Genomic DNA, 144,012 nt, shown 5'->3' on the forward strand with positions numbered 1-144,012 from the left:
CAAAATTCACATTACTCCACATGGTATGAGCCAAAATTCACATTACCCCACATGGTATGAGCCGAAATTCACATTACAGCACACAGTATGAGCCGAAATTCACATTACAGCACACGGAATGAGCCAAAATTCACATTACCCCACATAGTATGAGCCGAAATTCACATTATAGCACACGGTATGAGCCAAAATTCATGTTACAGCACATGATATGAGCCAAAATTCCCATTATAGAGTTAGGGGATCCTACCCCCAGAATTAACATGGCCTGTGGGGCACTATGATGAGGGGAGCCCACCCCCTTAATAGACTAATTGCAGAGTTTAGCAGCGGAAGGGCTGCAGCAGTTTCTCACCCCAAGCTGCGGCGCTTCTGCCACCTCCGACACTCCACATCTTCGGCACCACCCGGGATGCAGAGCACCGCACCGGGTATGCACCCTTTTCAGTGTGGCCTGCTGCGCTCCGAAGGGGTTCTTGTTTCATGCTGCAGGATCCCGATGTGCGCCTTCCTCCCCGCTGTTACTGTCATGGTAAGCATTAGTATCGTTTACCGCAGAGGCCATTTTCTGAGGCATATGTGTTAAACCTCAGGAACTGAGATGCCCTTCTCACCATATAGCTGTGTGGCCGAGCCGGGCGGGGGGACAGCCAGCAGCAGCATGCCGGATATCAGCAGCAGAGGGTGCGGGCTGTACATACTTGAGGCAGCTGGATATTCAACAGTGCTGAAAGCCTGCGGAGCCCGCACCCCCGGAGCTGCAGTACACCGGCAGAGGACACCCATCCCCCGAACCCTGCGTAGCCCAAAGCCGGAGATCAGCAGGATGTTGAACGCGGAAGCAGAAGCTGCTTATTGCCGGTCAGCATGCTGCTGATCTCCGGCTTTGGGCTCCGCACGTGCATCACAGCCCCCACCCTCGGCTGCTGATATCCGGCATGCTGCCCCTGCTTCTGGCTTTCCACCCGCCCGGCTCGCCCACCCAGCTGGATGGTGAGTGAGAAGGGCATCTCAGTGCCCGTGGTTTAATACATATCTGTCTTCGGTAAATGGCCATTAGTACATCCCACACACACTGATTACACACACACAGACTTGCCACCCCCAAATCCTACACACACCCACTCAGACTACACACAAACATTCTCATACTTTCCTCTCCCCCACACACACACTGGACTGCAAAAATTTACACACACTGACACTGTTCCACACACACACAATTAACACACACTCACACTGTCCCACACACACAATTAACACACACGCACACTGTCCCACACACCAGTGGCATGCGGTGAGGTCAGTGGGGTGCGGTGAGGCACTACAGCCATAATGTCCGCCGAATCCTGCCGATGACCCCTACCGCCACCGAGCCAATGCCCGCCACTGCTTCTGAGCCGATGCCCGCTGCCACCACCAATGGCTTACAAACTCGCCCACCATCAACTGACCCAGCCCTCCGCCACTAATTTGCAACTCAGTCCAAAGCCGCCAATGCCCGCTGCATGCCTGCTCATCATACTTGTGATATATTGTACATTTTTATAGAAAAAATTAATAATTAGTGTTTGGGACTGGGAAGGGAGTGGGAGGACATGAATGCAATTTTGTTGTCCAGGGTTTCCATTAACTTAATGGAGAAGGGTCTGAATGGGTTAAAAATGTAAAAAAAAAACTGCGTGAGGTCCCCCTCCTAAGTATGACCAGCCTCGGGCTCTTTGAGCCGGTCCTGGTTGTTTAAATACTGGGAAAAAATTGGACAGGGCTTCCCCGTATTTAGACAACCAGCATCGGGCTCTTAGTCCGGTCCTGGTTCCAAAAATACGGGGGACAAAAGATGTAGGGGTCCCCCCGTATTTTTAAAACCAGCACCGGGCTCCACTAGCCAGGGACATAATGCCACAGCCGGGGGACACATTTATGTAGGTCCCTGCGGCCGTGGCATTACCCCCCCAGCTAGTCACCACTGGCCGGGGTTCCCTGGAGGAGTGGGGACCCCTTAAATCAAGGGGTCACCCCCCCTCCAGGCACCCAAGGGCCAGGGGTGAAGCCCGAGGCTGTCCCCCCCATCCGTGGGCTGTGGATGGGAGGCTGATAACCATGTAAGTAAAAAAAGAATATTGTTTTTTGTTGTGGAACTACAAGGCCCAGAAAGCCTCCCCCCCTTGCTGGTACTTGGAGAACCTCAAGTACCAACATGCAGGGAAATAACGGGCCCGCCGGTACCTGTAGTTCTACAACAGAAAAAATACCCAAATAAAAACACAACTCACACACCGTGACAGTAAAAATTTATTAAAGCACACTGACACACTCACACATACTTACCTATATCCCACGCCGGTCACGTCCACTTGTCCAGTAGAATCCAATAGGGGTAGCTGTAAAAATGAGAGACACATTACTTACCTACATCCCACGCCGGTCACGTCCACTTGTCCAGTAGAATCCAGTAGGGGAATCTGTAAAAATGAGAGACAGATTACTTACCTACATCCCACGCCGATCACGTCCACTTGTCCAGTAGAATCCAGTAGGGGTACCTGTAAAAATGAGAGACAGATTACTTACCTACATCCCACGCCGGTCACGTCCACTTGTCCAGTAGAATCCAATAGGGGTACCTGTAAAAATGAGAGACAGATTACTTACCTACATCCCACGCCGATCACGTCCACTTGTCAGTAGAATTCAGTAGGGGAATCTGTAAAAATGAGAGACAGATTACTTACCTACATCCCACGCCGGTCACGTCCACTTGTCCAGTCGAATCCAATAGGGGTACCTGTAAAAATGAGAGACAGATTACTTACCTACATCCCACGCCGATCACGTCCACTTGTCCAGTAGAATCCAATAGGGGTACCTGTAAAATAGAGAGACAGATTACTTACCTACATCCCACGCCGGTCACGTCCACTTGTCAGTAGAATCCAATAGGGGTACCTGTAAAAATGAAAATGATACTTACAAACTTCAATCCACAGGAGGAGAGAGAGAGAGAGAGAGAGAGAGAGAGAGAGAGGGGAGGAGGAGGAGGAGGAGTGGGGGGGGGGGGAGAGAGAGACTAACCTGCTGCTGCTGCTGGGGAGACCGGCACACACTGCAGGGCCACGACGGGAGGACGGAGCCGGCGAGGGAGGGGGAGAGCCGCACACCGCCGCTCCTGTCAGCGGCAGCGGAGGAGGACGGGGCGCACACTACAGACGCCAATAACCGCCGGGACAATTAACACACACACAATTAACACACGCACACTGTCCCACACACACACAATTAACACACATGCACGCACACTGTCCCACACACACAAATAACACACACGCACACTGTCCCACACACACAATTAACAAACACGCACTGTCCCCCACACACACACAATTAACACACTCACACTGTCCCACACACACACACACACACACACAATTAACACACGCACACTGTCCCACACACACACAATTAACACACACGCACACTGTCCCACACACACACAATTAATACACACGCACACACAATTAACACACACTCAAACTGTCCCACACACACACAATTAACACACACTCAAACTGTCCCACACACACAATTAACACACACGCACAATTAACACGCACTCAAAACTGTCCCACACACACAATTAACACACTCACACTGTCCCACACACACACACACAATTAACAAACACGCAAAACTGTCCCACACACACAATTAACACACTCACACTGTCCCACACACACACACACACACACACACACACACAATTAACACACACACACAATTAACACACACACACTGTCCCACACACACACAATAACACACGCACACTGTCCCACACACACACAATTAATACACACTCACACTGTCCCACACACACACACAATTTACACACTCAAACTGTCCCACACACACAATTAACACACTCACACTGTCCCACACACACACACACAATTAACACACACGCACTGTCCCACACACAACACACACGCACACTGTCCGACACACACACAATTAACACACACACACTGTCCCACAAGAACACTGTCCCACACACACACTTAACACACACACACAAAATGTCCCGCACCCCCTGTCCCGACAGGGAAGTATAAAGAAGATTACCCCGCTCACCTGCAAGGCTGCACTCACTGCTGTTCAGGGGCCGCGCGCCCCCCGAGGTCGCGCACGCGCATGCGCGCACCTCCGCGGTCGCGGTCGCGATCGCGATCGCGTACACTTTGCAGGGGGGAGTAGGGGGAGGCTCCTGCCTGCCGCTGCCTGTCTATTGTGACAGGCACAGCAGCCGGGGAGACAGGGAAACCGCCGCGGGCAGCGCCGGCGGAATCCCTGACGCATGGGGCGAGTGGGCCGTGCCGGTGGCGCCCCCCTCTGTTGGGGCTGCCATGGCGCCCAGGGCACGTGCCCTGCTCGCCCCGTGCTAGATACGCCTCTGTTTGTAGACATTGTGAAGGATTGTTAGCTGAAGAGAACTGCATCTGTAGGCATTGTAATAACTTAGTTGAGGATGGGTGCATAAAGAAATGTCAGTCCAGTGTTAATGTCCACATGGACCGGCATCCATTGAGTGACTATCACTCCTTAGTGGGTAAAGTGTTAAATCAGACAGACTGTTGGGTATGCTCTCAAGTACCTCAAGGCCATAGCAAATCAGGACTAGTACCATCCCCATTAATGATAGGAGAGGTACTTGAGCTAAGTGGTGGGAGGCCGGTGGACAAGAGGTTTAATATATCTAGTCCTCCTAGTTTGAAGCCCCACCAAATGTCATGTGGATAGGTCCATAGTGTGTTTTAACATTTCCAATCCCCGAAAGCCGGGAAATTGGGAAGTGTCATGGAGTAATCAAACCATGACATTCTCACATAGAGCCGACAGATTGCCCATAGACACAGAACTTATACGCCAGATAGCCGACCATAGGAAATTCTTTCGGTATAGGTACACCTTAGGAAGTAGGATCATGCGAGTTGGAGAAGTATCACCAGGATACTGTGCACAGATCGTACAAACTGATACGTGTACTAAACAGATGGAAGAATTAGGGTTAGGAGAGTTCACATGGAAAATCTGTAATATGGTTATGTCACACTCCGTCCCATATGTTCTCCCCGATGATGCATACTTCATATGCGGGAGGAAGGCGTATAAGTGGCTTGCCCCAAACTCAGAAGGGCTATGTTATATTGGAAAAGTACTGCCTGAGGTAATGACTGTATCCCACACTAAAATGAAAGATATTCACCGTGGTGCCCAAGCTCCTTATACTCACACTCATTACGAGCACATCGTTAAACGGCACCTGATAGAAAGAACAGAGCATCCGGCCTCTGACCTGATCCATGAATCCACCGGGATTCAATTCCTAATCGCGTTAGATATCACTCGTACCGCTAGAGGAGTGATAAATTATAAATATATATCTGCGCTTGCAAATTTATTAGACAATATCACCGAAATGTATGACGACACCTTCAGGTACACTGGGAAAGAGTTACAAGCCTATAAAACAGAACTGGTTCAGCATAGGATGATTCTCAATTATCTCACAGCTGTGACAGGCGGGTATTGTGTAACCCTGGCAACTCAATATGGAATCAAGTGCTGCACGTACATTACAAACAGCACGGAGGACCCAGCCGAGGTCATAGACCAAAAGATGGATGACATTTTACAATTAAAATAGGAGTTCCGAAGGAAACACAATCTCACCCTTGCTGCTGTGGGTAATGAGCTGACCAGTTGGGTGTCATGGTTGAACCCACGAAATTGGTTCTCTGGTTTAGGAGAATGGGCCCAAGGTATTATCATGGATGTAGGGAAATTTCTTTTGTGTATTCTGGGAGTCATCATATTGGTCGGTCTGATATTTAGATGCGTTCGGGTTTTAACGAAGTGTAAACGTAGTGCCCGAGTGATGAGTTTAAGAAGCGAGGACACTGTATTAACAACGATTAATTTGATGTATGACCCAACAATAGAGACAATGTTGTGATGAAAATGTGATTCCACGGTCCGTTTCTTTCACCCGTTTCTCCTTTGTTTTCCTCCAAGGTACAAAGACATCCGCTTGGAAGAAGAATTTGACAACCTTTTACACAGACCATTGATGGACAATGCCATAGACCCCCATTTTCCCTAGTGACTCTAAAATTTTACGATAGCCCAACACTTCAAAGATTGTAAGTCTATGGACATTGAGAAAGCTTTTTGCTCAAGCAATTATAGCAAAAGCATCGGGAGACTACAGTCAACATGTACATCGAGACAAGACATCAGACAAGACCTCAATCGGCAAATGTACATGAAACTCACATAGTTTATGACTGCATTTACCATAATTGCTTCTTATCTTCATCTCTACAACCTTCAGGTAATGACACACATAGTCGATAGGGAACATAGGCACAGATATCAGCACTCACATATCCCCCCATTCATGTATCATCAACTAAAATGTGCTCCCCCATTTTGTTGCAACCAAAAGCCGAAAAGAGCTTGGTAAAGTTTGACAGCCCATCTACAGACCCGTAATACGGGATAAGAAGGAATTCAAATGTATACTTCGCAATACCTCGAAGCTTGATTTAAAACACGTACGGCACGATGATACAAGACCCCTCAAACATGGACTCATACATACATGCTTCTACTATCTCACTAGGTCATACCTTTTTCCCACCTTCTTCTCTTCTCCCTTACCCAATCATAGAAATGTATTTTTACATGACATATATTTTTCTCTTTTTGAACTGTTTTTAGGAAGTGGCAGTTATTGATGACTGCCAAAGGGTGGACTGTCAAAGTCAGAAAAATATCACGCTGCACGTTGCCATATATTCACCTCATGCGCGTACCTGCTGCACGTGCACATTCTCTCCCGTGCGTGCGGATACTCGCAGCCGCGCATGGCGCCCCGGCCATGCGCTCGAGCGCGTGGTATGTGCATTTACGGTAGAGTTTGTGTGCGTCTAGCGGGCGACTCAATCGTTAGATAATAAATCCATATAGCATGTTTTATAGATAATATTCCCCTTAGTAATAACTGTAAGTTTGTTTAATGTGACTTGTTCACGGACTTGGGAATCCCTCTTTGTATGGTACGAAGGGTCAGACAGGGTTTGAACAGCTGTGTCTGATACCTAACTGAAGAGTATTTTAATAGCAACAATCCGGTGTTGGTTAGGTAAAGATTAATCGCTCATGCGTATAGTTATGGCCATTAGTAGATTCTGGACATTTCATATATTTGCGATTCATTATCCATGCGGCGGGAATCCGGAGATTACCACCCACCTGAGCTGTTTGAAATAGTCACAGCCCACCTGTTCAAACTAACCTATGACCTTTTGATATGATGCGAGGAGACATTCCTGTGTCCAATGAACAATGAGATTGTAGGTCCCTTTGTAGTATACTGTACTCAGTGTATATAAGATCAGCCAGCCTGAACAGCTCTCTCACTCTCCACAAACGGTTTTCATATTGACTAACTCGGAGCTGGTACCAGGCTGCGCAGCGATCATTCCCAGTGTGTGTAAGTAATTCTCTGTAATCATCTCGCTCTTTGTTTGTATTGGCCACATTTCTCTCTCTCTCTGTTTAGTATAAGATTGTAACGTTATTGTATATTTCTGTCTAGATAATCTGTTAGAATTATATGTTAGTATGTAGTGTATGACTTGTAACTGTTTTACCCCTTTTCGATATAACTAAAAGCTTGTTAGTAAAGGTGTTGGATCCTTAGCACGGTATTGTGTGTTCATTACATTGCAGTGGGTAATAGGAGCGTCTCGATCGCTCAGCTTTAGTGTTAATCAGGTTAAGCAGCGTTATATTGCTACAGTGTTTCAGTACGAGGCTTACTGTATAAGAGTATCCGTTCTGTGTATATCATTCAAGGTTTACTGATTGTCATCTTGTAAGCGTCTGCGCCGCTCGTGATCTCCTCGCGTTCTCGAGCGTCCGCTACGCTGATAGCGTAGCATTACGGTAGTCGCTCGCCTATAGCGTGCTCGATACCACGCATTAAGCTGTGAGCGAGCGTGCCGCATGTGCGTCTCGATCACGGCCTAGCGTATGCTACGCTAAATACGTACCCTTACGGTACCCCATACGCCAAGTGCGTACTGTGTCTCTTACCCATTATTGTGAAGTTATAAGGTAATCTAAATCAGCATTATCAGGGATTACCAATCTTTTATCGGGGAAAGCCCACGCTTCTTCACACACTTCATTTCATTCTTCAGATGGGGGAAAAACTACGGGTAGTTTTTTCTCCCCAAACATAATACCCTTTTTAGTGGTACCTGGGTTTATATCCGAAATGTGTAATACCTCCTTCATTGCCTCAATCATGCAACGAATGGCCCTAGTGGACATTAGATTTGACTCATCGTCGTCGACACTGGTATCAGTATCCGTGTCGACATCTGCGTCTGCCATCTGAGGTAGCGGGTGTTTTAGAGCCCCCGATGGCCTTTGAGACACCTGGGCAGGCACGAGCTGAGAAGCCGGCTGTCCCGCATTTGGCATGTCGTCAAATTTTTTGTGTAAGGAGTCGACACTTGCACGTAATTCCTTCCATAAAACCATCCACTCAGGTGTCTGCCCCGCAGGGGGTGACATCACTTCTATGGGCATCTGCTCCGCCTCCACATAATTTTCCTCATCAAACATGTCGACACAGCCGTACCGACACACCGCACACACACCGGGAATGCTCTAATAGAGGACAGGACCCCACAAAGCCCTTTGGGGAGACAGAGAGAGAGTATGCCAGCACACACCAGAGCGCTATATAATGCAGGGACTAACTGAATTATGTCCCCTATAGCTGCTATAATATTTACTGCGCCTAAATTTAGTGCCCCCCCCTCTCTTTTTTACCCTTTTATGTAGTGTAGACTGCAGGGGAGAGTCAGGGAGCTTCCTTCCAGCGGAACTGTGAGGGAGAAATGGCGCCAGTGTGCTGAGAGAGATAGCTCCGCCCTTTTTCGTGGACTTTTCTCCCGCTTTTTTAAGGATTCTGGCAGGGGTAATTATCACATATATAGCCTCTGGGGCTATGTATTGTGATTGTTTTGCCAGCCAAGGTGTTTTTATTGCTGCTCAGGGCGCCCCCCCCCCCCCCCCAGCGCCCTGCACCCTCAGTGACCGGAGTGTGAAGTGTGTATGAGGAGCAATGGCGCACAGCTGCAGTGCTGTGCGCTACCTTGGTGAAGACAGAAGTCTTCATGCCGCCGATTTTCCGGACTTCTTCTTGCTTCTGGCTCTGTAAGGGGGACGGCGGCGCGGCTCCGGGACCGAACACCAAGGCCAGTTCCATGCGGTCGATCCCTCTGGAGCTAATGGTGTCCAGTAGCCTAAGAAGCCCAAGCTAGCTGCAAGCAGGTAGGTTCGCTTCTTCTCCCCTTAGTCCCTCGTTGCAGTGAGCCTGTTGCCAGCAGGTCTCACTGTAAAATAAAAAACCTAAATTATACTTTCTTTCTAAGAGCTCAGGAGAGCCCCTAGTGTGCATCCAGCTCGGCCGGGCACAAAAATCTAACTGAGGCTTGGAGGAGGGTCATAGTGGGAGGAGCCAGTGCACACCAGGTAGTCTAAATCTTTCTTTTAGTTGTGCCCAGACTCCTGCGGAGCCGCTATTCCCCATGGTCCTTAAGGAGTTCCCAGCATCCACTAGGACGTCAGAGAAAATGGCGCTGGTGAGTGCTGAGGAAGAAGGCCCCGCCCCCTCAGCGGCGGGCTTCTCCCGCGATTTTGTGTAAAATTAATGGCGGGGGCTCATGCATATAACAGTGTCCAACTGTATATATGCTGCTTTTTGCCAGGAGGTAATCAATTGCTGCCCAGGGTGCCCCCCCCTGCGCCCTGCACCCTACAGAGACCAGAGTGTGTGGGTTAGTGTGGGCGCAATGGCGCACAGCTGCAGTGCTGTGCGCTACCTCATATGAAGACAGGAGTCTTCTGCCGCCGATTTTGACGTCTTCTTGCTTCAACCCGCCGGCTTCTGTCTTCTGGCTCTGCGAGGGGGACGGCGGCGCGGCTCCGGGAACGGACGACCAAGGTTAGGTTCCTGTGTTCGATCCCTCTGGAGCTAATGGTGTCCAGTAGCCTAAGAAGCGCAACCTAGCCGCAGTTAGTAGGTTTGCTTCTCTCCCCTCAGTCCCACGTAGCAGAGAGTCTGTTGCCAGCAGAAGCTCTCTGAAAATAAAAAACCTAACTAAAAATAAGAATTTACTTACCGATAATTCTATTTCTCGTAGTCCGTAGTGGATGCTGGGGACTCCGTCAGGACCATGGGGAATAGCGGCTCCGCAGGAGACAGGGCACAAAAGTAAAAGCCTTAGGATCAGGTGGTGTGCACTGGCTCCTCCCCCTATGACCCTCCTCCAAGCCTCAGTTAGGATACTGTGCCCGGACGAGCGTACACAATAAGGAAGGATTTTGAATCCCGGGTAAGACTCATACCAGCCACACCAATCACACTGTACAACCTGTGATCTGAACCCAGTTAACAGCATGATAACAGCGGAGCCTCTGAAAAGATGGCTCACAACAATAATAACCCGATTTTTGTAACAATAACTATGTACAAGTATTGCAGACAATCCGCACTTGGGATGGGCGCCCAGCATCCACTACGGACTACGAGAAATAGAATTATCGGTAAGTAAATTCTTATTTTCTCTGACGTCCTAAGTGGATGCTGGGGACTCCGTCAGGACCATGGGGATTATACCAAAGCTCCCAAACGGGCGGGAGAGTGCGGATGACTCTGCAGCACCGAATGAGAGAACTCCAGGTCCTCCTCAGCCAGGGTGTGCCCCTGACCAAGTAGCAGCTCGGCAAAGTTGTAAAGCCGAGACCCCTCGGGCAGCCGCCCAAGATGAGCCCACCTTCCTTGTGGAATGGGCATTTACATATTTTGGCTGTGGCAGGCCTGCCACAGAATGTGCAAGCTGAATTGTACTACACATCCAACTAGCAATCGTCTGCTTAGAAGCAAGAGCACCCAGTTTTTTTGGGTGCCTACAGGATAACAGCAAGTCAGTTTTCCTGACTCCAGCCGTCCTGGAACCTATATTTTCAGGGCCCTGACAACATCCAGCAACTTGGAGTCCTCCAAGTCCCTAGTAGCCGCAGGTACCACAATAAGCTGGTGCAGGTGAAACGCTTACACCACCTTAGGGAGAAACTGGGGACGAGTCCGCAGCTCTGCCCTGTCCGAATGGACAATCAGATATGGGCTTTGTGAGACAAAGCCGCCAATTCTGACACTCGCCTGGCCGAGGCCAGGGCCAACAGCATGGTCACTTTCCATGTGAGATATTTCAAATCCACAGATTTGAGCGGTTTAAACCAATGTGATTTGAGGAATCCCAGAACTACGTTGAGATCCCACAGTGCCACTGGAGGCACAAAAGGGGGTTGTATATGCAGTACTCCCTTGACAAACTTCTGGACTTCAGGAACTGAAGCCAATCTTTTCTGGAAGAAAATTGACAGGGCCGAAATTTGAACCCTAATGGACCCCAATTTGAGGCCCATAGACTCTCCTGTTTGCAGGAAATGCAGGAATCGACCGAGTTGAAATTTCTTCGTGGGGCCTTCCTGGCCTCACACCACGCAACATATTTTCGCCACATGTGGTGATAATGTTGTGCGGTCACCTCCTTCCTGGCTTTGACCAGGGTAGGAATGACCTCTTCCGGAATGCCTTTTTCCCTTAGGATCCGGCGTTCCACCGCCATGCCTTCAAACGCAGCCGCGGTAAGTCTTGGAACAGACATGGTACTTGCTGAAGCAAGTCCCTTCTTAGCGGCAGAGGCCATGAGTCCTCTGTGAGCATTTCTTGAAGTTCCGGGTACCAAGTCCTTCTTGGCCAATCCGGAGCCACGAGTATAGTTCTTACTCCTCTACGTCTTATAATTCTCAGTACCTTGGGTATGAGAAGCAGAGGAGGGAACACATACACCGACTGGTACACCCACGGTGTTACCAGAACGTCCACAGCTATTGCCTGAGGGTCTCTTGACCTGGCGCAATACCTGTCCAGTTTTTTGTTCAGGCGGGACGCCATCATGTCCACCTTTGGTCTTTCCCAACGGTTCACAATCATGTGGAAGACTTCCCGATGAAGTCCCCACTCTCCCGGGTGGAGGTCGTGCCTGCTGAGGAAGTCTGCTTCCCAGTTGTCCACTCCCGGAATGAACACTGCTGACAGTGTTATCACATGATTTTCCGCCCAGCGAAGAATCCTTGCAGTTTCTGCCATTGCCCTCCTGCTTCTTGTGCCGCCCTGTCTGTTTACGTGGGCGACTGCCGTGATGTTGTCCCACTGGATCAATACCGGCTGACCTTGAAGCAGAGGTCTTGCTAAGCTTTGAGCATTGTAAATTGCCCTTAGCTCCAGTATATTTATGTGGAGAGAAGTCTCCAGACTATATCACACTCCCTGGAAATTTTTTTTTTTTTTCCTTGTGTGACTGCTCCCCAGCCTCTCAGGCTGGCATCCGTGGTCACCAGGACCCAATCCTGAATGCCGAATCTGCGGCCCTTTAATAGATGAGCACTCTGCAGCCACCGCAGAAGAAACACCCTTGTCCTTGGAGACAGGGTTATCCGCTGATGCATCTGAAGATGCGATCCGGACCATTTTTCCAGCAGATCCCACTGAAAAGTTCTTGCGTGAAATCTGCCGAATGGAATCGCTTCGTAAGAAGCCACCATTTTTCCCAGGACCCTTGTGCAATGATGCACTGACACTTTTCCTGGTTTTAGGAGGTTCCTGACTAGCTCGGATAACTCCCTGGCTTTCTTCTCCGGGAGAAACACCCTTTTCTGGACTGTGTCCAGAATCATCCCTAGGAACAGCAGACGTGTCGTCGGAAACAGCTGCGATTTTGGAATATTTAGAATCCACCCATGCTGTCGTAGAACTACTTGAGATAGTGCTACTCCGACCTCCAACTGTTCTCTGGACCTTGCCCTTATCAGGAGATCGTCCATTTTCTTTGAAGAAGAATCATCATTTTGGTAATTACCTTGGTAAAGACCCGGGGTGCCGTGGACAATCCAAACGGCAGCGTCTGAAACTGATAGTGACAGTTCTGTACCACGAACCTGAGGTACCCTTGGTGAGAAGGGCAAATTGGGACATGGAGGTAAGCATCCCTGATGTCCAGGGACACCATATAGTCCCCTTCTTCCTGGCCCGCTATCACTGCTCTGAGTGACTCCATCTTGATTTGAACCTTTGTATGCTCTGAGTGACTCCATCTTGATTTGAACCGTTGGTGTTCAAATATTGAATAGGTCTCACCGAGCCGTCTGGCTTCAGTACCACAATATAGTGTGGAATAATACCCCTTTCCTTGTTGTAGGAGGGGTACTTTGATTATCACCTGCTGGGAATACAGCTTGTGAATTGTTTCCAATACTGCCTCCCTGTCGGAGGGAGACGTTGGTAAAGCAGACTTCAGGAACCTGCGAGGGGGAGACGTCTCGAATTTCCAATCTGTACCCCTGGGATACTACTTGTAAGCTCCAGGGGTCCACTTGCGAGTGAGCCCACTGCGTGCTGAAACTCTTGAGACGACCCCCCACCGCACCTGAGTCCGCTTGTACGGCCCCAGCGTCATGCTGAGGACTTGGTAGAAGCGGTGGAGGGCTTCTGTTCCTGGGAATGGGCTGCCTGCTGCAGTCTTCTTCCCTTTCCTCTATCCCTGGGCAGATATGACTGGCCTTTTGCCCGCTTGCCCTTATGGGGACGAAAGGACTGAGGCTGAAAAGACGGTGTCTTTTTCTGCTGAGATGTGACTTGGGGTAAAAAAGGTGGATTTTCCAGCTGTTGCCGTGGCCACCAGGTCCGATGGACCGACCCCAAATAACTCCTCCCCTTTATACGGCAATACTTCCATGTGCCGTTTGGAATCTGCATCACCTGACCACTGTCGTGTCCATAAACATCTTCTGGCAGATATGGACATCGCACTTACTCTTGATGCCAGAGTGCAAATATCCCTCTGTGCATCTCGCATATATAGAAATGCATCCTTTAAATGCTCTATAGTCAATAAAATACTGTCCCTGTCAAGGGTATCAATATTTTCAGTCAGGGAATCCGACAAAGCCACCCCAGCGCTGCACATCCAGGCTGAGGCGAACGCTGGTCGCAGTATAACACCAGTATGTGTGTATATACTTTTTAGGATATTTTCCAGCCTCCTATCAGCTGGCTCCTTGAGGGCGGCCGTATCTGGAGACGGTAATGCCACTTGTGATAAGCGTGTGAGCGCCTTCATTTAATTTATCTGATTCAGGAAAAACTACAGGTAGTTTTTTCACACCTCACATAATACCCTTTTTTGTGGTACTTGTAGTATCAGAAATATGTAACACCTCCTTCATTGCCCTTAACATGTAACGTGTGGCCCTAAAGGAAAATACGTTTGTTTCTTCACCGTCGACACTGGAGTCAGTGTCCGTGTCTGTGTCGACCGACTGAGGTAAATGGGCGTTTTAAAGCCCCTGACGGTGTTTGAGACGCCTGGACAGGTACTAATTTGTTTGCCGGCCGTCTCATGTCGTCAACCGACCTTGCAGCGTGTTGACATTATCACGTAATTCCCTAAATAAGCCATCCATTCCGGTGTCGACTCCCTAGAGAGTGACATCACCATTACAGGCAATTGCTCCGCCTCCTCACCAACATCGTCCTCATACATGTCGACACACACGTACCGACACACAGCACACACACAGGGAATGCTCTGATAGAGGACAGGACCCCACTAGCCCTTTGGGGAGACAGAGGGAGAGTTTGCCAGCACACACCAAAACGCTATAATTATACAGGGACAACCTTTATATAAGTGTTTTCCCTTATAGCATCTTAATATATAATCATATCGCCAAATAAGTGCCCCCCCTCTCTGTTTTAACCCTGTTTCTGTAGTGCAGTGCAGGGGAGAGCCTGGGAGCCTTCCCTCCAGCAGTTCTGTGAGGGAAAATTGCGCTGTGTGCTGAGGAGAATAGGCCCCGCCCCCTTTTCGGCGGGCTTCTTTTCCCGTTTTTCTGACAACCTGGCAGGGGTTAAATACATCCATATAGCCCCAGAGGCTATATGTGATGTATTTTTAGCCAGTATAGGTACTTTCATTGCTGCCCAGGGCGCCCCCCCCCCAGCGCCCTGCACCCTCAGTGACCGTTGGTGTGAAGTGTGCTGAGAGCAATGGCGCACAGCTGCAGTGCTGTGCGCTACCTCATGAAGACTGAGAAGTCTTCAGCCGCCGATTTCTGGACCTCTTCTCTCTTCAGCATCTGCAAGGGGGTCGGCGGCGCGGCTCCGGTGACCCATCCAGGCTGTACCCGTGATCGTCCCTCTGGAGCTAGTGTCCAGTAGCCTAAGAAGCCAATCCATCCTGCACGCAGGTGAGTTCACTTCTTCTCCCCTAAGTCCCTCGTTGCAGTGAGCCTGTTGCCAGCAGGACTCACTGAAAATAAAAAACCTAATAAAACTTTTACTCTAAGCAGCTCTTTAGGAGAGCCACCTAGATTGCACCCTTCTCGGCCGGGCACAAAAACCTAACTGAGGCTTGGAGGAGGGTCATAGGAGCCAGTGCACACCACCTGATCCTAAAGCTTTTACTTTTGTGCCCTGTCTCCTGCGGAGCCGCTATTCCCCATGGTCCTGACGGAGTCCCCAGCATCCACTTAGGACGTCAGAGAAATACTTTCTTATTAGCAAGCTCAGGAGAGCTCACTAAAATGCACCCAGCTCTGTCCGGGCACAGATTCTAACTGAGGTCTGGAGGAGGGGCATAGAGGGAGGAGCCAGTGCACACCAGTAGTACTAAATCTTTCTTAGAGTGCCCAGTCTCCTGCGGAGCCCGTCTATTCCCCATGGTCCTTACGGAGCCCCCAGCATCCACTAGGACGTTAGAGAAAAGGGACGTAGCCTTGCTGCACAGAGTGTAATGACTGCCTCACACGAAATAACACATTGGCCCCCACAGGTAAAAACCTCAAACACATATGCCCCCACAGTGCCAGATACACATGCCCCCACAGTGCCATGTGCCCACAGTGCTAGATATGCCCCCACAGTGCCAGATACAGATATGCCCCCACAGTGCCATGTGCCCACAGTGCTAGATATGCCCCCCCAGTGCCAGATATGCCCCCACAGTGCCAGATTACAGATATGCCTCCACAGTGCCAGATATGACCCCACAGTGCCAGATATGCCCCCACAGTGCCATGTGCCAGATATGCCCTCACAGTGCCATGTGCCCACAGTGCCAGGTATGCCCCCACAGTGCCAGGTATGCCCCCACAGCGCCAGATTACAGATATGCCCCCACAGTGCCATGTGCCCACAGTGCCAGATACAGATATGCCCCCACAGTGCTAGATATGCCCCCACAGTACCATGTGCCCACAGTGCCAGATATGCCCTCACAGTGCCATATGCCCACAGTGCCAGATATACCCCCACAGTGCCAGATACAGATATGCCCCCACAGTGCCATGTGCCCACAGTGCCAGATATGCCCCCACAGCGCCAGATTACAGATATGCCCCCACAGTGCCATGTGCCCACAGGGCCAGATATGCCCCCACAGCGCCAGATTACAGATATGCCCCCACAGTGCCATGTGCCCACAGTGCCAGATATGCCCCCACAGTGCCATGTGCCCACAGTGCCAGATATGCCCCCACAGTGCCAGATACAGATATGCCCCCACAGTGCCAGATATGCCCCCACAGCGCCAGATTACAGATATGCCCCCACAGTGCCATGTGCCCGCAGAGCCAGATATGCCCCCAGTGCCACATATGACCCCACAGTGCCAGATATGCCCCACATTGCCAGATATGCCCCCACTGAGCCATGTGCCCACAATGCCAGATATGCCCCCATAGTAGAGCTCACCGGAGTGGAGAGCGCAGGGCGCGCTTCTCCTGCCTGCCGCGCTGCTTTTCAGTCTGATCTCCGGCGGTGACGGCAGCGTGTATAGCGCAAATCAGGCGCCGGTCCGCGAGCTCTCATTGGCTAACGAACCGGCACCTGATTTGAGCTATACACTCGGCCGTCACTGCCGCAGACCAGACTGAGGAGGCAGAGCGGCAGGCAGGAGAGGCGCGGCTTCGGGTGGCTGGGCGGCGGATCGCGATCGACTGGTCGCATGTCCGCGATCGACTGTTTGGCCACCCCTGCCTTAGACCTTACAGAGTGCCCTTATACATCATTGCTGCAGTTGCGCCAAACAGCCCCTCTCGGTGCACCAGGTCATAGTATCTGAGGTTGAAAAAAGACAATTGTCCATCGAGTTCAACCTATTTGTGGTCTCCTATGCATGATGATTTGACTAAAATTTCTGACTGATGCTGCTGTCAGCCGTTATATTTTATCCCTATTTATAGTAACTATAATGCATGACTATGCACCATAACCCTGGATATCCTTATCCATTAGGAATTTATCTAACCCATTCTTAAAGGTGTTGACAGATTCCGCCATTACAACTCCCTCGGGCAGGGAATTCCAAACATGTATTGTCCTTACCGTGAAAAAGCCTTTACGCCGTATTGTGCGGAATCTCCTCTCCTCTAACCTGAGCGAGTGTCCACGAGTCCTCTGTGTTGATCTAACCAAAAACAGGTCCCGCGCAAGCTCTGTGTATTGTCCCCTTATATATTTGTAGATGTTGATCATATCCCCTCTTAGTCTCCGCTTTTCCAATGTAAACATGCCTAGTCTTTCAAGCCTTTCCTTGTATTCCATCGTCTCCATGCCCTTAATTAGTTTGGTCGCCCTCCTCCTGTAAGACTCTGCTAGTGTCAGGTGTCTTTTATTGATAAAAATGCGCCTTAGTGGCAGTGTGATGTGGCTAGGACGCACCATAAGGCTGTGCTGATTAATTTGATATGCGACAGTTGTATACCTGTGTGTGAGTGTATCTCTGAATCTGTATACAAAATGCTACAATGCAACAGCCGCAGCTTTTGCCAAGTTCCGTTGTGCTTCGTATACAGACTCAGTCGCACACAGATATACAAGTGTCACATATTAAATTAATCAGCACAGTCTCCTGGTGCATCCTAGTCCCACCACAAATAAGACGCACTACATGGTGTATTGAGGCTAGATGTAAAGACACATCTGTACTTCAGAACCCATTACAAAAACAAAAAGAAGAAAAAATTATCCAAGCATTGGGGATTTATTATTCAGAAACCTGTCAGCCAGAAGAACTATATCTTGCGATAATGTCATACATGACCAATGAATGTTTCCTTAGTCACTGTTAAAAAACTTAATGGATGGAAAAGATTAAAGGTTCATTTTTAGGCATGGTGTACCCAATTTTTGCAATGGAGACTTTGTATAAAACCTATCCGGATAACAGATCCTTTACCTGTGCCAAAAACACAATAATTGGTGAGATATAGGCTTAGCAAGGCAGGGCTTGCTGAGAAGAGGTATCCGATATTGACATATGATGTGTTATTAATACAACGGTTGCCATGACACTTAGGTCTTTGAGCTATGATAAGCAGGACAGGCCACTCCCAGAGCGACAAATAGGTTTTCAGTTTTTATATGGTAAATGTACACAAGGTACTCACATGAATTTATATCACTTATCAAGGACATACAAATCTATTAAGCAAAAACAAATGGATTATCTGAAACATTTATTTGGTAGTCAACTCTAGAAATAGAGAATAGTATGACAACCAAGACGACAGTTCGGCGTGGAGTTGAATACACTGGTTTGTGTATTAGTGATAAATAATAAAGCATCTGGCGAGCTCATTTCTTCTGCCATTCAGCCTTTTCTTTCCTTTCACGGATAACTTCTTTCAGGTACGGCTCCAAATAGTGGAAATCCTATTGAAATAAACACACCCATTATAGTGCTTTACTTTCCAATGCCTTCATATAAACTCACCCTTCCCAATTAGTCTTTACAGGTATCTGCACAATCATAAATGAAAGGAGCCAACTCTGTTAGGGGAATGGGACACCAGACATTCAATGATGTCCACCTGCGCATGTATTTGGCGTTTTCCTGCGCACCTCTATGGCATGAACCAAATAACTAGCGACATTGCGGGCCACGATCTGCTGTTCCAGAATGGTATATCATAGCTATTCCCGTTAGGGGCTTTACCTCCCCCAAGGGACCGATTAAATTCAATCATAGGAGAGTCGGCTTTCCCAATAAGTGCGCACATATATGGCACTTATGGTAGCCCCCGGACTCGCTGATTTTTGTTTCCAGCCCATTGGGGATGTAAAAAAAAAAAAAAAATCTGCCAGTCTGTTGTGAGATGTGGGCGAGTGCTGGGTATGGGATCCCAGTGGTCAGCTTACCGACACCAAGTTATCGGCCGCCAGAATGCCGACAGCAGGGCGAGCGCTAGCAAGCTCGCCACAGGTTCTATTTACACTGTATGGGTGTCGTGGAGACCCAGGAGCGGGAATAGCCGCTGTTAGCTGGATTCGGCTGTTGTCATTGTCAGCAGTTGGGATTCCGGTGTCGGTATCCTAACAGCCGGCAATGTAACTGTACCCCGTGGGCGAGATGAGGTACTGTTGCAACGGTGCTTCACCCCGCTCGCAACTAACTGAGTTGACTCACAACAATAACGATGGCATATAACCTTTATAAACGACAATGCTAGAGGCTCTGTCTCTTTAACATAATGTAGCAAGATAGGATATTGAGTAAATAAAAAAATAACATTATTTGTTTAAAGGAGGGCATACACTATACAATTATCTGGCAGACCTTTTATCCAATCTGGCCGGTTGAAATGAAAATCTGGTAATGGATGGGAGCAAATGACAATCAGCTAACTCTGTGATTTAACCAATTTGTCTGAACGACTGTTTTAGTCCGTTTTCCAGTGTTTGGGAGCAGATGATCAATTGTAATTTGCTCCCATCCGTTACCAGATTTTCATTCCAACCGGCCACATTGGACAGGAGACTGACATTTTCCAGAGCACACTGGCGATACATTGAAAATGTCAGGCACACGTTTTGCCACATGACTCCGAAACAAAGCAACCAATTACGCAAATATTTTTCTGCAAATCTACGAACCAAGACCTTTAATTTGGTCCTTGCTCAGACAACCGCATCACAGAAATACGCTACTCATAAAAGTCGTCTTTCTGTTATTAATATATAGATGTGCACCTCTTCATATTTTGTCCACTGTTCCTTCGGCAGTATAGTCTTTTTCATATCCAGATCCAGAGCTCTTTTGATGCGAAAGATTCTGTCATCATACACCTTGGGTGGGAGCCTGGTGATTGCCTCTTTCACACTATCATCTTCGTACAGTGTATCGTCCCGCATTAAACCTGCCAAGAAAATCGTTGTCAATGCAAATGGTTCTGTAGTCTTTTTCTGTGCAAAAATAACAAATCCCAAAATGTTTTATCGAGTCAAAAAAAAAAAAAAAAACCACACAACACTAAAAACGAAACCATACCTAGTTTGTTGAATCCAGCAAGATTATAATACCACTTGCGAAGGCTGTCCATGAACCGACCAGAAGCGACAACTGGAGAGGAAAAAAAAAAAAAAAAGTACAAAAGTAAAATTGTAGAAGCCCAGATTCTACATTCCACTTCTCGTCTGCACAAAAGGCGACCTTAACTGCTTGTTTTTCATAGTTACATTTTTTTTGTGCCTTGTCAGTTAAAATGCATGTAAACATGTGTTTTGGTGCATGTGCACAGACATACACACTAGTAAAGAGACCTGGCATACAGGGACGGATCTAGACTTTTCTTTAGGGGGGGCGGTTTACTGTTTAATCTTGACTCCTCCCTCTACAGTCCCAACTCCTCCCATCTGCAATCTTAACTCCTCCTCTCTCAATTCTGACTGAACTTTTTGAGTGAGACTGAGATAGAGCTTTGTGATTGTTCTATGTCCATGTGACTGTGCTATGGGGTAATTGTATTTATTAGCCCTAGTACCCACACACCAGCAAGTGAGGGGCAAATGCTCTGTAACCCTTGCTCTCCTGGCTCCTCTGTGCTGCTGTGGTATAAGCTGCAGCACATCGTTCTGCCACAGGCTATGACTGTGTTAGGGGGGGCGGTCACCCCCTTCGCCCGCCCCCCCCTAGATCCGGCACTGCTGGCATATGCCATGTCAACTCAGTCTGCGCATCACCTTCCCCAACTCCGCCCCTCTCTACCTGTTGCTCTGTACTGCTCCATCCCCTCTGCTGCTCAGTGCTGCCCCAACACCCCCCACCACCACTTCCCAGTCTCCCTCACAGGTCACAAGCATTACTTGGTGACAGTCAAGCAGAATTGGGGAGGCGGGCTTCCCAGAATTTGCAGAGTACATCTATACCAAATAGGTGTACAATATTATTTTATTAACAGAACAAAAGCATCGGTTTTAGTTTTCCTATCCCTTCTGGATAGTAATGATCTATACACCAGATAGTGGACAAAGTTGTGGGGCAATGTGATGGAGAAATTTGGTGGAATGTATAGGTTATATATGTTCAGCTTAATAAATATTACTACATGAGTGCATGGCACATATACGATGGCTGGAAAAGCAGTTAAAGGGGCACCAAAGATATTTTGCCTTTTGTACTGAGGGTTGAGGTGATCCACAGACACATATCTCCTTGAGATGGGCGGAATGGCTGGGCTCTTTCCCAAATTTCTTCAAGATCACTGGCACACTAATTTGCCACTGAGGCAAGGGTAGGTGATGTGGGCGTGGCCAGTTGTTGTGATGGGGGAGGGCAGTAAGATTGCATGAGCTCCCATTCCTGACACTTGCACATACAGGATTTATTATTATTATGCACCACAGGGGTCCACAGCGCCGCAGTGATAACAAATAACATCAATACTGCAAAACCACCCAGGATAACTATAAATATAATTAAAAACAAAGAGTCCCCACCATGGGCGTATCTACCCATTGGCCAGGATGGCACTCGCCAGGGGCACCAGCCGAGCAGGGGGCGCCGCCCAATGCTGCCACCCTCGGCCAATGGGTGGAATCCCTTAAGTCGTAGTGTCTGGCAATACCTGGTGTGCCGAGCTGCCTGTGCATTGCCTGGGATGGAGGGCGGAGGATCGCTCAGCAGGCAGGAGCTGGCGCCGGTGTCCGGCACCGCAATGCACTACAGGGAAGAAACTGAAAAACTACAACTACCAGCAACCCTTGCTGTCGGGAGCTCCTTGCGGCAAGGGCTGCTGGGACCTGTAGTTTCTTCACGTAGTTTGGTGCGGTGCTGGACACCGGCGCCAGCTCCTGCCTGCAGAGCGATCTTCTGCCCTCCATCCCAGGCAGCTCGGCACAGCAGGTATTGCCAGACACTATGGCTATCTGCTGGGATGTTGTGGGGTGGGGACTAGGGCTATGTGCTGTGTGGGGAGGCTATGTATGTGCTGGGAGTGGAGGAGACTACTGCTATGTGCTAAGGGCGGACTACAGCTATGTGCTGGGAGGGGGATGGGGGCTATGGTTATGCGCTTGGGGAGGTGAGGGGCTATGTGCAGTGAGGGGGACCTTGGCTGTTTATGCTGGCAGGGAACTATTGTGATGGGAGGGAGGTGGGGACTACTGTATGGATGTGTTGGGAAAGGTGGAGACTACGACTATGTGCTGGGGGGACTATGGCTATGTGTTGGGGAGGTGGAGGATATAGCTATCCACTGGGAGCGGACTATGGCTATGTGCTGAGAGGGGGATGGGGACTATGACTGTGCTAGAAGGGGGGAAATAACTATGTGCTGTGTTCTGGTGGGGGCTATGTGCTGAGGGGGGACTACAGCTATGTACATTTGAATAGGAAAGTTAGGTAGTGCACTGCACTTCTTTGCACTACTATTTGATTATACTACCTGGCCTTGGGTGGTATTGCCTCAGCCAGGTCAGGCCCTGCTGATATCTCCTCAGTGTTATAAGAATTACTGTGTGGGCATAATGTGTAAAGGGAACTGCTATGGTGTGCGCATGATGTTGTCAAAGTCAGAAAAATGTCTCAATGCACGTTGCCATATTTGCACCGCACACTGGTCCGCGCTGCGCGTGCATGCGCTCTCCCGTGGATTCGCATACCCGCAATAACGTGCACTCGCAGGCGCGGTATGCGTATTTACGGTAGAGTTTATGTAGTCGTAGCGTGCGACTCATTCGTTACAAATGTTCACAATTAATGTAGTTTATAGATCATGGTCCCTTTGATAGATTCTGAAAGTTTGGTTAAAATACAATGTCCCAGAGCTGAGGAATCCCTCTTTATATCGTACGAAGGGTCTAACAGGAATCATACAGCAGTGTTTGGTACCCATCGGAAGAGTATTTAATTAGCAATATTCCGGTGTTGGTTTGGAGCGTATTAATCGCTCGTGCGAATAGTTATGGACATAAGAAGTTTATGTCCATTTCTATTAATTACACATACTCAGGTATGCGGCGGGAAACCCAGTTTCCCACCCACCTGAGCTGTTGGAAATCGTCACAGCCCACCTGTATGAATCACCCTATGACCTTTTGTTATGATGCAGGGCCGAATTCCTTCGGCCAATGGACAATGGGATTGTAGGACCAGGAGATTGCATTGTGTGTGGGGCATAAATAGGCAGGCCGACCACATCCAGCTCTCACTCTCTCATCAACGGTTATCTGCTGATAGCCGGGAGCTGGATATCGAGGCGCAGGCGATCATACCCTTTGTGCGTAAGTTTCTCTCCGTAATCATTGTCTTTCTGTGAGCCAATATCTCTCTCTCTCTCTCTCTCTCTCTCTCTCTCTCTCTCTGTTCTGTTCTCTCATATCTCCCCTAGACTAGGCTAGTATTGTATTGTATTAGATAGTATTGTATTGTATTTCATTTAGGTCAGAGTAGTATTGTCCTTTTGTATTTATTGTTTAGTTCTGTGGTTAGGAAGTCTCTGTTATATTGTAGTGTATCATTTGTACTGTTATCCCCTTTTACAAGTATATTAGACATAATACAGTTAATAGGCCTTGGAACCTAAACCAGCATCTGTGTATTTTCTATAGTGATAAGTGTTCACTTGAGCGTCGGTGACGCTCAAGCAGCTTTGTAGATAGTTAGGTTACACAAGGTTGCACTTACACCCTGTACTCACATTAAGGTATTCAGTGTATTTCATTGGTATAAGGTTTTATCATAAAGGTATAGTGTTGTGAGCGTCTGCATCGCTGGCGACCTCCTCGTGGTCTCGAGCGTATGCTACGCTACAGCGAATCATTCCCCTAGACATAACCAATAACGTGTCCTGTGATCACTGGGCCGTGAGCGAACGTGACGCTTGAGCGTCTCGCCTACGGCTGAGCGATCGCTACGCAGATAGCGTACCATTACGGTACTTCTTAAGTAAACAGCGTACAGAGTTCTTAGCTTCATAAAGGGTTGTTTATACGACAAAGGAATTTAGCATTGTCAATTGCGGGCTCGTCCTATACTTCTCACATCTGCACTAGGTAGATCAGCAGACATTATCCCCCAGCAAAGGGCGGGAGGTTGTCTCGCAGTGCTGATGGGATAAGCGTCTGCTTCGCTTAGATAAAGAGTGCTGAAGGAATCCGGAGACCAGGAGGTAAGAACAAAACGCTTGTGTCTTTTAAAACTGTATTTTTCTTCTGTCTTGCGTATATACGCACGTATACATATATATCTGCATTTCTTTTCCATCCGTGTATTTCATTTTTTTCGTATATCACTATCCTGTTTGCCAGTTTTATAGTTGATAAATGTGCTGAGAGAGATTTGTCGCTATTTCAATAATTTAAGTAGAAGCAACATAGTTAAAATATAGACAAACACACAGCTTTGCCAAGAGACAAGGTCAGTGTGGTGCGCGGTAAATGATCAAGGATCATCTACATTGATAAACGTATAAATCGGGTTACGGTGGATCTTTGCTGTGCGTACGCGTGTCTCTAACAAAAGACTGAGACTTGCGTACGCAACCCAAAGGCCGACGCACGCAGCGCAACGGAGCGTCCGTGTACGCTCATGTAACAAATCACAAATGTTATAATTAAAAGGCGATAAATAGCGCAAAGCAATAAGTAGCGCAACGCGGTAAATAACGCAAAGCGATAAATAGCACAAATTGATTTCAGCTTGCCAAAACTTAGTTTAAATACCTTACTTTACTGTAATACCTCTGGGGAGAGCTATCAGACTACGGGAAATGATTTTTTCTGATCAGAAAACTATAAGAATGATATTGGGTTGAAAACGGTATGAGTGTATTGAATCCCGCTTTGTGGACTTTGTGATCTATGTGATAATCCCGCTTTGTGAACTTTGTGATCTATGTGGAACGTGATGAGCACGATCTGAGTGAAAACGTGCAACAGAGTGTGATAAAGTTTTCGTTGTATTACGCTCTGGCTGTTTTGGAGCACAGTAGGGAGACTCCAATGATCCTACCATTTATGGGCAACAAGTGTCTATAAGTGGTACGATTGGACCGCACGGTTGTATGTGTGACCAATAACGCAACGTGATATGAGGTCGTATATCCATGCGTAAATTTTGCCCTCATACGTGTTGTAGGGAGCACATGCAAGCGTGATTTGTGTAAAGAAAAAGGAAGGGAATTTTCTCAGGAAAATCTCTAAAAAAATAGGGCCTGCAACGGCTACACGTGTCTGCTAGAAGGCGGAACGGAGATACCCGGAGCAGAAGAAGTTTTATTTCCAACGAAGTTCTGTGTTTGGTGCATTTTAGGAAGTTTTTTCTGTGTTAAAAAGGTCCACAATGGCAGCCAAGTGCACAATACAGAGACGGTCGGAGGTCAGGATTCAGACTCCAGAGGCTTGCAGACCCCGAGGGTCTGCTCGGTTAGTAATGTGGGGGAAATATGGTCCCCACTCTGAGACCTTTTGTGATGAATGGACACGAATGACTGCGGGGGATAAGGTACCATTTCCCGGGATAGGTAGTTTTGACTTAGAGGTGTTGCATAATTTAAGGCGAAGGATATGTCTCATCAAATCAGCAAAGAGACGAATCAAGCATTATGATTGTTTACAGATATGGCAACAGGAGAGTGAAATGCAAAGAAATGTAACTTACTTACCTAACTTTCATCTTGAGAGGGGAGAGGTGGCAATGGAGGGGATTGTGGTTGCGGAGAGAAGCACAGGGGTGAACAATAAAAATGCTCTTAGCAACAGTAATATAGATTATAAGAATAAGTGTAATAAATGTAACAATGCTAATTGTAATGCTGTTGAATGTACAACTATTAACCCATGCAAGTCGCACCCCATGTTAAACTTTCCTCAGGGACACCAACAAGAAAGTGAACCCAGAACGATGTCGGCACCTCCTCCAGAAGCCATCACACAAGACATCCAGGTGGACGCGACCCAATCGGTAAAAACTGTAATCAAACCCCCTAATGGAGGGTCAGGTGAGGTCGTGTCCACAGGTATGTATGGTATTATACATCACGCACAAACAAATGTACCTTATATCATAGAATCAATTCAGAATGACATTACTGGACTTAATCCTGTTAGGGTAATTGCAGTACCAAATGGGGAAACTGACTCTTCAGGAATCACTCCTGTCAGGAACATCGCCATGTACTGCCCTTTTTCCCGAACAGAATTAAGAGCAATTCTGTCTGAATTTCCTGATCCCAGGAAAGACTTAGTTGCTTGTCAAAGATACATTAGAGTGCTAGGACATACTGCAGAGCCAAGTAACAAAGATTGGAGGACAGTTTTGAGGGCATGTTTACCCCCCGATGTTGATTCATTGAAATTTATCACTGATTGTAAGCTAGATGAGGAAGTGCCACTAACAAACAAGTATAACCAAGATAATGTAAAAAGAATCAATCTACAGTTGAAAGAATATTTTCCTACAGTAGCAAAGTGGAATAAAATCTATACAATAAGACAAAAAGAAGGTGAATCCGCAGAAGAGTATTTTCACCGGGCTCTGCAGGATATGGCTAGGTACACTGGTATAGATGACATTGAAACTAATGTACACCACAGAGAGGTAGCTGTGTCCGTATTAGCGAGCAACTTGAAAGACACACTAAAAATTAGGGTACAAACCTCAATACCTCATTGGAGAGGTATCTCGGTTGCGGCATTAAGAGAGTCCGCTATCGAGCATGACCGAAATATCAAAAGAACCAGGGAAGCGCAGGGAGAGCGGTTGATGACACTGAACATCCAAGCACTAGAGAATGCATCAAGTCGACCGGAACCCCAGGCCCCTAGCACATGGAGAAAGCCAAGGATTTGTTACAATTGTAGAAGAGAAGGGCATTATGCCAACAACTGTAATAACCCACATAAAGTTAGACCCCCTAGACCAAGAAATGAGCAAAATTACAACACACACCATTATAATCAGAGATCAGATAGGAGAAATTTTGAGCCACACCCATGATAGGTAGTCAAGAAAGGTGATCATACGACGGATGGTAAGCCTGAGGTAATGGTTAGTAAATTGGGAGGTCATTCACTGAAGACACAGGAATGACCAGGTTAAACGTTGTAAATGTATTTGTGAAAAATGTTTTTTTCTCTCTCTCTCTATCCCCATCTCTGACGATTATTGGTAAGAATTCAAAAATTGCATATTCGCTTGGTCCTTGCAGAAGTCTACCAAACCCCAGCATGACCTATCCACCACAATGTATTCTGGCCAGATACAGACAGTGGAATAATGCAAGTGCTGGTGGGGAGGGACTGCTCAAGGAAACCATTAGACACGTAGATACGACAGCCAAATAGTCTGACAATGTTTTCTTAATGTTGACAATGTTTAAAAATGCTTTGTTTCTCTTCTCTTATTGATGGTTATTGTCGAGTTATGTAATGTATATATGCACATGAATTGTTCTCTATCTCTTTTGTTTTTATTTTCTCTCTCTTCTCACTCATGTTTCCATGATTTAAAGATGGTATGTCACCCCTCAGTTGGACCAATGGTAATGCCAGATTTTTGCTCCTTACAGAAAGATCGTCGGTTAGGAAGGAATATTGCATCACCAGAATGATCGTTTTTGAAGACTGAGAGACAACACCTTTGAGAGGACAGCAGAACAAGAAGAACAACAAGACGAGAGAACTTATTATCGTAACGAGTTCTCTCCCCCTCAAACTGATTTTCTTATACCCCATTTACAGATTTCTTCTTTTCTCCTCCTGTAAGATGGACTTGCCCCAAGAGACTGTGATATGGATTTTTCCCGTTAACCATGATGTTGACCAGAGCAGTCTGTTTCGGTGAGAGTACCAGTGAGGTCGAGAAAGGATCCAGAAAGGTCCTGATGACTGAGACGGAGGTGTAAATTTCCAATAGCAACCCAATCACCAAGCAAAGGCGAGTACCGGGCACGATCTAACAACCATGTTATTTGTAAACAACTGTGAAGGAATGTTAGTTCAAAAAGAAAGTTGTATCTGTAGGCTCTGTAACAAAGTAATGCCAATCCAGTTTTAATATCCATATGGACCGGCATCCATTGAGTGACTATCACTCCTTAGTGGGTAACGTGTTAAACCAAACAGATTGTTGGGTATGCTCTCAAGTACCTCAGGGACACAGCAAATCAGGGCTAGTACCATTTCCTTTAACGTTAGGGGAGGTACTTGAGCTAAGTGGTGGGAGACCGGTGGACCGGAGGTTTAACATCTCCAGCCCTCCTAGTTTGAAGCTCCACCAATACCATGTGGATAGGTCCCTCTTATGTTTTAACATCTCCAATCCCAGAAAACCGGGAAATTGGGAAGTGTCATGGAGCAACCTTACCATGACCTTTTCACACAGAGCAGATAGAATGCCTACAGATACAGAGCTCGTACGCCATATAGCCAGTAGAGGAAAATCTTTCCGGTATCGATATACCTTAGGAAATAGGATTACTAGAGTTGGAGAGGTATCACCAGGATACTGTGCACATATCATACAAACTGATACGTGCATTAAGCAGATGGAAGAATTAGGGTCAGGAGATTTCACCTGGAAGGTTTGTAACATGGTCATGTCCTTCTCCGTCCCTTATGTTCTCCCCGATGATGCATATTTCATATGCGGGAGAAAGGCGTACAAATGGCTTGCCCCAAACTCTGAAGGATTGTGTTATATTGGAAAAGTATTGCCTGAAGTGATGACTGTTACACATGACAAAATGAAGGACATACACCGTGGTGCCCAAGCTCCTTATACTCACACTCATTACGAGCACCGAGTTAAAAGACAACTGTCAGAAAGGTTAGAGCATCCGGCCTCTGATCTTATCCATGAATCCACCGGGATTCAGGTTCTGGTAGCGTTAGATTTCACTCGTACCGCTCGAGGTGTGATGAATTATAGATACATTTCCGCACTCGCCAATTTGTTAGATAATATCACTGAAATGTATGATGACACGTTTAGATACACTGGAAGAGAACTTCAAGCTTACAAAACAGAACTAGTTCAGCATAGGATGGTTCTTAATTATCTTACAGCGGTAACAGGCGGATATTGTGTTACATTGGCAACACAGTACGGCATAAAGTGTTGCACGTATATCACAAATAGCACCGAGGATCCGGTAGAGGTCATAGACCAAAAGATGGATGATATTCTGCAATTAAAGTGGGAATTTCGTCGAAAACACAATCTCACCCTTGCTGCTGTAGGTAATGAGCTGACTAGTTGGGTGTCATGGTTGAACCCGCGAAATTGGTTCTCCGGTTTAGGAGACTGGGCTCAAGGAGTCATAATGGATGTTGGAAAGTTTCTACTATGTATCTTGGGTGTCATTATATCGATTGGATTGATATTTAGATGCGGGCAGGCTTTAATGAGGTGCAAACAAAGTACAAAAGTGATGAGCTTGAGGAGTGAGGAAACTGTAATTAACCTGGATTTGATTTATGACCCAATGATAGAAACCAGAATGTGATGAAAATGCGATTATACGGTCCGTTTCTTTCACCTGTTTTTCTGCTTTTCTCCAAGATACAAAGACCCCCTTGGACGAGGAAGCTGACGAGACGAGATGTATACAGACAACAGACAAGCACCAAAGAAGAAGATTTGACAACTTTAAATATGGACACTTGATGAACTTTGCCATGGATCCCCAGTTTCCCTAGTATTTTTTAAACTCACGCTAGCCCAACATTTTTGTAAATCTGATGGCACTGACAAAGCTTGTTGCTCATGCCTAAGGAGCAATACAGCGCAAAGAAGACGACTCTCAACAGATACCGAACACAACTTCGACGACAGATGTACATTTCCCTGACATAGAATATCATTGCATTTTTCGTAAGTGTTCTTTATCTTCATCTCTACAACCCTCAGGTAACGACACACATAGACGATAGGGAATACAGGCACAGATATCAGCAACCACATACCTCCCCCATTCATGTATCATCAACTAAAATGTGCATCCCCATTTTGTTACAACCACAGCCGAAATGAGCTCGGTAGAGTTTGACAGCCCATCCACAGACCTGTACCACAGGATAAGAAGGAATTCAAATGTATACTTCGCAATACCTCGAAGCTTGATTTACAACACGTACGGCACGATGATACATGACCCCCCAAACATGGATTCATACACACATGCTTCTGCTATCTCACTAGGTCATACCCTCTTCACACCTTCTCCTCTCTCCTCCCCTACCCAACCATGGAAATCAATTAACCCCTGACTTACATTTTTCTCCTTAAATGTTTTGTGGCAGTTATTATTGACTGCCAAAGGGTGGACTGTCAAAGTCAGAAAAATGTCTCAATGCACGTTGCCATATTTGCACCGCACACTGGTCCGCGCTGCGCGTGCATGCGCTCTCCCGTGGATTCGCATACCCGCAATAACGTGCACTCGCAGGCGCGGTATGCGTATTTACGGTAGAGTTTATGTAGTCGTAGCGTGCGACTCATTCGTTACAAATGTTCACAATTAATGTAGTTTATAGATCATGGTCCCTTTGATAGATTCTGAAAGTTTGGTTAAAATACAATGTCCCAGAGCTGAGGAATCCCTCTTTATATCGTACGAAGGGTCTAACAGGAATCATACAGCAGTGTTTGGTACCCATCGGAAGAGTATTTAATTAGCAATATTCCGGTGTTGGTTTGGAGCGTATTAATCGCTCGTGCGAATAGTTATGGACATAAGAAGTTTATGTCCATTTCTATTAATTACACATACTCAGGTATGCGGCGGGAAACCCAGTTTCCCACCCACCTGAGCTGTTGGAAATCGTCACAGCCCACCTGTATGAATCACCCTATGACCTTTTGTTATGATGCAGGGCCGAATTCCTTCGGCCAATGGGATTGTAGGACCAGGAGATTGCATTGTGTGTGGGGCATAAATAGGCAGGCCGACCACATCCAGCTCTCACTCTCTCATCAACGGTTATCTGCTGATAGCCGGATATCGAGGCGCAGGCGATCATACCCTTTGTGCGTAAGTTTCTCTCCGTAATCATTGTCTTTCTGTGAGCCAATATCTCTCTCTCTCTCTCTGTTCTGTTCTCTCATATCTCCCCTAGACTAGGCTAGTATTGTATTGTATTAGATAGTATTGTATTGTATTTCATTTAGGTCAGAGTAGTATTGTCCTTTTGTATTTATTGTTTAGTTCTGTGGTTAGGAAGTCTCTGTTATATTGTAGTGTATCATTTGTACTGTTATCCCCTTTTACAAGTATATTAGACATAATACAGTTAATAGGCCTTGGAACCTAAACCAGCATCTGTGTATTTTCTATAGTGATAAGTGTTCACTTGAGCGTCGGTGACGCTCAAGCAGCTTTGTAGATAGTTAGGTTACACAAGGTTGCACTTACACCCTGTACTCACATTAAGGTATTCAGTGTATTTCATTGGTATAAGGTTTTATCATAAAGGTATAGTGTTGTGAGCGTCTGCATCGCTGGCGACCTCCTCGTGGTCTCGAGCGTATGCTACGCTACAGCGAATCATTCCCCTAGACATAACCAATAACGTGTCCTGTGATCACTGGGCCGTGAGCGAACGTGACGCTTGAGCGTCTCGCCTGCGGCTGAGCGATCGCTACGCAGATAGCGTACCATTACGGTACTTCTTAAGTAAACAGCGTACAGAGTTCTTAGCTTCATAAAGGGTTGTTTATACGACAAAGGAATTTAGCATTGTCAATGTGTATAAGGGGTACTACTGTGTAGCATAATTTGAATTGGGGGTCCCTTTCTTGCACAAGCACCTTCCCTATTTATGGGGGGGGGCACCAGTCCCTTACTTTGCCAGGGGCACACGGACCCCTACATACACCCCTGGTCCCCACTTTTTACTGAGGTGCCCCCACTGCCTGGTGCTGAGCAGCCGTGACACCCTGCACTCACCATGGTCAGAGATGGGGAGGAAGGGGGGGTGTCTCTATAGCCAGATCCCCCATATATAGTGTGTGTGTGTGTGTGTGTGTGTGTGTGTGTGTGTGTAGGGTGTCAGTGTAGGCTATACAGCACACATATGACGCAGGTGGAGGGGGTGATTTATATTCCGCGGCAGTGTGCACGGTAGCCTGGCAGAGGACGTGCCGGTGCCCCAGCTCCCGGTCACTGCTGGGTCACCTGGAGGGCACGGTGTCCTCTCCCCGCCTGCAGGGGGATGGGAGTGAGGAGACCCGGCGCCGGCTCACACTCCACACCGCCGTGATAAAGCCGCTACCCCGCCACATCCACCCTCCCGTTCCCCCACGGTAACACATAGAATATTCCTCCGTCCTTACCCGGTGCCCTCGCCGCCATGTTGACAGGAGCTGTGTGTGGACTACTGGAGTACGGGGACGTCTAACGTCATACGCCCGGAGTGCTGGCGGAAGGAAGCGGGGAGTGAGGGCAGGCGTTGACGCTCACGTAGGGATTGCCATCGACAATCGATTTTCCAAAGCTATCGATGGTTTATGACCGATTCAGGATACTTACAATCGATGGTAGCTGTTCGTCTGATTATTATTTTTTTCCACTTGTTTCAATTCCACTGATGCTGCTGCTGCTGTACAGGGCTGGTGGGCTCTTACACAGAGGAGCAGCTGTCATTCACAGCTCAGCCCTGCCACAGCTCCCGCACACACTCAGGAGGGGGACAATACAGTGTACCCAGAGAGGAAAGGAGTGCAGGGCCGGCGACAGGGGGGGGGGGGGGGAGTCAAAGGGGACACCTGTATCGAGCCCAAAGGATCAGAGGGGCCCCAAGTATATGCCACTTTAAGGGGGTGTTGAACATGCCCAGGAAGGGGATGGGGGGTTGCTAACACTGGGCAGGGTAATTCCTCCCTATAGCAGCAACGGGCAGGGTTAGGGCTGTAACACACACTCCGTTTTTTCCCGGATGGCAAAAAGCCGGACATACTTTGTCCGGCTTTTTGCCATCCGGGAGAAACCGGCAGAGTCTGTCACACAGGACGGCTTTGAGCCGTGTGTAATGCTGTGCGCATGCGCAGCATTAGACACGGCTTGGAAAAAAAACGTTGTGTGTGAAAGCTCCCCTTCACACACATGGTTTACTGGCTGCAAATACGGCCCGGCAGCCGGACCTTCCAGTGGATAGTTCCGGCTGCAACCCGGCAGCCGGGGCCGTGCAGTGTGAAGGGACCCTACCCCTCACACTGTTCATTACATGCCGTCCGGCTTTTTCCCGGCCGGCAAAAGCCGGGTAGTGTGTTTTAGCCCTTACACCTCCTTATGCCAGCACCGGGCAGGGTTATACCCCTTATGCCAGCACTGAGCACGGTTATACCCCCTTATGCCAGCACTGAACGACACCAAGTCAGCACCTAGAACTCTGTCATGTTCCTCAAACCATTCCTGAACAATTGTTACCGTGTGGCAGAGCGCATTATCCTGCTGGAAGAGGCCTGGATAATCACGGAATATTATTGCCATGAAGGGGTGTACTCGGTCTTCAACAATGTATAGGTAGGTTGTACACATCAAAGTAACATCTACATGAATGCCAGGAGCCAAGGATTCCCAGCATAACATTTCTTCTTCTTTGGACCACTTTTGGTAGGTACTAACCACTGCATAATGGTAACACCCCAGAAGACCTGACCCAGACGTCCAGCCATCACAATTTGGCCCTGGTAAGTCAGATCATTATGCTTGCCCATTTTTCTTGCTTCTAATGATACCGCTTTCAGATTGCTAATGCCGGGTCGCACCCAGGAATTGGAAACGGGTCCTTCCCGGTTGCTACCTGGCATTGGACCCTGAGAACTGGCTTCCCAACCCGGCATATTGCCGGGTCAGCTTGTCATCGGGGTCTGCGGCGTCATCAGAGGCGGCGCTAGGAGATGAGATTATCTCTGCACCGCCTCTCCCTATGCTGTGAACGGGTCCCGAGTCACATCGACCTGGGAAACCCATTCACACTGCACCTGACCCGACACTAACCCTTCTTTATTCCCGGGTTGAATTACTGGGTCAGGCGACCTGGGAATTTGGGACAGACCTTTCATACCGCACAGCGCCCCGCTTCAACCCGGCAATATACTGGGTTATTTGTGCGGTGTGAAAGGGGTATAACTGAGTGTTCACTCCTTGACAGGTGCCATTGTAACGAGATAATGGATGTTACTTCACCTGTCAGTGGTATTAATGTTACAGCTGATGTCATCTCTCCCTCATTGTTGTGGAGACTCCCTGAAATAGCTGCAATATCCCTTACTCCCTGAAGAGTATGATAATCTCCCTGATTGCACCTTAAAGGGGGGTACTCAAGGAGTAATTACTAAGCAATCCGACTAGATTGCTTAGATTTTAAGCATGATCTGTCCGTGTGTACCCCCACAGCGATAGCGATGCGCGGCCCCACGCTTCGCTATCGCTTGTGCTAGATTGGCCTGCATGCAGGCTCAATCTAGCACATCGCTCATGCTCTAGCACATCGCTCTAGTCAGATTGCTTAGAAATTAAGCACTGTTCTCTCCGTGTGTACCCCCCTTTACCCCCATTATTTAGCTGATTTGTTCTTGGGAAAAAAAAGGCTATATATACATTCAAACGGGATCATCAGCGCCATTTCTCTGCACGGGTCATAAGGCACAATCCCTATGGTGACATGCATTATCATGTAAGGTTTCTTGTGGCCACTTATATGGAACCAATTGTGACTAGAACGGTATCCGGACTCCAGGTCGACACCACTTAGGTTGACACCAATTGGTAGACACACCTTAGGTCAACACCTGAAATAGGTCAACATGGAAAAAGGTCGACATGAGTTTTTTAAAAAAAAAACATTCAATTTTTTTTACTTTTTCATACTTTACGATCCACGTGGACTACAACTGGGAACGGTAACCTTTCGCTCGCCAAGCGAGGAGCCTCGGTGCACTAATTGGGGTTCTCGGTCACATTACAGAGAAAACGACACCCAAAAAACATAAAAACTCATGTCGACCTTGTTCATGTCGAGGTGTCGACCTAATTGGTGCCGACATTGAGTCTCAGACCTGACTAGAACATGAACAAGCCCTGAAAAGTATCACTGTGTGTTTATCAACAAGTACATATGTTCTACCCCTTTCACATCTCCAATGCTGGATTCCACCCAGGAATTGGAAACGGGACCTTCCTGAGTGGGATCCGGCATTGGAGACTATCTTCTGGCTTCCCGACCCAGCAAATTGCCGGGTTGGTTGCCATAGCTGCGGGGGGCGGAGGCGGCGCTGGGAGATGAGCTCATCTCCGCGCCGCCTCTCCTTATGCTGTGTATGTGTACCGGGTCGCATCGACCCTGCAATCCATTCACCCTGCGTCTGACCCGGTATTCAACCCAGGAATAACATTGCTTATTACCCGGGTTGAATTACTGGGTCAGGCGACCTGGGAATTCGGACATGGCCCTTTCACACCGCACACTGGGGGTCATTCTGACCCGATCGCACGCTGCAGTTTATCGCTGTGGTGCGATCGGGTCAGAACTGCACCAGCGCCGCAGTGCGCCGGCGCATGCCAGACGTCCGAATGCCGTCGGGCCGCTACGATCGCCTCTGCCTGATTGACAGGCAGAGGCGGTCACTGGGCGCGCGGGGGGGGAACGGCGGCCGCCGCTTCGTGGGCGTGATCCGCCCAACGCAGGCGTGGCCGGACCGAACTGGGGGCGGGCCCCAGCGGCTGTGTGACGTCACACGCAGCTGCCGCGGGCCGGGGAGCAATGAGTAGCTCCCGGCCAGCACGCTAAAGATGCGCTGGTCGGGAGCTACTCTTGAAGTGCAATGGCATCGCCGCTGTGTGATGCCTTTGCTCTTCTGCGGGGGGGTCCGGCACTGACATGCGGGCGGACTAGCCCTGTGCAGGGCGTCCCCCCGCATGTCAGTGTGAATGATCATAGCTGTGCTAAATTTAGCACAGCTACGATCATCTCGGAATTACCCCCACTGACCCATGTCGACCCAGCAATATGCCGGGTTATTTGTGCGATGTGAAAGGGGTATTACTAACTGCTCTGGGACTCAGTTACATTGGATGATAGTACATTTTCTGACACTGCTCAGATGTAGCAGTACACGTTCACTTTAACACTGCGCTCATAGGTGTTGCTTTCACGATCTCCCTGAAATGCTTTTCCAAAGTAGGCAGGTAAGGTCTATATACTACATTAGATTTTGTTTTTTCCTATTAAATACATATCATTATTTAATAAATGAAATTAGAGAAATGTTTATTTTGTTTACAGGACACAGTAAAGTAGGTTTGATAGAATTGGTCATTGTCTGTAGGTAAAGTATATAGAACAAGTAGTTCCCGTATTAGAGGAAATAGTTTGACAATGTCACATAGACTGTTGTTTCAATAATGTTCACTAGGTGGTGGTAAAGTAGCACGAATTGTGTAAAAAGGTCTATTGTAGCTCTTTAATAAACGTCACCTAGGACAGGGCCGTCTATTCGTATGGGCTCAATGGGCTCTTGCCCAAGGGCCCCAGGAGTATAAGGGCCCTAAACTGATAGCTGAGGGTCCCCTCTTTCCAGGGGTACCAGATTTTTTTAAAATCGGCCCTGGGGAACCACAGATATTTGATGTCAAAGCAGTGGTCTCCATCCAATCCGGTTAATTGCTATTTCCAGCCAGATATCTTGGGTTCTGTCTGACTTAAAGGGTGTACTCACGGAGCGATACCAGTTTAAAATCTAAGCAATCTGACTAGATTGCTTTGATTTTAAGCATGATCTCTCCGTGTGTACCCCCCACAGCGATAGCGATGCGCGGTCCCGCGTGTCGCTATCGCCGGTGCTAGATTGGCCTGCATGCAGGCTCAATCTAGCAGGTCGCTCATTTCACCCGCTGGGTGAAATGATTGTCACCCCCGCATGCTCAGCACACATTGCGCTGTGCTGAGTGAGGGGAGAGATCTGTCCTGAGCAGTTCGCTCAGCACACATCTCTCCCCACATCTGCCCGTGAATATGGGCCTTTAGAGTTTTTCTGCGGGTATACTCCATAAGCTGGAACTCTCCCCTTTTGGTGGACACTGGCAGCTTGCCTCTACTATGCCCAGAACCAGAGATATCAGCCTTCCAGCAGCTGGTCCCTGCTACAGCTCCACATGCCTGGTATGCAGTTTTATATTTTCATTGGTGGATTGCTCTGGTTCCTGAACTCTGATTCCCAAGTCCCCTATACCTCCTGAAAGGTGGGACTCTCTAGTTTTGTTTTTTTTATCCCATTCAAAGCTAAGAAATCTATTTCCAGGAGCTTGAGATATCTGCAGTCAAGCAAGCTGCCCTCTCACCGGAAAATTATGAATATTAAGCCCCTCTCCTACGTATTAAACACCCCCTACCACCCTGGAAGTCATACTGGGGCCCCTTCATTCAGCCCAAAGCCCCCTTCTACAGTTTAGTGTTCTCCCTCCTGCCCCATATCCCACCATCTGTGCAGCAAAGAGTTAATTAGCAGAAATTACTGCTCCAGGTCCTAAATTCTAAGCGGAAGCTAGAACACCCCCTACCGCCAGTGGGACATCAAAGCCGCCGCTGGTAGCACCCCCACTCCTACCGCTGGAGGATGGATAGGGGCCCCAGTGCATTGCTGTGCCCAGGATCCTACACTACTGTTAAGACGGCCCTGACCTAGGATATCCATTTTTATTGTCTTCACCTGGAAGATGCTCATCAATATTTGCAATTTCAGTCAGCAATATTATCATGTAAAGCATTACTTTTTTTTATCAATCCAACAGACTGCAGTACCCGTGAGCAGCTTCAGCAGCGCCTGAAGCAACAGATGAATCATCAGGAGGCTTTGAAGATGGTGGCGGGCCTGAGAGCACAACAGAGGGTGAGCGCCGTAAGACCAGTTAGCAGGAAGTGGACAGGCAGCTGTGAGTAATCCAGAGCCAGGAACCACCGGGCGCCAATAGAAGCACTACTAGACAGCAGGGCCTCAGACAGGAGAGCTGAGTAATGGTGGCTGGAAGTATGGCAGCCCCCACTGCAGAACTGAGGATCAGAGAACCACACAGAGGTCAGAGCTCAGCAACACCCCCAGGACAGGAGGAGGGCATCAGGTACAAGTAAGTAGGTAGTAGGAGACAATGGGTAGTGGTAATAGTAGTGGTACTTGGCAGCTGGGGAGGTGGTGGTAGTAGGAGACATTAGGTAGGGGCAGTAGTAGTGACACATGGTAGCTGGGGAGGTGGTGGGGGTAATGGTGATGGTAGTAGTAGATACTGGGTAGGGGTAGTAGTAGTGACACATGGCAGCTGGGGAGGTGGTGGTAGTAGGAGACATTGGGTAGGGGTAGTAGTAGTGACACATGGCAGCTGGGGAGGTGGTGGAGGTAATGGTGGTGGTGGTAGTAGGAGACAATGGGTAGGGGTTGTAGTAATGATACATGGCAGCTGGGAAGGTGGTGGAGGTATTGGTGGTGGTAGTAGTAGATACTGGGTAGGGGTAGTAGTAGTAACACATGGCAGCTGGGGAGGTGGTGGAGGTAATGGTGGTGGTGGTAGTAGGAGACAATGGGTAGGGGTTGTAGTAATGATACATGGCAGCTGGGAAGGTGGTGGAGGTATTGGTGGTGGTAGTAGGAGACATTGGGTAGGGGTAGTAGTAGTGACACATGGTAGCTGGGGAGGTGGTGGGGGTAATGGTGATGGTGGTAGTAGTAGATACTGGGTAGGGGTAGTAGTAGTGATACTTGGCAGCTGGGGAGGTGGTGGTAGTAGGAGACACTGGGTATGGGTAGTAGTATTGATACACGGCAGCTGGGGAGGTGGTGGGGGTAATGGTGGTGGTAGTAGGAGATACTTAGTAGGGGTAGTAGTAGTGATACACGGCAGCTGGGGAGGTGGTGGGGGTAATGGTGGTGGTAGTAGGAGATATTTGGTAGGGGTAGTAGTAGTTACACATGGCAGCTGGAGGGGTGGTGGGGGTAATGGTGGTGGTAGTAGGAGACACTGGGTATGGGTAGTAGTAGTGATACATGGCACCTGGGGAGGTGGTGGGTCTAATGGTGGTGGTAGTAGGAGATACTGGGTAGGGGTAGTAGTAGTGATACATGGCAGCTGGGGAGGTGGTGGGGGTAATGGTGGTGGTAGTAGGAGATACTTGGTAGGGGTAGTAGTAGTGACACATGCAGCTGGGGAGGTGGTGGGGGTAATGGTGGTGGTAGTAGGAGACAATGGGTAGGGGTAGTATTAGTGACACATGGTAGCTGGGGAGGTGGTGGGGGTAATGGTGGTAGTAGTAGATACTGGGTAGGGGTAGTAGTAGTGACACATGGCAGCTGGGGAGGTGGTGGAGGTAATGGTGGCAGTGGTAGTAGGAGACAATGGGTAGGGGTAGTAGTAATGACACATGGTAGCTGGGGAGGTGGTGGGGGTAAATGTGGTGGTAGTAGGAGATACTGGGTAGGGGTAGTAGTAGTGACACATGGCAGCTGGGGAGGTGGTGGAGGTATTGGTGGTGGCAGTAGGAGACATTGGGTAGGGGTAGTATTAGTGACACATGGTAGCTGGGGAGGTGGTTTAGGTAATGGTGGCGGTGGTAGTAGGAGACAATGGGTAGGGGTAGTAGTAGTGATACTTGGCAGCTGGGGAGTGGTGGTAGTAGGAGACAGTGGGTAGGGGTAGTAGTAGTGACACATGGTAGCTGGGGAGGTAGTGGGGGTAATGGTGGTGGTAGTAGTAGATACTGGGTAGGGGTAGTAGTAGTGACACATGGCAGCTGGGGAGGTGGTGGTAGTAGGGGACATTGGGTAGGGGTAGTAGTAGTGACACATGGTAGCTGGGGAGGCGGTGGGGGAAATGGTGGTGGTAGTAGTAGATACTGGGTAGGGGTAGTAGTAGTAACACATGGCAGCTGGGGAGGTGGTGGAGGTAATGGTGGTGATGGTAGTAGGAGACAATGGGTAGGGGTTGTAGTAATGATACATGGCAGCTGGGAAGGTGGTGGAGGTATTGGTGGTGGTAGTAGGAGACATTGGGTAGGAGTAGTAGTAGTGACACATGGTAGCTCGGGAGGTGGTGGAGGTAATGGTGGTAGTAGTAGGGTTTAGCATAGGTATAAGCGGCACACACACATGATGACAGGTCCTCCAACCCCTTATACACCACTGCCTATTACACTTATAATACTTTGGCTGCTCTCTCTGTCTGCGAGGTCACTAACTTGCTCGTGCTAAGAGCAAGGGACAGTCTGCAAACCACTTGCCACTATACAAGTATTTTGAATAGAGTGCCAAGTAGATTGCAGACTTTTCCTTGCTCTCAGTGGCCGTGAGATCTTGGAGACAGGGAGATCATCTGTGCTGTCATCCACAACCCGGCAGAGGTGGCTCCTGGTAAGTATTACTGCCCTGCCGCCCAGAGGTGTAGCATGAAGTCATGGTGCCTAGAGCAAACACATGCTACGGCACCCCCACCCTAATAGCACCATGGGGGTAATTCCGACCTGATCGCACACTGCTGTTTTTCGCAGTGCAGCGATCAGGTCACTACCGCGCATGCGTATGCACCGTGATGCGCAGGCGCGTCGTACGGGTGCAAAGCAGATCGTTGCTGTGCAATGGACTTAACGAAGAATCCATTTGCACAGCCGATCGCAAGGAGATTGACAGGAAGAGGGCATGTGTGGGTGTCAACTGACCGCTTTCAGGGAGTGGTTGGAAAAACGCAGACTTGTCCAAGCGTTTGCAGGGCGGGTGTCTGATGTCAATTCCGGGACCGGACAGGCTGAAGTGATCGCAAGGGCTGAGTAAGTTCTGAGCTACTCAGAAACTGCACAAACTATTTTTGTACCGCTCGGCTGCACATGCAATCGCACACTTGCACAGCAAATATACACTCCCCAGTGGGTGGTGACTATGCGTTTGTACGGCTGCAAAAAGTAGCTAGCGTGCGATCAACTCGAAATGACCCCCCATAACCCTAACTGAAGCCTAACCCAAACAGCAACCAAACCCTAACTGCAGCCTAATGCTGACTACAGCATAATAATACCTTAGCCACTGCCTAACCTTATCCACAACCTAATCCTAACCCTAAATTCACATGTCAACATTTTGGCTGGACATCTCAAATGTCAACTTTATGGTGTTGACATTCTAAATATCAACATGATAACTTCGTAACCTCCAGTGCTCTCCATTTCTAATATATAGTTCCTACACATTATTAATAAATCGTACATGTAACGGGTACAGTGACTGACCTACCTTCATTGTGGAAGTACAGGATCCACTGGTACTGTAGCTCCAACCACCAGTGTATAGAAGGTCAGGATGGTGGCACTATAGAAGGATCAAGATTCGACATTGATGTCCTCCCGCCATAGTGTCAACTAGCTCTAGGCAGGTCAGCACAGGCTAGTATCCTTAGGGAAGAGGAACCCCAAAAAAATGTGTTTTCCCTAGGGAGCACCAGCCCTGCATTCTTTAAGTTTCATGGTTTGGTGGGGGTATAATTTAATGTAAGGGGGTTGTCACTGGTCTGTTAATTTAATGGTGTGAGGATTAGTCAATTATTGTAATGGAACGGGGGACTGGGCTAGTAATGTATTGGCACGGAAGTGGTGGGTAATAATTTAATATAATGTAGATGAGGGACTAATTTAATGATGTGCTTAATCATTTTATGGTGGGTTGCAGATATTAGTTTATTAGTATGGCTATGTAATATAATTGTGAGTCCTCCTATGGGGTCAATCCAATTAGCACACAAAATTGATTGGACCTCTACGGGGCGGCGAGCACTTTTGTGCGAATTCGGGCCCCTGTAAAGTCGCGGGTGTGAGTCATCAGTGCTAATTGGATCGACCTCTGTGTGTGGATTCCTGCAACCAGTCTGCACTGCATACAGGGGGTGATTCAGATAACTTCCTCTGACATGCAGGGGGACGCCCAGCACAGGGCAAGTCCGCCCCGTATGTCAGATCCAGCCCCCCCCCCCCCCCCCCCCCCCCCCAAGACATGCGAAAGCATCGCATGATGGCGGTGCTTTCGCATGGTTCGAGTAGCCCTCCGCCTGTGCAGCCTAGCTGTCTAGCTGTGAAGGCAGGCGGCTGCCTGCCAAGTTTTGGGTCGCAGCGGGCTGCGTGTGACGCCACGCAGCCACCGCGACCCGCCCCAGCAGAGGTCCAGACAATCAGGCAGAGACAATCAGACAATCAGGCAGAGGAGATTGCACAAGTGAGATGCCGTCGCATCTCACTGTGTGCGCATGTGCAGTGTGGCTTCTGCATGTGCGCACGCTTCACCGGGCATCAGACAGCGGGCGGTGCTGTAGCAGCGTTCCAGTCTGAAAAAGGGCCCACAGATACCTGGCTTCTGAAAGACATTTATGTAAGTAGTGAATTTTCTCCTCCCTTTCCCACCCCTGATTCCACCCCCTCTCCCCAACCCATGTTTGTCCCATCCTCTGCCTGTGTCATCTTTTTGTTATTACTCTCTGTCCCCTTCTTTATCGTTGTCTGCCATGTCCCTCGTCCTCCTACCTGCTCCCAATACCCACTTGCACCAGATCTTCCACTTCTCCCACTTCATGCCTTTCTTTCCTCCTCTTCTGTTCCATGTGATAGGTAAAACCAGTGATGGGGGCTGGGTTTTACTGCTGGATAACACACAATAGCGCAGTTTATCACAGGTCAACTTTTTGCACCTATCACACGAAAGTTGCCATGACTTATCAGGGTATGTCTACTCCCGTTTTTTCGCACCTATACTATTCCAAAATCATGAAAATGTGATCTGCACGATAATTCTTGCCAGCAAAACCAGAGATATGTATAGGAGAAAATAGAGAAATCTGCCTGTACCCCCGAAAAAGCCAAACTAATACAGCAAAACATTAGAGAAGTCTATTAGTGGCCATAATAAAAGTGTTTGGGGTACTTACATTGGGTCAAATGGCTGTTATATGCTTTTTTTTTTTTTAATTGAAAAGAATGGTAGAAAGTAATTTTTTTCAGCAAAGTAAGTGCTCTAATTAAATTAGGGGTACATAAAAATGGGTATACAGTTAGTATATATTTGGGTCATTTATAGGTACTTTTAAAAAACAACTACACCCACCTGCAAGCCTAAAAACACTTGTCCCACTCATAAAGCATCCCAATTAGGGAAGCCAATCCCGGGGCATTTTTTCAATCCCGGGATTCAGGATTGAAAAATGCTCAATCCCAGGATTCCCGGGATTGCAGTAGGGATCAGTGTAGGGAGCAGGGAGAGTATATGTGGAGGGCAGCGAGGAGTGGAGGGTGGGTGTAGGGAGCATGTAAGGAGCAGGAAAGGAGGGTGGATGTAGTGAGCAGGAAAGGAGGGTGGATATAGGGAGTAGCGGGAGGGTGGGTGTGTAGGGAGCGTGTAAGGAGCAGGAAGGGAAGGTGGGTGTAGCGAGCAGGGAAGATGTCAGGAGCAGGAAGGGAAGGTGGGTGTAGGGAGCAGCGGGAGGGTGGGTGTAGCGAGCAGGGAAGATGTCAGGAGCAGGAAGGGAAGGTGGGTGTAGGGAGCAGCGGGAGGGTGGGTGTAGCGAGCAGGGAAGATGTCAGGAGCAGGAAGGGAAGGTGGGTGTAGGGAGCAGCGGGAGGGTGGGTGTAGCGAGCAGGGAAGATGTCAGGAGCAGGAAGGGAAGGTGGGTGTAGGGAGCATGTAAGGAGCAGGAAAGGAGGGTGGATGTAGTGAGCAGGAAAGGAGGGTGGATATAGGGAGTAGCGGGAGGGTGGGTGTGTAGGGAGCGTGTAAGGAGCAGGAAGGGAAGGTGGGTGTAGCGAGCAGGGAAGATGTCAGGAGCAGGAAGGGAAGGTGGGTGTAGGGAGCAGCGGGAGGGTGGGTGTAGCGAGCAGGGAAGATGTCAGGAGCAGGAAGGGAAGGTGGGTGTAGGGAGCAGGGAAGATGTCAGGAGCAGGAAGGGAAGGTGGGTGTAGCGAGCAGGGAAGATGTCAGGAGCAGGAAGGGAAGGTGGGTGTAGGGAGCAGTGGGAGGGTGGGTGTAGCAAGCAGGGAAGATGTCAGGAGCAGGAAGGGAAGGTGGGTGTAGGGAGCAGCGGGAGGGTGGGTGTAGCGAGCAGGGAAGATGTCAGGAGCAGGAAGGGAAGGTGGGTGTAGGGAGCATGTAAGGAGCAGGAAAGGAGGGTGGATGTAGTAAGCAGGAAAGGAGGGTGGATGTAGGGAGTAGTGGGAGGGTGGGTGTGTAGGGAGCGTGTAAGGAGCAGGAAGGGAAGGTGGGTGTAGCGAGCAGGGAAGATGTCAGGAGCAGGAAGGGAAGGTGGGTGTAGGGAGCAGCGGGAGGGTGGGTGTAGCGAGCAGGGAAGATGTCAGGAGCAGGAAGGGAAGGTGGGTGTAGGGAGCAGCGGGAGGGTGGGTGTAGCGAGCAGGGAAGATGTCAGGAGCAGGAAGGGAAGGTGGGTGTAGGGAGCATGTAAGGAGCAGGAAAGGAGGGTGGATGTAGTAAGCAGGAAAGGAGGGTGGATGTAGGGAGTAGTGGGTGGGTGTGTAGGGAGCGTGTAAGGAGCAGGAAGGGAAGGTGGGTGTAGCGAGCAGGGAAGATGTCAGGAGCAGGAAGGGAAGGTGGGTGTAGGGAGCAGCGGGAGGGTGGGTGTAGCGAGCAGGGAAGATGTCAGGAGCAGGAAGGGAAGGTGGGTGTAGGGAGCAGCGGGAGGGTGGGTGTAGCGAGCAGGGAAGATGTCAGGAGCAGGAAAGGAAGGTGGGTGTAGGGAGCAGCGGGAGGGTGGGTGTAGCGAGCAGGGAAGATGTCAGGAGCAGGAAGGGAAGGTGGGTGTAGGGAGCAGCGGGAGGGTGGGTGTAGCGAGCAGGGAAGATGTCAGGAGCAGGAAGGGAGGGTGGGTGTAGGGAACATGTAAGGAGGGTGGATGTAGTGAGCAGGAAAGGAGGGTGGTTGTAGGGAGCAGCGGAAGGGTGGGTGTGTAGGGAGCGTGTAAGGAGCAGGAAGGGAAGGTGGGTGTAGCGAGCAGGGAAGATGTCAGGAGCAGGAAGGGAAGGTGGGTGTAGGGAGCAGCGGGAGGGTGGGTGTGTAGGGAGCATGTAAGGAGCAGGAAGGGAGGGTGGGTGTAGCGAGCAGGGAGGATTTCAGGAGCAGAGAGGGAGTGTGGGTGTAACGATAACACTTACTAATTAATGGGCCGCGGGCACCAGCCATGGACACAAACACACACTGACCGCGCTGGCGGCATTTCAAATGTAGCGCTGGCCGCCAGCCAGTCAGTACTGGCAGTCTGGCAGCCAATCAGGAGCCGTGTCTGCTGCCGCTTCCCTGATTGGCTGCCGGTCTGCCAGCTCTGATTGGCCGGCGCTGCATTTGAAATGCCGCCAGCGAGGTCAGTGTGTATGTGGAACTACCTGTGGCTGCTGTATCTATCTTGCTGACAGCCGGGCAGCGCTGTACTGTAGTGCTCAGCGCTGTCCGGCAAAACTGCGCATGCGCACACTAATTCCGTGAATCCCGGGATTGGAGGCTCCAATCCCGGGATTCAAATCCCGGCATTTTTGGGCCCAAATCCCGGGATCCCGCCGATCCCGATCCTGGGATTGGCCTCCCTAATCCCAATATACCTGTCCCATACCATGCATCACAAATTCCATCCCTTTGCATTTTTGACCCCAAAAATGACATGATATTATATACCAACTGAAAATAATTACAAACTTCTATGTGCCTAATTAGTCGTTCAGGATGGTGTTCCAGGGGTTCTGCACCAAGTCCCCATATTTTTACCTTAAAATAGGGATTTTGCACTACTTATCACCTGCTCCGAGAAAGCAAATTAGCAATAAAACCTATGGAGACTTTTTGTCTATAACTTTTCACAGCTACTAGGATACCAAGTTTTCGCAAGTGCGATAAAAAGTCCTATTTATATAGCAAAACCGCGTTTTCACGGATAATAGGATATCCGCCAATCAGTGCGCACTATTCCTAAGAATTCTCAATGCTAATTGAATCTCGTCCTTAGCCTGGGGGTGCAGTGAAACATTCTGAGAGCCTTAGGTCAATATTTACTAAAGATCAATTTTCATTTATTTTAATAAATTTCAAATCAATGAAAATTGATCTCAATTGATTTAAGGCTGAAACACATTTATTAACAGCTGATCTTTAATATGCATTTCTCTTTCACTCCACTAGGGGACACTGGAGCTTACACTGGGTATTGAGGGGTTAGTCAGTGGGAACTGGCACATGTAATTTAAAAATGTGTAAGGCTCCTCCCCCTCTACTACCCACCATTCCCCAGTTTTAAAAATGTGCCAAGGGAACTGGTCACACCCGGGGATATATTTACTAAAGTCCCGATTTTGTCAGAGTTTTGTCATCTCAGGAATTTACTAAACACAAATCTCGGCAGTGTTAGGGCTATTCGTATTGAGATACACTGCTGAACACACAAATACGAATCAATAGACCATCGGTCAAACACGGCTGTTATTTGATACAACTCGGTAATTTACTAAGAATTTGTATTCTCAATCACTGCCAACAATAGGCAAACACTGCTGGGAAAGCATAGAATTTGTTAAAAAAAAAGCAGCTTAAAAATAGACCTGCTTTTTCCTGGCGTGTTTGGATAGTCATGCACGGATCAGTGAGATCCGTGCATGCTTATCTGTGGGAAAGGGTCTGTTTCCCTTAAAAAATGTAAAAAAAAAATTGCGTGGGGTCCCCCCTCCTAAGCATAACCAGCCACGGGCTCTTTGAGCCAGTCAAATGTGTAGGGTCCCCCCATATTTATACAACCAGCACCAGGCTCTGCGTCCAGTCCTGGTTCAAAAAATACCGATGTAGGGGTCCCCAGTATTTTTTAAACCAGCACCGGGCTCCACTAGCCAGAGAGATAATGCCACAGCGGGGGACACTTTTATATAGGTCCCTGCGGCCGTGGCATTACCCCCCAACTAGTCACCCCTGGCCGGGGTTCCCCGGAGGAGTGGGGACCCCTTAAATCAAGGGGTCCCCCCCCCTCCAGGCACCCAAGGGCCAGGGGTGAAGCCCGAGGCTGTCCCCGCATCCCGGGGTGGTGGGTGCCGGACTGATAGCCTTTGTTTGTGTAAAAAGAGAATATTATTTTTGTCATAGAACTACAAGTCCCAGCAAACCTCACCGCAAGCTACTTTGCAGTCTGCGGTAAACCGCAAAGTTAATTGGGGTCACTCTTGTGGGTGACCCCAATTAACTTTGCGGTTTACCGCAGACTGCAAAGTTCCCATCATTGGGTAGAATGGAGCTGCGCTATGCTCCATTCTAGCCAGTGCGCTCCTCATGATTGACAGGCTAGGAGCGTACAGCCAATCAGGAGAGCGCCATGACGTGGCGCTCCCTGATTGGCTGGCGGGACCTTCAGTGACAGAAGTCACAGGGGGTCCCGGCATTCGGGGAAAGGGGTTCCATGTGTAAACATGGAACCCCTTTAGGTGCGTGGATCGGGTTTTCGTTTATTTATTTTATTCAAGTCCCTGGATTACTTCGTGAAAGAAGAGGACAGATCTTCACTGGATTGGTTGTAAGTATAATTTTATTTTTACAGGTAACCCGTGGATTCTACATGGACAAGTGGACGTGATTCTCAGCATTGGATGTAGGTAATGGGTGTGGTTCATCAAATCGACAGTGTCTAGGTCGACAATGTTTAGGTCGACCACTATAGGTCGACAGTCACTAGGTCGACATGGATGGAAGGTCGACAGGGTTTCTGGGTCGACATGTGCTAGGTCGACAGGTCTAAAGGTCGACATGAGGATTTTTATTTATTTTTGGTGTCGTTTTCTTCGTAGATTGACCGGGATCCCAAATTAGTGCACCGCGGCCCCTCGCATGGCTCGCTTCGCTCGCCATGCTTCGGGCATGGTGCCTTAGCTTCGCTCGGCACACTTTACCGTTCCAATCGTAGTCCACGTGGATCGTTAAGTATGAAAAAATTAAAAAAATTAAAAAATTTGAAAAACTCATGTCGACCTTTAGACCTGTCGACCTAGCACATGTCGACCTAGAAACCATGTCGACCTTCCATCCATGTCGACCTAGTGACTGTCGACCTATAGTGGTCGACCTAAACATTGTCGACCTAGACACTGTCGATCTTCAGACCGGATCCCGTAGGTAAGTATGTGAGTGTGTAAGTGTGTCTGAATAAAATGTTACTTTCACGGTGTGTGTCTTGTGTTTTTTTGGGGGTATTTTTTGTTGTTGTAGAACTACAGGTACCAGCGGGCCCATTATTTCCCCACATGCTTGTACTTGTGGTTCTCCAAGTAACAGCTTGTGGGGAAGCTTGCTGGGACTTGTAGTTCTACAACAAAAAAACAATATTCTCTTTTTTTTACACAAACAAAGGCTATCAGCCTGGCACCGACTGCCCTTGGGTGTCTGGAGGGGGGAACAGGCTCGGGCTCCACCCCTGGCCCTTGGGTGTCTGGAGGGGGGGATCCCTTGATTTAAGGGGTCCCCACTCCTCCAGGAAACTCCGGCCTAGTTGGAGGGGGGGAAGGGGGTAATGCCATGGCCGCAGGGACCTATATACAAGTGTCCCCCGGCTGTGGCATTATCTCACTGGCTAGTGGAGCCCGGTGCTGGTTTAAAAAATATGGGGGACCCCTATGTCTTTTGTCCCCTGTATTTTTTGAACCAGGACTGGACACAGAGCCCAGTGCTGGTTGTATAAATATGGGGGGACCCTATGCATTTTCCCCCCTGTATTTTTACAACCGGGACCGGCTCAAAGAGCCCGAGGCTGGTTATGCTTAGGAGGGGGGACCCCACACAATTTTTTTATTTACTTTAACACATTAAATACTGTACACAATGAAGCCCTGCATGGATCTCACTGATCCGGCCGGGCTTCATTGTGTGATGTCCGGTAGTGTTTTACTAATCACTCCCGTAGAACTGCCCGACAATACGAAGGACATCAACATAGGTGAGTAAAACTTAGTTCAAAAAGTTGCAGTAAAAGACGTCCGATAAAATTCGAGATTAAACTCCCATCAAATTGGCACAAACACGAATTTTAGTAAATATACCCCCTGGAGCTAGCTCCAGTGAGTTTTTAGGAATTTTCTTTTTATTTATTTATTTATTTTTTACTTGGATATCCCGGCCTATGCAGGATCCGGAGGCTGACTATGTCAGCAGAGGTTCCCAGGGCTCTATACTAAAGTCACTGCGACACCCATACAGCATCGCTGGCGGCACCTCATTCTAAGAGGGATAACAGCCTGCCCGGAAGATGCTCCACCGTAAGTAAGATCTCTCCGGCTGGGGGATCCGAGGGGATCCCGGAGGTCAGTTTAACACGCAGCGTTTCAGGGACCGCGGCGCTTGCTGGCAGGTCCCGGTGGTCACTTCAGTGGCGCATTAGTTCTGGGAGCGCGGATCTGGATGGCGGCTCCCGGCGGTCAGGTATGGGTCACGGCGGTCAGAGAGGGCCATAATAGTAACGGCGGCTAGAAGGTTTTCTGATCAGTGGGAAGTGAAGACGCTGTTGTTTCTCCGCTCCCCAGTGCTGTACAGTATACATATTGGGTGTATATGTAGTGTAACAATGCCATGCTGTCTAGAAGCCATGTCAGAACATAGCACTAGGTGGGGACGGAGCTTACAGCGGCGCCATTTTCTGTGTGCATTCTGCTGCTGTGTATATTCCTGCAGCTGTTTACAAAGAGAAGAGATATTGGCTATTATACATTGTAACCCCCTGTACCTCTCCCTATAACAGGCAGAGCACAGGTGAACTGGATTCTACAAGCGATCAGTGCATAATAGAGACTTTCAAGTCTTCCGCTGAAAAGTCCTTCTAAGGGCCCGTACTGCTTCTACAGCTGCTGGAGCCTTCATGTCTCCTACCAACAGAGTAACCCCATCAAGGTCGTGAGTACGCTGGGGTGTTGAGTTAGTTGGTGGAGACATAGGAATTACGGGCGGGTTGGCTACTCCCCCTCTGCTCCCTTATCATTGTCTGGTCTCTAAGCTTGCTAATATATATTTATTTTCTGACATAACTTTCCTGTGTGTGTATATCAGACATGACTGGCAGGTCAAACACAAAGGCTTCTCAGAAGCTATTTTCTTGTTTACAATGCAAAGCAAAGTTTCTGTTAACAGATTTCCTCAGTAGTTCCACTTTATGTGAATAATGTAACACAGACGTGGTCGATAAGGCGAATGTCTCTTCCGATACTCCAGCCTGGGCATCAGCACTGGCTGGATCTGTTGCAGCCTTATCAGCAGAGTTGGCTAAGTCCCGTAATACGGAGCAAACTTGGGCCAAGAATTTGGCAAACGCAATGGAAGGCCTTGTGACTGTGGTAGGTTCTTCTAACAGACCCACCCAGGAACCCTCTCCGTCTACTTCCAAAAGACAGAAACAACCTCTTCCGGCTGTTCTTCAGTCTGATGACTCAGACAATGAACTGTTACAGGAAGAAGTGGAGGAGTGTGAATGGGAGGAGCTTCCGGTGGAACTGGGCCAGGATACCGACGACGGTGGTCAAGGTGTAGAGGGTCTTATCCATCAGTTAAACGGGTTCTCTATTTTCCAGAGGAACCTATTTCCGGAGACTAAGGAGTTTCAGTTGTTCGATGAACAACAGGTTACCCCGGTGTTCTATCCTTTTTCTCAGCAGATTCATGATCACCTGGCTTCTGCTTGGAAACATCCAGACAAAGTTTCTCCAGATGCCAAAGAAATTTCTTTCTCATTATCCATTTCAGCCTACTATGACAAGTAAGTGGAAAACTCCTCCATCCGTGGATCCTCCAGTATCACGTTTATCTAAAAAGACTACACTTCTGGTACCAGGGGCCATGTCTCTCAAGGATGCTTCGGACCGCAGGATTGAATCCACCTTAAAGTCCGTATAAACAGCGGCAGGAGCCCAACTTAGACCCACTATGGTAAGCGCGTGTGTCAACTCCGCCACTGTCAAATGGGCAGAAGAATAGAGTGGTGGCTTGAAGTCCGGGGTGTTTATTAAGATTATCGAAGAGCACATATGTGAATCGGCCAATTACTTGGCATCTGCCGCTAAGGACACTAGTCTTATTAGTTCCAGAATTTAGTCGTCGGCCGTTTCTCTGGCTAAGATCTTGGCATTTGGGTACTGAATCCAAGAAGGCGGTTGAAGCCATTCCTTTTACAGGTGAGACTTTATTTGGTCCATAGCTAGACTAATGGATTGCTCAAGACTCAGGAGGAAAATCTACATTTTTGCCGTCGGCACCTCCACTGGCCAGACGTCCCTATTTGGGTCACTCCTTTCATCCTCAACAGTCCTTTCGTGGCAGAGATAGAGGATCTTCTCAGTCAAGAGGAGGTAGAGGTCGCGCCCAGATGGCAGTTCGTCATCCAGAAGCAAAGCCAACTGAGAAACAAGTGGCATGACGGTCTTCTAACCCACCTGGGAGCTCCGCAGGTGGGTGCTCGGCTCATGGCATTTCAGCAGGTTTGGGAGCAAACTTCATCAGATCCTTGGATTCACCATTTGATCTTGTCAGGTTACAAAATAGATTTTGCAGTTTCTTCACAACCGGTCTCCCTCTGTCACCAGACAGAGCCTTTGTCTTGCAGAAAGCTATTGGAAATCTTCTGGTATCACAGGTGTTGGTACCAGTTCCATTGAGTCAAAGGAGTCTGGTTTTCTACTCAAATCTTTTTGTGGTTCCCAAGCCGGACGGTTCTGTCAGGCCGATCCTAAATCTTCTGAAGTCTCTAAACGAGTACCTCTCAATATATCGGTTCAAGATTGAGTCCATTCAATTGGTCATAGCGAACTTAGAACCAGCGGAGTTTCTCATATCCATGGATATAAAGGACGCATACCTGCATATTCCCACATCAGGCTTATCTGCGTTTTGCCATTTTGAAGGAACATTATAAATTTCAGGCTCTGCCGTTCGGATTGTCATCGGCCACCAGAATTTTCACCAAGGTCATGTCGGTGATGGTCGCTCATCTGAGGGCGTTGGGAGTTACCATTGTCTCATATCTGGACGATCTGTTAATCAAAGCACCACTGGAGACGACACTGTTAGAGCATGCACGCTTAACATACCAGACTCTCATTAATCACGGCTGGATTATCAACTTCAACAAGTCACAACTGATACCATCCCAACGTCTTCGATTTATTTTTTAGGTCTGATTCTCGACACACGACAACAGAGGGTTTTTCTTCCGGTCGACAAGGAGCAGGACATTCGTCCTAGTCCTAAAACCAAGATGGGTATCATTACACCTCTGTATCTGGCTGTTAGGGAAGATGGTGGCGGCTTTCGAGACTCTACAACTTGGTCGTTATCACTCACGAAGGTTTCAATTGGACCTTCTATCGCAGTGGTCGGGTTCCCATCTACAACTGCACCAGCAGGTCCACTTATCTCCCCAGACGCGGATGTCACTCCTCTGGTGGCTTCAGCTGAACAATCTTATGGCGGGTTCGGAATATGGGACTGGATTGTACTGATGACAGACACAAGTCTCAGAGGATGGGGAGCAGTGGTGTTGGATTCTCACTTTCAGGGCAGGTGGTCGACACAGGAAAGCAGGTTACCAATAAACACTCTGGAGCTAAGAGCGACATTCATCGGCCCTAAACGTAGTAAGGGCATTACGTATCTATATTGATAGGACTGCTTCAGTGCGGAAATCAGACACGTTGTTTGTTTTGTATGATGCTAACCGCAGAGGGTGTCCGGCCTCAAAACAGACTCTGGCGTGTTGGATTCGTCTAACCCAGTGTTTCCCAACCGCGTTCCTCAAGGCTCACTAACAGTCCTGGTTTTAGTGATATCCAGGCTTGAACACAGGTGACTTAATTAGTACCTCAGTTATTTTGATTTAACCATCTGTGCTGAAGCCTGGATATCACTAAAACCTGTACTGTTGGTGTGCCTTGAGGACCGCGGTTGGGAATACCTGGTTTAACCATTCGACAAGCTTATATCAGTAAGCACTTGCAGCCTCCAGCGTCTGTTGGGGCGCATTCCACTAGATCAGTGAGTACATCCTGGGCAACACGCAGAGGCGCGTCCACATCGCAACTTTGCCGGTCTGCTACTTGTCGGCAAGCACTTTTATTAAGTTTTATTGTTTTGATACATTTGCGGCTTCGGTCTCCAGTTTCGGTAAGTTAGTTCTGCAGGCACCTCAGAGTTCTCCCGCCCAGGGAGGAACCTTTGGGACGTCTCCAGCGTAAGCTCCAGTGTCCCCTAGTGGAATGAAAGAGAAAATAGGATTTTGGTACCTACCGGTAAATTCATTCCTCTGATTCCACAGGGGACACTGGACGCCCACCTCAGCTCTGGTTGCTGCTTTTGATATTAGTTTTTGGGTTTGACCTGTTGGTTATGTTCTTTTGTACACTTTCTATCTGTTGTATCTCCTCTGTTTCATTTCCTCTTGTCCTACATTTTCCAAACTGGGGAATGGTGGGTAGTAGAGGGGGAGGAGCCTTACACATTTTTTAATTACATGTGCCAGTTCCCACTAACTAACCCCTCAATACCTAGCTCCAGTGTCCCGTATGGAATCAGAGAAACGGATTTACCGGTAAGTACCAAAATCCTATTTTTTAAATGTTAGTAAATGTGCGTTTTAGCCCTGCAAGCACAACATCGATTTTGACCTTTAGTAAATATACCCCTAAGAAAGCCGTGAATGATGAAAGTTTAGGAAAAACTGGAATTTATTATTTCGAATTTACCTAAACTCAAGATCCTTCCAAGTCCTGCATGCTGTAATCATACTTCCACTAAACTTTTTAGTACAGCTGCATCAGGACATCACATTGTAGAAAAAGAAGCATTGTAAGCTATATCATTTCCAGTGGCAGTAATAGTAATTGAGGTATACTGGACAAGTTGGGTATTAAATGCCGCTGATCAGGACGCCGGTGGACACATGACCAACTGTGGCATCCACACAGTGAGAATCCCAACACCGGACAGGGTTGAGTACTTTACCCCTCCCCTAACCCTCTGAGGTTGTCGGCTAGGGCTATCCTTCCGGGTGTGTCGGCTACGGGTACCCCCCCCCCCCTCCCCCAGTGCTTAACCCTAACACCCCCCAATTGCCTAATCCCCTCTCCCTAAATTCTTAAACCCCCCTCCTTTTCGGACCCTAATCCACACCCCGATACTCAGCTTCGGGATGTCGGCTGTCGGTGTCCTGATGCCAATCTCCTTAGGGGTGTAGGGATTCTGGCGTCGGTCAGATGACCTCCGGGATGCTAAACTCATCCCTAATGGACATGTGATGATAAGCAAGTAATGCCCTCTACCTTGGTCTCCCAGCAAAAGAATTGCAACGCTTACAGCTGGTGCAAAACACAACTGCCAGGTTGTTAACCAATCAGCCCCGTTCTAGCCACATAACACCCATCCTCTACTCCCTTCACTGGCTGCCTGTAAGATGGCGAATCATCTTCAAGATTGGCTTACTGAGTTTCAAAGCATTACATGACCAGGGCCCAAGGTACCTGAAGCAGCTTCTGACCCCATACTGCCCCACTCGATTACTGCGATCTGTAGATAAAGGACTTTTAGCAGTACCTAGAATCTCCCGTAATTCATCTAGGGGTCGAGCTTTTAGTCATGCGGCTCCGACTCTATGGAACTCACTTCCCCGCACAGTGCGAGAGGCCCCAACTATAGAATCCTTCAAAAGTAGACTCAAGACTTTCCTGTTTATTCAAGCATTCCCATAATGTACTTCATTATTTTCTGTACTATATTATGCTATGTATCTGTTAAGCGCCTTGAGTCCTATATAAGGAGCGCTATATAAATAAAATTATTATTATTAATTATTATTATTATTATTATTATTATTAATCAGATGGCAAAACATAGGTGAGGACACAGGCTACCCTGATCATTGGTCAGATCTGCAGGAGCCCTCTGAGGACTACAAGCCTATAATTGAGAAAGACATGACAGGTTTTTGCTCAAGTAAATATTCAGTGACCTATTCCTTTGAACTACAGACTACAGTAGAGGCTGTAAATGATTAATTATAATTAACCTCGGACTATACAGTTGTCCATTCAGCAGTCAGGAAATCAGGAGGCTCCAACTGTGTTTATCCTAAATACTTTCCCAGGTAATCTCATTCTATTGGTCAGCCAGAGACAGTCAGGTTCCTCATCACAACCTGGGTGACTCCTTTTGTCAGGAAATATCAAAGGTTACCTCTGCTGTTTAAATTTTCCGTCTGTAAATCCAGAATCTGTAACTGAGAAGATATCATGTCACAGCGACGCATTATCTATACACCCAAAGCACCGGTTATCAAAGGGGTTTACAGGTATGAAGGGCTGTATATGTTACAGTAACTGCCGTGTGTGACCCGTTATATATTTAAAATATTTACTTGTTTAGACTTTACTGTTTGTTGTATTTATTGTACCTTTGTATAGCTGGTATTCCCTGAGTGTTAATGATTGTACAGTTAGCAATGTTGAAAAACGGTACCAGAATCTTCAGCCTGTTGTAAAGTGTGCTGAGCCACAAAAACGCAACTCAAAACCCAGAGTAAAAGATTTTTTTTTTCTGTAAAGTTTCCCTTTGCCTCAATGAACAGCAAATCCACAATATGTGGCTTAATAATTATTCCATCCAGGGCACTATATGTGTGGAGTTTGTATGTGCTAAATATACTAGAAGATAATAATTTAGATTAGAGAAGGTACTCATGTAAATTATTATTTGTATTGTAATGTATGATGTTGTTGGATGCTGGGGCGCTTTAACAGAGGAGGGGGCCCGTGTGCACTTCCGTGTGGGCCCCCTCCTCTGCATGGCACAGTAGTCCAGAGTCTACCGGAAACATGGCGCCTATGTGCACCTCCGGGTGGGCCCCTTCCTCTGCATGGCGCAATGTGCTGGAGTCTACTGCGCATGCACAGGTCTCCGGAAACATGGTGCCAGCCATGTTCCGGTGACCAATTTGGCTACTGTGCATGCGCAGCGGCCATTTTGGGTGCGATTTTCGACACAAGATCAGCACTCGATGCTGGACTCCGGAAAGGTGAGTATTAAAATATGGGTGTGGTGTGGGCCCTCCCTGTACCCAGGGGCCCGTGTGCACCGCACACATTGCACCAATTATAGAAACACCATTTAGACGATAATAATACAGGATATACTGTATAAGCAATATGTAACATAATACCTACAGTACTACATGTTTGCTCTGTAAGAGGGAGCTTTGCAGACTGCTGTGTATGATTTAGTGAGCCAATACTGGAGCTGCTTACTTACGTCTAGCCAGTGGCGTAAGTTTGTCACAGTTGCCCGGAGGCAAGATAAATATTGGTGCCCCCCATTTCCTATATTAAGATAAATATATGTGTGTGTGTGTGTGTGTGTGTGTGTGTGTGTGTGTGTGTGTGTGTGTGTGTGTGTGTGGAGAGTGTTCTGAAAATTCATTATATACTGTATTTATACATTTAATTGTCTTTTATTTTAAATCACACATTTCTTAGCAGTCATACCCAGGATTAGAACCCATGACCTGATACACTGACAGCAGACACTTTACTGATGGAGTTATTTGCTCCTGTAGAGGTAGCATGAGAATTCTAACTATATGAAGTTACGTGTAATTGTCAGAGAAGTAACTTCATATAGTTAAAATTCTCATATTTCCTATACAGGAGCAAACAGCTTCATCAGTAAGGTGTCTGCTTCCAGTGTAATAGGTTGTGGTTTCTAATCCTGGGTGTGATACTTGTAAAATGTGTATATTCAGTATAATAGAGAGGGTGTGATTTTTAAGGTGCAGGGACCAGTGAGGAAGTCGGCCACTGAAAAGACAGCGACAGCTATCAAATAACTTAATTCACTGGTGTCACAGAATGGGAGTAGAGGTGCCCCCCTTCAGAGCAGGAGCCCGGCGGAAGATGACTCCATTGCCTACCAGAGTTCTGCCTCTGCTTCTAGCAGATGGAAGACCTTTGACCTGTTTCTGAAAAAGTAACACAAAGTACACAGGGAGTCATCCTGTATCGTCCTATCAGATCTCAGGCCTCCAGCTTTTCCCTTCACCATCCACTCTGCCTCAGTGCTGGGCTGACACGCTGCAGCAAATATGTCCTCATATAGTGTTCACGCTAGGCTGTTTTAGCAGGGCGCCGCGTCCTGCCCGATTTTTTTAAGGGCAAAATCCACCCTGCCTTTTCTGTGGCGCCCTGCTAAAACAGCCGCTTGCTTCTTGCCCTCCCAGCATGTAAAGATGCCGTGCGCATCGAGAGCTTGGGGAAAGCCCAGCACCTCCGTAGGTGCTGGGCACGCCCCCAACAGTGACGCCACCCACGCCCCTGTAATAACGTCTGCGGGCCGCAACGCCCACTTAAATCACGTTTCATGGCCACGCCCCCCTGATTTGCATGACCACGCTTTTCGGGGGCGTGCACACATGTGCCCCCTCTGTCCGGCGCCTTGCCCTCTACATTTTCTAGAGGGAACACTACTCATAGTAGTAGTATATGTGACAGTACCTGCCGTTACCAACACGCACCTTACTGCTAAGCTAGATGATGCGCACATGACACTATGGTCGTCCCGACTTCCCTTCATCCCCAGAACAAATGATATAGCGCGTACATAATGTGCAATCCTTCAGATGACCGAATGATATATATCTTGCAACGTTTGGTTAACGATAACGATACATCAGGTCGTTAACGATACATCAGGTATATATGTAGGTAGAGCCTATACACTAGATGATTTGCTCAAAATCTTTAAAATCTGCAGGCAGATCAAAATATGCGAGGAACGACGCACGGGAGCGTGCAATAGTGTGTACACACCAGTGATGTGCGGTGAGGTGAGGCAGAGACTACTCTGACGCATACTAAAGTGTATGTCAAAGCTTTTACTATATCAAGTATATAAAAAATTCAAAGGTAATAGTAGAAATATCTTCTTTGTATTATTCTGATCATTTTTATAGTCAAAACTCTGGAGTAAAAACTCTATGGCAGGTGAGGCAGCCTACTCACCCCCGACACCCCCCCCCCTACCTATCCTGTCTGCACATCTCTGATCAAAACTCACCAAAATTCCAACAGTATATTATGCTGCACATGCGTATAATTCCCTCATGTATATACTGCTGCACATGTGTATAATTCCCACATGTATATACTGCTGCACCTGTGTATAATGCCCACATGTATATACTGCTGCACCTTTGTATAGTACCATGTATATACTGCTGCACCTGTGTATAATGCCCACATGTATATACTGTTGCACCTGTGTATAATGCCCACATGTATATACTGCTGCACCTGTGTATAATGCCCACATGTATATACTGCTGCACCTGTGTATAATGCCCACATGTATATACTGCTGCACCTGTGTATAATGCCCACATGTATATACTGCTGCACCTGGGTATAATACCATGTATATACTGTTGCACCTGTGTATAATGCCCACATGTATATACTGCTGCACCTGTGTATAATGCCCACATGTATATACTGCTGCACCTGTGTATAATGCCCACATGTATATACTGCTGCACCTGTGTATAACGCCCACATGTATATACTGATGCACCTATGTATAATGTCCACATGTATATACTGCTGCACCCACATGTTCCCTTTGCTCATATATTGTATGTAAATCTGGCTCAGGTACTAGCCAGTGCCTCCTGAGCCATTTACCGCACTACATGTCCCTGGTACACACCATACGTGAAACAGTTAGCTTCCCGTCAGACAGGATCCCGAAGGAGGATGCAATCTCAGCGTCTAGAATCCAACAGCTGGCATCACGATCGTCCTGACAGCGGGATGCGCTGGCTTCCTGCCGCGGGGGCAGGGGGAGGTTAAGTTTAGGCAGGAGAAGGGGGGTTAGGGCTAGGGTACAGGGACATGAGAGGGAGAGTTAGGGTTAGGAACATAGAAGGGGAGATTGGGGTTAGGCACCACCCCGGGAGGGTAAGGTTTAGGCAGCCGGGAAGGGAGGGTTAGGGTTAGGCACCGCCCCGGGAGGGTTAGGGTTAGGCACCCACAAGGGAGGGTTAGGGTAGGGGGCAGAGGAGGGTTAGGGGGCTTACTGGGGGGCTGTTGGGATTCTGATGGTCGGGATGCCGCTGTCGGTATTCTGAACGCCGGCATCCCATTCAGCGGGAAATCATCCTGATCCCCACCAGACAATGTGGATGATTTGTCATTCCAATTCTGTGCAAAACAGCAAATTGTCCAATATATTGTCTAGTGTGTACCAGCTTTAAAGAGATCAAGAGTTGCAATACAGGGTTTGACAGGACATGCTGATGCTTGTAGTTCCTACCTGATATTGCTCAATGTATTTTTTCTTAGTTCTCTAAGAAAAAATACATTAAGCAATATCAGGTAGGAACTACAACCTGGAACTTTTAAGGTAATATTTCTTAAGTATTACAAAGAAAATACACAGTGCAAAACAATGAGTATAGATAGATGAAATGGAAAGCTTGGTACGTCTTCCCACCTCTGTGCAGTGTATCAATAAATTCACTGTTAGTGATCATGGGGGTCATTCCGAGTTGATCGTAGCTGCGCTATTACGATCTTCTTCCCTGACATGCGGGGGGACGCCCAGAACAAGGCTAGTTCGCCCCACATGTCAGTCTGCCCCCCCCCCCCCCCTCGCAGAAGTGCAAAGGCATCGCACAGCGGCGATGCCTTTGCACTTCAAGAGCAGCTTTAGCGTGCTGGCCGGGAGCTACTCATCGCTCCCCGGCCCGTAGCGGCTATGTGTGACGTCACGCAGCCGCTGCAGCCCGCCCCCTGTTCGGTCCGGCCACGCCTGCGTTGGCCGGACCAAACCCACGAAACGGCGGCCAAACGCCGAAGTTCCGCCCCCTCCCACCCAGCGGTCGCCTCTGCCTGTCAATCAGGCAGAGGCGATCGCATCCCTGATACGGCCTTCGGCCATCTGGCATGCGCCGGCGCACTACGGAGTCGGCGCATGCGCAGCAGGGACCCGTTCGCTCTGCTGCATTAAAACGCAGCGAGCAAACGGGTCAGAATGACCCCCTATGTGCAGTGCAGTGGGTGGCAGATATAACATGTGCAGAGAGAGTTAGATGTGGGTGGGGTGTGTTCAAACTGAAATCTAAATTGCAGTGTAAACATAAAGCATCCAGTATTTCTTTACTCTGCACAGAAACAATATAACCCACCAAATCTAAATCTCTCTGCACATGTTACATCTTCCCTAACTGCAGTGCACATGGTTTTGCCCAATTGCTAACTTTCTTGGTTTGTTGGCACCTCTAAATAACCCCCCATAAACGGTGACAATCTTTTGCATGCTTGTAAGCGTAAAATTACTGATTCTGAGTCTCACACAAGCGCAGTGTATATTGGCGGTCACCGTGTGCGTCTTTATGCAAATAATCTACAAACTGCTTCCCTTGTGTACATTCACGCAGCCAAATGTGCAACGACTGACAAGCCCACTTTTAGCGCTGTAATACTGATTGGTGCATCCTTATACGCCACCAACGGTCGTGCTGTGTGTGGATGGGTGGTCTTCTGTATGCCGAATGTCGGGATCCCGGCGCACAGTATACCGGCGCCGGAATCCTGACACCCGGCATACCGACAACTATTCTCCCTCGTGGGGGTCCACGACCCCCCTGGAGGGAGAATAAAATAGTGTGGCGCGCGTAGCGCGTCACTGTGCCCGCAGCGTGGCGAGCGCAGCGAGCCCGCAAGGGGCTCCTTTGCGCTTGCCACGCTGTCTGTATGCCGGCGGTCAGGCTCCCGGCGCCGGTATGCTGGTCGCCGGGACCCCGAGCGCCGGCATACCGTACTACACCCGTGTGGATGGCAGAAGTTGCATCATTGCCATTCACTATATCATACAGGAAGTGTTTGTTATACAGGAAGTGCCTCTCCAGCCAACATGTTTATAGATTCTAAATATTTTGCCTGCATAATCAAGAAATGAAGAAAGTCTTTTTTTATTATTGAAATATAATAGATTACAAGTTCTCGCTGTTCTGTTTGTCACAGAAGGATGTAATAATCCAACATTATATAATGTAATGTGCGGTGTCGGTTGTTGTGCATTCTAGTCAAGCAGTAGTGGTGGATAAGACTGTATACGTATCTGGGCTGATTGGCATAGATGCTAAGAGTGGACAGCTTGTGCCCGGTGGGACGAAGAGTGAGGCAAGACAGGTAAAACAATACTTATGTGCCACTTATTCCATGATGTTTTTTATTTACTGACATTTAAATCAAGTTGTTTTTTTGTTGTTGAGAAGATGTTGAGAGAGCCTTTGCCCTAATTACCTGCTGTCCATACATTCATGTTATTAAGGGGTCTATTTACTAAGCCTTGGATGGACATAAAGTACCAGCCAATCAGCTTCTAACTGTCATTTCTCTTACGTCCTAGAGGATGCTGGGGACTCCGTAAGGACCATGGGGATAGACGGGCTCCGCAGGAGACATGGGCACTTTAAGAAATAACTTTAGGTATGGGTGTGCACTGGCTCCTCCCTCTATGCCCCTCCTCCAGACCTCAGTTTACTACTGTACCCAGAGGAGACTGGGTGCATTATAGGAAGCTCTCCTGAGTTTCCTGAAAGAAAGTATATTTGTTAGGTTTTTTATTTTCAGGGAGCCTGCTGGCAACAGACTCCCTGCATCGAGGGACTGAGGGGAGAGAAACAGACCTGCTTCAATGTTAGGCTCTGTTTCTCAGGCTACTGGACACCATTAGCTCCAGAGGGATCGGTACGCAGGTCTCACCCTCGCCGTCTGTCCCAGAGCCGCGCCGCCGCCCTCCTCGCAGATAGAAGCCGGGTGAGTATGAGAAGAAAGAAGACTTCAGAGGTGGCAGAAGACTTCAGATCTTCACTGAGGTAAAGCACAGCAGTAAAGCTGTGCGCCATTGCTCCCACACAGCACACACAAACGGTAGTCACTGTAAGGGTGCAGGGCGCAGGGGGGGCGCTCTGGGCAGCAATAAAACCTCTTTTTCTGGCAAAATGTGTATATATACAGCTGGGCACTGTATATATAAAGAGCCCCAGCCAGGTTTTTTCAATATTTGAGCGGGACAGAAGCCCGCCGCCGAGGGGGCGGGGCTTCTTCCTCAGCACTCACCAGCGCCATTTTCTCCACAGCACAGCGCTGAGAGAAAGCTCCCCGCACTCTCCCCTGCTTATCCACGGTGAAAGAGGGTTTTAAAGAAGGGGGGGGGCACTTAATTGGCGCAATATACAGATTACAGCGATATCTGGGTAAACATATTGTGTGTTTTCTCTGACGTCCTAGTGGATGCTGGGAACTCCGTAAGGACCATGGGGAATAGCGGCTCCGCAGGAGACTGGGCACAACTAAAGAAAGCTTTAGGACTACCTGGTGTGCACTGGCTCCTCCCACTATGACCCTCCTCCAGACCTCGGTTAGAATCTTGTGCCCGGCTGAGCTGGATGCACACTAGGGGCTCTCCTGAGCTCCTAGAAAAGAAAGTATATTTTAGGTTTTTTATTTTCAGTGAGATCTGCTGGCAACAGACTCACTGCTACGAGGGACTAAGGGGAGAAGAAGCGAACCTACCTGCTTGCAGCTAGCTTGGGCTTCTTAGGCTACTGGACACCATTAGCTCCAGAGGGATCGAACACAGGACCCGACCTCGATCGTCCGGTCCCGGAGCCGCGCCGCCGTCCCCCTTACAGAGCCAGAAGCATGAAGATGGTCCTGAAAATCGGCGGCAGAAGACTTCGGTCTTCAACAAGGTAGCGCACAGCACTGCAGCTGTGCGCCATTGCTCCTCATGCACACCTCACACTCCGGTCACTGATGGGTGCAGGGCGCTGGGGGGGGCGCCCTGAGCAGCAATATTAACACCTTGTCTGGCAAAATAAGCACAATATATAGTCCTAGAGGCTATATATGTGTAAAATACCCCTGCCAGAATCCATAAAAAAGCGGGAGAAAAGTCAGCCGAAAAAGGGGCGGGGCTATCTCCCTCAGCACACTGGCGCCATTTTCTCTTCACAGTGCAGCTGGAAGACAGCTCCCCAGGCTCTCCCCTGTAGTTTTCAGGCTCAAAGAGTTAAAAAGAGAGGGGGGGCACTAAATTTAGGCGCAAATCTGTGTATTATAGCAGCTATAAGGGAAAAATCACTGTGGGTAGTGTGAATCCCTGCATTATATAGCGCTCTGGTGTGTGCTGGCATACTCTCTGTCTCCTCAAAGGACTTTGTGGGGTCCTGTCCTCAGTCAGAGCATTCCCTGTGTGTGTGCGGTGTGTCGGTACGGCTGTGTCGACATGGTTGATGAGGAGGCTTATGTGGAGGCGGAGCAGATGCCGATAAATGTGATGTCGCCCCCTGTGGGGCCGACACCAGAGTGATGGATAGGTGGAAGGTATTAACCGACAGTGTCAACTCCTTACATAAAAGGCTGGATGACGTAACAGCTGTGGGACAGCCGGCTTCTCAACCCGCGCCTGCCCAGGCGTCTCAAAGGCCATCAGGGGCTCAAAAACGCCCGCTACCTCAGATGGCTGACACAGATGTCGACACGGAGTCTGACTCCAGTGTCGACGAGGTTGAGACATATACACAATCCACTAGGAACATCCGTTGCATGATCTCGGCAATGAAAAATGTGTTACACATTTCTGACATTAACCCAGGTATCAAAAAAAAAAAAAAAAAGGGGGTTTTATGTTTGGGGAGAAAAAGCAGACAGTGTTTTGTTCCCCCATCAGATGAGTGAATGAAGTGTGTGAAGAAGCGTGGGTTCCCCCCGATAAGAAACTAGTAATTTCTAAAAAGTTACTGATGACGTACCCTTTCCCGCCAGAGGATAGGTCACGTTGGGAGATATCCCCTAGGGTGGATAAGGCGCTCACACGTTTGTCAAAAAAGGTGGCACTGCCGTCTTAGAATACGGCCACTTTGAAGGAGCCTGCTGATAAAAAGCAGGAGGCTATCCTGAAGTCTGTATATACACACTCAGGTACTATACTGAGACCTGCAATTGCCTCAGCATGGATAGTGCTGCTGCAGCGTGGTCTATTACCCTGTTAGGACAGGGATACTATTTGCTAACCATAGAGCATATCAAAGACGTCGTCTTATATATGAGGGATGCACAGAGGGATATTTGCCGGCTGGCATCCAGAATTAATGCAATGTCCATTCTGCCAGGAGGGTATTAGGGACCCGGCAGTGGACAGGCGATGCTGACTTTAGAAGGCACATGAAGATTCTGCCTTATAAGGGTGAGGAATTGTTTGGGGATGGTCTCTGGGACCTCATATCCACAGCAACAGCTGGGAAGGAAAAAATTTACCTCAAGTTTCCTCACAGCCTAAGAAAGCACCGTATTATAAGGTACAGTCCTTTCGGCTTCAGAAAAGCAAGCGGGTCAAAGGCGCTTCCTTTCTGCACAGAGACAAGGGAAGAGGGAAAAAGCTGCACCAGACAGCCAGTTCCCAGGATCAAAAATCTTCCCCCGCTTCCTCTGAGTCCACCGCATGACGCTGGGGCTCCACAGGTAGAGCCAGGTGCGGTGGTGGCGCGTCTCGGGAACTTTAGCGACCAGTGGGCTCGCTCACAGGTGGATCCCTGGGTTCTGCAAGTAGTATCACAGGGATACAAGTTCGATGCGACTCCCCCTCGCCGTTACCTCAAATCAGCCTTGCCTGCTGCCCTCGAGGAGAGGTAGTACTGGCGGCAATTCACAAGCTGTACTTCCAGCAGGTGATAATCAAGGTACCCCTCCTTCAACAAAGCCGGGGTTACTATTCCACAATGTTGGTGGTACCGAAACCAGACGGTTCGGTGAGACCCATTCTAAAATTTAAATCCTTGCACACTTATATACGAAGGTTCAAGTTCAAAATGGAATCGCTCAGGGCGGTTATTGCAAGCCTGGACGAAGGGGATTACATGGTATCACTGGACATCAAGGATGCTTACCTGCATGTCCCCATTTACCCTCCTCACCAGGAGTACCTCAAAATTGTGGTACAGGACTGTCATTACCAATTCCAGACGTTGCCGTTGGTCTGTCCCCGGCACCGAGGGTATTTGGTAATGTCCGAAATGATGATACTCCTTCAAAAAAAAGGGAGTTCTAATTATCCCGTACTTGGACGATCTCCTTATAAAGGCGAGGTCCAGGGAGCAGTTGTTCGTCGGAGTAGCACTATCTCGGGAAGTGCTACAACAGCACGGCTGGATTCTGAATAGTCCAAAGTCGCAGCTGGTTCCTACGACGCGTCTACTGTTCCTGGGTATGGTTCTGGACACAGAACAGGAAAAAGGGTTTCTCCCGGAGGAGAAGGCCAAGGAGTTGTCATCTCTAGTCAGAGACCTCCTAATACAAATACAGGTGTCGGTGCATCAATGCACGCGAGTCCTGGGAAAGATGGTAGCTTCTTACGAAGAAATTCCATTCGGCAGGTTCCATGCAAGGATCTTCCAGTGGGATCTGTTGGACAAGTGGTCCGGGTCGCATCTTCAGATGCATCGGCTGATAACCCTGTCCCCAAGGGCCAGGGTGTCGCTGTTGTGGTGGCTGCAGAGTGCTCATCTTCTAGAGGGCCGCAGATTCGGCATACAGGACTGGGTCCTGGTGACCACGGATGCCAGCCTTCGAGGCTGGGGGGGCAGTCACACAGGGAAGAAACTTCCAAGGACTATGGTCAAGTCAGGAGACTTCCCTACACATAAATATTCTGGGACTAAGGGCCATTCACAATGCCCTAAGTCAGGCTAGACCCCTGCTTCAACACCAGCCGGTGCTGATCCAGTCAGACAACATCACGGCGGTCGCCCATGTAAACCAGCAGGGCGGCACAAGAAGCAGGATGGTGATGGCAGAAGCCACAAGGATTTTCCGATGGGCGGAAAATCATGTGTTAGCACTGTCAGCAGTGTTCATTCCGGGAGTGGACAACTGGGAAGCAGACTTCCTCAGCAGGCACGACCTCCACCCGGGAGAGTGGGGACTTCATCCAGAAGTCTTCAAAATGATTGTACACCATTGGGAAAGGCCACAGGTGGACATGATGGCGTCCCGCCTCAACAAAAAGCTAAAAAGATATTGCGCCAGGTCAAGGGACCCTCAGGCGATAGCTGTGGACGCTCTGGTAACACCGTGGGTGTACCAGTCGGTGTATGTGTTCCTTCCTTTGCCTCTCATACCCAAGGTACTGAGAATACTAAGACGGAGAGGAGTAAGAACTATACTCGTGGTTCCGGATTGGCCAAGAAGAGCTTGGTACCCAGAACTTCAAGAAATGATCTCAGAGGACCCATGGCCTCTGCCGTTCAGACAGGACCTGCTGCAGCAGGGGCCCTGCCTGTTCCAAGACTTACCACGGCTGTGTTTGACGGCATGGCGGTTGAACACCGGATCCTAAAGGAAAAAGGCATTCCGGAGGAAGTCATTCCTACGCTGATTGAGGCTAGGAAAGATGTGATCGAAAAACACCGCATATGGCAAAAATATGTTGCTTGGTGTGAGGCCAGGAAGGCCCCAACGGAGGAATTTCAACTGGGTCGATTTCTGCACTTCCTACAGTCAGGAGTGACTACGGGACTAAAATTGGGTTCCATTAAGGTCCAGATTTCGGCTCTGTACATTTTCTTCCAAAAAGAACTGGCTTCACTGCCTGAAGTTCAGACTTTTGTTAAGGGAGTGCTGCATATTCAGCCCCCGTTTGTGCCTCTAGTAGCACCGTGGGATCTCAACGTGGTGTTGGTTTTCCTGAAGTCGCATTGGGTTGAGCCACTTAAATCCGTAGAGCCTAAATACCTCACGTGGAAAGTGGTCATGCTGTTGGCCTTGGCGTCGGCCAGGCGTGTATCAGAATTGGCGGTTTTGTCATGCAAAAGCCCTTATCTGATTTTCATATGGATAGGGCGGAATTGAGGACTCGTTCCCAATTCCTTCCTAAGGTGGTATCAGCTTTTCATGTGAACCAACCTATTGTGGTGCCTGCGGCTACGTGGGACTTGGAGGACTCCAAGTTACTGGACGTAGTCAGGGCCCTGAAAATATATGTTTCCAGGACGGCTGGAGTCAGGAAAACTGACTCGCTATTTATCCTGGGTGCTCCTGCTTCTAAGCAGACTATTGCTCGCTGGATCTATAGCACGATTCAACTTGCACATTCTGCGGCTGGACTGCCGCACCCTAAATCTGTAAAAGCCCATTCCACGAGGAAAGTGGGCTCATCTTGGGCGGCTGCCCGAGGGGTCTCGGCTTTACAACTTTGCCGAGCTGTTACTTGGTCGGGTTCAAACATTTTTGCAAAAGTCTACAAGTTTGATACCCTGGCTGAGGAGGACCTTGAGTTTGCTCATTCGGTGCTGCAGAGTCATCCGCACTCTCCCGCCCGTTTGGGAGCTTTGGTATAATCCCCATGGTCCTTACGGAGTTCCCAGCATCCACTAGGACGTCAGAGAAAATAAGATTTTACTCACCGGTAAATCTATTTCTCGTAGTCCGTAGTGGATGCTGGGCGCCCGTCCCAAGTGCGGATTGTCTGCAATACTTGTATATAGTTATTGCCTAACTAAAGGGTTATTGTTATGAGCCATCTGTTACTGAGGCTCAGTTATATTTCATACTGTTAACTGGGTATAATATCACGAGTTATACGGTGTGATTGGTGTGGCTGGTATGAGTCTTACCCGGGATTCAAAATCCTTCCTTATTGTGTCAGCTCTTCCGGGCACAGTATCCTAACTGAGGTCTGGAGGAGGGTCATAGTGGGAGGAGCCAGTGCACACCAGGTAGTCCTAAAGCTTCTTTAGTTGTGCCCAGTCTCCTGCGGAGCCGCTATTCCCCATGGTCCTTACGGAGTTCCCAGCATCCACTACGGACTACGAGAAATAGATTTACCGGTGAGTAAAATCGTATTTTTTCCTGGGTCATTAGCGCTGGGTGTGTGCTGGCATACTCTCTCTCTGTCTCTCCAAAGGGCCTTGTGGGGGAACTGTCTTCAGATAAGAGGATTCCCTGTGTGTGTGGTGTGGTGTGTCGGTACGCGTGTGTCGACATGTCTGAGGTAGAAGGCTCTCCTAGGGAGGAGGTGGAGCAAATGAATGTGGTGTCTCCGTCGACAACGCCGACACCTGACTGGATGGATATGTGGAATGTTTTAAGTGCTAATGGGAATTTATTGCACAAAAGAATAGACAAAGCTGAGGCTAGGGAACAGCCAGGGAGTCAACCCATGTCTGTCCCTATGTCGCAGGGACCTTCGGGGTCTCAAACGCGCCCACTATCCCAAATAGTAGACACTGATACCGACATGGATTCTGACTCCAGTGTCGACTACGATGATGCAAAGTTACAGCCAAAATTGGCTCAATGTATTCGATATATGATTATTGCAATAAAAGATGTTTTGCATATCACAGAGGAACCCCCTGTCTCTGACAGGAGGGTACACATGTATAAGGGAAAGAAACCTGAGGTAACCTTTCCCCCTTCTCATGAGCTGAACGAGTTGTGTAAGGACAGGATACGGTGGGAATCCTCCCCTAGGGTGGACAAAGCGTTGACACGCCTATCCAAAAAGGTAGCGCTGCCATCCCAAGATACGGCTACCCTAAGGGATCCTGCTGAGCGCAAGCAGGAGGTTATTTTGAAGTCCATTTACACACATTCTGGTACTTTACTCAGACCGGCTATTGCGTCGGCTTGGGTTTGTAGCGCTGTAGCCGCGTGGACAGATACCTTATCAGCGGAGATTGAGACCCTAGATAAGGATACCATATTATTGACCCTAGGACATATAAAAGATGCTGTCTTATATATGAGAGATGCTCAAAGAGACATTGGTTTACTGGGTTCTAGAGTCAACGCTATGTCGATTTCTGCTAGGCGAGTCCTATGGACTCGGCAATGGACAGGTGATGCCGACTCAAAAAGGCATATGGAGGTTTTACCTTACAAGGGTGAGGAATTGTTTGGAGAAGGTCTCTCGGACCTGGTCTCCACAGCTACAGCTGGTAAATCCAATTTTTTGCCTTATATTCCCTCACAGCCTAAGAAAGCGCCACATTATCAAATGCAGTCCTTTCGGTCACAGAGAAACAAGAAAGTACGAGGTGCGTCCTTTCTTGCCAGAGGTAAGGGCAGAGGGAAAAAGCTGCACAACACAGCTAGTTCCCCGGAACAGAAGTCCTCCCCGGCCTCTACAAAATCCACCGCATGACGCTGGGGCTCCGCTAAGGGAGTCCGCCCCAGTGGGGGCACGTCTTCGACTTTTCAGCCACATCTGGGTTCACTCACAGGTGGATCCCTGGGCAATAGAAATTGTTTCTCAGGGTTACAAGCTGGAATTCGAAGAGGTGCCTCCTCGCCGGTTTTTCAAATCGGCCCTGCCGGCTTCTCCCCCAGAAAGGGAGTTAGTGTTAAATGCAATTCACAAATTGTATCTTCAACAGGTGGTGGTCAAGGTTCCCCTACTTCAACAAGGGAGGGGATATTACTCAACCCTGTTTGTAGTCCCGAAACCGGACGGTTCGGTCAGACCCATTTTAAATTACAAATCCCTGAACCTATACTTGAAAAGGTTCAAGTTCAAAATGGAATCGCTCAGAGCGGTCATCGCCAGCCTGGAAGGAGGGGATTTTATGGTATCCCTGGACATAAAGGATGCATACCTTCATTTTCCCATATATCCACCTCATCAGGCGTACCTGAGATTTGCGGTACAGGATTGTCATTACCAATTTCAGACGTTGCCGTTTGGGCTTTCCACGGCCCCGAGGATTTTCACCAAGGTAATGGCGGAAATGATGGTGCTCCTGCGCAAGCAGGGTGTCACAATTATCCCGTACTTGGACGATCTCCTCATAAAAGTGAGATCAAGAGAGCAGTTGCTGAGCAGCGTGTCACTTTCACTGAAAGTGTTACAGCAACACGGCTGGATTCTCAATATCTCGAAGTCGCAGTTGGTTCCTACCTGACATGGTCTGACCTTCTTGGGCATGATTCTGGATACGGACCAGAAAAGGGTTTATCTTCCGATAGAAAAGGCTCAGGAACTCATGACCCTGGTCAGGAACCTATTGAAGCCAAAACAGGTGTCAGTGCATCACTGCACTCGAGTCCTGGGAAAGATGGTGGCATCGTACGAGGCCATTCCCTTCGGCAGGTTCCATGCGAGGACCTTCCAATGGGACCTACTGGACAAGTCCGGGTCACATCTACAGATTCATCAGTTGATCGCCCTGTCCCCCAGGGCCAGGGTATCTCTCCTGTGGTGGCTACAGAGTGCTCGCCTTCTAGAGGGCCGCAAGTTCGGCATTCAGGACTGGGTTCTGGTGACCACGGACGCGAGCCTCCGAGGTTGGGGAGCAGTCACACAGGGAAGAAACTTCCAAGGACTTTGGACAAGTCAAGAGACTTGTCTTCACATCAACGTCCTGGAGCTGAGGGCCATATACAACGCCCTTCGTCAAGCGGAGACCTTACTTCGCGACCTACCAGTTCTGATTCAGTCAGACAACATCACCGCAGTGGCTCATGTAAACCGCCAAGGCGGCAGAAGGAGCAGAGTGGCAATGGCGGAAGCCACCAGGATTCTTCGCTGGGCGGAAAATCATGTAAGCGCACTGTCAGCAGTGTTCATTCCGGGAGTGGACAACTGGGAAGCAGACTTCCTCAGCAGGCACGACCTGCATCCAGGAGAGTGGGGACTTCATCAGGAAGTCTTCGCACAGATTGCAAGTCGGTGGGGACTGCCCCAGATAGACATGATGGCGTCCCGCCTCAACAAAAAGCTACAGAGGTATTGCGCCAGGTCAAGAGACCCTCAGGCGGTAGCTGTGGACGCCCTAGTGACACCGTGGGTGTTCCAGTCGGTTTATGTGTTTCCTCCTCTTCCTCTCATCCCAAAGGTGTTGAGAATAATAAGAAAAAGAGGAGTACAGACAATTCTAATTGTTCCAGATTGACCGCGAAGGGCCTGGTATCCGGATCTGCAGGAGATGCTCACAGAAGATCTGTGGCCTCTTCCTCTAAGGCAGGACCTGTTGCAACAGGGGCCCTGACTGTTCCAAGACTTACCGCGGCTGCGTTTGACGGCATGGCGGTTGAACGCCGGAACCTAGCGGAAAAGGGCATTCCGGATGAGGTCATTCCTACTCTGATAAAGGCTAGGAAGGACGTGACAGCTAAACATTATCACCGTATATGGCGAAAGTATGTTTCTTGGTGTGAGGCCAGGAATGCTCCTACGGAAGAATTCCATCTGGGCCGTTTCCTTCACTTCCTACAGATTGGAGTGAATTTGGGCCTAAAATTAGGCTCCATTAAGGTTCAGATTTCGGCCCTATCCATTTTCTTTCAGAAGGAATTGGCTTCTCTCCCAAAAGTACAGACTTTTGTGAAGGGTGTGCTGCATATTCAGCCTCCTTTTGTACCTCCAGTGGCGCCTTGGGACCTTAATGTGGTGTTGAGTTTCCTTAAGTCGCACTGGTTTGAACCACTTAAAACGGTGGAGTTAAAATATCTCACTTGGAAGGTGGTCATGTTGTTAGCCTTGGCTTCGGCTAGGCGAGTGTCGGAATTGGCGGCTTTGTCTCATAAAAGCCCCTATCTGGTTTTCCATATGGATAGAGCGGAATTGCGGACCCGTCCTCAATTTTTGCCTAAGATGGTGTCATCTTTTCATATGAACCAACCTATTGTGGTGCCTGTGGCTACGCGAGACTTGGAGGATTCCGAGTCCCTTGATGTGGTCAGGGCTTTGAAAATTTACGTGGCCAGAACGGCTAGAGTCAGAAAAACAGAAGCACTGTTTGTCCTGTATGCAGCCAACAAGGTTGGCGCTCCTGCTTCAAAGCAGACTATTGCTCGCTGGATCTGTAATACGATTCAGCAGGCTCATTCTACGGCTGGATTGCCGTTACCAAATTCGGTAAAAGCCCATTCCACTAGGAAGGTGGGCTCTTCTTGGGCGGCTGCCCGAGGGGTCTCGGCACTACAGCTGTGCCGAGCTGCTACTTGGTCGGGTTCAAACACCTTTGCAAAATTCTATAAGTTTGATACCCTGGCTGAGGAGGACCTCATGTTTGCTCAATCGGTGCTGCAGAGTCATCCGCACTCTCCCGCCCGTTTGGGAGCTTTGGTATAATCCCCATGGTCCTTACGGAGTCCCCAGCATCCTCTAGGACGTAAGAGAAAATAAGATTTTAAACCTACCGGTAAATCTTTTTCTCCTAGTCCGTAGAGGATGCTGGGCGCCCATCCCAAGTGCGGACTACTTCTGCAAGACTTGTATATAGTTTTGCTTACTAAAGGGTTATGTTATAGTTTCATCGGTCTCGGACTGATGCTATGTTGTTTTCATACTGTTAACTGGTTAGTATATCACAAGTTATACGGTGTGAATGGTGTGGGCTGGTATGAATCTTGCCCTTGGATTAACAAAGATCCTTTCCTCGTACTGTCCGTCTCCTCTGGGCACAGTTTCTCTAACTGAGGTCTGGAGGAGGGGCATAGAGGGAGGAGCCAGTGCACACCCATATCTAAAGTTCTTTTTAGTGCCCATGTCTCCTGCGGAGCCCGTCTATCCCCATGGTCCTTACGGAGTCCCCAGCATCCTCTACGGACTAGGAGAAAAAGATTTACCGGTAGGTTTAAAATCTTATTTTTTCAAACCCAGCCTGTGACATGGCAGTTAGGAGCTGATTGGCTGGTACTTTATCTCCATCCAAGGCAGGGTAAATAGACCCCTTATAGTCACTCAGTATTACAGCTGTACTTTGTCGGGCTTACAGTCATTAGGTCGACCACTATTGGTCGACATGCACTAGGTCGACATGGTCATTAGGTCGACATGCGTTTTTCACAAAAAAAAATTCTTAATTTTTTTGAACTTTTTCATACTTTACGATCCACGTGGACTACGATTGGGAACGGTAATCTTGCCCGAAGCATGGCGAGTGAAGCGAGCCATGCGAGAGGACACGGTGCACTAATTTGGGTTCCCCGTCACTTTACGAAGAAAACTACACCAAAAAAAGTAAAAAAACTCATGTCGACCTTTTTCCATGTCTATCTTGTTCATGTCGACCTAGAGACCATGTCGACCAATAATGGTCGACCTAATGACTGTCGGCCTTAGTCTTGTCGACCTAATGACCCATACCCCTTTTCCGTACAATATAGAGGAGATCAGTGGGGTTGAAATCAAGGCCAGTTTTACATCCACTTTACTGGCAGGCATAATAGGGGCACGTCCCCTGGATCACATAGTAACGGGTATGCCAGTCACATACACATTCTGTTCCATGTTCTCCATAGCCTCTCCCTGCCCTCCTCCCACCCTTCAGTGATCAGCAAGGTACAAGGCTATAGTTTCTATGGGGGACATTTAAAATGCTGTGGACACAGGTGCTACCGATAACCACCAATCAGATGTTTTGTTTCATATTCTAATTTGCAGTACAATATGATAACTAGTGTCTGATTGGTTGCTATCGGCAAAAACTGTGACTCATTTTGCAGACCTTACTATTGCACCATCGCTGAGTGTTGTGTTTCCAAATATGTAGTGCTTCAACAGTAAATAAAATAAACTTAAATATTCTCACTCTTAGCCATGTTTAATTCTTCTAATTGTAACCAGGCTTTGCTGAACATGGGAGAAATCCTTAAGACAGCAGGATGTGATTATGGCAATGGTATGTGGGCTTTCTATTTTTTTTAAATGATCATCATGTGACCTAATATCATTTGCAGGCATCTATTCCAGGTTCCCCTGGTAGGCATCACCTGACCTTTCTTCCTCTTCTGTTAATGGAATAGTGCAGTTTGGGGCAACCTATTAGCTGGCTGCAACCTGCCCCATCTCTACCTCTCAGTATGTCCCAAAACATTTGTTTCTTTATAGTCTTGGAAATCTGCCACCTGTCTCCAAACACTTTTTTTTTGCCCCTCCTTGCCTCACCATCCCCATCCATAGGTAGCAAACCCTCTGCATCTGAGCTGTATAAAAGGGATGTAGTTATGTTATCGGTGGTCACAATAACGACCACTACACACACACACACACCCCTCTTAAAATCCCGCCGGTCGGCATGTCAAACCACAGTGTCTAATCCCACTCGTGGGTGTCCATGACACCCATAGAGTGGGAATAAAACCCGCGCGAGTCCGCTACGTGGTGAAATAATTTCTACAAAAAGAAAATAGGCACAGAGATTTATAGAGGGGTATGTCCAAACTCAAATCTAAACTGCAGAGTAAGAATAGAGCTGTGCAGAATGTGTAGGCTACATGCAGAAGCAGCCAGTATTTACCCTGCAAGCGGAAAGAATAAATGTATTTTCCCCCCTTACATTACATTCAATTACAGTCTGCGCTAAACTTGCATGCTGCACTTAATGAGGATTTCTGTTTGAGCCTGATAGAGGTGCTGTGAACGTGTTATCCCATTGCTCTGGGTACTTCCCGGAACCTGTGGATTAACATACGTTAATGGCAAATTTACCGCAAGAGAAAAAGGGGCTGTAATTGAATAGCCCCAGGCGCAAGAGCCCGAGTCTACCACCCTTTTACAAAGTCTGAAATGTAAAACATAAAGAATTGTATGGCTCCCAGGTAAGTGCTGGCCTGTGGAGGATTTACCACAAGGTAATCAAAGCGGCTGCTTAGGGCCCTGTTGGTCACAGGGGGCCCACCGACAAGGCAGTATAAAGGGCATTTCCGGCGGACCACGAGCTTCACCAAAATTGTTCGAGAGCTGGGCTGGCAGAATACTCCCAGCAGGCTGGTATTAGGCAGCTTTTGGGTGCCGGCTTCAGCGCATGCCTGTGTCTCCAGTCCTGCAGTACTGTGCGTGTAGCCAGTCATGACACACGTGTGTATGATGTCAGATGCTTATGGGGATATCCAATTACCCGTGGTAATGATATTGCTCAGGGCTATCCTATTAGCCCCGATAAGCTGGCACGAGCTGCGGCTTATCAGGGTTTTACTGTACTGCACCGGGTGCCGGCTCCTGACAGCTTCCGATGCAGCGCTGCACCTCCGGTCATATGACCGCTGACGGGGGAAGAGGGGGGATGCGGGTCACGGCACTGCCCTGGCTTCCCTGCCGAGGGCTGCAGCGCCCTGACTGCAGTCCCAGCCTGCTGCTGCTGTGGCTGGTATGGTACACTGCAGGTCGCCACGGTTGTCAGGAACCAAATCCCCATAAACAGCCCCGTTTTCAAGCGAAAATGGGGTTGTCTCTCACGAAAACACACAGGTTTTACAGAACCTGTGTGGTTTCGGGAGGAAAGCTGGTTTTTTTTTTTGTTTTTTTGTTTTTTTATAGTTTAATTGGCTCCCAACAAAAATAACCCTAGTGTGAATGTGTACATGTGGTCGGGAATATAGATTGTAAGCTCCACTGGGGAAGGGACTGATGTGAATGGCCAAATGTTCTCCGTAAAACGCTGCGGAATATGTGTGCGCTATATAACTAATAATAAATACACTAGTACGACTATCATCCGCCTGCTATAATCGGAGGGAGGGGGGGCGGGCTCATTAGGGAGCATACTTTAACTGGGGGGGGGGGGGCAAAATGTGCAATAACCTATCTGCTACAATTGGTGGCGGGGTGGGGGGGAGGCACGCTGAGGATTGTTTGAGGAAGGGGGCCCCTAGTTTGTGTCTTGCTTAGAGCCCCATGAGGTATAAATCCGCCTCTTAGCACATGCTAAGCCCGCGACTAGCACCAAGGCAATAGTTCTGTAATTTGTGCTCACTCCCTCTAGAAATCGGTTCTGAGACAGAAGAAAAGATAGACAGTCATTAGGTCGACAGGGTCAAAAGGTCAACAGTGGCAAATGGTCGACACACAAAAAATTGTGTGTTTTGTGTTTTTAAACATTTTTTACCCCAATTTTTTGAAATGCGACACCTCTCGGGCTCGCTTTGCTCGCCACGCTTCGGGCTCGGTTACTAAAGGTAATAGTTTGTGACATGGATAGTAAATGCAGCAAAAGTTGTAAAAATGTAAAAAAAAAATAAAAAAAAATGTGTAGAGCTTTTGACCCTGTCGACCATTAGTTGTCGCCCTATTGACTGTAGACCTTTTCAGTGTAGATCTATAGACCGGATACCCTAGAAATCCCCACGGTTCTAACTGAATTGTCCCCAAAGAATATCAAGTATATCTTTAAAAGAATATATATGTTCTCTGTATTTTTCAGTTGTGAAAACAACCGTCTTATTGGCTGATATCAAGGATTTTGATGATGTTAATGAAGTTTACAAGCAGTGTAAGTATTTAAAAAAAAGAAATAAGTTATAACCAAATAGCTTTCTCTTTTCCCTTATTGCATGATATTCATTTGTTTTTCCACTGCTGCAAATACCTTCACAGGAGACATTAGGCAGAAATGTCACCATACTGTTATCTGCATTGTGACTGCAGCTCAGAGCTGAAGGATTTAAATGTGCGTATTGATGTCATAGTCTCAATTTCCCAAAGCCTATAAATCTATATGGGGGAGATGTATCAAGGATATGTATCTCCATCAGACAGGATTGTGGATAATTAAAGACATTACATCATACTTGCCAAAGCCAACTCTCCCTGACATGGAGGGTCATTCAGACCCGGCCTCTGATGTGGCCCGCAGCGCAGTTTGCCGATGGTGGAAAACTGCGCGGGTGCTCAGCGACTGCGCAGACACACACATTGTGGTCGCATCGCTGGGCGACGACAAGGCATTGGGGGGCGGGTCGAATGGGGGTGGGGCCATTTTCGGGGCAGCTGCGTGATGTCACACGCAGCCGCTCTGATAAAAAAAAAAAAACGTCCGCTGACAGCTCCGTCAGGCTGCACTGCCAGGGGTCAACCTTAGTTCCGATGCGTCCGCAATTAGACTGCAGATGCATCGGGAGGCGGCCTCACACAAAGCTGGGCGACCTTGCCCTGTCCTGGGCGGCCTCCAGCATGTGCAGAGATGAATGCAGATCTGGCTGCATATGCAGCTTTCCACATTCATCTCTGAATAATCTCCATAGGGCGGTATTCTATTAGCAGTGGTACCTTACCACTGCTAATAGGATGGCTGGGGGGCAGGGCTACCTTAGTAGCCCCGATGCTGGCATCCTTTTCCCCCAATGCTGGTATTTATTGTGGTTTGTGCTTCAGGTGCCTCAGGCACATGGGATAGGGGTCTTATCCCCGATCCCATGAGTGTTCGAGCGATCGCAGGTCCAATATCAGCCAATCAAAATGGCCTCTAATTGGATACATCGCGATATCTGTCCATTTTGATCGGCCGAAATTGCATCAGTGCTAATAGGATAGCACCCATAGTAGCAATCTCCCTGACTCCCTGAAAAGTCTAGCAATCTCTTGGATTGTAGTTTACCCACATTACTGTGGTAAGTGGTTATATACAATAATATTGAGCAACAACTGCAACATTTTTATGACACACCTTTCGGATGGACCAGTGCACAATCACTTTACCGCCATACTTGTAGGTATTGTTTTTACAATCTCCCTGAAATGCTTTATCAAAAGCCGGCAAGTATGCATTATATGACCAATGACATTAAAGCGTATCTGTCACCAGGGCTGCCATCAGAAATTATGGGGCCCCAGACTGATAAATTTGGCAGGGCCCCCCACCACACACATTGTCCCATAGCTCCCCACCCTGCATTTCCCAATGCTTACCAATTTGAGGGGGCCCGGATGGCAGAAGTGAGGATTGATAAGGTCCAGGCCAGCTGCCTACGCACCGGTAGGGCAGGCAGCCACGGAGGGGCAGTATTCTTACTATAGAGCCAGCCGTGAGCCTGTCAGAGCTCACGGACCAGTAGCTAATCAGGAGCTGTCCTTCCGTGGCTGCCTGCCCTGCTATTTTCAATGCGGGATGCAAACTTCTAATCTTCTGTGCAGCTAGGAATATTCATGAGTATTAATGAATGCCACAGCCCATGTACTGGCAGGAGCATGCCCACTCTGTATGCAGTACTTCCCGGTGTACATCCTGTGACATCATCAAGCTGCCAGCTCTCGGTAGATTGGCTGTGAATGATTGCAGAAAGCTAGCATCACAGGAACGTCTGTCCTCTCGAAAAACTATTGAAAAAAAATGCATAAGGTACTTATGTCCCAGAAAGGGACACACTGGACTTCTTAGTTTATTTTTTTTAAATAATGTTTTTTCTTTTACTAACTATACATTACAATTTTATTTTTTTATCACACTGTACAGTTAAATGTTAATTTTTCATCAAAATTACATGGCAGATACACTTTAATGGTCATTGTAAATTTCTTTACTTATTTAAAAGCCTACAACTATGATTTTAAAGTTATTTTAAATGCAATAGGGTGTATTGAAAGAAAAAAAACCTAAAAAAATAAACCTAAAAATTGTAGTTACTGTCATTTCTTTTTGGCTGTCTTTTTGCTGTAAGAACTCTTTTCCCTCAGTTTTTCAGAGTAATGTCCCAGCAAGGGCCGCTTACCAGGTTGTTGCTGTGCCAAAAGTAAGTATATAATTAAATCCACTACTTAGGCCTTTAACCTTAACCGTTCCTGTTCGTCATAATAAACTTCAGTTCAAGGAGAACTTGTCCACTCCTGTAATTCATAGTCACAGTGGCAGTATAGATTGGCAGTTTAACTATTCCAAAGTAACTTGGCTCTGTGTGCGGCTAGTTTGCCGGGTTCAGTATGATTTACCGACGGTTGGGATGCCGGCCGTCAGTATACCGACAACGGAATCCTGACGTCAGTATGCCAGCAGCGGGGCGAGCACAGAGTCAAGGGGACTCTGCTATGGGTGTTTTGGACTCCCACAAGTGGGAATAGCCCCTGTGAGCCGGGATTCCGGCTTTCGGTATTGTCAGCAGTCAGGATTCCGGCGTTGGTATCCTGACCGCCGGGGATCCCGACTGCTGTCAATTTAACTGCATCCCCGTTTTACCTCTTGTGTCTATTATTATAACAGATGTATTAGCATGACCATACCTACCAGCTGTCTGTATATTAGCAGGACAGTCCCACTTTCTGAGCACTGCGCCACCTGCAGGCCAGTGACCCGCGAGTGGGGAGGGAAGTTAAGTGTACATGCCCTAAAACGGCATACACTAAGGGATTCTCACATGTATGCATGATGTTAAACCCCAGTACAAGTCCACTTCCTGCGCCCATGTCATGTGCATACCAGGCTTTACCTTCTGTCCCCAGAGGATTACTTTAGATGCTGAGGCGTGAACTGCACATGCACCACAACAGATATATTCTGTGTCACGCATATTTACAGTGCGTGCAATTTTCAGTTGTATCCTCTGCACCAAAAAATGGGGAAGGTGTAAGTGCATTTAATAGCTCTGATGGTTGCTCTTGCTACCGGTATGATCAGCAGACCGACGCCGGAATCCCCACAGCTAGAATACCGGCGGTGAGCGTGTGTCCCCTCGCGGGCTCACTCCGCTCACCACACTTTGGGCCCGGTGGCGATATTACTCCTCTGATGGAGGTGTGAACCACCACCCAAGTGGGGATTTCTGGGTGGCGGCCGGCATTTACCTGGTATTGGGATTCCGGTGTCTGTATCCGGACCGCCGAGATCACGACGGCCAGAAAATGTATTGCCTCCCGCCTCTGGAATTGCATTACGTGCAACTCAGAATTAGGCCTAATGTGTCCACAATACCCTTCCTCAGCCACATTCAGAGTTGTGGTATCTACAGAGGTAAACCTGGAGGGTCTTTTCTAGATAAATCAGCTGTGAAAAGGAAACTGTTTTGTTAGTTATTTATACATACTACGATTGTATTAAGTCTAGTGTTTGGTATATACCACAATAGTATTAAGACAAAAAAAGGTGACAGTGACACAATTATTTTTCTCTAACGTCCTAGTGGATGCTGGGGACTCCGTAAGGACCATGGGGAATAGCGGCTCCGCAGGAGACTGGGCACAGCTAAGAAAGAATTAGGACTACCTGGTGTGCACTGGCTCCTCCCACTATGACCCTCCTCCAGACTTCAGTTAGAATCCTGTGCCCGGCCGAGCTGGATGCACACTAGGGGCTCTCCTGAGCTCCTAGAAAGAAAGTATATGTTAGGTTTTTATTTTACAGTGAGATCTGCTGGCAACAGACTCACTGCAGCGAGGGACTAAGGGGAGAAGAAGCGAACCTACCTAACTGGTGGTAGCTTGGGCTTCTTAGGCTACTGGACACCATTAGCTCCAGAGGGATCGACCGCATGGAACCGGCCATTGGTGTTCGGTCCCGGAGCCGCGCCGCCGGCCCCCTTACAGAGCCAGAAGCAAGAAGAATCCGGAAAATCGGCGGCAGAAGACATCAGTCTTCACCAAGGTAGCGCACAGCACTGCAGCTGTGCGCCATTGCTCCTCATACACACTTCACACTCCGGTCACTGAGGGTGCAGGGCGCTGGGGGGGGGGGCGCCCTGAGAAGCAATAAATACACCTTGGCTGGCAAATATATCACAATATATAGCCCCAGAGGCTATATATGTGATAAATACCCCTGCCAGAATCCATAAAAAAGCGGGAGAAAAGTCAGCCGAAAAAGGGGCGGAGCTATCTCCCTCAGCACACTGGCGCCATTTCTCCCTCACAGTTCCGCTGGAAGGAAGCTCCCTGGCTCTCCCCTGCAGTCTACACTACAGAAAAGGGTAAAAAAGAGAGGGGGGGCACTAAATTTAGGCGCAAAATACATATATAGCAGCTATAAGGGGATATAATTTAGTTAATCCCTGTATTATATAGCGCTCTGGTGTGTGCTGGCATACTCTCTCACTGTCTCCCCAAAGGGCTTTGTGGGGTCCTGTCTTCTGTCAGAGCATTCCCTGTGTGTGTGCGGTGTGTCGGTACGGCTGTGTCGACATGTTTGATGAGGAGACTTATGTGGAGGAGGAGCAGGTGCCTATAAATGTGTTGTCACCCCCTGCGGGGCAGACACCGGAGTGGATGGACTTGTGGAAGGAATTACGCGAAAGTGTCGACTCCTTACATAAAAAATTTGACGACATGCCAAATGTGGGGCAGCCGGCTTCTCAGCCCGTGCCTGCCCAGACGTCTCAAAAGTCATCAGGGGCTCTAAAACGCCCGCTACCTCAGGTGGCAGACACAGATGTCGACACGGATACTGATACCAGTGTCGACGACGAAGAGACTAATGTAATGTCCAATAGGGCCACTCGTTATATGATTGAGGCAATGAAAAATGTTTTACACATTTCTGAAGTGACCCCAGGTACCACAAAAAAGGGTATTATGTTTGGGGGAAAAAAACTACCAGTAGTTTCTCTAACGTCCTAAGTGGATGCTGGGGACTCCGTCAGGACCATGGGGATTAGCGGCTCCGCAGGAGACAGGGCACAAAAATAAAGCTTTAGGATCAGGTGGTGTGCACTGGCTCCTCCCCCCATGACCCTCCCCCAAGCCTCAGTTAGGTTTTTGTGCCCGTCCGAGCAGGGTGCAATCTAGGTGGCTCTCCTAAAGAGCTGCTTAGAAAAAGTTTTTTAGGTTTTTTATTTTCAGTGAGTCCTGCTGGCAACAGGCTCACTGCATCGAGGGACTTAGGGGAGAGAATTTCAACTCACCTGCGTGCAGGATGGATTGGATTCTTAGGCTACTGGACACCATTAGCTCCAGAGGGAGTCGGAACACAGGTCTCACCCTGGGGTTCGTCCCGGAGCCGCGCCGCCGACCCCCCTTGCAGATGCCGAAGTTGAAGAGGTCCAGAGGTCCAGAAACAGGCGGCAGAAGACTTTCAGTCTTCATAAGGTAGCGCACAGCACTGCAGCTGTGCGCCATTGTTGTCAGCACACTTCATACCAGCGGTCACTGAGGGTGCAGGGCGCTGGGGGGGGCGCTCTGGGCAGCAATGTATTATACCTTTTTTATGGCTAAAATACATCACATATAGCCCTTGAGGCTATATGGATGTATTTAACCCCTGCCAGATCTCACAAACTCCGGGAGAAGAGCCCGCCGTTTTAGGGGGCGGGGCCTATTCTCCTCAGCACACGGCGTCATTTTCCTGCTCAGCTCTGCTGAGAGGAAGGCTCCCAGGCTCTCCCCTGCACTGCACTACAGAAACAGGGTTAAAACAGAGAGGGGGGGCACTTATTTGGCGATATGATTACATATGTGAAAATGCTATAAGGGAAAACACTTGTATAAGGGGTTGTCCCTGTATAATTATAGCGTTTTTGGTGTGTGCTGGCAAACTCTCCCTCTGTCTCCCCAAAGGGCTAGTGGGGTCCTGTCCTCTATCAGAGCATTCCCTGTGTGTGTGCTGTGTGTCGGTACGTGTGTGTCGACATGTAGGAGGACGATGTTGGTGAGGAGGCGGAGCAAATTGCCTGTATGGGTGATGTCACTCTCTAGGGAGTCGACACCGGAATGGATGGCTTATTTAGGAATTACGTGATAATGTCAACACGATGCAAGGTCGGTTGACGACATGAGACGGCCGGCAAACAAATTAGTACCTGTCCAGGCGTCTCAGACACCGTCAGGGGCTTGTAAAAACGCCCATTTACCTCAGTTGGTCGACACAGACACAGACACGGACACTGACTTCAGTGTCGACGGTGAAGAAACAAACGTATTTTCCTTTAGGGCCACACGTTACATGTTAAGGGCAATGAAGGAGGTGTTACATATTTCTGATACTACAAGTACCACAAATAAGGGTATTATGTAGGGTGGGAATAATCTACTTGTAGTTTTTCCTGAATCAGATAAATTAAAGTGTGTGATGATACGTGGGTTTCCTCCGATAGAAAATTATTGGAGGTATACCTTTTCCCGCCAGAAGTGAGGGCGAGTTGGGAAACACACCTTAGGGTGGATAAGGCGCTCACACGCTTATAAAAACAAGTGGCGTTACCGTCTCCAGATACGGCCGCCCTCAAGGAGCCAGCTGATAGGAAGCTGAAAAATATCCTAAGAAGTATATACACACATACTGGTGTTATACTACGACCAGCAATCGCCTCAGCCTGGATGTGCAGCGCTGGGGGGGCTTGGTCGGATTTCCTGACTGAAAATATTGATACCCTTGACAGGAACAATATTTTATTGACTATAGAGCATTTTAAGGATGCATTTCTATATATGCGAGATGCGCAGAGGGATATTTGCATTCTGGCATCAAGAGTAGATGTGATGTCCATATCTGCCAGACGATGTTTATAGACACGACAGTGGTCAGGTGATGCAGATTCCAGACGGCACATGGAAGTATTGCCGTATAAAGGGGCGGTCCATCGGACCTGGTGGCCATGGCAACAGCTGGAAAATCCACTTTTGTTACCCCAAGTCACATCTCAGCAGAAAAGGACACAGTCTTTTCAGTCTCAGTCCTTTCGTACCCATAAAGGCAGGCGGGCAAAAGGCCAGTCATATCTGCCCAGGGTTAGAGGAAAGGGAAGAAGACTGCAGCAGGCAGCCCATTCCCAGGAACAGAAGTCCTCCACAGCTTCTGCCAAGTCCGCAGCATGACGCTGGGGCCATACAAGCGGACTCAGGTGCGGTGGGGGGTCATCTCAAGAGTTTCAGCACGCAGTGGGCTCACTCGCAAGTGGACTCCTGGATCCTACACGTAGTATCCCAGGTGTACATTGGAAATTCGAGACGTCTTCCCCTCACAAGTTCCTGAAGTCTGCTTTACCAACGTCTCCCTCCGACAGGGAGGCAGTATTGGAAAAAAATTCACAGGCTGTATTCCCAGCACGTGATAATCAAAGTACCCCTCCTACAACAAGGGAAGGGGTATTATTCCACACTATATTGTGGTACTGAAGCCAAACGGCTCGGTGGGATCTAAAAGATTTGAACAATTACATACAAGGGTTCAAATCAAGATGGAGTCACTCAGAGCAGTGATAGCGAACCAGGACGATATGGTGTCACTGGATATCAGGGACGCTTACCTACAAGTCCAAATTTTGCTTTTCTCACCAAGGGTATCTCAGGTTCGTGGTACAGAACTGTCACTATCAGTTCAGACGCTGCCGTTTGGATTGTCCACGGCACCCCGGGTCTTTACCAAGGTAATGGCCGAAATGATGATTCTTCCTAAAAGAAATATGGACGCTTTCCTGATAAGGGCAAGGTCCAGAGAACAGTTGGCGGTCGGAGTAGCACTATCTCAAGTAGTTCTATGACAGCACGAGTGGATTCTAAATATTCCAAAATCGCAGCTTTTTCCGACGACACGTCTAATGTTCCTAGGGATGATTCTGGACACAGTCCAGAAAAGGATGTTTTCTCCCGGAGAAGAAAGCCAGGGAGTTATCCGAGCTAGTCAGGAACCTCCTAAAACCAGGAAAAGTATCAGTGCATCATTGCACAAAGGGTCCTGTGAAAAATGGTGGTTTCTTACAAAGCGATCCCATTCGGTAGATTTCACGCAAGAACCTTTCAGTGGGATCTGCTGGGAAAATGGTCCGGATCGCATCTTCAGATGCATCAGCGGATAACCCTGTCTCCAAGGACAAGGGTGTTTCTTCTGCGGTGGCTGCAGAGTGCTCATCTATGAAAGGGCCGCAGATTCGGCATTCAGGACTGGGTCCTGGTGACCACGGATGCCAGCCTGAGTGGCTGGGGAGCAGTCACACAAGGAAAAAATTTCCAGGGAGTGTGATCAAGTCTGGAGACTTCTCTCCACATAAATATACTGGAGCTAAGGGCAATTTACAAGGCTCTAAGCTTAGCAAGACCTCTGCTTCAAAGTCAGCCGGTATTGATCCAGTGGGACAACATCACGGCAGTCGCCCACGAAAACAGGGCGGCACAAGAAGCAGGAGGGAAATGGCAGAAACTGCAAGGATTCTTCGCTGGGCGAAAAATCATGTGATAACACTCAGCAGTGTTAATTCCGGGAGTGGAAAACTGGAAAGCAGACTTCCTCAGCATAACCTCCACCCGGGAGAGTGGGGACTTCAGCGGGAAGTCTTCCACATGATTGTAAACCGTTGGGAAAAACCAAAGGTGGACATGATGGCGTCCCGCCTGAACAAAAAACTAGACAGATATTGCGCCAGGTCAAGGGACCCTCAGGCAATAGCGATGGACGCTCTGGTAACACTGTGGGTGTACCAGTCATGGTATGTGTTCCCTCCTATGCATCTCATACCAAAAGTACTGAGAATCATAAGAAGGAGATGAGTAAGAACGATACTCGTGGTTCCGGATGGGTCAAGAAGGACTTGGTACCCGGAATTTCAAGAGATTCTCACGGAAGAACCGTGGCCTCTACCTTTAAGAAAGGACCTGCTCCAGCAGGGGCCTTGTCTGTTCCAAGACTTACCGCGGCTGCGTTTGACGGCATGGCAGTTGAACGCCGGATCCTGAAAGGGCATTCCAGATGAAGTCATCCCTACCCTGGTCGAAGCCAGGAAGGATGTAACCGCAAAACATTTTCACCGCAATTGGCGAAAATATGTTGCGTGGTGTGAGGCCAAGAAGGTCCCTACAGAGGAATTCCAACTGGGTCGTTTCCTACATTTCCTGAAAACAGGACTGTCTATGGGCCTAAAATTAGGGTCCATTAAGGTTCAAATTTCGACCCTGTCGAATTTATTCCAGAAAGAACTGGCTTCAGTGCCTGAAGTTCAGACGTTTGTAAAAGGGGTACTGCATATACAGCCTCCTTTTGTGCCCCCAGTGGCACCTTGGGATCTCAATGTTGTTTTGAGTTTCCTAAAGTCACATTGGTTTGATCCACTCACCACTGTGGACTTAAAATATTTCACATGGAAGGTGAAGATTCTATTAGCCCTGGCTTCAGCCAGGCGTGTGTCAGAATGGGCGGCTTTATCATATAAAAGCCCTTACTTAATTTTTCATTCTGACAGGGCAGAATTGAGGACTCGTCCTCAATTTCTCCTTAAGGTGTTTTCTGTTTTTCACATGAACCAACCTATTGTGGTACCTGCGGCTACTAGGGACTTGGAGGACTCCAAGTTACTTGACGTTGTCAGGGCCCTGAAAATATATGTTTCCAGGACGACTGGAGTCAGAAAATCTGACTCGCTGTTTAGCCTGTATGCACCCAACAAGATGGGTGCTCCTGCTTCTAAACAGACGATTGCTCGCTGGATTTGTAGTACAATTCAGCTTGCACATTCTGTGGCAGGCTTGCCACAGACAAAATCAGAAAAAGCCCATTCCACAAGGAAGTGGGCTCATCTTGGGCGACTGCCTGAGGGGTCTCGGCTTTACAACTTTGCTGAGCATTTACTTGGTCAGGGGCAAACACGTTTGCTATATTCTACAAATTTGATACCCTGGCTGAGGAGGACATGGAGTCTCTCATTCGGTGCTGCAGGGTCATCCGCACTCTCCCGCCCGTTTGGGAGCTTTGGTATAATCCCCATGGTCCTGACGGAGTCCCCAGCATCCACTTAGGACGTTAGAGAAAATAAGAATTTACTTACCGATAATTCTATTTCTCGTAGTCCGTAGTGGATGCTGGGCGCCCATCCCAAGTGCGGATTGTCTGCAATACTTGTACATAGTTATTGTTACAAAAAAATCGGGTTGTTATTGTTGTGAGCCGTCTGTTCAGAGGCTCCTACGTTTTGTCATACTGTTAACTGGGTTCAGATCACAAGTTGTACGGTGTGATTGGTGTGGCTGGTATGAGTCTTACCCGGGATTCAAGATCCTTCCTTATTGTGTACGCTCGTCCGGGCACAGTATCCTAACTGAGGCTTGGGGGAGGGTCATGGGGGGAGGAGCCAGTGCACACCACCTGATCCTAAAGCTTTATTTTTGTGCCCTGTCTCCTGCGGAGCCGCTAATCCCCATGGTCCTGACGGAGTCCCCAGCATCCACTACGGACTACGAGAAATAGAATTATCGGTAAGTAAATTCTTATTTTTTTCCCCCTTCTGAAGAATTAAATGACGTGTGTGAACTAGCGTGGGCTTCCCCTGATAAAAAATTTGTAATTTCAAAAAAATTACTAATGGCGTACCCTTTCCCGCCAGAGGATAGGTCACGTTGGGAAACACCCCCTAAGGTGGTTAAAGCACTTACGCGCTTATCAAAAAAGGTGGCACTGCCATCCCAAGATACGGCCGCCCTAAATGAACCTGCTGACAGAAAGCAGGAGGCTCTCCAAAAAGCTATATATACACACACTGGTATTATACTGAGACCAGCTATTGCCTCAGCATGGATGTGCAGAGCGGCAGCTGCAAGGTCAGACTCCCTGTCAGAGAACATTGACACCCTAGACAGGGACACTATATTGCTAAACGTAGAGCATATTAAAGACGCTGTCTTTTACGTAAGAGATGCACAGAGGGATAGTTGCCGGCTGGCATCAAAAATAAGTGCACTGTCCATTTGTGCCAGGAGAGGGTTATGGACCCGGCAGTGGACAGGGGATGCAGATTCCAAAAGGCACATGGAAGTTTTGCCTTATAAGGGTGAGGAGTTGTTCGGGGATGGTCTTTCAGACTTAGTGTCCACAGCAACAGCTGGGAAGTCAGCATTTTTGCCACATGTCCCCTCACAACCAAAGAGAGCACCGTATTATCAGGTGCAGTCCTTTCGCCCCCAAAAGAGCAGACGGGTTAGAGGCGCGTCCTTTCTGCCCAGAGGCAGAGGTAGGGGAAAAAAGCTGCAGCATACAGCCACTTCCCAGGAACAAAAGTCCTCCCCTGCTTCTTCTGCTAAGTCCGCCGCATGACGCTGGGGCTCAGCAGGCGGAGCCAGGTACGGTGGGGGGCCGTCTCAAAAACTTCAGCAATCAGTGGGCTCACTCACAGGTAGATCCCTGGATCCTTCAAGTAGTATCTCAGGGGTACAGGCTGGAATTCGAGACATCCCCCCCCCCCCCCCCCCCCCCCCCCGCCGTTTCCTCAAATCTGCCTTACCAACGATTCCTTCAGAAAGGGAGGCTGTGTTAGAGGCAATTCACAAGCTGTATTCCCAGCAGGTGATAGTCAAGGTGCCCCTACTTCAACAAGGACGGGGTTACTATTCCACAATGTTTGTGGTACCGAAACTGGACGGTTCGGTGAGACCCATTTTAAATTTGAAATCCTTGAACACATACTTAAAAAAAATTCAAGTACAAGATGGAATCGCTCAGGGCGGTTATTGCAAGCCTGGAAGAGGGAGATTACATGGTATCTCTGGACATCAAGGATGCTTACCTGCATGTCCCCATTTACCATCCTCACCAGGAGTACCTCAGATTTGTGGTACATGATTGTCATTACCAATTCCAGACGTTGCCGTTCGGCCTGTCCACGGCACCGAGGGTATTTACCAAGGTAATGGCCGAAATGATGATACTCCTTCGGAAAAAGGGAGTTTTAATTGTCCTATACTTGGACGATCTCCTGATAAGGGCAAGGTCCAGAGAGCAGTTGTTGGTCGGCGTAGCATTATCTCAGGAGATGCTACACCAGCACGGTTGGATTCTGAATATTCCAAAGTCTCAGCTGGTTCCGGCGACACGTATACTGTTCCTAGGGATGATTCTGGACACGGTCCAGAAAAAAGTGTTTCTCCCAGAGGAGAAAGCCGAGGAGCTGTCGTCTCTAGTGAGAGGCCTCCTGAAACCAAAACAGGTGTCGGTGCATCATTGCACGCGAGTCCTGGGAAAGATGGTAGCTTCCTACGAAGCGATTCCATTCGGCAGGTTCCATGCCAGAACTTTTCAGTGGGACCTGTTGGACCAATGGTCCGGATCGCATCTTCAAATGCATCGGTTGATAACCCTGTCTCCAAAGACCAGGGTGTCTCTGCTGTGGTGGCTGCAGAGTGCTCACCTCAGAGAGGGCCGCAGATTCGGCATACAGGACTGGGTCCTGGTGACCACGGATGCCAGCCTTCGGGGCTGGGGGGCAGTCACTCGGGGAAGAAACTTCCAAGGACTTTGGTCGACTCAGGAGACTTCCCTACACATAAATGTTCTGGAACTGAGGGCCATTTACAATGCCCTAAGTCAAGCAAAGCCCCTGCTTCAAAACCGGCCGGTTCTGATCCAGTCAGACAACATCACGGCTGTCGCCCATGTAAATCGACAGGGCGGCACAAGAAGCAGGACGGCGATGGCTGATGCCACAAAGATTCTCCGATGGGCGGAAAATCACGTGTTAGCACTGTCAGCAGTGTTCATTCCGGGAGTGGACAACTGGGAAGCAGACTTCCTCAGAAGGCACGACCTCCACCCGGGAGAGTGGGGACTTCATCCAGAAGTCTTCCAACTGATTGTAAACCGTTGGGAAAGGCCACAGGTGGACATGATGGCGTCCCGCTTAAACAAAAAGCTGGAAAAATATTGCGCCAGGTCAAGAGACCCTCAGGCGATAGCTGTGGACGCTCTAGTGACACCGTGGGTGTACCGGTCGGTTTATGTGTTCCCTCCTCTTCCTCTCATACCCAAGGTACTGAGGATAATAAGGAGAAGAGGCGTAAGAACTATACTCATTGTTCCGGATTGGCCAAGAAGAGCTTGGTACCCGGAACTTCAAGAAATGATCTCAGAGGACCCATGGCCTCTGCCGCTCAGACAGGACCTGCTGCTGCAGGGGCCCTGTCTGTTCCAAGACTTGCTGCGTTTGACGGCATGGCGGTTGAACGCCGGATCCTAAAAGAAAAGGGTATTCCGGAGGAAGCTTATTAAAGCTAGGAAAGATGTAACCGTACAACATTATCACCGCATATGGCGAAAATATGTTGCGTGGTGTGAGGCCAGGAAGGCCCCAACGGAGGAATTCCAGCTAGGTCGATTTCTGCACTTCCTACAGTCAGGGGTGACTATGGGCCTAAAATTGGGGTCCATTAAGGTCCAGATTTCGGCTCTGTCGATTTTCTTCCAAAAAGAACTGGCTTCACTGCCTGAAGTTCAGACATTTGTCAAGGGAGTGCTGCATATTCAGCCTCCTTTTGTGCCCCCAGTGGCACCGTGGGACCTCAACGTGGTGTTGGGTTTCCTAAAGTCACATTGGTTTGAGCCACTTAAAACCGTGGATTTAAAATATCTCACGTGGAAAGTGGTCATGCTTTTGGCCTTGGCTTCGGCAAGGCGGGTGTCAGAATTGGCGGCTTTGTCATGTAAAAGCCCCTATTTGATTTTCCATATGGATAGGGCAGAATTGAGGACTCGTCCCCAATTTCTTCCTAAGGTGGTATCAGCTTTTCACTTGAACCAACCTATCGTGGTGCCTGCGGCTACTAGGGACTTGGAGGACTCCAAGTTACTGGACGTAGTCAGGGCCTTGAAAATTTATGTTTCCAGGACGGCTGGAGTCAGGAAGACTGACTCGCTATTTATCCTGTATGCACCAAACAAGATGGGTGCTCCTGCTTCAAAGCAGACTATTGCTCGCTGGATTTGTAGCACAATTCAGCTTGCGCATTCTGTGGCTGGCCTGCCACAGCCTAAATCTGTAAAAGCCCATTCCACGAGGAAAGTGGGCTCTTCTTGGGCGGCTGCCCGAGGGGTCTCGGCTTTACAACTTTGCCGAGCTGCTACTTGGTCAGGGGCAAACACGTTTGCAAAATTCTACAAATTTGATACCCTGGCTGAGGAGGACCTTGAGTTCTCTCATTCGGTGCTGCAGAGTCATCCGCACTCTCCCGCCCGTTTGGGAGCTTTGGTATAATCCCCATGGTCCTTACGGAGTCCCCAGCATCCACTAGGACGTTAGAGAAAATAAGATTTTACTCACCGGTAAATCTATTTCTCGTAGTCCGTAGTGGATGCTGGGCGCCCGTCCCAAGTGCGGACTGTCTGCAATACTTGTATATAGTTATTGTTAACTAAAAGGGTTATTGTGGAGCCATCTGTTGAGAGGCTCTGTTATGTTCATACTGTTAACTGGGTATAATATCACGAGTTATACGGTGTGATTGGTGTGGCTGGTATGAGTCTTACCCGGGATTTAAAATCCTTTCCTTATTGTGTCAGCTCTTCCGGGCACAGTTTCCTTACTGAAGTCTGGAGGAGGGTCATAGTGGGAGGAGCCAGTGCACACCAGGTAGTCCTAATTCTTTCTTAGCTGTGCCCAGTCTCCTGCGGAGCCGCTATTCCCCATGGTCCTTACGGAGTCCCCAGCATCCACTACGGGCTACGAGAAATAGATTTACCGGTGAGTAAAATCTTATTATTATTTCTCTGACGTCCTAGTGGATGCTGGGGACTCCGTAAGGACCATGGGGAATAGACGGGCTCCGCAGGAGACTGGGCACTCTATCGAAAGATTTAGGACTATCTGGTGTGCACTGGCTCCTCCCCCTATGACCCTCCTCCAAGCCTCAGTTAGATTTATGTGCCCGGCTGAGCTGGATGCACACTAGGGGCTCTCCTGAGCTCATAGTTTAGGTTTTTTATTTTCAGTGAGACCTGCTGGCAACAGGCTCACTGCAACGAGGGACTAAGGGGAGAAGAAGCGAACCTACCTAAGTGGTGGTAGCTTGGGCTTCTTAGGCTACTGGACACCATTAGCTCCAGAGGGATCGAACACAGGACCCGACCTCGTCGTCCGTTCCCGGAGCCGCGCCGCCGTCCCCCTTACAGAGCCAGAAACAAGAAGGTGGTCCGGAAAATCGGCGGCTGAAGACTTCTGTCTTCTCCAAGGTAGCGCACAGCACTGCAGCTGTGCGCCATTGCTCCTCATGCACACCACACACTGCGGTCACTGATGGGTGCAGGGCGCTGGGGGGGGGGCGCCCTGAGCAGCAATAGTAACACCTTGGCTGGCAAAACTAACACCATATATAGCCCCAGAGGCTATATAGGTGTATATTAACCCCTGCCAGAAACGATAAAATAGCGGGAGAAAGCCCGCCGAAAAAGGGGCGGAGCCAACTCCCTCAGCACACTGGCGCCATTTTTCCCTCACAGCTCCGCTGGAAGGAAGCTCCCTGGCTCTCCCCTGCAGTCCTGCACTACAGAAAGGGTAAAAAAGAGAGGGGGGGCACAATTTAGGCGCAGTATATATATATTATAGGCAGCTATAGGGGAAAACACTCTGTGATTCCCTATATATATAGGGATATAGTGATATCCCTGTGATATCCCTGTGTTATATAGCGCCCTGGTGTGTGCTGGCATACTCTCCCTCTGTCTCCCCAAAGGGCTTTGTGGGGTCCTGTCCTCTGTAAGAGCATTCCCTGTGTGTCTGCTGTGTGTCGGTACTGCTGTGTCGACATGTATGATGAGGATAATGATGTGGAGGCGGAGCAAATGCCTGTGAATGTGATGTCACCCCCTGCGGGGTCGACACCAGTGTGGATGGACTTATGGAAGGAATTACGTGACAGTGTCAAATCCTTACATAAAAGGTTTGACGACATAGGACAGCCGGCTACTCAGCTTGTGCCTGTCCAAGCGTCTCAAATGTCATCAGGGGCTATAAAACGCCCGCTACCTCAGATGACAGATACAGACGTCGACACGGATACCGACTCCAGTGTCGACGATGATGAGACAAGTGTACCCTCCAATAGATCCACCCGTTATATGATTGAGGCTATGAAAAATGTATTACACATTTCTGATGATACCCCAGGTACCACAAAAAAGGGTATTATGTTTGGTGAGAAAAAACTACCAGTAGCTTTTCCTGCATCTGATGAATTAAATGAGGTGTGTGAGGAAGCGTGGACTTCCCCAGATAAGAAATTGATCATTTCTAAACGGTTAATGGCTGCGTACCCTTTCCCGCCAGAGGATAGGTCACGCTGGGAAACACCCCCTAGGGTAGATAAAGCGCTGTCACGCTTATCAAAGAAGGTGGCACTACCGTCTCCGGATACGGCCGCCCTAAAAGAACCTGCTGATAGAAAGCAGGAAAGTACCCTAAAAGCTATATACACACACACTGGCATTATATTGAGACCCGCTATTGCATCAGCTTGGATGTGCAGTGCTGCAGCTGCGTGGTCAGACTCCCTGTCGGAAAACATTGATACCATGGATAGGGACAATATTTTGCTAACGATTGACCATATAAAAGACGCGGTCTTATACATGCGTGATGCACAGAGGGATATTTGCCGGCTGGCATCAAAAATAAGCGCTATGTCCATTGCCGCCAGACGGGGGTTATGGACTAGGCAATGGTCAGGCGATGCCGACTCCAAGCGGCACATGGAAGTTTTACCCTATAAAGGGGTGGAACTTTTTGGGGAAGGTCTTTCAGACCTCGTTTCCACAGCTACTGCTGGGAAATCGACTTTTTTGCCACAGGCTACCCCACAGCAAAAGAAAGCACCGTATTATCAGGTACAGTCCTTTCGGCCCCAGAAAACGAAGCGGGCTAGAGGCTCATCCTTTCTGCCGAGGGGCAGAGGAAGGGGGAAAAAGCTGCAGCACACAGCTAGTTCCCAAGAGCAGAAGTCCTCCCCTGCGTCCGGTAAATCCACAGCATGACGCTGGGGCTGCTCAGGCGGAATCGGGAACGGTGGGGGCACGTCTCAGGTTTTTCAGCACACAGTGGGCTCTCTCACAAGTGGATCCCTGGGTCCTTCAAGTAGTATCTCAGGGGTACAGGCTGGAATTCGAGACGTCTCCCCCCCGCCGTTTCCTAAAATCTGCCTTGCCGGCAACTCCCTCTGCCAGGAAGGCAGTGTTGGTGGCTATTCAAAAACTGTATTCACAGAAAGTGATTGTCAAGGTACCCCTCCTTCAGCAAGAAAAGGGTTACTACTCCACAATGTTTGTGGTACCGAAACCGGACAGTTCGGTGAGACCCATCTTAAATTTAAAAGCCTTGAACACTTATATCAAAAGGTTCAAGTTCAAGATGGAATCGCTCAGGGCGGTTATTGCGAGCCTGGAGGAGGGGGATTACATGGTATCCCTGGACATCAAGGATGCGTACCTGCATGTCCCCATTTACCCTCCGCACCAGGAGTACCTCAGATTTGTGGTACAGGACTGTCACTATCAGTTCCAGACGCTGCCGTTTGGGTTATCCACGGCACCGAGGGTCTTTACCAAGGTAATGGCCGAAATGATGATACTCCTTCGCAAGAAGGGAGTTTTAATTATCCCGTACTTGGACGATCTCCTGATAAAGGCGAGGTCCAAAGAACAGTTGATAGTGGGGGTGGCACTTTCTCAGGAAGTGCTACAACAGCACGGCTGGATTCTCAATATTCCAAAGTCACAGCTGGTCCCGCCGACACGTCTTCTGTTCCTGGGAATGATTCTGGACACAGACCAGAAAAGAGTGTTTCTTCCACTGGAAAAAGCCGAGGAATTGTCATCTCTGGTCAGAGACATCCTAAAACCAGGAAAAGTGTCGGTACATCAATGCACACGAGTCCTGGGAAAAATGGTAGCTTCGTACGAAGCAATTCCATTCGGAAGGTTCCACGCAAGGACGTTCCAGTGGGACCTGTTGGACAAATGGTCCGGGTCCCATCTCCAGATGCAACAGCGGATAACCCTATCGGCCAGAACCAGGGTGTCGCTGCTGTGGTGGCTGCAGAGGGCTCATCTACTAGAGGGCCGCAGATTCGGAATACAGGACTGGGTCCTGGTGACCACGGATGCCAGCCTTCGGGGCTGGGGGGCAGTCACAAAGGGAAGAAATTTCCAAGGACTGTGGTCAAATCAGGAGATTTCTCTCCACATAAATATCCTGGAGCTAAGGGCCATTTACAATGCCCTAAGCCAGGCAAGATCCCTGCTTCAAAACCAGCCGGTACTGATCCAGTCAGACAACATCACGGCGGTCGCCCATGTAAACAGACAGGGCGGCACGAGAAGCAGGATGGCAATGGCAGAAGCCACAAGAATTCTCAGATGGGCAGAGAATCATGTGTTAGCACTGACGGCAGTGTTCATTCCGGGAGTGGACAACTGGGAAGCAGACTTCCTCAGCAGGCACGACCTCCACCCGGGAGAATGGGGACTTCATCCAGTAGTCTTCCAAATGCTGGTCAACCGGTGGGAAAAACCACAGGTAGACATGATGGCGTCCCGCCTCAACAAGAAGTTGAAAAGATATTGCGCCCGGTCAAGAGACCCTCAGGCGATAGCGGTGGACGCTCTAGTGACACCATGGGTGTACCAGTCGGTTTATGTGTTTCCTCCTCTACCTCTCATACCCAAGGTACTGAGAATAATAAGAAGGCGAGGAGTGAAAACCATACTCGTGGTTCCGGATTGGCCAAGAAGAGCTTGGTACCCGGAACTTCAAGAGATGCTTACAGAGGACCCTTGGCCTCTGCCGCTCAGACAAGACCTGCTGCAGCAGGGACCCTGTCTGTTCCAAGACTTACCGCGGCTGCGTTTGACGGCATGGCAGTTGAACACCGGATCCTGAAGGAAAAGGGTATTCCGGAGGAAGTCATCCCTAACCTGATCAAAGCCAGGAAGGATGTCACCGCAAGACATTATCACCGCATTTGGCGAAAATATGTTGCTTGGTGTGAGGCCATGAAGGCCCCGACGGAGGAATTTCACCTGGGTCGATTCCTGCACTTCCTGCAAGCAGGGGTGACGTTGGGCCTCAAATTGGGGTCCATAAAGGTCCAGATTTCGGCTCTGTCGATTTTCTTCCAAAAAGAACTGGCTTCACTGCCTGAAGTTCAGACTTTTGTCAAAGGAGTACTGCATATTCAGCCTCCTTTTATGCCCCCAGTGGCACCTTGGGATCTCAATGTGGTTTTGGCATTCCTGAAATCACATTGGTTCGAACCACTTAAGACTGTGGATTTAAAATATCTCACGTGGAAAGTGGTCATGCTGTTGGCCCTGGCGTCGGCCAGGCGGGTTTCAGAATTGGCGGCTTTGTCTTGTAAAAGCCCTTATCTGATTTTCCATATGGATAGGGCAGAATTGAGGACTCGTCCTCAGTTTCTCCCAAAGGTGGTCTCAGCTTTTCACTTGAACCAACCTATTGTGGTGCCTGCGGCTACTAGGGACTTGGAGGATTCCAAGTTGCTGGACGTAGTCAGGGCCCTAAAAATGTATATTTCCAGGACGGCTGGAGTCAGAAAGACTGACTCGCTGTTTATCCTGTATGCACCCACCAAGCTGGGTGCTCCTGCTTCTAAGCAGTCTATTGCGCGCTGGATTTGTAGCACTATTCAGCTGGCGCATTCTGCGGTAGGCTTACCGCAGCCTAAATCTGTAAAAGCCCATTCCACACGGAAGGTGGGCTCATCTTGGGCGGCTGCCCGAGGGGTCTCGGCTTTACAACTTTGCCGAGCAGCTACTTGGTCGGGGGCAAACACGTTTGCAAAATTCTACAAATTTGATACCCTGGCTGAGGAGGACCTGGAATTCTCTCATTCGGTGCTGCAGAGTCATCCGCACTCTCCCGCCCGTTTGGGAGCTTTGGTATAATCCCCATGGTCCTTACGGAGTCCCCAGCATCCGCTAGGACGACAGAGAAAATAAGAATTTACTCACCGGTAATTCTATTTCTCGTAGTCCGTAGTGGATGCTGGGCGCCCATCCCAAGTGCGGATTGTCTGCAATACCTGTACTTAGTTATTGTTACAAAAATCGGGTTTTGTTGTGAGCCATCTCTTCAGAGGCTCCATTTGTTATCATACTGTTAACCGGGGTTCCTATCACGTGTTATATGGTGTGGCTGGTATGAGTCTTACCCGGGATTCAAAAATCCTTCCTTATTGTGTCAGCTCTTCCGGGCACAGTTCCTAACTGAGGCTTGGAGGAGGGTCATAGGGGGAGGAGCCAGTGCACACCAGATAGTCCTAAATCTTTCTATAGAGTGCCCAGTCTCCTGCGGAGCCCGTCTATTCCCCATGGTCCTTACGGAGTCCCCAGCATCCACTACGGACTACGAGAAATAGAATTACCGGTGAGTAAATTCTTATTTTCTCTGACGTCCTAGTGGATGCTGGGAACTCCGTAAGGACCATGGGGAATAGACGGGCTCCGCAGGAGACTGGGCACTCTAAAAGAAAGATTAGGTACTATCTGGTGTGCACTGGCTCCTCCCTCTATGCCCCTCCTCCAGACCTCAGTTAGATTTCTGTGCCCGGCCGAGCTGGATGCACACTAGGGGCTCTCCTGAGCTCCTAGAAAGAAAGTATATTTTAGGTTTTTTATTTTACAGTGAGACCTGCTGGCAACAGGCTCACTGCAACGAGGGACTAAGGGGAGAAGAAGCGAACCTACCTGCTTGCAGCTAGCTTGGGCTTCTTAGGCTACTGGACACCATTAGCTCCAGAGGGATCGACCGCAAGACCCGTCCTTGGTGTTCGTTCCCGGAGCCGCACCGCCGTCCCCCTTACAGAGCCAGAAGCATGAAGATGGTCCGGAAAATCGGCGGCAGAAGACTTCAGTCTTCACCAAGGTAGCGCACAGCACTGCAGCTGTGCGCCATTGCTCCTCATGTACACCTCACACTCCGGTCACTGATGGGTGCAGGGCGCTGGGGGGGGGGGGGCGCCCTGAGGGCAATATAAACACCTTGGCTGGCAAAATAATCACAATATATAGCCCCAGAGGCTATATATGTGATAAATACCCCTGCCAGAATCCATAAAAAAGCGGGAGAAAAGTCCGCGAAAAAGGGGCGGAGCTATCTCCCTCAGCACACTGGCGCCATTTTCTCTTCACAGTGCAGCTGGAAGACAGCTCCCCAGGCTCTCCCCTGTAGTTTTCAGGCTCAAAGGGTTAAAAAGAGAGGGGGGGGCACTAAATTTAGGCGCAATATTGTATATACAAGCAGCTATTGGGGAAAATTCACTCAGTTATAGTGTTAATCCCCACATTATATAGCGCTCTGGTGTGTGCTGGCATACTCTCTCTCTGTCTCCCCAAAGGGCTTTGTGGGGTCCTGTCCTCAGTCAGAGCATTCCCTGTGTGTGTGCGGTGTGTCGGTACGGCTGTGTCGACATGTTTTGATGAGGAGGCTTATGTGGTGACGGAGCAGATGCCGATAAATGTGATGTCGCCCCCTGTGGGGCCGACACCAGAGTGGATGGATAGGTGGAAGGTATTAACCGACAGTGTCAACTCCTTACATAAAAGGCTGGATGACGTAACAGCTATGGGACAGCCGGCTTTTCAGCCCGCGCCTGCCCAGGCGTCTCAATGGCCATCAGGGGCTCAAAAACGCCCGCTCCCTCAGATGGCAGACACAGATGTCGACACGGAGTCTGACTCCAGTGTCGACGAGGTTGAGACATATACACAATCCACTAGGAACATCCGTGACTTGATCCCGGCAATAAAAAATGTTACACATTTCTGACATTAACCCAAGTACCACTAAAAAAGGGTTTTATGTTTGGGGAGAAAAAGCAGGCAGTGTTTTGTTCCCCCATCAGATGAGTGAATGAAGTGTGTGAAAAAGCGTGGGTTCCCCCGATAAGAAACTGTTAATTTCTAAAAAGTTACTGTTGGCGTACCCTTTCCCGCCAGAGGATAAGTTACGCTGGGAGATATCCCCTAGGGTGGATAAGGCGCTCACACGTTTGTCAAAAAAGGTGGCACTGCCGTCTTAGGATACGGCCACTTTGAAGGTACCTGTTGATAAAAAGCAGGAGGCTATCCTGAAGTCTGTATTTACACACTCAGGTACTAGACTGAGACCTGCAGATATTGCTGCTGCAGCGTGGTCTGTGACCCTGTCAAACAGGGATACTAGTTTGCTAACATAAGAGCATATTAAAGACTTCGTCTTATATATGAAGGATGCACAGAGGGATATTTTACCGGCTGGCATCCAGAATTAATGTAATGTCCATTCTGTCAGGAGGGTATTAGAGACCCGACACTGGACAGGTGATGCTGACTTTAAAAGGCACATAGATCTGCCTTATAAGGGTGAGGAATTGTTTGGGGATGGTCTCTGGGACCTCGTATCCACAGCAACAGCTGGGAAGAAAATATTTTACCTCAGGTTTCCTCACAGCCTAAGAAAGCACTGTATTAACAGGTACAGTCCTTTCGGCTTCAGAAAAGCAAGCGGGTCAAAGGCGCTTCCTTTCTGCACAGAGACAAGGGAAGAGGGAAAAAGCTGCTCCAGTCAGCCAGTTCCCAGAATCAAAATTCTTCCCCCGCTTACTCTGAGCCCACCACATGACGCGGGGGCTCCACAGGCGTAGCCAAGTACGGTGGGGGGCCGCCTCAAAAATTTCAGCGATCAGTGGGCTCGCTCACAGGATCCCTGGATCCTTCAAGTAGTATCTCAGGGGTACAAGCTGGAATTCGAGATGTCTCCCCCCCGCCGTTTTCCTCAAATCTGCCTTGCCGACAACTCCCTCGGGCAGGGAGGCTGTGCTAGAGGCAATTCACAAGCTGTATTCCCAGCAGGTGATAGTCAAGGTGCCCCTACTTCAACAAGGACAGGGTTACTATTCCACACTGTTTGTGGTACCGAAACCAGACGGTTCGGTGAGACCCATTTTAAATTTGAAATCCTTGAACACATACATAAAAAAATTCAAGTTCAAGATGGAATCGCTCAGGGCGGTTATTGCAAGCCTGGACGAGGGGGATTACATGGTATTCCTGGACATCAAGGATGCTTACCTGCATGTCCCCATTTACCATCCTTACCAGGAGTACCTCAGATTTGTGGTACAGGATTGCCATTACCAATTCCAGACGTTGCCGTTTGGACTGTCCACGGCACCGAGGGTGTTTACCAAGGTAATGGCAGAAATGATGATACTCCTTCGAAAAAAGGGAGTTTTAATTATCCTGTACTTGGACGTTCTCCTTATAAGGGCGAGGTCCAAGGAGCAGTTGTTGGTCGGAATAGCACTATCTCGGGAAGTGCTACAACAGCACGGATGGATTCTAAACATTCCACAGCTGGTTCCTTCCACACGCCTACTGTTCCTGGGGATGGTTCTGGACACAGAACAGAAAAAAGTGTTTCTCCCGCAGGAGAAAGCCAAGGAGCTGTCATCTCTAGTCCGAGACCTCCTGAAACCAAAACAGGTATCGGTGCATCAACTGCACACGAATCCTCGGAAAAATGGTAGCTTCATACGAAGCAATTCCATTCGGCAGGTTCCATGCAAGAACCTTTCAGTGGGACCTCTTGGACAAGTGGTCGGGATCGCATCTTCAGATGCATCGGCTGATAACCCTGTCTCCAAGGACCAGGGTGTCTCTGCTGTGGTGGCTGCAGAGTGCTCTTCTTCTAGAGGGCCGCAGATTCGGCATACAGGACTGGGTCCTGGTGACCACGGATGCCAGCCTTCGAGGCTGGGGGGCAGTCACACAGGGAAGAAATTTCCAAGGACTTTGGTCAAGTCAGGAGTCGTCCCTACACATAAATATTCTGGAACTGAGGGCCATTTACAATGCCCTAAGTCAGGCAAGGCCCCTGCTTCAAAACCAGCCGGTATTGATCCAATCAGACAACATCACGGCAGTCGCCCATGTAAACCGACAGGGCGGCACAAGAAGCAGGATGGCGATGGCAGAAGCCACAAGGGTTCTCCGATGGGCGGAAAATCACGTCATAGCACTGTCAGCAGTGTTCATTCCGGGAGTGGACAACTGGGAAGCAGACTTCCTCAGCAGACACGACCTACACCCGGGAGAATGGGGACTTCATCCAGAAGTCTTCAAACTGTTGGTACACCGTTGGGAAAGGCCACAGGTGGACATGATGGCGTCCCGCCTCAACAAAAAACTAAAGAGATATTGCGCCAGGTCAAGGGACCCTCAGGAGATAGCTGTGGACGCTCTGGTGACACCGTGGGTGTACCAGTCGGTTTATGTGTTCCCTCCTCTGCCTCTCATACCAAAGGTACTGAGAATAATAAGAAGGCGAGGAGTAAGAACGATACTCGTGGTTCCGGATTGGCCAAGAAGAGCTTGGTACCCAGAACTTCAAGAAATGATATCAGAGGACCCATGGCCTCTACCGCTCAGACAGGATCTGCTACAGCAGGGGCCCTGTCTGTTCCAAGACTTACCGCGGCTGCGTTTGACGGCATGGCGGTTGAATTCCGGATCCTAAAGGAAAAGGGCATTCCGGAGGAAGTCATTCCTACACTGATAAAAGCCAGGAAAGAAGTAACCGCAAACCATTATCACCGTATTTGGCGAAAATATGTTGCGTGGTGTGAGGCCAGGAAGGCCCCTACAGAGGAATTTCAGCTGGGTCGTTTTCTGCACTTCCTACAGTCGGGAGTGACTATGGGCCTAAAATTGGGTTCCATTAAGGTCCAGATTTCGGCTCTGTCGATTTTCTTCCAGAAAGAACTGGCTTCAATGCCTGAAGTTCAGACATTTGTAAAGGGAGTGCTACATATTCAGCCCCCTTTTGTGCCTCCTGTGGCACCTTGGGATCTCAACGTGGTGTTGAGTTTCCTGAAATCACATTGGTTTGAGCCACTTAAAACTGTGGATCTGAAATATCTCACGTGAAAAGTGGTCATGTTATTGGCCTTGGCTTCGGCCAGGCGTGTGTCAGAATTGGCGGCTTTGTCATGTAAAAGCCCTTATCTGATTTTCCATATGGATAGGGCAGAATTGAGGACTCGTCCCCAGTTTCTCCCTAAGGTGGTATCAGCTTTTCACTTGAACCAACCTATTGTAGTGCCTGCGGCTACTAGGGACTTGGAAGATTCCAAGTTACTGGACGTAGTCAGGGCCTTGAAAATTTATGTTTCCAGGATGGCTGGAGTCAGGAAAACTGACTCGCTTTTTATCCTGTATGCACCCAACAAAATAGGTGCTCCTGCTTCTAAGCAGACTATTGCTCGCTGGATTTGTAGCACAATTCAGTTGGCGCATTCTGCGGCTGGATTGCCGCATCCTAAATCAGTAAAAGCCCATTCCACGAGGAAAGTGGGCTCTTCTTGGGCGGCTGCCCGAGGGGTCTCAGCTTTACAACTTTGCCGAGCTGCAACTTGGTCAGGGGCAAACACGTTTGCAAAATTCTACAAATTTGATACCCTGGCTGAGGAGGACCTTGAGTTCTCTCATTCGGTGCTGCAGTCATCCGCACTCTCCCGCCCGTTTGGGAGCTTTGGTATAATCCCCATGGTCCTTACGGAGTTCCCAGCATCCACTAGGACGTCAGAGAAAATAAGATTTTACTCACCGGTGAATCTATTTCTCGTAGTCCGTAGTGGATGCTGGGCGCCCATCCCAAGTGCGGATTATCTGCAATACTTGTATATAGTTATTGCCTAACTAAAGGGTTATTGTTGAGCCATCTGTTGAGAGGCTCTGTTATATTTCATACTGTTAACTGGGTATAGTATCACGAGTTATACGGTGTGATTGGTGTGGCTGGTATGAGTCATACCCGGGATTCAAAATCCTTCCTTATTGTGTCAGCTCTTCCGGGCACAGTGTCCTAACTGAGGTCTGGAGGAGGGGCATAGAGGGAGGAGCCAGTGCACACCAGATAGTACCTAATCTTTCTTTTAGAGTGCCCAGTCTCCTGCGGAGCCCGTCTATTCCCCATGGTCCTTACGGAGTTCCCAGCATCCACTACGGACTACGAGAAATAGATTTACCGGTGAGTAAAATCTTATTTATTATTTATTACCAGTTATTTATATAGCGCACACATATTCCGCAGCGCTTTACAGAGAATTGGCCATTCACATCAGCCCCTGCCCCAGTGGAGCTTACAATCTATATTCCCGACCACATGTAAACGCACACACATTCACCCAAGGGTTAATTTTGTTGGGAGCCAATTAACCTACCAGTATATTTTTGGATTGTGGGAGGAAACCGGAGTACTCAGAGGAAACCCACGCAAGTACGGAGAGTATATACAAACTCCGCACAGTTAGGGCCATGATGGGAATTGAACCCATGACCTCAGTGCTGTGAGGCAGTAATGCTAACCATTACACCATCCTTACTGCCCTTCTAAACAGTATTTGTGGCATGTTTGCCCCTGACTAATGTACACAATATATTGATATTTCCACCATGTACACCAGTCAACTAAACAATATAGACATAACCAATATTCCTGAGAACGCAGCCAGTCCATTCACTAGTCACGCAATCCCTTGTTTGGAGTCTGAACAGTAGAGGACAAATCTGCTGTCCCTTTGGGCAGATGAATCCTAGCACATAAAGCAGGTATTACGTTGGGTACCTGGTGATTTCATTATTTTCCTGTCAGTGCCTCCACGTGTGCACTGAGGTGCCATGGACTCTCGCTGCTGACCCTTCTGTGTATGTGATGTTTTACTGTATATCTGTAGAGCAACTTATTTAAATAGACCAGTCTGACTTGTATCGTTTTATTGTTTGGACAAGAACTGTAGTAGATATTGCTAAAATATAAATGTTTCCTCTTTGTTTAAGGGTGGAAGAGTGGAGATTGAGGCTGTGGCTGTCCTTGGACCTATAACAGATGTCTCCTCTACACTATAAGGAGAATTCATACACAGTATCCCACCTGTGCCCATGTATTTGGTAGAAACACATTTATGTAACATGGCAATTAGGAGCTGATTGGCTGATTCTGTATCTCTCTCCAATGTATTACTCTCCAATGCTTAGTACATCTCCCCCCAGTATGATGTAGAGTTGAACTCAAGTCGGCCGTAACTGCACATGCATTGCGTGCTCAGAAGAAATGCATATATTCATCAATATGCAGCATTGTACACATCTCATGGTCAGATCGCTCCTATCTGTACACTTGGCTTCATAGCGGATATCATTAGTGGGCACTTATACCACTATTATCCCTGGCGCAAAAGATCGGTTTGGAAACAGGCATTATTAGTCATACGCACCACCCTGCAAAGCCCAAAACTCCACTGGCGCCCTCTCTCGGAGATCTGCATATGTACAAGTGCCCCATCACCACTCGTTATGCTGACTCAGCCAACGTAGATCCAACTCTGTATTGCCCATGCTTGCATACCGTCTGCTCCAGCTTATGTTCAGATCTCGCTTAGACTCATTGGGGCAGATGTATTAAGCCTGGAGAAGTGATAAAGCAGTGATAAGTGCAAGGTGATAACGCACCAGCCAATCAGCTCCAATATGTAAATTGACAGTTAGGAGCTGATTGACTGGTGCATTATCACCTTCCACTTATCACTGCTTTATCACTTTTCCAGGCTTATTACATCTGCTTCATTGTGCGTAATATATTTGAAAACTCAAGAAGGAAGGAGTGTAATTATATCAGTAATAAAGGTTATAAAATCTTTTTGGTCCACTTTGTCTGTGTTTTTTCATTTTCTCCAAATCCCCTTCAGTTTTTATTATCAATTCAGAAATATAATTTGCATCAAATACGTGAAATCGAAAAATTTACATGAGGTCAGTAAAACTCATCAGTGGTGGATGGTTCCACTGGTCGTCTCACATCTGCAGGAGTCTTATCATTGTAAGATCATTTTGGACATCTCTAGATAAGCATTAATGCTTATGCAAATAAGAGTAAGAAAGTTCTTTTCAGGATACTCCTTGTGCTCATATATTTGTCTAGGTTTTTTAGTATTCTGCCAATCCACTATATGACAAAGATTGCCAATTTTTCCTTGCCCCCAAAATAGGAGCGCAATTTCATTTGGTGGTACTGCATTCTACGGCAATGTGTGCACATCACCAAGAACGGATAATGCGCTATTGTGTCTCAATTTTAATGGTGCACACATTGGGGGTCATTCCGAGTTGATCGCTCGCTAGCAGTTTTTAGCAGCCGTGTAAACGCATTGTCGCCGCCCATTGGGGAGTGTATTTTTGCTTTGCAGAAGTGCGAACGCTTGTGCAGCAGAGCGCCTGCAAAATCATTTTGTGCAAAACAAGACCAGCCCTGTAGTTACTCTCCGTGTGCGTTGATTCTAACGACGGAGGGCCGGCTTTTGACGTCACACACCCGCCCAGCCACACCTGCGTTTTTTCAGATACACCTGCGTTTTTCTAAGCACTCCCTTAAAACGGTCAGTTGACACCCAGAAACGCCCACTTTATGTCAATCTTCCTGCCTTCGGCCGTGCGACTGGAATCTTCGTTAGACTCTGTGCAAACCCGCGGTGCTCATTGTACCCATACGACGCGCCTGCGCATTGCAGTGCACACGCATGCGCAGAAATGCAGATTTTTAGCCCGACTGCTGCGCTGCGAACAACGGCAGCTAGCGATCAACTCGGAATGACCCCCATTGGTGGATCCATGAGGACCATCTCCACGCAGCAGGGAGAATGCACTTTGCCGCATGGCTTTATAGTAGCGGTGTTAGGTGAAATTGTTGTAGCAGTATCTTTCTGTAAGTTACCTTTGCTTCATCTCCAAGACATTAACAAATCAGTATAAATATGACACAAACACATTCTAAAATCATTTATTGCACAGAAGAACTCAACCATTTCTGGAAAGTCTGAAAACATTATCTAAAACATTAAATATTCTTATTTTTGTTTTAAAATATTGGATAGAAAAAATAATCTGTTTGTACAATTTCCGTTAAGGACTAACTCCACACAGAACAAAAATGTATTTTTGGATGGGACAAGGTGACGTATAATAAAATACAAAAATGTACCAAGGTTAGTGGTAACTAAGCAGGCCCGCCAAGAGCAGCCCAGACCTGGCTACTGAGCTTGGGTGCGGGGGGGGTGTGGCCAACCCCCCTAAAAAAAGGGTATGGGTCATTTGGTCGATAAGACTTAGGTCAACAGTCATTAGGTCGACATGAACAAGGTCAACAGTCATTGGGTCGACATGAACAAGGTCAACAGGGTCATTAGGTCGACAAGTTTTTTTTATTTTTTTGGTGTCGTTCTCTTCGCAAAGTGACAGGGAACTGCAATTAGTGCACCGTGTCCCCTCGCTTCGGGCACGGTGCCTCGCTCCACTACCGCTGCGCTCGGCACAGGTTACCGTTCCCAATTGTAGTCCACGTGGATCGTAAAGTATGAAAAAGGTCAAAAAAATTTAAAAAAATGTGAAAAACGCATGTCGAACTTTTTCCATGTCGACCTAGTGACCCTTTCGACCTAATGCATGTCGACCAATAGTGGTCGACCTAACGACTGTAAACCTAAGTCTTGTCAACCAAATGACCGTAAGACAAAAAAAAATTTAAATTAAAAATAGTGTTCCCAGCCCCGGTGGTCACACAGAGGAACATCTGCCCCCCTCTGTAGTGCCCACCGTCATAATTGTGTATAAGATACATTTGGCCAAATAACAGTCAGTTTGTGAACACTCCAAAGTAACAATTCCAATTAATGATTAAAAATAAGAATTTACTCACCGGTAATTCTATTTCTCGTAGTCCGTAGTGGATGCTGGGAACTCCGTAAGGACCATGGGGAATAGCGGGCTCCGAAGGAGGCTGGGCACTCTAGAAAGATTTATGACTACCTGGTGTGCACTGGCTCCTCCCACTATGACCCTCCTCCAAGCCTCAGTTAGGACACTGTGCCCGGACGAGCTGACATAATAAGGAAGGATTTTGAATCTCGGGTAAGACTCTTACCAGCCACACCAATCACACCGTACAACTCGTGATACTATATCCAGTTTGACAGTATGTAAACAACTGAGCCTCTCAACAGATGGCTCAACAATAACCCTTTAGTTAGCAATAACTATTTACAAGTATTGCAGACAATCCGCACTTGGGATGGGCGCCCAGCATCCACTACGGACTACGAGAAATAGAATTACCGGTGAGTAAATTCTTATTTTCTCTGACGTCCTAGTGGATGCTGGGAACTCCGTAAGGACCATGGGGATTATACCAAAGCTCCCAAACGGGCGGGAGAGTGCGGATGACTCTGCAGCACCGAATGAGAGAACTCCAGGTCCTCCTCAGCCAGGGTATCAAATTTGTAGAATTTTGCAAACGTGTTTGCCCCTGACCAAGTAGCTGCTCGGCAAAGTTGTAAAGCCGAGACCCCTCGGGCAGCCGCCCAAGATGAGCCCACCTTCCTTGTGGAATGGGCATTTACAGATTTTGGCTGTGGCATGCCTGCCACAGAATGTGCAAGCTGAATTGTACTACAAATCCAGCGAGCAATGGTCTGCTTAGAAGCAGGAGCACCCAGCTTGTTGGGTGCATACAGGATAAACAGCGAGTCAGATTTTCTGACTCCAGCCGTCCTGGAAACATATATTTTCAGGGCCCTGACAACGTCTAGCAACTTGGAGTCCTCCAAATCCCTAGTAGCCGCAGGCACCACAATAGGCTGGTTCAGGTGAAACGCTGACACCACCTTAGGGAGAAACTGGGGACGAGTCCTCAATTCTGCCCTATCCATATGGAAAATCAGATAAGGGCTTTTACATGATAAAGCCGCCAATTCTGACACTTGCCTGGCTGAAGCCAAGGCCAATAACATGACCACTTTCCACGTGAGATATTTTAGATCCACGGTTTTTAGTGGCTCAAACCAATGTGATTTTAAGAAACTCAACACCACGTTGAGATCCCAAGGTGCCACAGGAGGCACAAACGGGGGCTGAATATGCAGCACTCCTTTCACAAATGTCTGAACTTCAGGTACTGAAGCTAGTTCTTTTTGAAAGAAAATCGACAGAGCCGAGATCTGTACTTTAATGGAGCCTAGTTTTAGGCCCATATTCACTCCTGCTTGCAGGAAATGCAGAAATCGACCTAGTTGAAATTCCTCTGTTGGGGCCTTTGTGGCCTCGCACCATGCAACATATTTTCGCCATATGCGGTGATAATGATTTGCCGTAACATCTTTCCTGGCTTTAATAAGCGTAGGAATGACTTCTTCCGGAATACCCTTTTCCTTCAGGATCCGGCGTTCAACCGCCATGCCGTCAAACGCAGCCGCGGTAAGTCTTGGAACAGACAGGGCCCCTGCTGTAGCAGGTCCTGTCTGAGCGGCAGAGGCCACGGGTCCTCTGAGATCATCTCTTGACGTTCCGGGTACCACGCTCGTCTTGGCCAATCCGGAACCACGAGAATTGTGTTTACTCCTCGCTTTCTTATTATTCTCAATACCTTTGGTATGAGAGGCAGAGGAGGGAACACATAAACCGACTGGTACACCCACGGTGTCACTAGAGCGTCCACAGCTATCGCCTGAGGGTCCCTTGACCTGGCGCAATATCTTTTTAACTTTTTGTTGAGGCGGGACGCCATCATGTCCACCTGTGGTTTTTCCCAACGGTTTACCAGCATCTGGAAGACTTCTGGATGAAGTCCCCACTCTCCCGGGTGGAGGTCGTGTCTGCTGTAGGAGCAGGGATTTTGCTTGACTTAGGGCATTGTAAATGGCCCTTAGTTCCAGAATATTTATGTGAAGGGAAGTCTGCTGACTCGACCATAGTCCTTGGAAGTTTCTTCCCCGAGTGACTGCCCCCCAGCCTCGAAGGCTGGCATCCGTGGTCACCAGGACCCAGTCCTGTATGCCGAACCTGCGGCCCTCTAGAAGATGGGCACTCTGCAGCCACCACAGTAGAGACACCCTGGTTCTTGGAGACAGGGTTATTAAGCGATGCATCTGAAGATGCGATCCGGACCATTTGTCCAATAGGTCCCACTGAAAGATTCTGGCATGGAACCTGCCGAAGGGAATTGCTTCGTAAGAAGCTACCATCTTTCCCAGGACCCGCGTGCAGTGATGCACCGATACCTGTTTTGGTTTCAGGAGGTCTCTGACTAGAGATGACAACTCCCTGGCTTTCTCCTCCGGGAGAAACACTTTTTTCTGGACTGTATCCAGAATCATACCCAGGAACAGTAGCCGTGTCGTCAGAACCAGCTGTGACTTTGGGATATTCAGAATCCAGCCGTGCTGGTGCAGCACTTCCTGAGATAGTGCTACTCCCACCAACAACTGTTCCTTGGATCTCGCCTTTATTAGGAGATCGTCCAAGTACGGGATAATTAAAACTCCCTTTTTTCGAAGGAGTATCATCATTTCCGCCATAACCTTGGTAAATACCCTCGGTGCCGTGGACAGTCCAAACGGCAGCGTCTGGAATTGGTAATGGCAATCCTGTACCACAAATCTGAGGTACTCCTGGTGAGGATGGTAAATGGGGACATGCAAGTAAGCATCCTTGATGTCCAGGGATACCATGTTATCCCCCTCGTCCAGGCTTGCAATAACCGCCCTGAGCGATTCCATCTTGAACTTGAATTTTTTTATGTATGTGTTCAAGGATTTCAAATTTAAAATGGGTCTCACCGAACCGTCCGGTTTCGGCACCACAAATAGTGTGGAATAGTAACCCCGGCCTTGTTGAAGTAGGGGTACCTTGATTATCACCTGCTGGGAATACAGCTTGTGAATTGCCGCTAGCACCGCCTCCCTGTCTGAGGTAGCAATCGGCAAGGCAGATTTTAGGAACCGGTGGGGTGGAGACGCCTCGAATTCCAGTTTGTACCCCTGAGATACTATTTGAAGGATCCAGGGATCCACCTTTGAGCGAGCCCACTGATCGCTGAAATTCTTGAGGCGGCCCCCCACCGTCCCTGGCTCCGCCTGTGGAGCCCCACCGCCATGCGGCGGACTTGGAAGAAGAAGCGGGGGAGGACTTTTGCTCCTGGGAACCTGCTGTTTGTTGCAGCCTTTTCTCTATCGTCCTAGTGGATGCTGGGGTTCCTGAAAGGACCATGGGGAATAGCGGCTCCGCAGGAGACAGGGCACAAAAAGTAAAGCTTTTCCAGATCAGGTGGTGTGCACTGGCTCCTCCCCCCATGACCCTCCTCCAGACTCCAGTTAGATTTTTGTGCCCGGCCGAGAAGGGTGCAATCTAGGTGGCTCTCCTAAAGAGCTGCTTAGAGAAAGTTTAGCTTAGGTTTTTTATTTTACAGTGAGTCCTGCTGGCAACAGGATCACTGCAACGAGGGACTGAGGGGAGAAGAAGTGAACTCACCTGCGTGCAGGATGGATTGGCTTCTTGGCTACTGGACATTAGCTCCAGAGGGACGATCACAGGTACAGCCTGGATGGTCACCGGAGCCGCGCCGCCGGCCCCCTTGCAGATGCTGAAGTTAGAAGAGGTCCAGAATCGGCGGCTGAAGACTCTGACAGTCTTCTAAAGGTAGCGCACAGCACTGCAGCTGTGCGCCATTTTCCTCTCAGCACACTTCACACGCTGTCACTGAGGGTGCAGGGCGCTGGGGGGGGGCGCCCTGGGAGGCAAATGTAAACCTATATACTGGCTAAAAATACCTCACATATAGCCCCCAGAGGCTATATGGAGATATTTAACCCCTGCCAAACTTCACTAAAGAGCGGGAGACGAGCCCGCCGTAAAAGGGGCGGGGCCTATCTCCTCAGCACACAGCGCCATTTTTTCTCTCACAGAAAGGCTGGAGAGAAGGCTCCCAGGCTCTCCCCTGCACTGCACTACAGAAACAGGGTTTAAACAGAGAGGGGGGGCACAAATTGGCGATATAAATATATATATAAAGATGCTATTAGGGAGAAACACTTATATAAGGTTGTCCCTATGTAATTATAGCGTTCTTTGGTGTGTGCTGGCAAACTCTCCCTCTGTCTCTCCAAAGGGCTAGTGGGGTCCTGTCCTCTGTCAGAGCATTCCAGGTGTGTGTGCTGTGTGTCGGTACGTGTGTGTCGACATGTATGAGGACGATGCTGGAGGAGGCGGAGAAATTGCCTGTAATGGTGATGTCACTCTCTAGGGAGTCGACACCGGAATGGATGGCTTATTTAGGGAATTACGTGAGAATGTCAACACGCTGCAAGGTCGGTTGACGACATGAGACGACCGACAAACAATTAGTAACGGTCCAGGCGTCTCAGAAACACCGTCAGGGTTTTTTTATAAAAAACGCCCATTTACCTCAGTCGGTCGACACAGACACAGACACGGACACTGAATCCAGTGTCGACGGTGAATAAACAAACGTATTCCTCATTAGGGCCACACGTTAAGGGCAATGAAGGAGCTGTTACATATTTCTGATACTACAAGTACCACAGAAAAGGGTATTATGTGGAAGTGAAAAAACTACCTGTAGTTTTTCCTGAATCAGATAAAATAAAAATGAAGTGTGTGATGATGCGTGGGTTTACCCCGATAGCAAATATTGGCGTTATACCTTTTCCCGCCAGAAGTTAGGGCGCGTTGGGAAGCACCCATTAGGGTGGATAAGGCGCTCACACACTTATCAAGTGGCGTTACCGTCTCCAAATACGGCCGCCCTCAAGGAGCCAGCTGATAGGCAGCTGGAAAAATATCCTAAAAAGTATATACACACAGACGGTGGTTATACTGCGACCAGCGATCGCCATCAGCCTGGAGATGCAGTGCTGGGTTGGCTTGGTCGAATTCCCTGACTAAAAATATTTTATTGATATAGAGCATTTAATAGGATGCATTCTATATATATGTATGCGAGATGCACAGAGGGATATTTGCACTCTGGCATCAAGATAAGTGCGTTGTCCATATCTCCCAGAAGATGTCATGGACACGACAGTGGTCAGGTGATACAGATCCCATACGGCACATGGAAGTATTGCCGTATAAAGGGAAGGAGTTATTTGGGGTCGGTCCGTCGGACCTGGGGGCCACGGCCACAGCTGGGAAATCCAACCTTTTTACCCCAAGTTACATCTCAGCAGAAAAAGACACTGTCTTTTCAGCCTCAATCCTTCCGTTCCCATGTGGGCAAGCGGGCAAAAGGCCAGTCATATCTGCCCAGACATAGAGGAAAGGGAAGTAGACTGCAGCAGGCAGCCCCTTCCCAGGAAAAGAAGCCCTCCACCAGTGGGGGGGTAGTCTCAAGTGTCTCAGCGCGCAGTGGGATCACTCGCAAGTTGACCCCTAGATCATACAAGTATTATCCCAGGGGTACAGATTGGAGAGTCGAGACATTTTTTCCTCGCAGGTTCCTGAAGCCTGCTTTACCAACGGCTCCCTCCGACAAGGAGGCAGTATTGGGAAAAAATTCACAAGCTGTATTTCCAGCAGGTGATAATCAAAGTACCCCTCCTACAACAAGGAAAAGGGTATTAGTCCTCCACACTATATTGTGGTACTGAAGCCAGACGGCTTGGTGAGACATAGTCTAAATCTGAAATCTTTGAACACTTACATAAAAAGGTTCAAATCAAGATGGAGTCACTCAGAGCAGTGATAGAGAACCGGAAAAAAGGGGACTATATGGTGTCCCTGGACATCAAGGATTACCTCCATGTCCAAATTTGCCCTTCTCAACAAGGGTACCTCTGGTTCGTGATACAGAACTGTCAATATCAGTTTCAGACGCTGCCGTTGAATTATCCACGGCACCCCGGGCCTTTACCAAGGTAATGGCCGAAAAGATGATTCTTAAAAGAAGAAAGGCATCTAAATTATCCCTTACTTGGACGATATCCTGAAAGGGACAAGTTTCCAGAGAACAGTTGGAGGTCGGAAAAGAACTATCTAAAGTAGTTCTACGACAGCACGAGTGGATTCTAAATATTCCAAAAATCGCAGCTGTTTTCCGATGATACGTCTGCTGTTCCTAGGAATGATTCTGGGCATAGTCCAGAAAGAGGTATTTCTCCTGGAGGGGAAAGCCAGGGAGTTATCCGACCTAGTCAGAAACCTCCTAAATCCAGGCCAAGTATCAGTGCATCAATGCACAGGAGTCCTGGGAAAAATGGTGGCTTCTTACGAAGCGATTCCATTCGGCAGATCTCACGCAAAAACTTTTCAGGGGGATTTGCTGGACGAATGGTCCGGATCGCATTTTCAGATGCATCAGCGGATAACCCTGTCTCCAAGGACAAGGGTGTCTCTTCTGTGGGGGCTGCAGAGTGCTCATCTTTTAGAGGGCAGCACATTCAGCATTCAGGACTGTGTTCTGGTGACCACGGATGCCAGCCTGAGAGGCTGGGGAACAGTCACACAAGGAAGAAATTTCCAAGGAAGTGTGGTCAAGTCTGGAGATTTCTCTCCACATGAATATACTGGAGCTAAGGGCAATTTACGATGCTCTGAGCCTAGGAAGACCTCTGCTTCAAAGTCAACCGGTGCTGATCCAGTAGGACATCATCATGGCAGTCGCCCACGTAAACAGACGGGGCGGCACGAGAAGCAGGAGGGCAATGACAGCAAGGATTCTTCGCTGGGCGAAAGATCATGTGATAACACTGTCAGCAGTGTTCATTCCGGGAGTGGACAACTAGGAAGATTTCCTCAGCATAAATGAATTCCACCCGGAAAAGTGGGAACTTCATCTGGAAGTTTCCACATGTTTGTAAACCGTTGGGAAAGACCAAAGGTGGTTATGATGGCGTCCCACATGAAGCGCCAGGTCTAGAGACCCTCAGGCAATAGCTGGGACGCTCTGGTAACACCGTGGGTGTACCAGTCGGTGTATGTGTTCCCTCCTCGGCCTTTCATACCCAGTGTATGGAGAATGATAGGAAGGAGAGGAGTAAGAACTATACTCGGGGTTCCGGTTTGGGCCAAGAAGAACTTGGTACCCGGAACTTCAAGAGATACTAGAAAGGATCTTGATTCAGCAAGAATCATGTCTGTTCCATGACTTACCGCAGCTGCGTTGACGCCAGGGCGGGTGAACGCCGGATCCTAAGGGAAAAAGGCATTCCGGAAGAGGTCATCCCTACCCTGGTCAGAGCCAGGAAGGAGGTGACCGCACAACATTATCACCGCTTAGGTGAAAATATGTTCCATGGTGTGAGGCCAGGAAGGCTCCACGGAAGAATTTCAACTAGGTTAATTCCTACATTTCCTGCAAGCAGGAGTGTATATGGGTCTCAAATTGGGGTCCATTAAGGTTCAAATTTCGACCGGTCGATTTTCTTCCAGAAAGAAATTGGCTTCAGTTCCTGAAGTCCAGAAGTTGTTAAGGGAGTACTGCATATACAACCCCTTTTTGATGTCTCCAGTGGCACTGGGCGATCTCAACGTAGTTTGGGATTCCTAAAATCACATTGTTTTAAACAACTCAAATCTGTGGATTTGATATATCTCACATGGAAAGTGACCATGCTGTTGGTCCTGGCCTCGGCCAGGCGAGTGTCAGAATTGGCGGCTTTATCTCACAAAGCCATATCTGATTGTCCATTCGGACAGAGCAAAGCTGTGGACTCGTCCCCAGTTTCTCCCTAAGGTGGTGTCAGCGTTTCACCTGAACCAGCTTATTGTGGTGCCTGCGGCTACTAGGGACTTGGAGGACTCCAAGTTGCTGGATGTTGTCAGGACCCTGAAAATATAGTTTCCAGGTCGGCTGGAGTCAGGAAATCTGACTTGCTGTTTATCCTGTATGCACCCAACAAGCTGGGTGCTCCTGCTTCTAAGCAGACTATTGCTCGTTGGATTTGTAGTACAATTCAGCTTGCACATTCTGTGGCAGGCTTGCCACAGCAAAAAATATGTAAATGCCCATTCCACAAGGAAGGTGGGCTCATCTTGGGCGGCTGCCCGAGGGGTCTCGGCATTACAACTCTGCCGAGCAGCTACGTGGTCGGGGGAGAACACGTTTGTAAAATTTTACAAATTTGATACCCTGGCAAAAGAGGACCTGGAGTTCTCTCATTCGGTGCTGCAGAGTCATCCGCACTCTCCCGCCCGTTTGGGAGCTTTGGTATAATCCCCATGGTCCTTTCAGGAACCCCAGCATCCACTAGGACGATAGAGAAAATAAGAATTTACTTACCGATAATTCTATTTCTCGGAGTCCGTAGTGGATGCTGGGCGCCCATCCCAAGTGCGGATTATTCTGCAATACTTGTACATAGTTATTGTTACAAAAATCGGGTTATTGTTGTAGGAAGCCGTTTTTCAGAGGCTCCCTTTGTTATCATACTGTTAACTGGGTTTAGATCACAAGTTGTACGGTGTGATTGGTGTGGCTGGTATGAGTCTTACCCGGGATTCAAAATCCTCCCTTATTGTGTACGCTCGTCCGGGCACAGTACCTAACTGGAGTCTGGAGGAGGGTCATGGGGGGAGGAGCCAGTGCACACCACCTGATCTGGAAAAGCTTTACTTTTTGTGCCCTGTCTCCTGCGGAGCCGCTATTCCCCATGGTCCTTTCAGGAACCCCAGCATCCACTACGGACTCCGAGAAATAGAATTATCGGTAAGTAAATTCTTATTTTTCCCCTACCTCTGCCTCTGGACAGAAAAGACCCGCCTTTTCCACGCTTGTTTTTCTGGGTCCGAAAGGACTGAACCTGATAAAACGGCGCCTTCTTAGGCTGTGAGGGGACATGGGGTAAAAATGCTGACTTCCCAGACGTTGCTGTGGAAACTAGGTCCGAGAGACCATCCCCAAATAATTCCTCACCCTTATAAGGCAAAACTTCCATGTGCCTTTTAGAATCTGCATCTCCTGTCCACTGGCGAGTCCATAAGCCTCTCCTAGCAGAAATGGACAATGCACTTACTTTAGATGCCAGCCGGCAGATTTCCCTCTGTGCATCTCTCATATATAAGACTGAGTCTTTGATATGGTTTATGGTTAGCAGGATCGTGTCTCTGTCTAGTGTGTCAATATTTTCTGACAGTTTATCTGACCACGCGGCGGCAGCACTGCACATCCATGCTGACGCAATAGCTGGCCTAAGTATAATGCCTGAGTGTGTATATACAGACTTCAGGATCGCCTCCTGCTTTCTATCAGCAGGTTCCTTGAGGGCGGCCGTATCCGGAGACGGTAGTGCCACCTTTTTAGACAAACGTGTGAGCGCTTTATCCACCCTAGGAGGTGTTTCCCAACGTGACCTATCCTCTGGCGGGAAAGGGAACGCCATTAGTACCTTCTTAGGAATTACCAATTTTTTATCAGGGAAAGCCCACGCTTCTTCACACACTTCATTTAATTCATCTGATGGGGGAAAAACTACGGGTAGTTTTTTCTCCCCAAACATAATACCCTTTTTAGTGGTACCTGTAGTTATATCAGAAATGTGTAACACCTCTTTCATTGCCTCAATCATGCAGTGAATGGCCTTAGTGGGCATCAGGTTAGACTCATCGTCGTCGACACTGGTGTCAGTATCAGTGTCGACATCTGGGTCTGCGGTCTGAGGTAGCGGGCGTTTCAGAGCCCCTGATGACCTTTGAGACGCCTGGACAGGCACGAGCTGAGAAGTCGGCTGTCCCACATTTGGCATGTCGTCAAATTTCTTATGTAAGGAGTCTATACGTGCACTCATTTCTTTCCATAAGCTCATCCACTCAGGTGTCTGCCCCGCAGGGGGTGACATCCCTTCTAAAGGCATCTGCTCCGTCTCCACAACATTATCCTCATCAAACATGTCGACACAGCCGTACCGACACACCGCACACACACAGGGAATGCTCCAACAGAGGACAGGACCCACAAAAGCCCTTTGGGGGGACAGAGTGAGAGTATGCCAGCACACACCAGAGCGCTATATAATGCAGGGACTAACTGAGTTATGTCCCCTATAGCTGCTTTTTCTATATAAATGTATACTGCGCCTAAATTTAGTGCCCCCCCTCTCTTTTTTACCCTTTTCTGTAGTGTAGACTGCAGGGGAGAGCCAGGGAGCTTCCTTCCAGCGGAGCTGTGAGGGAAAAATGGCGCCAGTGTGCTGCAGGAGATAGCTCCGCCCCTTTTCCGCAGACTATTCTCACGCTTTTTCCTATATTCTGGCAGGGGTATTTTCCACATATATAGCCTCTGGAGCTATATATTGTGGTATTTTTGCCAGCCAAGGTGTTATTATTGCTTCTCAGGGCGCCCCCCCCCAGCGCCCTGCACCCTCAGTGACCGGAGTGTGAAGTGTGTGTGAGGAGCAATGGCGCACAGCTGCAGTGCTGTGCGCTACCTTGGTGAAGACTGATGTCTTCTGCCGCCGATTTTCCGGACCTCTTCTTGCTTCTGGCTCTGTAAGGGGGACGGCGGCGCGGCTCCGGGACCGAACACCAAGGCTGGGCCTGCGGTCGATCCCTCTGGAGCTAATGGTGTCCAGTAGCCTAAGAAGCCCAAGCTGGCTGCAAGCAGGCAGGTTCGCTTCTTCTCCCCTTAGTCCCTCGCTGCAGTGAGCCTGTTGCCAGCAGGTCTCACTGAAAATAAAAAACCTAATTTCTATACTTTCTTTCTAAAGGCTCAGGAGAGCCCCTAGTGTGCATCCAACCTCGGCCGGGCACAAAATCTAACTGAGGCTTGGAGGAGGGTCATAGTGGGAGGAGCCAGTGCACACCAGGTAGTCATAAATCTTTCTAGAGTGCCCAGCCTCCTTCGGAGCCCGCTATTCCCCATGGTCCTTACGGAGTTCCCAGCATCCACTAGGACGTCAGAGAAAAGAAATGAAGAGATTAAAAACACATCAGACTCTCCCAGCAACAGTGTAAGGAGATTATTTGCATATTCAGATTGAACACAGATTCTCAAACTCTGTCCTCAGGACCCCACACGGTTCATGTTTTCCAGGTTACCTGTGGATTTTTTAAAATGTGACAGTTGGTGATACACGGTGCACCTGCCGGGTAACCTGGAAAACGTGACCTGGGTGGGGTCCTGAGGACCGAGTTTGAGAACCACTGAGATCGAAAACAGGAAACAATTGGGCAGATGTATTAAGCCTGGAGAAGGCAGAAGTGATAAAGTGGTGTTAAGTGCAAGGTGATAACGCACCAGCCAATCCGATCATAGCTGTCAATTTACATATTGGAGCTGATTGGCTGGTGCATTATCCTCTCACACTTACCACCGCTTTATCACTTCTTTATGCCTTCTCCAGGTTAATACATCTGCACCAATGTACATTATTACCTTCTCAAATATATCCAGCACTGACACCTTCCCAACATTCCAAATACAGTAACTCTACACTGTCCTACATAACAGATACGCTCCAATATTTACATATTAGCTCATCAGTAGTGACTGTGGGGGAGGGATATCAAACCCTCTAAAGAGGGCAGGTGAAGTTGCCCCTAGCAAACCAATCAGCTTCTTGCTATTACTTAATTGAATGTACTAGAAAAATTAAAGCTAAAAGCTGATTAGTTGCTATGGACAGCTTCTCCTCTTGTCCTCCTTAGAAGGTTTGATGCATCTCTCCCTATACATCGTAAGAATACGGACACATGATTAACAAGCCCATCCTGTCATTTAAGCAACGTTTCTGTGTAAACTTACAGTTGTGAAGTTCTAACAACTGAAAATAAACATCGATATGATATGGAGTTTGCGGACAATGGGGGAGATTTATCAAAGCTAAATAAGAGATAAACTACTAACCAATCAGTTTTAACTGTCACTGTACACGCTGAGTTTTAAATATGGCAGCTAACATAAAGAAACACCCACCCCTGCTTTGTTATTTACCATTAGGAAGCAGGAGGCGGCTACCGCAGGTATTACTAAGATTTGAACCGCCACGGAGGGTGAACGATATGTGAGCATTATGTACAGGGATTTTCTATGCCTTTTTCCCGGTTAGTACGTAGACCCCTTTATCTCTGTCCACTTTATCTTTCTCCAAACGTTGATAAATCTCTCCCCCATAACTTGCTTAATCTTGCACTGTGTAGGTCCCAGAGCTGGGCCTACACAAGTACGGATGACACAGTCATACACTTGATATTAAAGAGATGTAATGGGGGCACGTACGCCAAGTTCAGTGAAGGTGTGTCTACGCATATGGGGCGATTAGTGTTTGTAGCCTCAAATAACTGTGGTGTCTGATGACAAGCTTATTGATATTGGGGGTCATTCCGAGTTGATCGCTAGCTGCCGTTGTTCGCTGCGTAGCGATCAGTGAAAAAAACTGCTAATCTGCGCATGCACGGCGTACGGGTACAAACTCCTTTGTGGTTTTGCACTGGTTCTAGCGACGATTCCAAATGCACAGCCGATTGCAAGGAGATTGACATGAAGTGGGTGCTTTAGGGTGGTAACTGACCGTGTTCAGGGAGTGTTTGGTAAAACACAGGCGTAGGCGTGGCAGAAAAAACGCAGGCGTGGCTGGGCGTTCGCTGGGCTGGTGTGTGACGTCAAAAGCCGTCCCTCCGTCGTTAGAATCAACGCACACGAAGAGTAACTACAGGGCTGGTCTTGTTTTGCACAAAAAGATTTTGCAGGCGCTCTGCTGCACAGGCGTTCGCACTTCTGCAAAGCGAAAATACACTCCCCGGTGGGCGGCGACTATGCGTTTGCACGGCTGCTAAAAACTGCTAGCGAGCGATCAACTCAGAATGACCCCCAATGTTCATATTACTGAGTTTGGTGTAGACAAACAGCCTAATTGTGTGGATCTGAAAGCTCTGCCCATGTATGGCTGTATTTAACCTACTTCTATGTCTTATAAACACTGAGTTGCCCACATTCGTATAAGATTTTAGTTGGTTGATTTGCCCAGTTTGTCTAAACCTTGTGTAGAAGGGTTATAATGTAACTGTATTGGATTGGGTATTACCAACAATCCCAGCAGCAAAGATGGTCAGCTGGTGGATCGGCCGATGTGGTGCATGAACACCCAGGTCAGGGCAGGCCAAGCATGTGTAGCCAATCAGCTCTTATCTCTCTGTATGGCACTGACACTGAACAGCTAGATCGCTGTGTATGTGATGGTAATAGGGGCCTCATATGCTAGTGTGCAACTGGCTTCCTAAAGGGCTATTAAGAAACAGAATGTAGTGCAAATAAGAGGCATCACTAGGGGTGTGCGGACCGCACACTGTTGTCACCCATCCAGAGGATGACACCAAAAATGTCAGCTCCGCCTCAGTAACAGGGAACCGGGTGCTGTTACATTCTCGTGCAGCACCCGACTCCCGTCACAGAGGAAAAGTCTCTGGGAGCATCTCTGGGAAAGCTGAGCACGCCTCCTGAGTGATGTAACGCCACCTCCCCATGAGGCCACGCCCCCAGAGTGCAGTAAATACAGGGGGGAATTCAGACTGGATCACTGTGAGATGCTCTCAGCATCTCAGTGCTGCGATCGCCTCTGCCCGATTGGTTGCGGGGCAGGAGGGGGCGTGCCAACAGCATTAGAACGCCGTTGGTGGGGCGTGGTCCGGACAATGCAGGCGTGCCCGAACCGTTGCGGGGGCGGGTCGCAGCAGTTGCAACCCAGGACATGACGGGTAGCCGTCTGCCAGCGCGCAGGAGCTGCGCTGGCAAGGAGCTACTCGCCGGGTGCAAAGGCATAACTGCCGTGCGATGCTTTTGCACCCGTGCGGGTGGGGGGGCAAAGCCAGACATGCGGGAGCCCTGTGCAGAGCCAGACTAGCCCTGTGCTGGGCATCCCCGCGCATGTCAGAGAAACTGATCGTAGATGTGCTAAATTTAGCACATCTACGATCAGATCTGAATTACCACCCACAAACTTCCCGTGAGGCCACGCCACTTTCCACTCATGTACAGCGACTTCTGCATTTTCAGGTCTCAAAAGAAGAAAACATGAACACTAGCTGTAGCGGCGTAAGGCTTTGTTAGGGGAGGCATTTGATATACCGGCTGACGGGATTCCAGCACCGGAATCCCAACAGCCGGCAAACAGACAACTATTTTCCCTCTTGGGGTGTTCACGACACCCCTGGAGAAAGAATAAATAGCGTGGCACGTATAGCGCGCCAGCGTGGCGAGCATAGCGAGCCCTCAAGGTGATTTTTTGCGCTCGCCCCGCTGCCGGCATGCTGGCGGTCGAGATCCAGGCGTCAGTATGCTGGGCGCCGGGACCCTGAGCGCCGGCATACCGTAGCAGACCCCTTTGTTAGGCAATCAGTGTCTTGTGCATATTGTATACAGCACACCGTGGTTTTAACCAATTGGGTTATATGGACAAATGCTCTGCAGCTCACAGCAAACTGCACTAGAAAAACTGTAATTAGAATTTGTGTGGTTGCTTTGCATTAAAGATCACTTGCGCACATACAGGGACAGACTGGGAAAAAATGAGCCCCTGGAATTCTTTGTGAGCGTGTGCGCACACTGAAAAAGGGGCGCGATCATGGGGGCATAGCCGTGCGGCACTCCCACGTCTCAGCATGCACGGGAGGCAGAGCTGCTCGGCCAGGCATTCAGGCGGCCGGAGTGGCCCATTGGCCCTTCTGCCATATGCCAGAAATTCCAGAATGCCAGTCAGCCCATGAATATAGCAGTCATTTATTAAAATAAACCCTTGGAGTGTTCATGCTAACACAAGGCCATATATTGTTTATACAGTATGTAACCAATTATCATATTATACATTTAAATTGAGACTGGTATGTCCATTCCCACAATTCCTAGCTGCTGTATTCTCATTATATCTCATTTTGTGAGAGAAAGCAGTAATTCACAGGGAATTTTCAATACATTGAATGTTTGCAATATAGGACAGTTAGACCTACTCACCTATAAATGCAGTGAATTGCTAAGAATCAAAGCAGTTACCCATTTTGTAGTTACTTTCTTAGGAATGTCAGGTATTTTCAACATATATGTTATATTACAGCAACTGTGCGTTTCAGTGGTTTCACCAGGAAATTTCAGGCAGATCTCCTTGTTCAAATATCAGGAGATATTCCAGCAAGTTATAAAACTCAGTAAAATTATTTTAATTAGGCAAAGTTTTTAAGTGCAGTTACCCTATAAAGCAGAGATCGTTTCTGGCCACAGATGAGAATTCTCGCCTGTCCTTCCTACCTAGCCGATTAAGGTTTGTTGATTTACATTCTGTAGTAGAACATAAAATTGTATATAAAATTGACAACTCATTTTAACGGGTGTGGATCATCAGACCGACAGTGTCTAGGTCGATCACTATAGGTGGACGGTCAGAAGGTCGACATGTTCTAGGTCGACAGGTCAAAAGGTCGACATGAGTTTTTTTTGGGGGGGGTTGTGTCATTTTCTTTGTAGAGTGACCGGGAACCCCAATTAGTGCACCGTGTCGCCTCGCTTCGCTCGGCACAGATTACCGTTCCAGTCGTAGTCCACGTGGATCATTAAGTATGAAAAAGTTTTTTAAAAAAAGATTTAAAAAAAAACCTCACATCGACCTTTTGACCCTGTCGACCTAGTGACTGTCGACCTAGACACTGTCGATCTTCAGACTGCATCCCCATTTTAACACCATATTATAATCATATTGTGATCATTACCACGTCAAGCCCCAAGGGGGCGACATTTCTATTAATTTTGAGGACTGGTGCTTTTTACTGCTTGAGGCTACACAGGGAAGAACAATAATATCACACAAAAAGGTTCAGTAAATCTTCATAGAGTTGAGTTTGTACATAAGGCACAACATTGTAGTGTAACATGAATCTGCGGTCTGTAACAACATGCTGAAGCCTTGGCAATGTCGCTTGAATCAGGATGGATTCTGATGGGCTTCCCTCTTAGCACAGCTTGCAGATCTACGTTCCTCAGAAATACATCACTCGTACAAAAGAGTCCAAGAATATCACTCAATTCATTTACTCTTCTACATTAGCTGTAACGGAGACAAAAAAATAATACAGTAAGTTAGTAATCTCTCCAAACCTATCACCCATTTAATATATATTTATAGTGTATATATATATATATATATATATATATTTATTGTTTATTAACATTTACATAGGATGCAGTTATAATGCCGGCTGTCGGGATCCCGGCGTTTAGGATGAAAAAATGAAAAAGTAGACCTAGATAACGGTCAATTTGTAGAACCACCGCAAAAAAAAAAAAAAGAAAAGATCTGTATTCAATTATACACAAAGAAGACTGCTTTCTGGTCACACTTGGTGGAATCGTGTCAACAGTCTCATACCACTGTCTCTACTGCTGCATGTGTGGCCAGTGACAGTGGCTCTGCATTTAGTGCATTTGTGCTTACTGCATGTGACGTGCCAGTTTTAATCCAGGCCTGACCTGGATGTAGTTTAAAGCTGATAACAAGGTCATTTCATGGGTGCAAAAAAAAAAAAAAAAAGAGGCCTAAAAATGAAATGCATGAAGTTTTGAAAGTAGAGAACACTTATACGTGCATGATCCTATCACGCATGTTCTCCTGCTTGCTTTACAAGCAAACCTGTTCACATATAAACGCTGGACACGTGTGTAAGACGCTGTATCTCTTTACATAACTGTTTACGTGAAGCAGGTAACCAAAGACCAGCAGCAACAGATCTGCTCATTGTGTCACTTGAGTAAGAATTTTTTTATTTTTTTTAAAAGAGGACAGTCATTCCCTTACGGACATACTGATCTCTGGCTCAGCCGCAAGCTCCGGGTGTCCGGTTTCATTCTCTTTTGTCTCTGGCCCCTCGCTCGCTATCTCTTCACTCATCTCGGCTTCCACAGCATCTTCAATCTCACCTGGTTACAGTCACCATAGAGATATCGTTAGCAGTGTTTGGTCTATCCATAGCTTTATTGTCAGAGGCTAGTGTAACCCGACTTCTCAGAGCAATCTACGATGCTATAGTAACAGGAGGGCAGATAACAATTGCAATTTACCTGTAATTTACCTTTAAGAAAGAAACAGAGTGTTGACTTCATGAGATTCTTCATGTGGTTATAGGAAGGTCTACATTAAGCAATCACTTGTTGTAGGAGTGAAATATATTTAGAGGGGATGTCCAAACATGGCCCCCACGAGATGTGTTTAGCATCCCGGCTGTCGGGTAAAAAAACGGCTGCCTCGGGGATACCCCATTACCTTAAGCCAGGAGTCGTCTTGCACGGTGGCTGTTGGCCTAATGGACTCAGTCCATCCATAGCCCTTCAGGAAGCTTATCTGTGGCTAATGAAGAGCTATGGATGGATGAATATGCCTTGGTTTGCTGCAGGAAAATTGGGCATTATTCATAGTGACGTTCGTCTTGGCTTTTAGTAACAGATGAAGGTCCCTGTTCGCTATATAAATGCTATGGGGCATGATTTGCAAAGAAGAGGTTTCCAAAAGAGGATAAACACCTTAAGGGTATTTTTTATAAGAATTTCTGGAAGCAATCAATTGTCAATTGCTCAGCTGTCTATATAGCTCCATGGAAGCTTGGCCATAGCTATGTAGAGGTGTTTGTAAGGAGAATTTCATGAAGCAATCAGTAGGCAGTTAATAGATTTAGGGGTCAATTTAATTAGGGGTGATGTGCCATCATATATTGCCTGTACGGCTGCGCACATATTTGCCCATTATGGCGCAGTCTATATCGCTGATTTTCCGGCTCACCTTTATGGGTTGCAAGGGAAAAGTGGCTAGGTAGGACACGATGTGCCGTTTTGGAACGTCACATCGCCAGCATGCGCGCTAATTGAATTGACCCCTTAGAGTGCTATATTTAAGTTTCTAGAAGTAAAACAGAAGACAGTACCAGTAGTAATCCTCCAGGCTATGGGGCCTAGTTTATGGAAATCTTGTAATAATTTCCTGTGTATCAAAACATGGAGGAATTGTGCGCTAGCACCTATCTATAATATTTACGCTTAAATTGGGTCGTGGGTCTTCACACCAGTGAGGACAGCTCAGTAGAATCAGAGTACTCAAAATAAAACTGATGTATGACCAGTTGCCCTGTAAGTAAATGCAGAGGAGCAGTGGTGTGGTCCAGGAGAGTGAAGGGTTAGTGATGGGGGAATTAATGAGAGGGAATGGCTGGTTAATGAAGATGTGTTACGATCCGGAGAGGATACCTGGACTAAGTGACGCAGAAGTCTGGGTATGTGTTATGAGGACAACACTGTACGAGGGCTACCAGGCGGCACCAGGTGGCGCTCATACGATTACACTTGCCCAGCAGTCCTTCAGCCTCCACCCCGTACTCAGATGCCCCCAGGACTTACGGATGGACAAGACGACTATTGGAGGCTGGGCAAGAGTAAGGTATAATGCAGGGAGACGCTCACAGGATGCAACCTAGATAAACTGCCCGATACACAAACCGATATTAGTGACAGAATGTATGTGAGTGCAACAATGCATAGGATGGTGTTAAAACTAAACACTAACTGTATGCAAATGCAACAATGCACAGGATGGAATAAACAACTGGGTATAAACCGTATGTGAATGCAACAATGCACAAGATGGTATTAGCAACTAAACACAGACTGTATGTGAATGCAACAATGCATAGGGTCATATAAGCAACTAAGTACAAGCAATGAATAACTTAGCTGTGAGTCCCGTAAGGAACTTGGCAGAGCAAATCAAGGTATATATACAGAGATAACTTAGCTGCAGGAGTCCCCTGGATTCCAGGTAAAGTTGGAACTGGAACTTGTCTGAATGGACTTCCAGACTAGGTCTCACATACACAGTCAGGAGCTCAGGTTACACAGGTAATGTACTCAAGATTCTGGCAGGACAGGGTACACAGGATTCAAACAGGACTGGGTATCACAAGTAATGTAATAGCACTAACTGCACAGGTTCAAGATACCACCAAAGGACAGGGACCGGAACCAGGTACAAACAGGAATAAGAACCTATATCCAGCTTCTGGTAGAGGGCAGGCTGGGTAATAACGGGAACAAGTCCCAATCAGGATGGCTGGAAAAGGACAAACCTCCAGAAACAAATTAACTGCAGCTGGAAAACCAGACACAAGGTAATGGCCTAATTATCTTACAGGTGAGACTGCACAGGCCACACATACAGGAGACAGGCTGCAGTTACATAGACTCACAACAGTACCCCAAACAAGGATATGAGAAAATCTGGAATGCTAACAGAAACACAACAGACTTACAACATAAGAACATAAACAGAATGTAAGCTGCATTCGCAGCTTCTAACAAGATGAATAATAATGCTGTAGAATACAAGTATGAATGATGAAATTATTATGAATTAGTGACAGAGGGGTGTATGATGGAGGACTGGGGTTAAAGATTTAGGTGGACTTCCGGTGAGCAGGGCACCTACATGGGCTCTGGACCTCAGCTACTAAATCTGCTTTTTTTTCCATGGGAATTGCACTTTGCTGCTAACTAAACCATCATTACCGCTTTGTGTTAGTTTTGAGCCTGGTTTCAGGTCTGGACACCCTTTCTCTGCAGAAAGACCAGTTCGCATAGCCACAGCGTTCAGGACCACCCTCCGCCATCTTTTAGCGAGAATACTGGGAGACCCTGCGAACTTCTCCTACTGCGGAACACTTAGTATACCGCATTGGTGGACCTACTTGCTGGGACACTGGTTTTGCTCCAGCCTCTACATGTGCTATCATCAGGGGCCATAGTGACTACTGGACTCTACTTTCCTTGAGCCTGTGGACGTTTCTACTCTGGAGGTGTCTGCTGGATGGGCTGTACAGCCAGGTGCCTTTACTCCTAGCTGTTCGCTGCTGTGGAGTATAGATCTCTGCTTGTGAGCACTGCCCTGGTGTGTCTTGCAGCCTCCGAACTCCTGTCTTGCTGCGGTATGAAGTGGCGATGCCCCTAACTCTTTGATAGTGGAGGACCTAAAGATGAGACCTGACTCTTGGATTACCTCCGGTTTGCTGCTGTTTCTCATGAGCAGTGATTAGCGTTGTGCCTGGAAGATTTTTACAACTGCCCGCTAGCCTGCCTTCTCTGCCAACCTCCTCTACTTTACCAGTGATGGAGGTTCCAGTCCCGCTTGGTTCAGGCATTGGGTGACATTCTACTACCCTATTTAAATGACCAATTCAACCATTTGTTGTCTCGTCTAAATCTCATTTTAGATTTTCATACAGTAATTCATCTCATGTGATGCTGCCCCTAAAGGGACATAGATGAATCTACACTTCAATTCCCTCAGTCTGTTGTGGTGTCCACATCTACAGCTTTGAGATGCAAGCTTTTGAAGGATGCCAATTCCCCTCTCTTTACGCCACCCTCCCGGCAGGGCACAGTATGTTCCAGTGTCTGGCTGGACTCAGTTTCTCGTTCTGGGGGTTTGGACAGCTTAGGACATGCCTTCTATCAAGCATGTCTTGAATCGCAGCCTGTGGTTGATCCCAGTGACTGCTTTATACTGGTTGCCTCTAGAGATGTGTGGTTGGGTTTTCCTGAAACACGAACACACCCGAATTTAGGGGTCCTGAGTCTAATAAAGTCCAAGTTCGGAATCACTTTGGGGCTCGGGTGTGTAGTCAGTTCGAAACTCGAATTTAAAAAACAAACTCGGGTTTTGGATTGTGAACAGGTTCAAATTACATGATTTTATTGATTTTTATCAATGATTTTAATTATTTTTTCAATTTTAACTTCAAACTGAAAACAGAATCTGAACCAAAATACTTGAGGGTGGTTTTGTCAAAACTAAAACACAACAATGGATTAGAACCAAAATCAAAACATGGGGATCTGTGCATATCTGTAGTTGCCTTAGAGGTCACTGACATTTACATCTGGTTATATCTGTTCCAGTTTTTGGTCTGCTCTCCAAGCTGTTAAAATACAACCATTGCTCACCTCGCACCTCAGCTTACGTCCCCCCGTGGTGTATGTGTTACCTCTATTTCATGGTCTCATAGCCACTGTAACACTGTAAATATGTTTTCTATCTGAGTATACACCATCCTGCTTTTGAAGTCTTAGAAGTATTGTTGTTTGACAAAGTGCTACTTACCTACTTACTTACACCCTATTACCCATCCTTTAATACAGTGATTTTCAACCTTTTTAAACTCGTGGCACACTAAATAAGATTTTAAAATTGCCAAGGCAATATAATACAAATAATAATAAATAATAATAATAAATATCGACATATATTTAATATATGTTGATATTTTGTTATTATTTCTCTTAAAATTAGTAGAAATAAATAGGTTTTACTTACATAAGAATATCAGTGGGAAACCTGTGCTTGATGATGTCTCTTGTCCGAGGACGGATGGTTGACAAGCATACCCTCAACACACCAGCTGCCTCTTACCAGCTCCCCCCTTAGTAATTCCTCACACCAGCTTCCTCTTACCAGCTCCCCCCTTAATAATTCCTCATACCAGCTCCCCCCTTAGTAATTCCACACACCAGCTCCCCCCTTAGTAATTCCACACACCAGCTCCCCCCTTAGTAATTCCACACACCAGCTCCCCCCTTAGTAATTCCACACACCAGCTCCCCCCTAAGTAATTCCACACACCAGCTCCCCCCTTAGTAATTCCTCACACCCGCTCCCCCCTTAGTTATTCCACACACATGCCCCCCCTTAGTAATTCCACACATCAGCTCCCCCCTTACCAGCTCCCCCTTAGTTATTCCACACACCTGCCCCTCATATTTCCAAAAACCTTCCTCCCCCTTAGTTATTCCACACACCAGCTCGACCCTTAGTAATTCCACACACCAGCTCCCCCCTAAGTAATTCCACACACCAGCTCCCCCCTTAGTAATTCCACACACCAGCTCCCCCCTTAGTAATTCCACACACCAGCTCCCCCCTTAGTAATTCCACACACCAGCTCCCCCCTTAGTAATTCCACACACCAGCTCCCCCCTTGGTAATTCCACACACCAGCTCCCCCCTAAGTAATTCCACACACCAGCTCCCCCTTAGTAATTCCACACACCAGCTCCCCCCTAAGTAATTCCACACACCAGCTCCCCCCTTAGTAATTCCTCACACCAGCTCCCCCCTTACCAGCTCCCCCTTAGTTATTCCACACGCCTGCCCCTCATATTTCCAAAAACCTTACTCCCCCCTTAGTTATTCCACAAACATGCCCCCCTTAGTAATCCCTCACACCAGCTGCCCCTTACCAGCTCCCCCCTTAGTAATTCCTTACACATGCTCCCCCTTAGTTATTCCACACACCCACCCCTCATATTTCCATACACCTTCCTCCCCCGTGCTTTATATAAAAAATAGCGGTGAGGAGTGCCTGGACCTCACCACGGAGCAGCAAGCAGAGCAGGATGTGAGTGGGTGGCCGCAGCGACAGCCGGACCGTGACCTATGGTGAGTCATAGGTCACGGTCCGACTGTCGCTGCGGAATGGATATGAGAAGGGCTGGATGCTGCAGGTCTGTCAGGCGGGCGTCGAGGGGGCGTGTACGGCGCGCAACGATCTGCTTGGCACCAGTGACAGGTCTTACTGGCGGCAGCGAGCGGGTCTGTGCGGCGGGGGGCGGGCGGTGTGCGGCAATCTGCTTGGCAGTGACATGTCTTGCTGGCGGCAGCGAGCGGGTCTGTGCGGCGGGGGTGCACACCTAGCAACTCGTCGCGGCACACTAGTTGAAAAAGGCTACTTTAATAGATTGATCCTTTATACTAGCTAGCCTATTGATAATTCCCATCTTTCTAGTATTAATATTTCTGTTGTTTGTTTTTAAATTTCCCACCGGCAACTGAATCTGCCCCTTAGTGTCCACACTTACTTGTCGCTTTATACCACCTTATTTAATCTTTTGGTAACCTCAACCCTATTTGATCCTTAGTTCTTTGTAAGGATATTCTTATGTCTATCGCTGTGCATATGTTGATATGTGATAATTCTTTGTTTTTCCGTTTGTTCTTTATATAACTTTATACCACGATATGTTGCAGGTTTTGTATTTTCTTATCTAGCAAACTGCTTGAGTCATTCTTATGTCATTATAACTGTTGTACTTTTTGTATCTGCAATTTACATTTTGATGCAAGTGCTTCAATAAAAAAATAAATATTGAAGTGGAGGTAGTGGGTAATAAATGGCCTAATGAGGGGTCCGGCGTGTTTTACAGGCAGACGGGATGCCGGCTGTCAGTATACCAACAACGGCATCCCGTCTGCCAGAATCCCGGCAGCGAGTCCCCTCGCGGGCTCGCTTCACTCACCATGCATCGGGTCCGGTGGATCGCTTCGCTCCCCACAGGTTCTGTTCACACTCGGTTGGTGGCGTGGACTCACCAGCTGAGTGGGAATACCCAGCGTTTGTCGGGAATCCAGGCGTCAGTATTTCCCCGGCTGTCGGGATTCCGGCATCGGCCTCCTGAACGGCGGGATACCGACAGCTGGTATATTGACTGCATCCCCTAATGAGGACTATGTAGATTGGGGGTATTATAAAAATAATGATGAAAGGGAGATGATGAGGAACAGGATAGTGATGAAAGTGACATGTTGCTAGGGGGATTATGAGGACAGAAAGACGATGGATGATGGGGGCAACAGGACAGAGAAGAGGAAGGGTGGGAGGAATATGATGTTGTTGGAGTGGGAGAAACATTGTACTGAGAAACAGAGAAGAAAATGTGGAGACGAAGGGGGGGAATTCAAATGACGGTGGAGAATTAGAAAAAAACAAGGTGCAGGGTTTTTCCCGCAGCCAGGGGGGTGTTTTGCTCTTAATTAGAGGACTGAAAATGAGACGCAGTGTTTTCTATAGAAATCGCAGCGTAATTTTTCTTGCACCCCCAGAGCAAGTCTGATTTTTCCTAAAATCTTTATTTTTAGGAAAAATCATCGGGGCTTGCTCTGGCATCTCGGCAGCAACCCTCCCCCACCCCGGAGACTACTTAAGCAACTGGAAGTTTCGAATTAGCTTAATTAGTTAGTAAACTCTTATCTTCCGAAGCGGTTTCTTCTCCTCCAGCATTGGGATCTGGACTCCTGCAACAGAGGTGAGTATGCCTGTGCTGTGTGTGAGTGTGTGTGCAAGTGAGTGTGTGTGCAAGTGAGTGTGTGGGTGATCCCCTGGAGGCAGCAACTGTGAGAATACATCCCCCAGCAGCCCCCTCCCCCGTGTAAAGATGGAGTGGAGACCACAGGATGGGTAAGTATTATTATTTTATTTTTTCAATAGCGCCGCTGGGTTTTCAGAGCTGAAAACCCCTTGACCATTTTATTAAAAGTGGACACAATGGGTACCGGAAATGCACATACCAGCGGTAATCCAAAATCTGGCACGATGTCCGCAAAGTTTTTTACCTCGCTAAACCTCATGTCCAGTTGAATTCCCCATTAAGGGCCGGATTCTGATTTGGTAATAAAGCGAGAGCAAGTAAAGTATCTGTGTACCTGGGCACACCATGCTGCAATGCAAGGGGTGCATATACATACACTTTTTAGAATGTGGGGTATATACTGGCTGCTTTTTAATGTAGCCCACAAAAGCTGGACAGCTTCATGTTTACACTGCAATAGAGAGAACAGTTTGGACACACCCTTCTCACCACCCCCTGTAACGTGCACGCGTGCATTTGCTGTGCGCACATGCAATCAAATGTCAGGACTGAAAAACAGCCCCAGTCCGTTCCTGCTTTTCACATCTAAACCTCTCTGCACATTTTATATCTGCCCCACCTGCAGTGCTGCATACACAGTTACTTGTTCTTTCCTACTTTATTTAGTCTTCACGCTAGACTGCTTTAGCCACACCCTGCACGATTTTTAAAGGACAAAATGCACTCTGCCCTATTACCAGCGCTCTGCTAAAACTGCCCGCTGTTGCCGTCGCCACATGGACAGATGCTCTGTGAATGCTCAGAGCATCTATTTACATTAACTGGAGAGGTTGGGGGAAGCCCAGCACACACACCCCCATAAGTGACGTAGAGGGACAGGAATGCCCTCATTTGTAACATTGACGGGGGCCGCACCACCCCCAATAGCGATGCCGGTGGGGCTGCTGCCCCCCCTCCCCAGGCAGCCGGCATGCCGACTCAACAGTATAGATATCTCACCTCCAACCGGAGATGGACTGGCTTCCTAGTCCGTATAAAAGCACTGAGCTCACTGTAATGTCAGATTCACTAAGAAGAGAGGTTGCGGTTGTCAGAAGTCCCTTATGACCCCTTTAAAGACACAACTGCTTGTTGCCCACTACTGCTTTTCATCAATAAAGAATTAGGCCTATTGTATATTACTTGTTATTCTAGTGAGGTTGTTAAACTTTGACATATTATATGTGTGGATGACACTATTAGACTTATACAGCAACTTGTGGGGGGGGGGTTTTGGGGGAGGGTATTTAAATACCTCTACGAGTACAGCATTATAGAACATGTATTTAAATCAAACAGGCAGAGATAAGCAAGGAGGTCTGACCTTCCTCCATGGAGTTGTCCTGGTCTGTGATCACATCCACTGGCTCCACCTCTGGTGCACAGGTGGTATTGCTTTCTTCTGGCTCAGGTGGCGAGGTTTCTGTCCCATCACATTCTACAGCATCCACGGCTTCGGTCTGCTCCTCCGATGGCTCATTTTCTGCCAGATTTGTCTGATCTGGAATAGTTTCAATGTCGTCTATGATTGGATCGCTGCCCTCGGATGCTGTAAGCACACATTTGGTTCAGTGAACAATCGAGGGGTTAAATAAAGTTATTAATATGCAGGCTTTTCCTAATGATGTACACAACAACCTCCGCCAACATTCTGGCCCTGGTACGTGTCCTAGCCAGTATGGCCGTCTTAAAGTGGCATTAACATCTAACAATGGGGGTAATTCCAAGTTGATCGCAGCAGGAAATTTTTTAGCAGTTCGGCAAAACCATGTGCACTGCAGGGGAGGCAGATATAACATGTGCAGAAAGAGTTAGATTTGGGTGGGTTATTTTATTTCTGTGCAGGGTAATACTGGCTGCTTTATTTTTACACTGCAATTTAGATTGCAGATTGAACACACCACACCCAAATCTAACTCTCTCTGCACATGGTATATCTGCCTCCCCTGCAGTGCACATGGACCCTCATTCCGAGTTGTTCGCTCGTTGCCCAGTTTCGCTATATTGCGATTAGTCGCTTACTGCGCATGCGCAAGGTTCGCAGAGCGCATGCGGTTAGTTATTTTACTCAAAAGTTAGGTATTTTACTCACGGCATAACGAGGATTTTTCATCGTTCTGGTGATCGGAGTGTGATTGACAGGAAGTGGGTGTTTCTGGGCGGAAACTGGCTGTTTTATGGGTGTGTGCGGAAAAACGCTGCAGTTTCTGGGAAAAACGTGGGAGTGGCAGGAGAAACGGGGGAGTGTCTGGGCGAACGCTGGGTGTGTTTGTGACGTCAAACCAGGAACGAAACTGACTGAACTGATCGCAGTGGCAGAGTAAGTCCCGAGCTACTCAGAAACTGCAAAGAAATTTCTATTCGCAATTCTGCAAAGCTAAGATTCACTCCCAGTAGGCGGCGGCTTAGCGTGTGCAATGCTGCTAAAAGCAGCTAGCGAGCGAACAACTCGGAAATGAGGGCCATGGTTTTGCCCAACTGCTAAAAAAATTCCTGTGCGATCAACTTGGAATTACCCCCCAATATCTAGACTCTCTTAACTTTGCTGAATAAAATATTGAAATCTCCATGTGTGACAGAGGCTACCTTCAGAATTCAACGGAGGTTAATGATCTGGTGGCAGAGCAAAAAAGGCCACAATTCCCATCAGAAAAAGCTTTTAAGAATATAAAAATAGTTTGGAGAAATTAATGAGTCCTGGGGGTGAAGGATAATTATGTGGTGTAAATGGTAACACATGATGAGGAATACATATATGCTCAGAGGTTGTGCAATTGTTTAAATTGATCATGGGGGCCTGCCTAAACTGGAGGGTATGCAATGTGCTTTACAGTAACTGATGGACAGTGAACGGCCAGTGTCCAGCTGATCTAGCCAGAGAATGTAGCCATAGAGTTACATTTGAAAAGTCAAATTATATGTGATTTGCAGCGATGGTGTATGTAAAGTCTCCGCGTGGAAGTGTAAAATCACTTCAGGGTATGTTACAGCTGATGCCCTCTTAACGCGTTTTCACAAAAATTTTAAATGGCGCACATAGGAAATGCTAAACGCACTGGGACGGCTCTCAGTCGGACGTATTTCTTAGAACAGACTCAACTGGCGAATGTTTGCATACAGCACATGTGCAGAAGTGAGTTTACTAATTCTTGCGTATCTCCATTCAATTCTGAGTTTTAGACGGAACTTGGCCAGATCTATATTTCCTTGAAAAAGGGTGTTTCTGGGCATGAACTGAGCAGTGGCAAAACAATCCACTTAACCACCCTGACTTGCGGAAGTGTTGTGGGAATGTTTTAAAAGCTTGGTGTGTTTCTGAGTAGTGTGTACTTGGAAGGGAAGACAGTTATTGTCATATCATTGCAGATAGCATGGGGATGGTGCAAAGGCCAATTTGATGACAATTGTGGTGCCTATATTTGGCATGGGGTTCTGCTTGCACACGCACGAACCCCCACATTCTGTAAATGGCTTCTTGCATTAGCATAAGATAGTAAATCAGGCTTCTGCGGCTGCTTGTAACTACAGCCATTTTGCATGAGACCTAGAATCAGCCAGCTATGTTTCGCTTTAATATCTGTGCCTTTTTATATTTGAGGTCTAAGTTGCTGCTTAGTAAATTTAGGGGAACATGTACTAAGCAGTGATAAAAGTGGAGAAGTGAGCCAGTAGGAAGTTGCCCATGGCAACCAATCAGCATTGACATTTATCATTTGCATACTATAAAAGTATACAGAGTAGCTGATTGGTTGCCAATGGCAACTTCTCCACTCTTATCACTGCTTAGTACATGCCTCCCTTAGTCCCCAGCTTAATTCATAGGGGTATATTTACTAAGCTCCCGATTTTGACCGAGATGCCGTTTTTTCATCAAAGTGTCATCTCGGTAAATCTCGGTCATTTACTAAACACTAATCACGGCAGTGATGAGGGCATTCGTAATTTTTTGCTAGTTCAGGTAAAAAATTACGAATGAATACACCATCGGTCAAATTACGCCTGTTTAGATATGAATCTCGGTCATTTACTAAGAAGTGCAAAGCAAAAAAACACAAAACACTGCCGTGAAAAATTACAACTCGTAAAAAAGTCCTAAAAAAAAACAGACCTGCTTTTTTTTTCCGTGATTTGAGATGCATGCAGGGATCCATGAGAACCGTGCATGTATATCAGTGGGAAGGGGTGGGAAAGTGCTTATTTTTGCCAAAAAAATTGCGTGGGGTCCCCCCTCCTAAGCATAACCAGCCTCGGGCTCTTTGAGCCGATCCTGGTTGCAGAAATATGGGGGAAAAAATGACAGGGGTTCCCCCATATTTAAGCAACCAGCATCAGGCTCTGCGCCTGGTCCTGGTCCCAAAAATACGGGGGACAAAAAGAGTAGGGGTCCCCCGTATTTTTAAAACCAGCACCGGGCTCCACTAGCTGGACAGATAATGCCACAGCCGGGGGTCACTTTTATACAGCGCCCTGCGGCCGTGGCATCAAAAATCCAACTAGTCACCCCTGGCCGGGGTACCCTGGGGGAGTGGGAACCCCTTCAATCAAGGGGTCCCCCCCCCCCAGCCACCCAAGGGCCAGGGGTGAAGCCCGAGGCAGTCCCCCCCCATCCAATGGGCTGCGGATGGGAGGGCTGATAGCCTTTGTTGTAAAATAAAAGATATTGTTTTTAGTAGCAGTACTATAAGTCCCAGCAAGCCTCCCCCGCATGCTGGTACTTGGAGAACCACAAGTACCAGCATGCGGTACCTGTAGTACTACCACTAAAAAAATACCCAAAAAAACACAAGACACACACACCGTGAAAGTATAATTTTATTACATACATACACACATACATACATACTTACCTTATGTTCTCACGCAGGTCGGTCCTCTTCTCCAGTAGAATCCAAGGGCTACCTGTTGAAGAAATTCTACTCACCAGATCCATGGGTCCAGGCTCCTCGGCAAATCCAGGGTTAATCCACGTACTTGAATAAATAAAAAAAAACGGTGTCCCGACCACGAACTGAAAGGGGACCCATGTTTGCACATGGGTCACCTTCCCACGAATGCCAGAAACCCACTTTGACTTCTGTCTAAGTGGGTTTCTTCAGCCAATCAGGGAGTGCCACGTTGTAGCACTCTCCTGATCAGCTGTGTGCTGCTGTCCTCACTGACAGGCGGCACACGGCAGTGTTACAATGTAGCGCCTATGCGCTCCATTGTAACCAATGCTGGGAACTTTCTGCTCAGCGGTGACGTCACTTTAGGTCAACCGCAGGGCAGAAAGTTCCCATCATTGGTTACAATGTAGCGCATAGGCGCTACATTGTAACACTGCCGCGTGCTGCCTGTCAGTGAGGACAGGAGCACACAGCTGATCAGGAGAGTGCTACAACGTGGCACTCCCTGATTGGCTGAAGAAACCCAATTTCTTCAACAGGTAGCCCTTGGATTCTACTGGAGAAGAGGACCGACCTGCGTGAGAACATAAGGTAAGTATGTATGTATGTGTGTATGTATGTAATAAAATTATACTTTCACGGTGTGTGTGTCTTGTGTTTTTTTGGGTATTTTTTTAGTGGTAGTACTACAGGTACCAGCGGGCCCGTTTTTCCGCCGCATGCTGGTACTTGTGGTTCTCCAAGTACCAGCATGCGGGGGAGGCTTGCTGGGACTTGTAGTACTGCTACTAAAAACAATATCTTTTCATTATCACAAATGGCTATCAGCCTCCCCATCCGCAGCCCATTGGATGGGGGGGGACAGCCTCGGGCTTCACCCCTGGCCCTTGGGTGGCTGGGGGGGGGGGACCCCTTGATTGAAGGGGTCCCCACTCCCCCAGGGTACCCCGGCCAGGGGTGACTAGTTGGATTTTTGATGCCACGGCCGCAGGGCACTGTATAAAAGTGACCCCCGGCTGTGGCATTATCTGTCCAGCTAGTGGAGCCCGGTGCTGGTTTTAAAAATACGGGGGACCCCTACTCTTTTTGTCCCCCGTATTTTTGGAACCAGGACCAGGCGCAGAGCCCGATGCTGGTTGCTTAAATATGGGGGAACCCCTGTCAATTTTTCCCCCATATTTCTGCAACCAGGATCGGCTCAAAGAGCCCGAGGCTGGTTATGCTTAGGAGGGGGGACCCCACGCATTTTTTTTTGGGATTTTACATTGTTTAATTAAAAAAAAAAAAAATAAGAACCCCAGCACGGATCACACAGATCCGGCCGAGATTGATTGTAAAAAAAAACGGCAGTGTTTTGCTAATCACTGCCGTAAAAATAGGTAAAAAAAACCGAATGACATCGACATCGGAAGCAACGAAAAATACGAATACGACAGCTTAGTAAATCCATCGTAATCAATTCAAAAAGTTGCAGTTTTACACTGTCGATGTCATTCGTGATTGAACTTTGACCTATTTTCGGAAATTACGAATCTTAGTAAATATACCCCATAGAGTGTAAACACAGTAGCAGGAAGTCTTTGTAGACGTGAGAGTAGATTTTTTTTATTTTTATTTTTTAAATAGCCTTAGAGGATTTAGGGGAACATTTACTAAGCAGTGGTATGAGTGGAGAAGTGAGCCAGTGGAGAAACTTCCCCATCAACCAATCAGCAGCTCTGTATAATTTTATAGTATGCAAACTATAGATGTTACTTCAGTGCTGATTGGTTGCCATGGCCAACTTCTCCACTGGCTCACTTCTCCGCTCTTATCACTGCTTAGTAAATGTCCCCCTTAGAATCATTTGCAGCAGTCAGTGTTAAAGGACCACAATAAAGTACAATTTGTCATATTTACAACATTGATAATACTTTATATGCACTATATAACAACTATTAATAAATATTCCCAATTGTGGGACACGGCAGTTGAGAACTGTATCTTGCAGCCAACCGCCTATGAAATGTAAATAGGATGTCAACTGTCTTGATATAGGGAGACTTTATTACCTCCAAATGTTATATATAGCTTTTGTTTTATAGTCAAGAAGTTTGTATTTTAGGTTTATTACCCCTTTATGAGAGAAGGATTAATTTCATATGTTCTTAGTAGTAAGTGGTTGAAGTTTACAATTTGTTTTGTAAGACTAAACAAAAGTAATAAACACAGGGGTTGATTTACTAAATGTAAAAATGAAAAGTGGTGGTGTTCCCATAGCAACCAGTCATCTTATAGCTATCAAATCTCTTTTGCACAATAGAAAATGATAGAATCTAATTAGTTGTCATGAGCAATACCACTACTTTCCATTTTCTCTTACGTCCTAGAGGATGCTGGGGACTCCGTAAGGACCATGGGGATAGACGGGCTCCGCAGGAGACATGGGCACTCTAAAGAACTTTAGATGGGTGTGCACTGGCTCCTCCCTCTATGCCCCTCCTCCAGAGCTCAGTTAGATCCTGTGCCCAGAGGAGACTGGGTGCACTGCAGGGGAGCTCTACTGAGTTTCTCTGAAAAAAGACTTTTTGTTAGGTTTTTTATTTTCAGGGAGCACTGCTGACAACAGGCTCCCTGCATCGTGGGACTAAGGAGAGAGAAGCAGACCTACTTAAATGATAGGCTCTGCTTCTTAGGCTACTGGACACCATTAGCTCCAGAGGGTCCGCTCCATTAGCGCCGCCGTCCTCCTCACAGAGCCGGAAGATAGAAGCCGGGTGAGTATGAGAAGATAGAGGACTTCAAAGGCGGCAGAAGACTTCGTATCTTCTATGAGGTAACGCTGCGCGCCATTGCTCCCAACACACACATACACTGGCGGCACTGTATGGGTGCAGGGCGCAGGGGGGGCGCCCTGGGCAGCATTTAATAAACTTCTAGGGACACTGGCATAGATATATACTGCGGAGGCAGTATATTGCAAAAAAAACCCGCCAGTATAAAGATTTGAGCGGGATCTAAGCCCGCCGGTGAGGGGGCGGAGCTGGATTCCTCAGCACTAACCAGCGCCATTTTCTCCACAGCATGCTGCAGAGAAGCTGGCTCCCCGGACTCTCCCCTGCTGAACAAAGTACAGAGGGCATAAAAATAAGATTTTAAACCTACCGGTAAAATCTTTTTCTCGTAGTCCGTAGAGGATGCTGGGGACTCCGTAAGGACCATGGGGATAGACGGGCTCTGCATGAGACATGGGCACTTTAAGAAAGACTTTAGGTCTGGGTGTGCACTGGCTCCTCCCTCTATGCTCCTCCTCCAGACCTCAGTTAGAGAAACTGTGCCCAGAGGAGACGGACAGTACGAGGATAGGATTTTAGTTAATCCAAGGGCAAGATTCATACCAGCCACACCAATCACACCGTATAACTTGTGTATTTATTAAACAGTTAACAGTATGAAAAAACAACGTAGCATCAGTCCAAAACCGATGAAACTATAACATAACCCTTATGTACGCAAAACTATATACAAGTCTCGCAGAAGTAGTCTGCACTAGGGACGGGCGCCCAGCATCCTCTACGGACTAGGAGAAAAAGATTTACCGGTAGGTTTAAAATCTTATTTTCTCTTACGTCCTAGAGGATGCTGGGGACTCCGTAAGGACCATGGGGATTATACCAAAGCTCCCTAACGGGCGGGAGAGTGCGGATGACTCTGCAGCACCGAATGGGCAAACTCTAGGTCCTCTGCAGCCAGGGTGTCAAACTTGTAGAATTTAGCAAATGTGTTTGACCCCGACCAAGTAGCAGCTCGGCATAGTTGTAGTGCCGAGACCCCTCGGGCAGCCGCCCAAGACGAGCCCACCTTCCTAGTGGAATGGGCCTTGACCGATTTTGGTAACGGCTATCCAGCCGTAGAATGCGCCTGCTGAATCGTGTTACAGATCCAGCGAGCAATAGTCTGCTTTGAAGCAGGGGCGCCAACCTTGTTGGCTGCATACAGGACAAACAGTGCTTCTGTTTTTCTGACTCTAGCCGTTCTGGCCACGTAAATTTTCAAAGCCCTGACTACATCAAGGGACTCGGAATCCTCCAAGTCTCGCGTAGCCACCGGCACCACAATAGGTTGGTTCATATGAAAAGATGACACCACCTTAGGTAAGAATTGAGGACGGGTCCGCAATTCCGCTCTATCCATATGGAAAACCAAATAGGGGCTTTTATGAGACAAAGCCGCCAATTCCGACACTCGCCTAGCCGAAGCCAAGGCTAATAACATGACCACCTTCCAAGTGAGATATTTTAACTCCACCGTTTGAAGTGGTTCAAACAGTGCGACTTAAGGAAACTCAACACCACGTTAAGGTCCCAAGGTGCCACCGGAGGTATAAAAGGAGGCTGAATATGCAGTACTCCCTTCACAAAAGTCTGTACTTCTGGGAGAGAAGCCTATTCTTTTTGAAAGAAAATGGATAAGGTCGAAATCTGAACCTTAATGGAGCCTAATTTTAGGCCCAAATTCACTCCAGTCTGTAGGAAGTGAAGGAAACGGCCCAGATGGAATTCTTCCGTAGGAGCATTCCTGGCCTCACACCAAGAAACATATTTTCGCCATATACGGTGCTAATGTTTTGCTGTCACGTCCTTCCTAGCCTTTATCAGCGTAGGAATCACTTCATCCGGAATGCCTTTTTCCGCTAGGATCCTGCGTTCAACCGCCATGCCGTCAAACGCAGCCGCGGTAAGTCTTGGAACAGACGGGGCCCCTGTTGCAACAGGTCCTGTCGTAGAGGAAGAGGCCACGGATCTTCTGTGAGCATTTCCAGCAGATCCGGATACCAGGTCCTTCGTGGCCAATCTGGAACAATGAGAATTGCTCTCACTCCTCTTTTTCTTATTATTCTCAACACCTTGGGTATGAGAGGAAGAGGAGGAAACACATAGACCGACTGGAACACCCACGGTGTCACTAGGGCGTCTACAGCTACCGCCTGAGGGTCTTTTGATCTGGCGCAATACCTCTGTAGCTTTTTGTTGAGGCGGGACGCCATCATGTCTATCTGGGGCTGTCCCCACTGACTTGCAATCTGTGCGAAGACTTCCTGATGAAGTCCCCACTCTCCTGGATGCAGGTCGTGTCTGCTGAGGAAGTCTGCTTCCCAGTTGTCCACTCCCGGAATGAACACTGCTGACAGTGCGCTTACATGATTTTCCGCCCAGCGAAGAATCCTGGTGGCTTCCGCCATTGCCACTCTGCCCCTTGTGCTGCCTTGGCGGTTTACATGAGCCACTGCGGTGATGTTGTCTGACTGGATCAGAACTGGTCGGTCGCGAAGTAAGGTCTCCGCTTGACGTAGGGCATTGTATATGGCCCTAAGTTCCAGGATGATCTGAAGACAAGTCTCTTGACTTGACCAAAGTCCTTGGAAGTTTCTTCCCTGTGTGACTGCTCCCCACCCTCTGAGGCTCGCGTCCGTGGTCACCAGGATCCAGTCCTGAATGCCGAACCTGCGGCCTTCTAACAGATGAGCACTCTGCAGCCACCACAGGAGAGACACCCTGGCTCTGGGGGACAGGGTGATCCGTTGATGAATTTGTAGATGTCACCCGGACCACTTGTCCAATAGGTCCCATTGGAAAGTCCTTGCATGGAACCTGCCGAAGGGAATGGCTTCGTATGTTGCCACCATCTTTCCCAGGACTTAAGTGCAATGATGTACTGACACTTGTTTTGGCTTCAATAGGTCCTTGACTAGAGTCAGGAGTTCCTGAGCTTTTTCTATCGGAAGAAAAACCCTTTTCTGGTCTGTGTCCAGAATCATGCCCAAGAAGGCCAGACGGGTCGTAGGAACCAGCTGCGACTTCGGGATGTTGAGAATCCAGCCGTGTTGCTGTAACACCCTCAGGGAAAGTGACACGCTGTTCAGTAACTTCTCTCGTGATCTCGCTTTTATGAGGAGATCGTCCAAGTATGGGATAATTGTGACACCCTGCTTGCGCAGGAGCACCATCATTTCCGCCATTACCTTGGTGAAAATCCTCGGGGCCGTGGAAATCCCAAACGGCAACGTCTGAAATTGGTAATGACAATCCTGTACCGCAAATCTCAGGTACGCCTGGTGGGGCGGATAAATGGGAACATGAAGGTATGCATCCTTTATGTCCAGAGATACCATAAAATACCCCCCTTCTAGGCTGGCGATGACCGCTCTGAGCGATTCCATCTTGAACTTGAACCGTTTTAAATATAGGTTTAGGGATTTTAAATTCAAAATGGGTCTGACCGAAACGTCCGGTTTCGGAACTACAAACAGAGTTGAGTAGTAACCCTTTCCTCTTTGAAGCAGGGGAACCTCGACCACCACTGTTGAAGACACAATTTGCGAATCGCATTTATCACTAACTCCCTTTCTAGGGGAGAAGTCGGTAGAGCCGATTTGAAAAACCGTCGAGGAGGCACCTCTTCGAATTCCAGCTTGTATCCCTGAGAAACAATTTCTATTGCCCAGGGATCCACCTGTGAGTGAACCCAGATGTGACTGAAAAGTCGAAGACGTGCCCCCACTGGGGCGGACTCCTGTAGCGCAACCCCAGCGTCATGCGGTGGATTTTGCAGAGGCCGGGGAGGACTTCTGTTCCTGGAAACTAGCTGTGTTGTGCAGATATTTTCCTCTGCCCTTACCTCTGGCAAGAAAGGACGATCCACGTACTCTTTTGTTTTTATTTGAACGAAAGGACTGCATTTGATAATGTGTCGCTTTCTTAGTCTGTGAGGGAACATAAGGCAAAAAATTAGATTTACCTGCCGTAGCTGTGGAGACGAGGTCCGAGAGACCTTCCCCAAACAATTCCTCACCCTTGTAAGGCAAAACCTCCATATGCCTCTTCGAGTCGGCATCACCTGTCCACTGCCGGGTCCATAAGACTCGCCTAGCAGAAATAGACATAGCGTTTATTCTGGAACCCAGTATACTAATGTCTCTGAGCATCTCTCATATATAAGACAGCATCTTTTATATGCCCTAGGGTCAATAAAATGGTATCCTTATCTAGGGTCTCAATATCCGCTGATAATTAATCTGTCCATGCTGCTACAGAGCTACAAACCCAGGCCTACGCAATCGCCGGTCTGAGTAAGGTACCAGAATGTGTGTAAATGAACTCAAGGTAACCTCCTGCTTGCGGTCAACAGGATCCTTGAGGGTAGCCGTATCTTGGGATGGCAGCGCTATCTTTTTTGATAAGCGTGTCAATGCTTTGTCTACCCTAGGGGAGGATTCCCACCGTATCCCGTCTGTTGGCGGGAAAGGATACGCCATAAGAATCCTTTTGGGAATCTGCAGTTTTTTGTCTGGAGATTCCAAAGCTTTTTCACATAATTCGTTCAACTCATGTGAGGAGGGAAAAGTTACCTCAGGTTTCTTTCCCTTATACATGTGTACCCTCGTGTCAGGGACAGGGGGTTCCTCTGAGATATGCAAAACCTCTTTTATTGCAATAATCATATAACGAATACATTTAGCCAGGGGTTAAAGTGGGGGGGAACGAGGTGGAACTGAGTTCCACCACCTGTAATGGTAGGGGGAACTAGTTCCACCATCTCCATTGCCCTGCACAGTAATTCCAACAGAAAAGCCCACCCCATCATCTGCGTCAACCGATGATACAGGCGGCACTAGTGTTACTGATGAGCTGCAGCCACCTACTCCTTCCTCAGGTCCTGGTGCCTCCATAGTCCTCCATAGTCCTCCTCCATGAGTTCCACCACCTCACAAGGACCACTTTAAGCCCTGCATTTAGCCAATTTTGGCTGTAACTTTGCATCATCGTAGTCGACACTGGAGTCAGAATCCGTGTCGGTATCTGTATCTCCTATTTGGAATAGTGGGCGCTTTTGAGACCCCGAAGGTCCCGGCGACATAGGGACAGACATGGGTTGACTCCCTGACTGTTCCCTAGCTTCAGCTTTGTCTAATCTTTTGTGCAATAAATTGACATTTGCACTTAAAACATTCCACATATCCATCCAGTCCGGTGTCGGCGCTGCCGACGGATACCTCACATCCATACGCTCCCCCTCCTCCCTAGGCGAGCCTTCCACCTCAGACATGTCGACACACGCGTACCGACA

At 48.2% G+C, this 144,012-nt stretch overlaps 2 protein-coding genes across 4 annotated transcripts; one reads left to right on the forward strand and one right to left on the reverse strand.

The window, feature by feature from the left end:
- Window positions 1–18,705: 18,705 nt before the first annotated feature.
- On the reverse strand, window positions 18,706–78,260 carry LOC134928430 (cytochrome b-c1 complex subunit 7). 2 transcript variants are annotated; one of them, XM_063924146.1, is made up of 4 exons: window positions 78,237–78,260; window positions 20,532–20,603; window positions 20,234–20,400; window positions 18,706–18,916 (listed from the first exon to the last, which is right to left on the reverse strand). In XM_063924146.1, exons 2-4 carry the CDS (start codon window positions 20,581–20,583, stop codon window positions 18,839–18,841), a joined length of 297 nt encoding a protein of 98 aa, XP_063780216.1. In that variant the 5' UTR covers window positions 20,584–20,603; window positions 78,237–78,260; the 3' UTR covers window positions 18,706–18,838. The 2 variants fall into 2 exon arrangements, with proteins under 2 accessions (XP_063780216.1, XP_063780215.1); XM_063924145.1 differs by lacking the exon at window positions 78,237–78,260 and adding an exon at window positions 32,817–32,925.
- LOC134928429 (2-iminobutanoate/2-iminopropanoate deaminase-like) lies at window positions 38,401–104,465 on the forward strand. Of its 2 annotated transcripts, none has more exons than XM_063924143.1 (6): window positions 38,401–38,607; window positions 61,627–61,732; window positions 74,178–74,232; window positions 76,753–76,821; window positions 79,002–79,057; window positions 103,822–104,465. In XM_063924143.1, the coding sequence occupies exons 1-6, from the start codon at window positions 38,498–38,500 to the stop codon at window positions 103,888–103,890; spliced, it is 465 nt and encodes a 154-aa protein (XP_063780213.1). In that variant the 5' UTR covers window positions 38,401–38,497; the 3' UTR covers window positions 103,891–104,465. The 2 variants fall into 2 exon arrangements, with proteins under 2 accessions (XP_063780213.1, XP_063780214.1); XM_063924144.1 differs by lacking the exon at window positions 38,401–38,607 and adding an exon at window positions 55,648–55,842.
- The last annotated feature ends 39,547 nt before the right edge of the window (window positions 104,466–144,012 follow it).

Source organism: Pseudophryne corroboree, chromosome 5 (genome assembly GCF_028390025.1).
Source record: "Pseudophryne corroboree isolate aPseCor3 chromosome 5, aPseCor3.hap2, whole genome shotgun sequence".
NCBI classification, from domain to species: Eukaryota; Metazoa; Chordata; class Amphibia; order Anura; family Myobatrachidae; genus Pseudophryne; species Pseudophryne corroboree.

Coding starts and splice junctions, on each gene's coding strand:
- LOC134928429 (XM_063924143.1), top strand. CDS start 38,498: ATGGTGGCTGGAAGTATGGCAGCCCCCACTGCAGAACTGAGGATCAGA. Junction 61,733..74,177: donor CGAAGAGTGAGGCAAGACAG/GTAAAACAATAC, acceptor AATTGTAACCAG/GCTTTGCTGAACATGGGAGA. Junction 76,822..79,001: donor TAATGAAGTTTACAAGCAGT/GTAAGTATTTAA, acceptor CTTTTCCCTCAG/TTTTTCAGAGTAATGTCCCA.
- LOC134928430 (XM_063924145.1), bottom strand. Junction 20,401..20,531: donor TGCTGGATTCAACAAACTAG/GTATGGTTTCGT, acceptor TTTTCTTGGCAG/GTTTAATGCGGGACGATACA. Junction 18,917..20,233: donor AGTGGACAAAATATGAAGAG/GTGCACATCTAT, acceptor TTATTTCAATAG/GATTTCCACTATTTGGAGCC.